This window comes from Podarcis filfolensis (assembly GCF_964270895.1).
Source record: "Podarcis filfolensis genome assembly, chromosome: 15".
NCBI classification, from domain to species: Eukaryota; Metazoa; Chordata; class Lepidosauria; order Squamata; family Lacertidae; genus Podarcis; species Podarcis filfolensis.
The window spans coordinates 24,750,117-24,892,324 of record NC_139618.1 but is presented as its reverse complement, the minus strand read 5'-3'; the positions used below and the strand labels follow the sequence as shown (position 1 = coordinate 24,892,324).

The following is a 142,208-nucleotide window of genomic DNA, read 5'->3' as shown; positions in this document are numbered from 1 at the left end:
CTTCTCCAGGACGGGCCCGGAAAGAAGAGTTCTTAATGTCTGGTCTGGTCCGAGCGAGATCTGTTTCTGACTGTTTTCTGATTACATTGTATATCTCCAAACTGGGGCTGTTCTGTCTCTTGGGGGACAGCCAGGTATCCTGTTCCTTTGCATTCATCTCCGTTTGCTCCCGTCTCCTTAGAAGGAAAATAAATAAAAAGGTATTAGCTTCCCTTTATCTTCCACTGGACCACAAAACACTTACTAAGAAACTAATCTAGTGGTGTTAGTGCAGAGAAAGTGTGTGTACACACACACACACACACACACACACACACACACACACACACACAGAGTCTGTGGCCAAATAAAGGAAGAGAATAATTCAGGTATGGTCAGCTTTGTTTTAGTATGTAGTGGCACAATCCAATCTGAACTTAGCAGTAGCAGGGAAAAGAAAGGTACTCATAACTGCAGGCAAGAAATTAACTTCTTTTATCCAAAAGTAGAATTTTACCCTGGAAGCGCATACAAGCTAGCAACAGGATGGACACCTAAAAGTGATAGCAGCAGATGTTTATGTATGCGCACATTTGTTAACTTAACATGCCCACTTCTCAAAATAATATTTATTCATTAATTAAATCTATATCCCACCCTTCCTCCCAGAGGAGCCCAGGGCAGCAAACATCAACACCTTAAAACAATACAATTTGAACCAGAATAAAAATGAACATATTTAAAGCATTTTAAAATAGCTTGAAAGCCACCAAAAACATTTCATTCCAGATGTGTGTAATAGTAATTTCATTGAGCTTCTTACAGTCTGTTCACATCCCTCCTCTTCCATTACAACCCCACTCCCAGTTTTGTTCTACATTCATTCACACTGCCCCTTGCTCCTGACCAGATGCTATCTATGACAGCGTATCATAAAGCCTCATGCTTTGCCCCATATTGTGACTTGCCTCTTTGCATAAAGCCAAAAGCTGAAAATGGCTGTGATGACCACGAGGAGAAGCAGAACAGGAATGCTGGGGATTAAGAAGTAGGCAAGGCTCCAAACAGGCTCTGTTGAGGGGGAAAAGATACTCTAACTGTCAGTGGAAAAATGAACAGCATTACTTTTTCATGCAGTTATTATGCTCCAGGTTCTCTGTGCATAATTTTCCCTTTTTCATTTTAACTTTAGCAATGGGGGCAGGAAGAGAGGATATAATTAGCACAAGTCTCAGGATGTTTTAACTACCTCTGCTGTTCTCCAGGAAATCAAATGCTGTATTACAGTCTGTGGTAATGAATGACAGTGCTTACCTTTAGCTTCTTTGAAAGTTCTATTGGTTGCAACTTCAGGAATGGGTTCTTCTGGGGATGTGGGTGTAAAGGTCTCTGTTGCAGCTCCTAGGAAAGGAATCTGGCTATTACAACTCTCATAGCTGTCAACTTTCAGATTTGAAAATAAGGGATCAGCAGCCTCAAAAATAAGAGATCAGCAGCTTCACCTGTCCCGGGGACAGTCTACGGGATATCTAACAATCCGGGATAGCAGCAGGAAGCAGGGGGAAACGGCGCTGGAATAAGGGAATTTCCCGCAAAAAAAGGAAGGTTGACAGCTATGCAACTTTACAGGAGAATGGCTTCATTGCACTGTACATTTTAAAGCAGTATCATGCCACTTTAAGCAGTCATAGCTTCTCCCAGAGAATCCTGGGAACTGTAGTTTGTTAAGGGAGTTGCAGACAGTTGTTAGGAGTTGACTGTTAAAACACTCTGGGAACTGTAGCTGTTATTTGGAACAGAATCTATACCATGCACTCAACTTTTACTGATGTGAAAATTTACCTGCTTGAGAGGTATTAATTTCAGAGGCAGCTGTTGGCTTTTCTGCAAGGGAAGAAACATACAGACATACATTTTCTTCTGCATTTGGTCACCAGGAGAAACGTAATCCCACTCCCCCAATGTTTTGGCTTATCCATGGAAGTTCTTGGCACATTTGATATTGTGTCCCAGCAGTTTGGTTAAGGAGACCATTTTTGGAAACGGCTTGCAACTTGTCACTGAAACCATTTTCCCGTTTCCCTTGTCATTTCATCGCCTTCAGATTTTTTTGGTGCCCAATGGTGATACTTAAAAGTCTTAACCTCCATCCTCTCTAAGGGTGGATCTCAAGAAGCTATGATTCCATATGATTCCCTTCTAGGTTTCTTGATGTTCATATGAGCAACATCTTTAAGTATGTTGCCAGTGAATGCTAGAGGCACATTATTGTACTGCACATTGCAAACTCCATCAAAGCTGTGAGAACTAAGCCTCACAATACAGTACAGTGGTACCTTGGGTTACATACGCTTCAGGTTGCAGACTCCGCTAACCCAGAAATAGTATCTCGGGTTAAGAACTTTGCTTCAGGATGAGAACAGAAATCATGTGGCGGTGGCGTAGTGGCAGTGGGAGGCCCCATAAGCTAAAGTGGTGCTTCAGGTTAAGAACAGTTTCAGGTTAAGAACGGACCTCTGGAATGAATTAAGTACTTAACCCGAGGTACCACTGTATCTTCTTCTGAGTTGGAAACTGTTAAAAAAAACCAACTGGAAGAGGAAGGGGGCACAGAGCATGAAGAAAGAGCTGTGAGTGGAGGGGGGCCTTTCCCCATCCTTTGGACCACCTGGGAAATGCATCAAACCTGCTGTACCTGGAACTGAGTGTGGAGAGTACAGCTGAATGGCACACAGCTGTGGGCAGCCTGAGGAAGTGCCATCCACTTTGGGCCTGCCCATAAAAAGCAAGTCTAGAATGAGAGCCCAGGGTGATGCCTTCTGTTTCCAGGAACTAGTTTTCTTGTGAGACTTTTGTGGGGAGCTGAGAGTTTGTTTGGACCCTGGGTGAGAACCCTGAGCCTGAGAGGGAGGGTGTATCAGAAGGGGGGGGGGACCTGATATTGATTTATATATATTAGTAACTCTGTATTAACGTAACATTTTTATATGTACAGTAACTCTGAATTTTAGTAATTTTAGTAATTTTTGTTTAACTTTTCTGTTGTTGCTTCTTTTTTGTATGCTGCCTAGAGATATTTTTTAATATATTAAGCAGTATAGAAATTGAATAACCATTCAAGCAATAACCAAATATACATTGAGTTCAGAGACTGCCCCAGTAGCATTTCCCTTTTAATGCCTATTGCAGTGCTGAGAAAACTGACTATATGGAAGGATGCTGGATTTCTTCAAAACTGGAAAGACATCACAATATACAGATATATCAGATATATGTTATTAATCATTCTTGGTTCCAGTTCTTTCAGTTAAGGCCAAATGACATAGGATGTTCATTCCACAACCGCAAAAGATAAAGTCCATAATAAGCAAGTTAACTCTTAAGACTCCATAACACAAGTAGACATTGCATTTAACGACACATTCCCAGGCATTCATGTATCCCTTTGTGGCGTTTGCCCTCCCATGTGTGTGACATCATATGGGTTCATAGGGAAAGGGTTAAGTAACTGTAAAATGACTAACTAATGGGAACCCAAGGGGCAAAGTTAACTGTGTATAAGGTTTAAGCACAGAGAGAATTTGTTAAGAGGAGTTAGAGTTAGAGTGGTTGAGAAGACAGTCTGGAGTTAGACAAGAGAGGGAAGATAAGTCTGTGGGTTGGGCTAGTCTGGTGTGAGAGAATGAGAGAATTTGTTAAGAGGAGTTAGTCAAACAGTTGAGATAATCCGTCAGAAGGTATTAGGAAGGTATAGCCCAGTAAAGAACTGGGCTATACCTTCTGACAGGATACTGACAGGAATATTATCTGATAAACCATAAACTTGTTACTGTTTGTAAAATAAACTTGTTTTTTTGGTTCACTTTTAACAACTGACTGGACCCAGTGTTTTACCAGAGAGTAACTGGTTGGTGGCAGTGGGGAAGCGATCACAGTGGTGGCACAGGGATCAATAGATTGTTAAATGTCCGGGGACCCTGTGTGATCACCACACCCTTCATTACTAGAAGTCTCCCACACCACAAATGACCAGCCCCTGGGCCGAATTGCACATCGCAGGATATGGACTCTGTTACCCTGGGGATATTTGCAGATGAAGTTGTTTTTCATGCTGCAGCTGTCATCATTCCACTGAAACATATATGGTCCCCCATCGCCTGCAGGTGCTGAGGGCTGGTGGTACATCACAACACAGACTTCACTTCCACAGGAGGGCTCGTCTGCGTACCAGTTTCTGTGGAATCAAAGCAAAACATCAGGTGAATTGTTTCTCCTTGCCAGGAGTTCTCCCCATGAAGGGCATTTCGCAGAGCAGAGAAATACACGGAAGGAAACAAATTCACTTACAGCACCTTTTAACTTTGTACCTGCTGCTCTAGCTATTCACGTGAATGTGGAGGGGGCAGATGTCAGGGACAGCAAGGCTAGAAGCAGGAATCCATAGCTCTGTGCACAGCTGCCCCCCCCCCCATGATGAGCCAGGGGAGCTAAACAACAACAACAACAAAAACAACAATAATAATTTATTTGTACCCCGCCCATCTGGCTAGGTTTCCCCAGCCACTCTGGGCGGCTTCCAACAAAGATTAAAAGTACATTAAAATGTCACACATTAAAAACTTCCCTGAACAGGGCTGCCTTCAGATGTCTTCTAAATGTCAGGTACAGTGGTACCTCGGGTTAAGTACTTAATTCGTTCCGGAGGTCTGTTCTTAACCTGAAGCACCACTTTAGCTAATGGGGCCTCCTGCTGCTGCCGGAGCACGATTTATGTTCTCATCCTGAAGCAAAGTTCTTAACCTGAAGCACTATTTCTGGGTTAGTGGAGTCTGTAACCTGAAGTGTATGTAACCTGAAGCATATGTAACCCGAGGTACCACTGTAGTTGTTTATCTCTTTGACGTCTGATGGGAGGGCATTCCACAGGGCGGGGGCTACTACCGAGAAGGCCCTCTGCCTTGTTCCCTGTAGCTTTGCTTCTTGCAATGAGGGAACCGCCAGAAGGCCCTCATCACTGGACCTCAGCGTCCGGGCAGAACGATGGGAGTGGAGATGCTCCTTCAGGTATACTGGGCCGAGGACGTTTACAGGTTGGAGCATCTCCCTAAACAGAAGAGAGATCCTAGGTGCTGGAGGAACTCCACTGACCCAGGCAAGCCACTGGCTGTCCTCAACAGGAAGTGCTATGGAGGTTTCCTGTTTAGGCTGGCAAAATAGGAAGCTGACTTTTGGTCAGGCTTTTAGTCTATCTTGCTCAGTATTGTCTACACTGACTGGCAGCAGCTTCCCAAGTTTGCAGGCAGGGGATGCTCTGAGCTCCACCTGGAGTTGCCAGGAATTGAATCTGGGACCTTCTGCAAGCAAAGCAGATGCTCTACTAGTGGGCTATGCCCTTCCCCAGACCAATGGTTCATCTAGCTCTGTGTTGTCTACACAGTGATTCGCAGTGGCTCTCCAAGGTTTTTCAAATGGGATGTTCCGAGTCCTACCTGGAAATGCTAGGGATAAAACCAGGGACCTTCTTCATGCAAACCAAATCATCTATCCCTCTACCTGATTGTCATTCAGGCAGACAGCTTTGCTGTATTATTTTTGGCATCCGTTTAGACAAACTTATCCAGTTATGTAGAATGTTTACAAGGTTTTAAGCTTACTACTGACGTTAATTATTATTTGTATGTTTTAAATAACTGTTTTTTTCACTGACAATGTTATTATTTTATTCTTTCTGTAAGCCACTTTGAGGTCTTTTATTATCAAATGGTATATACATTTTATGAAGCAATACATAAATAATACCCCTGAACTACAGCCCATGGGATCTGTCTCAGCCATAAGCCTTCCCTGGCTGAACCCAGATGCTGCATGGTGCTAACAGAGGATACACAAATGTGATATTTACCCCCTTTCACAGTCCAAAGAAAGAATATTTGTGCAATTTTTTCCTTGCCATAATTCTTGTTATTGGTTATATCAGCAGGATACAAATCTGGATGGGGCCCTGTTTGGTCACTGATGTTCTGGTACACAAATTTTATTGGTTGATGTTGGTCACATAGGATAAAGCCACAACTATGCCAGAAAGTAAAGGGTGTGGCAGCTGCTTGCACTCCTAGCATGGGCCTGATGTCCCAGTTTGGTACTGTGAGCTGTGGGAAGGTTCTCTGGAAGGGTTAGCACCATTCCTACCAGGAAACCTGTTATGCAATACTGTAATAGGTTGAGCTCTTGACATCCTTGACACACAGGTGTACCTAAGCCAGGAAAGCAAAACACAATTATGGGCTAAAGAAATTCTCTGGGGCTTTGGATTGAAACGCCAATGCTTTTTCAAAAGGTAGAACTTATTTATAAATGGGTAGGAATCTGATGAATTAATATGTTTAATTTCATAAAGTGAAGATTTAAGGATGTTAATGTTTAAGTTAAATTTTATAAGAATTGTGATTTGGGAAACCGTTAAAGGATATGCAATGAAATTCAACTAAGGGGAAGCGGGGAAGTCACTTAACAAAGTTAATAAGTGTAATTTTCAATAAGGCTATGATTTATGTTTGTTTGTCTTATGTGTTTGTTTATAATATTGTGAAAACCAATATTTTTTTTTTGAAAAAAATATATAAATGGGTAGGAATCTCTATTCAGAACACTTAATAATTTTGTTTGACTTGCTAACTTCATGAAGGAACTCCTGTTCTGAACATGTGGACTTACCGAAACGTGGACAAACTTCCATCTGACCAAGAGTACAAGTTTGGGCATTCAGTGCTGTTGTCAGGATCTGATTCTCTCCTAAGCCCTATCCAGAAGTCGCCATCTGATGCTGAAAAGCTCCCAATCATCTTCTCAATCAGTTTCTGTTCTGACTGTGTTTCTATACTGACTAGGTCTCCTCCATCTCTCCTACAGGCCTGAAGAGCTTCTTTAAAGCCAACCCTGCGTACAACATTATGTAAGTAAACGATCTTGTAGCATGGGCGTTGGGTTCCTCCACGGCAAATGGCATGTCCTGAGAAAGACCAAAAAGAAAAAGAAAAACCATTAGCAAACCAGCAGGAAAAGGTAGCCAAGAGTTCTCCCACGATGAGTTTTGTGCTGCATGAAATTTCTCTCCATTAACTCACATTAGCACTCATAAAACTAACATGAAGTGGAATTAAGAACACCTACTTGCATATTATGGCCAGTCTAGCCACATTTCCTTTGACTTAAGTTGAGGAAAGCATTGCTGTCACATTTTGGCCAGATACAAAAATGAGTGCCAGCCATAATTCTGTTGGTATGCGTGCTCAGAAAGAACCCAAATTTTGTATTAGGTGAAAGCTTCTTATCACAAAAAATATTAACTAAACTAGTTCATATTAAGGCTCATTCAATCTCAGAATTTGTGTTATGAACTTTTCATACAGGCTGTAGCTCAATAGTAGAATTGTCATGGTCTGGCAGGATGCTGAGGGGTGGGAGGCACCAGCTGGGGAACCCTCAAGTGAAGAAGGCTCAGAGCCTGGGGATTGGTGGTGAGACGATGCTGAGTGATCAGAGGGAGAAGAGGGAGCCGACTGGGAGGAGGAGGTTTAGTGAAGGGGCAACAGGGTTTAGTGAGCAGGAAGAGGCTGGGGCAGAGAGCAGTCCAGAATCAGAGGCAGAAGAGGAGGCTGAAGAGGAAGGGGACCAAGATGCAGAGATTAAGCTAGCTGCTGAAGAAGCCAGGGGGTCTCCTTCCTCCTGTGACCAGTTCCCCCCATCCCCGGTCTTCCAGAACCAGAAGAGGTATGAAGTGAGAGGAGCAAATACACACAAGGCATTGAAGTCTCAGATCATTTGGGGGATGACTCAGGGCAGGAGGAGACTTAGGGAGATGTTTGGAACTGCCTTACTTGGGCAAGATCTACTGGGGAGAGTTGCAATGCTCACTAGGCCTGGCCTCCTGAGCTGTTTTGTTTCTTTGAATAAAGAGAGTTGACTTCACTGACACCATGTGAGTTATTGCGGACCTGCTCCTGAAAACAGCCCTGACAAGAATTCATGCAGAAGGTTCAATTCCCAGCATCTCCAGGTAGGACTGCAAAAGACTCTTGATTGAAACCCTGAAGTGCCATCGGCAAAGTATGTAGACAATACTGAGCGAGATGAACCGATGGTCTGGCTCCTTATAAAGCTGCTTCCTTATAAACCTATATCATCAGCCAATCTCTGCCTCGTGAATTTCACAATGTGACTTTTATATAAAAAGATAGGGAACACAAGGACCACATCTGAGTAAATCATTTTAATTAGTATTTTTATGTCCACATTTATCCAGTGCAGAGTCAAGTGTTCTCTTTTACGAAGCCAACCATGGAACATGTATTTCAGGACAGGATGTTATAAACCCCTACGATGCAAAGTGGTGTTTCTAAAACACATTTTGAGAGAGATCCTTGTGTTTCTATTCGTCCTTAAATGTACAAAACAAAAGTCTACAGTACTCCATTCCAAGGATCTTAATACAGCACAGTAATTGGACTGCGTGGGATTCCAATGTCTTGACTGCAGATTGCATACAAGTTAAAATGCTGAGCGCAGCAACAACAGTCTAGTCACCATCGATAATCTGACCAACATGCATCTCTGATGAAACACAAAATACGTTACCTCTCTGAAGAATCAGATCCGCAGCTGGGAGGCAATGGGAAGAAGAGAAAAAGCACATCACTTATAAAATTGGCAATGACCAGGACTGCAGAATATCCAGCCCTTAAGAGTGGGCTGCTTTGAGGTAGCTAAAGTTTTTGCAACAACCTGGCAATTGCCTGCATTTTATCAGCAAAATTTGAAGTTATTTTTAGCCAAGGCAGAAATGCAATGCAGTTGATTGCAGGCCGGGCACTGCTACAAGTCAACTTGTCCAACCAGTGATCTCACTCTCCTGCATGCTAGAGATGACTCCATGAAACTAAAGGTGCTTAGTTCTTAAGTAAGGTGTTGATTTCAGTCTGATTAGCCCTTAATAAATATAGCTAAGATCCTAACCAATTTCTCTGCTGCATCAATATGTTAGGCATTTTTAGTGCAAAGAGGTAGATGCAGAAGCCAAAGTTCAAATTCCTCCTTAGAGCTGCTTCACTTCTTGCACAGCGACTAGATCACACTGGTGTTCAGTGCAACACAAACTACAAGTGTGAAGGGCAGATGGGTGCTCCAAAACAAGTAGTGGATATGCACCAGAGATCCATGGCGAATCATAGCTCTTTGAGCAAGTCCCTGAACATTTAGGAAAGCATGTCTGTCCGTCAGGTGTTTCATATCTGCTGCAAAACACACTAGCAAACACCTTATTAATGACTCAGACAAATAATATGAAATAGTTCTGCAAAACAGCAGCATAGTTTAATACAGTGATGGGAGGCCTGAGTTCGAATCCCATTGTAACCAAGGCCTTGCATAGCTCCCTCTCCCCCCCCCTTATCTTCTGTAAAATGGGAACAATAATGTTGTATCATCTACGTTTTTGATGAGGCTAAGGCCTGCAAGTTGTTTTGCATGTGAAAAGTAATTAGTGGTAGAATAGCAAACATGTGGTAACCATCAATCACATGGCAGTATATTAACGTATTAGTTTCACAGTGAAATCATAACATGTCAGTTGGGGTGGGGGACAACAGCATGCCATGCACAAAGTTGCACACCTTCAGTTACACACACAACACCCTGGCAGAAGTTGCTTTATGAGTTTTCCAAGACACATTAAATTGGAGCACATGTGGGGCTGATTCTACATGCCAAAACCATAAAGTGTGTCCCCAATGGTAATATGAACTGGCTATGTATCTGGCCCTCATTAATGCAAAAGAAAAGAATTGTTGGAAATGCCTGTAGCATTACAGGTACCTTTTAAAATACAAATACTTGTTCAGGTAATTGAGTAATTTTATTATGCTTTATTGTACGACTGAGATGTGTATTTTGTTTTTGTTTTACATTGCTTACATGATTCTGCAGCAGCCTAGAACAGATAGGAGCACTTATAGCTATGGGGGTGAAGGAACAAGCAAATCCAGACAAAGCAGGCCTGACTAGTACAGAACAAATGGAAATTCTTTGGCAGTATTTATTTTCGGACAGTCTCCACACTTAGAGTGCGGAAAGAGTTTATTTAAAGGGTCTTAAGAAGGAGGGGGAGGAGAAATACACATACACACAGTGTATATATGTGTATATATATTTCTAGCCCAGCTAGAAATATTGTGCAGTGGGCTGCCCACTTCACATCGCAACCGTATTTTAAGCATCCTCTTAATATATATATATATCTCACCGCACAATATTTCTAGCTGGCCTTGCCTGTGGAACCGCTATGGTTGTTGCCAAAAGATGTCTTGGTTTCTGAATGGCACTGGAGCTCTTAAACCTCCAGCTTAAAGCCCGGTATAGGCTGTAGCTTAGCGATAGCTCATTTGCTCTGCATGCAGGTCCCTAGTTCAAGCCCTGGCACCTCCCAGCAGGGCTTAGAGAGCCCTCTGTCTGAGACCCTGGAGAGCCACTGCCAGTCACTGTATAGAAATTACTGAACTGGATGGTCAGATTCAGTATAGGGCAGCTTCCTATGCCAGCTTTAGTAGTAAGGTTTTTTTTGGGGGGGGGGCTATAGTGACTCAGTAGCGATAGATAAGCATTCTAAGCGAGCTCAGAAGCATTTCTCCTCAACGGCACTTCAAGGGAACGGCCGGAGCTCAGTGGTACACTGCCTGGTTTGCAGGTCCCAGGTTCAGTCACCAGCATCTCCAGTTCACAGGGCCAGTTTTAAACAAGGACAACACCTTCCTGCAACTGTGGAAACCTGCTACCAGTCGGAGCAAACAATATAGGCTAGATGGACCGATAGCCTGACTCACTAGAAGGCAGCATCATATAAACAATATCCATTTTGCACAATGGCACCATCAGGGCAGGACGCTGGGGCAGATCAGCAGAATGATCAGGAAATGCCCCAGCTGAAGCCAGACTGGCTAACCACCTTTTGAAGTAAGCAAAGTAATGCCATCTAAAGAGGTGCCCCATAAGTCTATTCTGCCCAGAGTTTAAAATGACTGAACTTAACCACTGCTTTTGGACGGGAGCGCAGATGAAGAAGAGCGTACAACACCACCCCCTGCAGCTCACAAAGATTCTCAGGAGCAGACCACCAGCTAAAATAGACACCACGGGGCCAGCTTATTTCATAGAATTGTAGAGTTGGAAAGGACCCTGAGGATCATTGTAGTTCAACCCCCTGCAATGCAGGAATATGCAGCTGTCCCATACGGGGATCAAACCTGCAACCTTGGCATTATCACCATCGTAGTATAACCAGCTGAGCTACCCAGCTTGATACAGTGAAAGCAACTTCCAGCACTGATCCCCAGAACTGAAACCAGGGTCCTGGGCATCTGACGCATGTTAAGTCTCCCTAAGATTTAAGGGTGCCCGGTTGAGAGAGATCTGCAGAATGTGAAGTTGGCAGCCCATCTCTTCCCCCCTCCCACCATGCCAAGGCAGCAAAGCATCTGCCATAGTGCCTTCCCGGTTGGGGCAGCCCCATTCTGCACCCCCACTTCTGCTGTGTCCAGAGCTTTAGCAGCCCAGAGCAGAGCCTGGAAGGGATCCCAGCTTCTCCGCTGCAGAGACACACAGGGTCTCCGCTCCACTTGGGTGTTGAAACGCACACAACTTTTTGCAGAAAGCTCTACCATCGCCCCCCTCCCCTTCCGCGAAAGAAAACCCCTGTCTCGTTTAGTCCTGTAGTCCTTACTTTACAATCCGCTGTAGAGTAAGCAGTAAGCTGCTGAAGATGAGGCTGGGTCGTCTCCGGGGTGCCATCAACATTTTTCTGGGCGCAGTCCTGCACACAACTTTGGCAGCGCATAGCCCCTGGCTTTCGATGGGATGGAGACTGCCAAACCACACAGCCAGGACTGCATACTTTGGTTGCCTCCCTGCCTCTAGAAACAGATTCTAAAACTGGCCGGCCGCTGGTTCCGCTTTTCTCATGCAGAAGGACCCCCCACCACCACCCTCCATTTCTGGGAGGGGAAAGCTCTGCACCTTCACAACCGGCCTGCTTCTCGTTGTTGCAGCAGCAGTAGCATTTTTATGTGCGCATTAATAAAAGTGCCATGGGGGGGGTTAGCCCCCACCTTGGGCACCGCTGAAGCTGCTCTTTCACCCACAGTTCTCTCTCCAACACAGAATCTTGTCCCTACCCACCCCAGTTATAGCATCACTTTCCTCATCCATAGGCAGGTTTCTCAGTCGGGGCTCATTCCAATGATTTAATGCCCCCCCCAACCCAGGGATAAGTACCCAACCCCATGCCCAAAGCGCTCCCCATTCCAGAAAGCGGAGACGCAGCTCCAGATCGTCCCCCCTTAACTTTTGCACTTGCTTTCAGTTCCCGGGTGTGGGTGCTTCCCCCCACCCGCTGCAAAACAGGAGGGGACCAGCCCGAGACCCCCGCGATTGCCTCTCTCCCCAGCCAACTCGGGACCGGGACTGATGCATCCGCTTGCCCAGCCCAGCCCAGCCCTGGAGGCACTCACCGCTGAGCAGCCGCGTCCCCTGCCCGCCCGCCGCCCCGCAGAAGGCAGCCAGCAGCAACAGCAGCAGCAGCAAGTTGCTCCCCGCGGCGGCTCCTCCGCCGCGTCCCCGGAGCCGCATGTCGCGCGGCTGCACTGGCGGCAGCAGCAGCAGCAGCAACGCAAAGGCAGCAGCGCGAGCTCCGGGCGAGCTTCTGGCAGCAGTCAAGGCGGCGGCGGCGGCGGCGGCGGCGGCAGCAGAGCCAGCTCCGCCTCCGGGCCAGGGGCCAGCCGAGGGGAGGGACGCTGGAGAGCCCCGCGGGTGGGGTGGGGAGGCTGTGCGCGGACACTGGCATAACTCTCTGGACATGCCTGCCGAGAGGGGTCGAGAGATGCTTCGGTAGCCAAAGTGGAGCTGGGTGCCAAACTGATGCATGGGAAGAAGCTGCAGAAGTTGTGGGTTTTTGGGGAGGTGGGGGGAGCATCCATTAGACACACAGAATGCGAAGTTAGACCGCGTGGGTTTTGCATGAGGAATGTTCCCGTGCAGACAGCGATCCAAAAGTTGGCTTAGAAGTGAAACGCTGCAGGTCTGGCGTGCATAATGCTACCCGTCCCCCAGCAAGCAGTGGCAAGGATGCCCTGACAATAGAATCATAGAATTGTATACAGTGGTACCTCGGGTTACAGACGCTTCAGGTTACAGGTTCCACTAACCCAGAAATAATACCTCGGGTTAAGAACTTTGCTTCAGGATGAGAACAGAAATCGTGCAGCAGCGGTGCGGCAGCAGCAGGAGGCCCCATTAGCTAAAGTGGTACCTCAGGTTAAGAATGGACCTCCAGAACGAATTAAGTTCTTAACCCGAGGTACCACTTTGGTTGGAAGGGGTCCCAAGGGTTATCCCGTCCAACCCCCTGCAATGCAGGAATCTCAGCTAAAGCATCCATGACAGATGGCCACCCAACCTCTGTTTAAAAAACCTCCAAGGAAGGAGAGTCCACCACCTCCAGAGGGAGACCGTTCCACTGCTGAACAGCTCTTACCGTCAGAAAGTTCTTCTTGATGTTTAGTCAGAATCTCCTTTCTTGTAACTTGACGCCATTGGTTCGAGTCCTGCCCTCCAGAGCAGGAGAAAACAAGCTTGTTCCCTCTCCCATGTGACAGCCCTTGAAATATGCGAAGATCGCTATCATCATAGCTCATCTCAGTCTCCTCTTTTCCAGGCTAAACATACCTAGCTCCTTCAACCTTTCCTCATAAGGCCTCACCAAAAAATCACAACTACCCAAACAACCCCAGCTGTTCACCACGTACTCCACAGATACGTGGGCTCAGCCAATGTGCTTTAGGAATATAGAATGCTGCCTTGTGCCAAGTAATGACTCACTGGTCCATCTAGCATGGTATTCTCCACACTGACTGGCAGCAGCCAGTATCAGAAAGGGAGTCCCTCTCATTGCAACTTGGAGATACTGCAAAGGATTAAAACGTGGACTTTCTGAATGCATGCAAAGCAGCTGGTCCACAGCAGTTACATCTTTCCCAAAGTCTTGAGGTTTGTCTTCTGTAGCTGGATGGTCAAGGGGTCATGTGACAAGGAAACAGCTGGCTCAGACTGTGATTTGACACACCCCACAAAGCTTGGGGGATCACTCTGCTGGAGACCAGAGTGGCCCAAGGCACTGAAACACTATGGGTGCTGGTGAACTCCCTGCAGTACTTGGAGGAACCTCATTCACACAACCCACCTTCATTATTTGCCCAGGCTGCCAGGTTTCTCAGCTGTATGGTTTCTTATTTCATTTCTGGCAGCCAGTGGGCTGAATCCAGGTTAAATGGAGCCTGTCGCTCCAGAGCAAGAGATCTGGTATTGGCTTGTGCTTTGGAAGCAGAAGGGAAGAAAGCAAGACTGAGTGGAAAGTTTCCTTTGCACCACTTCCAGTGTCCAAATGCTGACCCTGCATTTCTCCCGCTTGTTTCCGGAGGGTTGGGGAGCTGGACTGCACCTGCTTCCTGGCTTCCCAGCCATGTTTCTGCTCATCCAGGCTTGGAAACAGTTTCTAGCTGCCAAAGCGAAGAGAAAGTAGACTCAAGATGCTACTTGCATCATGGCTTAAAATAAAGACGTACATTGTGGGACAGGGAACCTCTTTATAACAAAGTTTTGTCAGCATGCTTCTGAATAACAGTTGCTGGGGATTGCAAGTGAGGAGAGAGCTCTATTGCACACTCAGGCTGTTCTTGCAGGTTTCCCAAAGGCACCTAGTTGGCCACTGTGAAAACAGAAGGCTGCACTAGATGGACCATGGGCCTGATCCAGCAGGGCTCTTCCTGTTTGCAAAGGGAACCTTTTCTCAGGTTTAAACTGTTGGTCTAAACACCCAGCAAGTGCTGTTTGTGAGCACTTTATAATAATCACAACATCATAGAACTGTAGAGTTGGAAGGGAGTTTAAGGGTCACCTAGTCCAAGCTTCGGGACACGGGTGGCGCTGTGGGTTAAACCACAGAGTCTAGGACTTGCCGATCAGAAGGTTGGCGGTTCGAATCCCCGCGACGGGGTGAGCTCCTGTTGCTCGGTCCCTGCTCCTGCCAACCCAGCAGTTCGAAAGCACGTCAAAGTGCAAGTAGATAAATAGGTACCACTTCGGCGGGAAGGTAAATGGCGTTTCTGTGCGCTGCTCTGGTTCGCCAGAAGCGGCTTAGTCATGCTGGTCACATGACCCGGAAGCCGTACACCAGTTCCCTCGGCCAATAAAGCGAGATGAGCGCCGCAACCCCAGAGTCGGTCACGACTGGACCTAATGGTCAGGGGTCCCTTTACCTTTACCTTTAGTCCAAGCTCCAGCAATGAAGGAATCACAGCTAAAGAATCCCTGATCATCCACTCTGTTTAAAAATCTCCAATGTTGTTGACTCCAACACATTTCAAGGTAGTCCATTGCACTGTCAAACAACTCTTGCTGTCAGAAAGTTCTGTTGAATGTTTAGTCATAATCTCCTTTCTTGTAATTTGAACCCACTGCTTCAGAACCTTTGCTCTGGAGAAGCAGAAAGCAAGTAAGCTAATAGCAGTGGTAGCTCCAGTAGCAAACCCACGGTAGGATGCAGAAATCTAAATTGCTCCAATTTTGAGGTGTGTGTGGAACCTGATAAAACACCTTCTGCTATTTTTCCAAGTTTTTTACCCAATTATCATGAAAAACAAAAGTGTTTTCAGGGCCAATTCAAACATGTATACCACTTGATCACTTACGATTTGTAATCAATGCTAGAAGACTGTCAGCTGTATTTGTGAACTCAGGTGATCTAAAAGCTGTGTTTCTGGCAAATGATGCAGCTTTGCTCTTAGCAATTCCGTAGATGAATACTAGTCATTCTGATCATCTCCCTAATTGCATTCAAGGCATTTCTAGAAAGCTGCATTGCAATGGCTCAAAGAGCTAACATTAACACAGTGCTACGCATTCTCTGGAAGAAGTGTCAGCGATTTTCTAAGTAGGATCCTGAATTATTAGCAGGATATATATATATGCGTATGTATCTATGCCACTCACTCATCATGAGCCCCTGCTAAACCATGTGTGAACCTGACCTGAAATCTTGCTGCAGAAGAATGTTAATTAAATTTCTGCTGATTTTTACAAAGCAAAAAGAGTGTGTGTTGCAAGGCCATCAGGCTTATATATATATATATATAAATCAAGAATGACATAGAAAAATGTAAACTTATTACATTAACACAGACCTTGTAATAGATCTTAGCAGATCAGTGTAGGGAGGAAAAAGCATTCTGCATTATATCCTTTTAACGAATGTGGAGAATGTAATCTTCTAAGCATCCTCTCAGACTCAGTTGCCTATCTATGAACTGGAAAGAATAAAGGCAAGTCTCTGAGAGATCTGAAATACATACATTTATAAAAAATACATTTATATTTTTCAAAGCTCTATACGGATGGACAAAAAAAGTTTCTTCTTCAATATTGACACAGCTGTACCCATCCCAACTCTTTTCTTCGTGGTTTTAAGAGTGTAAAGTATTGTTAGTCATATAACAGAACAAAAATTCTTGTCCCCACAACTCAACAGTGTCAATTTGTGCACACTGAAAACAAGGTGGTAGATTTAGCTCTTGCTAATTTATCTCCATGCATTAATGCCATAGACCAGGGAAAAGACAGTACTGAAGTGGGGATTGTAGGCAAAATTCACTAGACAATTTTCTGCCAGAGAAAAGTAGTTACTATGCAGTGAAATCCTATGTAGGTTTACTCTGAAGTTAAGTCCCAATGGAGCTTATTCCTCAGGAAGTGTGCACAGAATTGCAGCCTTAGAGACATAATACAATAGGACATCAACGAAACCCTGAAAACTAGAGTATTTTATTTCAGTGGACATGTTTCTGTGGAGAGAAATTTTCTTAAAAATGTACATTACATGATCCTGATCACCATTTTTGTCACAGAGAAACATAATATCTGGGGGTGTGAATCTTGGGGGAATGGCCTCTACCAAACCAGAAAATGATAGGAATATCACTCCTAAGACCACTAAAAGATTAACTTTTCAACATGCATAATACAAGGTGGTGTTTCAAAGCCAGTTTATTGTATTCAGCATTTCTAACCATGCCTTGTTCCTTGGCATGACAAACTAATAAATTTACTAGCCCGATTGAAGAATCTATTAGCTTTTGACACAGGGCACTCTTCTCAAACTCTTCAGGAAGAAAGTTAGCCAGGGAATCCCACAATGGCTCAGCATCCGAACAGCCCAAGGCAGAATACGATGAAGAACAGGGCAGGATTTCTGAATGGACAAAGACATCACTCTCCAAGTTGTTCACGTTGACCAAAATGCTCAAGGTAAAGCACTTACACTTTCTTGATCCTCAAGGTCGGAATCTGGTACCTTTTTTTTAATTTCGCTGAAACCAATCAAGAAAATGCACTAAGAATACAAGTTAGTAGCTGCCACACTTTTTGAAACAATATATGAACTGAAACACAACTATTATTTGAAAATCTCACTCATACAAATTTTGCAATTCAGTTTTCCAGCCAAGTATTGCGTGGTACCTTGGTTCTCGAACTTAATCTGTTCTGAAGAGGAGGAGGAGGAGGAGGAGGAGGAGGAGGAGTTTGGATTTGATATCCCGCTTTATCACTACCCTAAGGAATCTCAAGGCGGCTAACAATCTCCTTTCCCTTCCTCCCCCACAACAAACACTCTGTGAGGTGAGTGAGGCTGAGAGACTTCAAAGAAGTGTGACTAGCCCAAGGTCACCCAGCAGCTGCATGTGGTGGAGCGGAGACGCGAACCCGGTTCACCAGATTACGAGTCTACCGCTCTTAACCACTACACCACACTGGCTCTCAGAGTCCGTTCGACACCCGAAACCGTTTGAAAACCAAGGTGTGGCTTCCGATTGGCTGCAGGAGTTTCCTGCACTCAAGTGAAAGCTGCAGCGGACGTTCGGCTTCCGAAAAACGTTTGCAAACTGGAACAGTTATTATGGGTTTCCGTCATTTGGGAGCCAAGCCATTCGAGTACCAAGGTACCACTGTATATCAAAGTGTGAAAATAACTGCATATATTAGTGAAAATAGCATACAAAATGCATTATATTAGACAAAATTGTATAGAAATGTGTATAGTAGCTGAATTCTGCACGCAAGTGCTGGTGAATTTCATGAGAACTTTTTATTCTTAAAAAAATTGCAAACTGGTGTGGAAATGTGAAGAACTGAACTTGACCAGAAAAACGAGAAACCGAGGGAAGCTGAAACTGACAGATTCTCCCATTCCTACCTCATGCAGCACACTTAAATTTTGCCTTGCTATGGAGTTGGAATGATAAAGAGAAGAAGTGGAAGCTGTTTCTGTGAGCGGTGAAAGGGAGGGAAAGGGCTTTACAGGAAGTGAATTTTTCAACCTCTCTGCTATATTTAGTTTGAGGACATGGCTAAATGAGTATGAAGACTAATCAGTGAGACAGAAAGAAGAAAGAGGGGAGTCATCAGTCTATGAATCGTTGAAAACTGCCAAGGTTTTTGAACAAGAACATCCATTCTCACTTTCTCCCAGTGAGATATATGAGAGTAGCCCCCAAATACTTTAGTAAGAGGATGGGCCCAAATAATGGTGTCTTTGTTCAGGGATTATGTGCCTTTAACCACTGTGCTGACCATGTGAGCGGACCTCCTATGGCATATTGATGGGCCTGGAACTCCTACCTGGGAATTCACTGATCCAGTGAGAGGCAGATCTCTCTCCACATAGTAAGGAAACCACACTGGATGAAAAACCGGATTGGGGGTGGGCAGAGAGGACCCGGGAGTAAGAACAGGCAAGTAGAAGGAATTGTTTCAGATCATTTCATGGGAGCAGCTTGGGATTCCCAGCAAAAGCACCACTGAAATGGATGCAGCATGTGCAGGCAGGGAGAGGAGGAGGAGAGTGATCTTAGAAGAATGTTTTGCAGAAAGACAGCACGGTAAAGCCTCAGTGAACTCCAAAAAAGTCAGCTGGAACAAATAAGGCACTCTCCACCATCCATCTTAGCTGTCATTTCTAGTAGGAACCGCTGTGGCCAGAACAACCAACTCTTAAAGGAAAAGAGGAGAAAGGGGAAAAAAGGTGGAGAATGAATGTTTTCCTATTAAAAAACCAAAAAGTAATACAAGGAGCCAGAAAGTTGATGAAGGAATATTTTGAAAACAATTGGAGGAAAGGGACAGATGTAAAAACAGTGTGGGATGCTGGGAAGGCAGTTGTTAGGGGATAGTTCATACAACAAAACTCAACAGCATATAAGAAAAAAAAGAAAAGGGAGCTTTTAGAAGAAACTAAAAGGAAGGAAAGATTGGCCTATGCAAGCAAAAATAAAGAGAGATTAAATCAAGAAATTAAATTACTGAGAGCAGAATACAATAAAATTATAGAACAGGAGGTAGAACAACAAATCAAATTTTGGAAATATAAAAATTTTGAATGGGCAAATAAACCATGCAAGATCCTTGCCTGGCAATCAAAGAAACAAAGAAATAAAAAATTAATAAATAAGATAAAAGTAGAAGAGAAGACAATAAGGGACATTGCAGAAATTAAAAAAGAATTTGAAAAATATTATAAAAAATTATATCAGAAAGTTGAAGTGTCAGTAGAAGAAGCACTTATCAAGAGGCTTTTCAGAAATTGAAGTTGCCATGGGATTTCTCGGGGAAAGGTACCAGGAAACCCAACAAAGCAGGAGGTGGACCTGCAGCCAATCTAATGAAATGCTCCCCCTACCCCCCCCCCCAAGAAAAATGTGTGCTGGAACACACCATGAAATTGTTACAGTAAGTCGCCGGGTAACTCAGGGCAGCCCTGAACTCGGGGCAGCCTGTTTGACAACAGCTGTGTTCACTGCCCGCGGAGGTGCTAAAAGCTATGGCAAGCTGCCCCTCTAGCTTGTTTGAGGGTCGCTCCTGGTTTTGGTGCAGGTCAAATAAATGTGCCCAAGCCTCCCTCATTCTCTTGGATTCAGGCGGATGGCCAGGGCAGCTTGGAAAGGCCCTCGTTCAAACGCATGAAAGACGATGCCTGGAATGCTTAAAGCCCTATGGGGCGGAGCCAATTTGTATTTCCCTTTCTTCAGTCTGTCTCCCATGTAGCGGCAGGAGGCTTTTAGCAGCCTCTTTTTTCTCTTTCTTTCTTTCTTTTCAGAATCCTAGAACTGGAGGGGACCCCGGAAACCCATTTAGTCTAACCCCCAAGCTCATTACAAAACTGTAACAAGCTGGGGGTTTGAATTCTACTTTCTTGTGGGTCATAAGCTGCCCTGGCTGAGAAAAATTCTATCAATTAACACATTAAAAGGGAAGAATTTGCTGAGTGAAGGAGTGTGTGAGATGCCAAATCAGCTCTTCCAGAGGGGTAGTTTTTTAAAAGATGTGGCTTTTAATTTCTTATGGCTTTATTCTCCACCCCCACATTGCTGAATCTAAACCCTGCCAATAATAATTAATAAGACCTGCTACTTTATGCTGCCAGGTTTTACATGTTTTAGTCAGTGTTGGAGAAAATAATTTTGTTTTACTATGAAGTGTGTGCCTCAATGATCTCCCCAGTCCTATTCAGTCTGCCCATTGGGCACATAAATAATCCTTCCCCCAACCTGTCATTTTAAGGCTAAAGGAAAAAAATAGTAAAGATCTTCATAGTAAAATGAAATTACTTTGCCAATGCAGGTCTACTCCATCTTTGTTTATACGCACATTGGCAGGGATGTGCCTGAGAAAGTGCGGATTAAGCCAGCCCTGCAAAGTAAGCCAGTGTTGTTTTATTCATTTTGCTGGAGGAAGCAGGGAATTAAAGTAGTATATGGCAACCCTGAAGTGTAGCCCATAGTTGTTTTTCTGGCATGTTTGGTTTCTTCCCAAGGAAATGAAGACTGTGTGGGGAATTGGCTGTAGAAGCAGTGCAATAACCTGAGGGTTGGAGGGCGTAAAGAGAGCCGGGGTGGGGTGGGGTGGGGTGGGGTGGGGTGGAGGATTTCAACTTTAAGTGGAGAGACTTGGAATACAAGTTTCTCAGAGGCCCGGTCTACCAAGAACTTGCCATCATTTAGTCGCCAGACCTACCAGAAATGAAAAGCCTGCTCTCTTGTGCTAATTATGCTTATTTCTTTTGAGTATTTACTTCCCACCCCTGGCCTAGAGAAATTCCTACTGACAATTATGAGTGCACACCACCCAAACTCTGGCTTTTTCATCGTTAGTATCCTTTAAAAATGTGTGATAAGTTGCAAGGGTGCAAAGAAAACTGGAGGTTTCACATTTCAAAAATTATAAAAGTGATTAGAGACAAACAAGAAATAAAGCAATATTACCTTTCACGAGGTCTGGTTTTCGGCTTATATGGATCAGATACCATTTCTTTCTGAGAAATAAATATAGTTTACTTTAAAAAGATTTATAGTCACACTGTAGGCACCAACAAAACTAAGTATCTTTATCTCTACTGGCACATCAAATATGTACCATTTCTTGTTACTATGGCATGCAAAACATAAATACAAAAATCCAACCTCCCAAAGTTTTGGCCCGCATTAAGAAAAGAATAATACTCCACTTTACCGCAATCCTCTCTTCCCTTTGTTTCTTCAGTAATGCTATTATTTCTTCTCTCTTCTTGCTCTGAAATAAAATATACTTTCAATAATTAAGTGCAGAGAAATGAACCTGGGACTCTTCACACAAATTTGTTCAACCTGGGTGAACAGCAAAGTGACCCTGTAGAGAAGAAATGTTTGTATAGCCAACCTTGCAATTCTACACGTCGTATGCTAACGGAGGAGCCAAATTAATTTTGGAGATCCACCTGACTCAAGCTCACCCAGCTGATAGAGAACTTCAACCATGTACTGGCTTACACAATCAGCTATAAATCACGACTACTTTGTTCAAGTCTCATCCTCTGCTACGAACTCACAAGTCACACACTCTCTCCACGTCAGCTTGTACACTTATAGAGTTGCTCTTAAGGATTATTTTTAAATTTTATTTATTAAATTTATATACTGCCCTCAATCTGGCAGTTCACAAGATAATGGATCAGTTTCAGGCTAACTTAGCTGAACTGAAGTCTCATTAAATTCAACAGGACAAGTCAGCCATGACTAGAGATATCAGAGAATTCCATCGGAAATGGAAAGAGGAGCAGCAATTAATCAGGAATGTAAGCAATTATGAGCGGTATTCACTTTCTTGTGTGTGTGTTTTAGTCTGCAAACATTACATAAATAATTATGTTATTTTCTGCATTACTTGAGGTTTCCCTTCCACTGAAATTAATCATGTACAGTAATTAATTATGTCAGTATTAGCCATAGCAGCTAGTGAGAATAACATAGCTTCCAGAAGAAGCTAAACTGTAGCAGAATGGAAACAGTGCTGATTGTGATGTACACGGGACATGATGGAAATCAATGCTTCTGTGCATCCCTAGGCATGACTTAAGTCCCACTGATTTAATTGGAAATGAAGGGCAACTAACTCACTCTGGATCCAACCCAATGGGTTGAAATGCTAAGCACATCAGAAGGAGAGGCTGACGCCAAACACTTGCTCTGTAAGCTACCACACCCTAAAGAGCAAACCTCAAGTTCAAGCAAAGGAAAACAGAATGTGATTTGCTACTCTGAAAAATCTCCATTCCTCCTGCAAGACAACAAATTAGTTTTGCTCTTGATGAGATGGAATTTAGATGTCTCCTGGAGCGCTATTCTGGCCTGATGATCTATATTTTGCAGGATGCACGTGGACTTAATAGTTCTCGCAGTTGTGTTTCAAAAGCAGAAAAGAGGGATATAGTGAGTCAGAATGTTGCATCTTTTGTTGTGGGAGTTGCTTGGATAAAACAAAATAGCCTGGAAAATTCTCAAGTGCAAGAAAAGGGGATGTGAATTCATTCTTGTTACGTTTTGTCAACAAATTTAGATTCTTAGGCTTTCAGTCAGTCACAGCTCTTGTGAAACTTCTGCTTTTGAAAAAGTCGCTTCCAAATGAGATGGTTACACATCGGAGTTAGTTTGGCCCTTTACTATATTTAATTTCTCTGGTTTAATCAAGACTTGTAAAAATTATTGATTTATTTAGAAAATGTATAAACTGCTTCATCAAAAAATTATCCTAGCAGTGCACAAACACAAATAAAACATGGGTAAAGTTCACAAACCATTTAAAAGCATATATGCATCAAACTATCAAAAGTTACATACTACATACATATTATATAAGAATTACAACCACCCTATCTGAGCTTCTGGGTAGCTTATGATGCATTTTCAGTGCAACAACCTTGAGAAGTTGATTGGTTAAGAAGATGTTGCTGGATTATACAGTTCTTGTAGCTGCTTTACTGAGTCTCTTTTATGGAATTTAGTATGGTTTTTAATTGTAACGTATTGTTTCCCCTACCTTCTGATTTGCATTATGTTCTTAAATTTTTAAAAGTAATTTAGAGACTTTCTGTAGCAAGTGACTAATAAACTGAAAAAATAAAACCATATGGCTCTACAGAATAATTTTCTAGCCAAAATCAACCAGACTTGCTGATGACTTATGATACGCAAAATTGAGCAATCTTGAGCTCACATCTTTCTGTGGCTAAAATATTTAACAAAATAACGGGGGACGGGGGAACGTTGAACAGGCTCGCTTCTCCTCTTAATCCAATTTCTACTAGGTAGGTTTAATGGATGTTGCTAGATGAAATCCATTATATGGTTATTAATTGCAATAAGTAGGAATGCAGGCTTGCAAGAAGCAGCTGCAGACCTCAGCACTTTTCAGCTCCTCCTAACGACTGCTTGAATCTGGCTTCCTTCCCAGCCCTGAGATATAAAGCTTTTCATTTAATATAAAAAGAGGGGGAGGGAAGCCCTCTAAAATTTGACTTAAATTAGGGAAATAGCCTCAAATTACAGGCTAGCACTAGCAGCCATAGCACAATACTGTAACATTAGATGGTTTACAGTAATGTTACTTACACTTTCAATTAGCTTAATGATAAATGTGCGCAGTGAGCCAGGAGACAAAAGATGCTTAGTTCCACAGTGTGCTTCAGGAGTTAATTAGTAAAGCGCCAGCATGGTGTTTCCCCATCAAGATATATAGAACAGTGGTCAATTTCCCGTTACATCTGCTGCAGCATCATAAATGATGTGGTCCCAACAAGTCTAGAACTGACATAACTGTTGCTCCTGGAGCCTGTGCTTCCTACATACTCTGACAGCAACTTACCTGGAATTTTCCTTGATTGATGGAGTCTAATGGACTGTACTGCCAGACTGGTTCCCCATATTCTACAATGCTGGCTATGAATGCCTCCCCTGACAGCCACAGAGTGGTCACTATTGTAACTAAGAACTTCTGGTTGCTTTTCTCTGTTCAGCCTGGCTTTGTTTCTATGTTTGAACTTGATTTCCAGAACCAAAACTTGAATTAGACCAACAGCATCCTTCTTCTTAGAGGACAGCCCACAGTCCACAATGGACACAGTGATCCTGACCTAAGGATTCATGGCTAAAGAAACAACTTTTTTGGGTTTGAAAGCAACGTTTGTTCACCAGAATGCTTCATATTTACTTAGATGTAAGTGGGACTTTCTAACAAATGTGCTTAGGGTTAAACCTTACTGTGTTTGAAAGCCTTATAATCCATTTTTTTTTATCTCTTCCAAAGCTCTGTGAGGAAAATCACCGTTATTCTCAAGTTAAGTCTACATAAATTTCAGTAATTGGGGGACGAAGATGGGTTTTGGAATGCAGGTATCCCACAAGGAATCTGCTTTAAACTGAATCAGTATAGCTGTAAGAAGGCATCCCTTTCCCATTCCATTCTGTATTTGCAGCATGCAGCCCTGTTTTCGTCCTGCTGTAATTAGTAACGTAATTTACGCTGTCTTAACATTATTTCACCCCACCCATTTCAGTGCAGAGGAAGTTGAATGCAAATAGGGAAGAAACTTAATGTATTGTGTATCATTGTGGACTGAAAGCAACAACAGCAGCAAACCCGGTTTTCTATTCCAGACATGAGATGAATAAGCGAACACCAGCAATTTCTGCTCCTGTCAGAATTCCCTGGCATCCCTACGAATTGGACCACAGGTTCATCTAGTTCAGTACTGTCTGCACTGACTGGCAGTAGCTCTCCAGGGTTTCAGGCAGGAATCCTTCTCAGCCCTACCTGGAGATTGAAACTGGGAGCTTCTGCACACAAAGTAGATGTCCCTCTGCCACTGAACCACTGCCCTTTCCTTACACCTAAATCCAAATCAATATCCACTGGCCCATACCAAGGTTGTGTTGCAGTCAGGATATACCCAGTGTGCAGCAGGAATGGCAAGCTTACAGCTGGTGGGCAGAATCTGTCTCACAAAGCAATTTTGTATGGCCCAAGGCAGGCCACCTAAACTTTAATCAAGGGTTGGAAATGGTTTGCCCTCCATTTCACTCACTAGGAATACAAAATGCTTTCAAGAATTGTGTGCAAAAAGGAAAAAAAAGAAGATTTCTATGCAATGCCCCTGTCATGTACCCATACCCAAACACACCTTTTCCATATACAGGGCCAGGAGCACACTAAATTGAACAGCCACAAAAACAAGGTGCTTTAGTGAGCAAAGAATCCAGCTGAGAATCTTAGCTTTCATTTCTTTTGAAATCAAGTTTGTATCCCTCACGACTGCAAAGATATGCTTGAACATGCACTGGCTATGGCTGCTAAAATCTCCAAAGCCAGAGGAGCAGCTGAGTAAGATCTGCACATAAATTATACAGGCTACCAAAGCCAGCTTTTCTTACTGAGTCTCTAGACGCGGATACAGAATTTATGATTATTTTAATACAGCCCTGTCCATAATTAAGTACCTGTTGCTAAGTGGCATTGGGTTTGTCTGGTAAAATGCATTTCTGGGCTCAAACTATTGACTGGAGAACAGGGGGTGCCCAAGAATACAGTTCTCTCTCTCTCTCTCTCTCTCTCTCTCTCTCTCTCTGATGCAGCAATAAAAGCTTGCTTATTTTTCTGCCCAATCACTGGTGCAGTGCAAATCTTGAAGAAAGGCCATTTCAATCTTTTCAAATTTATGTTTCTAATCCAATGTGCTTGCATGTCTTCCTCTCTCTCAGATTTACAATGCAATTTAATTATCTCAATTTCTTCAGTGAAAGAGATAATCAGATAGAAAGGCTTCTGGAGTGGGGGGGGGGCTAACCTGTACAAACAATATAGAAATATCTACATATATATAATTATCTACTTGAATTCTAATCATTTTTCAGGAAAGACACTGAAAAATAATATAAAACACAAACATGTTACTATTATTATTATTATTATTCTGAGAAGGAAGGAATCTTACCTTCTTAATACACTGTTCCTTCAAATCAATTTCCCCAGCAACACTATTTTCCGTGCTTTTGTCATCTTCTTTTTCTAAATAAAACAAACGAAAGTAAAACAGTGAGGTTGCAGTCCTAATTCCATTTATCTGGGAATAAGCCCCATTTACGGAATAATTCAAAACTGTATGGATCAATAGCCACTAATACCTAAGCAAACGATGGTAAGATAGAATGAAGGCATACAGCAAAATGAGAAGGGTGAATGGTTAAGGTAGACTCCCCCAAAAAGGAACAGCTGTCCATTTTTAGTCATAAGAGCCAATTTTCCCAAAGATCTCTCGTCTAGTCACCTGCAGACAATTCCTACCTGCTGCAGGCAAACCTACAAGGAGCTACTTCTAAATCTGCTGAAAAGTGATTTTCTTTTTTAAAGAAATGAAAATTTTGGGTACTCCTGTGGCCAAGAGGAGGCACATTAAATAGTGGGGTGATCTGGAGAAGAAATAGAAAATCATTTCCTAGGGCAAAGAGACTCATTTCAAATCAATCCTGCGAAGTGAACTGCGGGTTGACTGGAGAATATGTGGGCTGATGTCAGGATTTACAGGCAAAGAGGGCTATCCGCTGCCCTCAGGAAACTGGGGTGGCAACCCACAGGCAATTATCAGTAAGAGGAGAAAAACAGTGATTCCTTCCTGCACCCCCCCCCTCCCGGCACAGTGTCTCCTCCAGTTTAACAAAGGGATGCCTCTGGTATCCCGCCTGATTACTCTGCAGGCAGATGGGGGCTCCTAATGATAAAAAAGTAGATAAGCTTGAAGGGATAGTCTTAGATGTAACAGAGGATGCTCACCCAGACCCATAGCTGTCAACTTTCAGATTTGAAAATAAGGGATCAGCAGCCTCACCTGTCCTAGGGACAGTCTACGGGATATCTAACAATCCAGGATAGCAGCGGGAAACGGCACTGGAATAAGGGAATTTCCCGCAAAAAACGGGAAGGTTGACAGCTATACTCAGACCCCATGAATAGAACAGTAACACCCCAGAAGATGGGGAGATGGTGGTGCATGGTAGTAACTTTGACTAATAGAAGAGGAGACTGTTGAACAAGTGTGGTTAAAATGTTGGATGAGGACCTGCGAGGCCCACATAGCCACAAAGCTCCCTGGGTGACTTATGGGGATCTGTCCCTCTCTCATCCTATCCTACCCTGCAGGGTTGTTGTGAGAACCACTTAAATATACACTCCTAGTAGCAGTTTGCTGGACTTAGGACCCGCGAGGCCAGGGTTCGAATCCCCACTCAAGCCTCTCTCAGCCTAACCCTACCCCACAGGGCTGCTGAGAGGGTAAGATGGAGAGAACCGTGTAGGCCACATTGAGCTCCTTGGAGGGAAGTGCAATAAAACAATACAGTGGTACCTTGGTTCTCAAACGCCTTGGTATTCAAACAACTTGGAACCCAAACACTGCAAACCCGGAAGTAAGTGTTCCGGTTTGTGAACATTTTTCAGAAGCCAAATGTGCTCCGTTTTGAGCATTGTTTCTGATTTGAGTACTGCACTTCTGATTTGAGTGTTAGGCAGAGGTCTGTCCGTTTTTGCTATTTTGCGGCTTTTTGTTTCGTTTCTGTGACTGCGTGGAACCCAGTTCAGCTACTGATTGATTGACTGTGTGACTGCAATACATTGTTAATCTCTTTCATTTTATGGATCAAAATGGTTTCGTTAGATAGTAAAATTCATGTTAAATTGCTGTTTTAGGGGTTAGTTTTAAGAGTCTGGAATGGATTAATCTATTTTGCATTACTTTGTTCACTTGGTTTTGGAAGGGACTTCAGGAACGGATTAAGTTTGAGAACCAAGGTACCACTGTACAGTAAAAGGTAAAGGGACCCCTGACCATTAGGTCCAGTCGTGGCTGACTTTGGGGTTGTGGTGCTCATCTCGCTTTATTGGCTGAGGGAGCTGGCATACAGCTTCCAGGTCATGTGGCCAGCATGACTAAGTGAACCAGAGCAGCACACGGAAATGCCATTTACCTTCCCACCGGCGCGGTACCTATTTATCTACTTGCACTTTGACGTGCTTTCGAACTGCTAAGTTGGCAGGAGCTGGGACCGAGCAACGGGAGCTCACCCCGTCACTGGGATCTGAACCACCGACCCGCTCTGTGGTTTAACCCAGAGCGCCACCCACGTCCCTGTACAGTACAACACAACAAAACAGGCCCAGGGCGGAGGATGCGCACGCAGGCCACGCCCCTTTTCCCCAGGGGAAAAAGGACATGCACTCTGCACGTGCCCCGGGGCACCCTGACTTTCCCCTCGCTCGGAGCCAGCGGGGAGGAGGAAGCCCTGCCAGGGGAAAAGAAGGGGGGGCGAGGGGAGGGAGGAAAGGAAGCCCAAGGGGCGCTGCTTCTTCTCTCTCCTCACTGCTGTCGGGGGTGCGGGGGATTTGCAGGCTGGTGCCGCTCGGCGCCTCCGACCGGGAGCCCTTCCTGGAGCTGGAGCAGCTGGCCGAGTCCCTTCGCGGCCCCAGGCGGGACTCGAGCGGCGGCTGGAGGGTGACGGAGTTCCAGAAGGACTTGGCCAGCGTCACGTCCTGCTCGCAGGAGCCCGTGAAGGCCAGGAAGGCGGGAGAAGGCAGCGGCGTCGGAGAAGCCACGGCGGCCGCGGCTGCCGTCGTCGGAGGGGCCTCAGGCCTCGGCGTCTCCGGCCTCGGCGTCTCCATGGCACCCGGAGGAGGAGGAGGCCTCGCGCTCTCCTTCCCGCTCTTGCGCTCCGGAGGCTCACCTGCCTCCCGCTGGCAACCGTCGCTCTGGGCCTCCCTCTACCCCGGATGAAGGGGGATTCGGAGTAGAGGCAGAAAGCGGGGTGGCCGAGGAAAGGTGGCGTGGCCTGGGCCTCGGGATATTACTAGGTGTCTCCTATTCGTTTCATAACTTTCATTTCTTTTGTATATATCATAATTTGTATTAGTTTTCCATTGCAATCCAGTAATAACCTCATTATAACAACGCCAAATTGTAATACATTTACTAATACCAATCATTCATATTCTAAATTATATAAGTGCCCTCTCCCCGCATGCTAGAATTGATGATTTACTTTATTTCTGCGTTCCAAAATATTATTAATTTCAATTACACTCCAGTCAAAATAACAATCCCTTATACAACAACTGCAATATTAACAACTTCCATTCGTATTGACACATTAAATGATTGATAAAACTACAGGTGAGGCACTCATAATAATAATAATAATAATAATAATAATAATAATAATAATTTATTATTTATACCCCGTCCATCTGGCTGGGTTTCCCCAGCCACTCTGGGCGGCTTCCAACAAAACACTAAAATATAATAACCTATTAAACATTAAAAGCTTCCTAAACAGGGCTGCCTTCAGATGTCTTCTAAAAGTCTGGTAGTTGTTTGTCTCTTTGACATCTGATGGGAGGGCGTTCCACAGGGTGGGTGCCACTACCGAGAAGGCCCTCTGCCTGGTTTCCTGTAACTTGGCTTCTCAAACTATATACTGTATCTTTGCTCTTCCTGTGTGTGGCAATTCTGTCTGTGATGTTTCTTCCTGTCCTTGTAAAATATTTAGATAACAGCAGCAACAACCAGGAAAAGAGAGACATAATATTTCATAACATTCATTTCTGTACTGCCTCCACTGTAAGGAAAACCCCCCAGAGTCTGTAATTATTTCATTGTTTCCCATTTATTAAATTTGTATTAAATTCCATACCCTTCCAATGTTTCTCTGATGAAAATAGGGATGTCCCATTCCATAATAATAACTTTACCATTTGTACTCCTCCCATCGGACCATGTTGCCCCAGCCACTCTGGGTGGCTTCCAACACATATAAAAACATGATTTAAAATGTTTCCTATACAGGGCTGCCTTTCAGATGGCTCAGGGGTCAGATAACTCCACATCCTCCCAACATTTCTCTGATAAAAATAGGGGCGTCCTAAGGAAAAGCGGGACATTCTGGAATCAAATCAGAAACCGAGACTGCTTCTTGTAAAATCAGGGCTGTCCATGGAAAATAGGGACACTTGGAGGGACACTTCATCCACAGATCTCAGGGTGGTTCACAACAAAAAGATTGCAACCTCCCCCCCCCCAAAAAAGAGCCCACTTTTAATGGGCATCATCAGGTACACAGGGTACCTTTTTCTGGAAGAAAAGTACTGGTTAAAAATGTGGCACTTACTGTAACAACACCTTTTTTTTGTAGCAGAATAGCGCTGGGCATCATTGAGATGTTGTAGGAAAACAACTCCCATCAGTCCCAGCCAGCACAATATGCTACCTGGGACTGATGGGAGTTGTAGTCCAACAACATCTCAAGGGCACCAGGCTGGCAAAGGTTGCTCCAGAAAAAGTGGAACCAACATGATGCTCTCTAAACGTTGGATTCCAAGTACCGTAATCCCTCACCATTGACCATACTGGCAGGGGCTGGTGGGAATTGTAGTCCACAATGTGGCATCATCTTGCGCGTTGTCTGTGTTCAGGGGAACATAGGATGCTGACTGCTTTGTATCAAATTGGCTGTCTCTGTCTCAATCACAGTGTTGTTGACACTAACCTGGTGGCAGCTCTGCAGGGTTTCAAGCAGAGTTCTCACCCAGCCCTACCTGGAGAGGCTGGAGGTTGAGCCTTTTTGCATTTAGAGCAGATGATCTACCACTGAGCTAGGGCTCACTGATTCAGTGAGGCTGTATCACCATCACTGAACTCATTTCCTGCATTTGTAGGTGGGCAGCTCGTGAGGGCCACTGTTGACAGGATGCCCAATTGGTGGGTATTTGCAGAGTTTTCAGGAATGCTTTGGGGGGGGGGAGGTGTCTGTCATTTTCCTGCTGTTTTCTGGTGTAGTGTCTTTCCTCCCATGTGAGCTGAGTATGCATTGGATACAGCAGCCGTTCTGCAAGGATAGGGGCAGTGCATCTCTGGCCCGCGCATAATATGAGTATAGGCTGGGCAACACATAAATGGGGCCCTGTAAATTAACAATAGGCTAATAAATCATAACGGAGAGTCAGAATAACCATCTTGATAGTTTATCAGAATGGCAGGCAGGTTTAACTTTTTATTTAACAAAATGTATGCAACACGGATTCAAGCGATTTGCAAAAGACAATCTGAAATATTAATTAAAAATACCAATAAAAACATTTTAAAAGTGTTTACATATATATGCGTGTCTCTCTGTGTGTGATAAAACCAGTAATTTAAAAGCACTTATGCTTACTAAAATCACATTACACAGAAAATCATATGACAATTGTATGCTAAAATTACATGTCTCATTAGGTGTGCTGGAAGATAGACATTTTTAGCAGGCACTGATAACAATGCAGTGAAGTTAGTATCAGTGGGGCAGGGTGTTCCAAAGAGTAGGGGCTGCCACACTGAAGAATTGATTCCTTGCAAGTGTGGAACAAACTGTGGCGCTTACAAGTGTCAGTTCCCAGATCTATGTGGTCTTAGCAGGTACATATTAGGTACATAGGTGCCATCTTCTGGAGGGGACCTCTTCAGCTCTTTACCTTCTGTATTGATTTTTCTTTCAAAGAATGCTACTTCCAGGCCTCAGCTGCCAAAGCTTCCATGCAAACAGTCTTGTTTCCTAGCCAGAGGTGAGACAGGCCATTTTACCTGGCCGTGTTGTTAGTGACTGTTGCCTTTGTCAGTCAGCTAACTACACTGCCTGGTAACAAGGCTGGTGTTTAGACTCTTTCCAGCAGCCTAATTTCCTCCTTAACTCTGCGAGCCTCCCACATTATCTTAAGTGACAGCAATTGGATTGAAGCCTACATTTTGTAGTTAGATCTTAAAGAAAATACATCCAACTCAACGGTTAATTTTCAAAAAGAGGGCTCAGTCTGAACCCTGCGCTGAAGACAAAATGGTACGTTTGCACAGAATGGGGCAGGATGCTTCCTCTGCATTATGTATGTTACACCTGTGTTTTAACAGAATACACAATACCCTTTACATTAAATAGGGCACAATACCCTTTACATTAAAAAAGTGGAAAAAAAGTGATGGTGGTCTTGCAATTGCTATTATAGAATCACAGAGTTGGAAAGCACCCATATAAATCTAGTTAAGTGTTCTTCAACCTGTGGCCCTCCAGGCTTCATTGGACTACGGTTCCTATCATTCCTGACTATTGGCCATGCTGGCTGAGGCTGAAGGTAGTTCAACAACTTCTGGAGGATGGCAGGTTCCCTACCCCTCCTTTAGCTTCTGGATATGTTTGCACTTCCTTAGGGTGAAGAGTGCATAAAATAACAATACTTTTCCAGGCAGCCACCATTTACTCCCCCAAAAATTTCATCAGTATTTCACGTCTATCTACTGTTTGCACATAGTTCTTTCAGCAGGGATCAAACTGCTGGTGTTCCTTTTTGCTCTGCCCCCCAGGCATGTCGAAGAGAAGAAACGTCACCTTGTCTCCTATTCCCTTACATGGCGTAAGGAAGAAAACGAGCACTATTTTTGAAAAAGGCCACTCTGGCCTACTCTTTCTGCCCCCAAAGCATAGGAATTCACGCTCCATTTCAAAACCAATACATTGGTTTTGATGGTGGAAAAAAATCAGGGCTGGCTGAAAGGATGGAGGAGCCTTCAGTGTTCCCAAATGTGTGATCGATAATGACTTTGAGCATTGCATATGGACAAAAGCTAGAATCAGATAGATGCAACCACGTACAACTTGCTTCACTTCTGTCAACTCTTGATTGCAAAGAGAGCATCCCCTGCTAACCAGGTTCCTGTGATTACTGCTCTCTCCTCATGTGATAAAGGGGAAAGACACAAGAAGTGGGGAATATTAAAAGGAGTTGCGTATGCAGAGTGAGCTCCCCTATTCTGTGGTTTATGTAGCATAATAGGAAAACGAGCCCTTAAAAATACTACGTTTGGAGGATAGCTGTTCTCCAGCAGCAAATTCAGGCCAGGTGACCACTAACACTGGATTTGTAAGACAGTCTTTGCCAACTACCAAACTTTTAGAAGACATCTGAAGGCAGCCCTGTTTAGGGAAGCTTTTAATGTTTAATAGGTTATTGTATTTTAGTGTTTTGTTGGAAGCCGCCCAGAGTGGCTGGGGAAACCCAGTCAGATGGGCGGGGTATAAATTATAAATTATTATTATTATTATTATTATTATTATTATTATTATTAACCTGGTGCCAGTGTGCTGGCTGGGGCTTCCGGGGGTTGCAATCCAGGAGGGCACCAGGTTGGCAAAGGCTGTGAAAGGCTAGGCCCCTCAAACTAGGATGCCAGGCGCCAGGGCCTTGCTTCCTATTTAGGCAAAAGGAGCGTCTGTGTTATCCAGTGGTGACCCCTGAGCAGCCTTACGAAACTTCACCCACTGACTCCATCAGTACCCAGTCAGGTGACCCAGAGAACCAATGTAGCTCCACCATGCTCTATAAATGGCATGTCCCCTATGCTCTTCCTTCCTGTGGAGAATTATTTGGCAGGTTCCGCTTCCTCAAGCACACGGCTGCTTTGGGAACCTAGCCTTTTTTGCCTGCCTTAGACTGGCACTTGGCCTCTGTCTGCTTCTCTCTCCCACTTCACCTCTGGTGCTTTGCTTCTTCCTGATCCCAGGGCTCTGATCCTTCCGCCCCATCCCATTCAACCCTGGCCAAATTCTGCTGTGACAGGATCATGCCCAACCAGTGCTAAAATAGTAACAAGGCTGCCAGTGTGTTCCTAATGTTGCGGGTCACGGAGCAACACAGATTCTTGGCAACCATCCAGCGTACTTCCTTGAGTCAGCATCATCTCTTAAAAGCCCCTTTGTCTTGCTTGCTGGTGAGCTGGTGGCTTCTACGAAGAAACAGGATATTATGAACAGAGACAGATAGCAATTCTTTGGGTTCAAGCCGAGAACCAGCTTTCCGGATGTTTTCTGCAGCGCTGGTGAGGTCTGCCATTGGGGGAATTCTGCGCCTTGTTTTGATAACAGTGAAGCTAGTGATTGCTCGGGAAAACGGATACAATCAGCTAACTACACTGCCTACAAACCAAATGCTAGTTCTGCAGCATCCGAGCCTGAAAAAGACAAAACGTTTCCAGAAATTACACCTCCCGTTTGCTCGTTCCCTTGCTTTGAAATAATAAAGTGCACTGTATTTTGCATGCTGTGCCAGGGCTGTGTGTGTTCTCATTTTCCAGCTGCTGGCAAAAAGTTAGGTAATGAAAGCAGAATTCATTCTGCTGTGAATCCTCATTTTCCATATATATTTTTAAAAAAGCAAGTTTCTAGTCTAAGATGGCCACAAAGAGCCTTGGTAGTCTGAAAGCAATACCTGGTAAACTCTCAAAAGCTAGAGGTGACCGGATAGTGTGGTGGTCAGAGAGAACGCTGCAGTGCCCTTCACAATGGTTGTGACCGCTCACTGTAGCAGTCCCCAGAGTTCCCTCATGCTTTAGTGTGGCTGAGAAACAAACCTGAAGAATGTGGTGGGGGTCTATGGAGAGAAACAGGATTTTTCCTTGGCTCCCATTCACTCCTATGGGCCCACAATCTTGGAGATTTGCAGGGGGCAAATCTAGCCCCAGCCCAATGGTGCCCTTAAACTTCTCCTGATAGGGATGGGTAAAAGAGACCCATCATTTGTTGGCAGTGTTGTAATGGGTGGGGGAAAAGCCTAGCTTCTACTTTTTTCCACCCTCAGGAAACAAGCACCTCTCCCCTCCGAGCATGCAAGGTTATCAGGGGGCTCAGCAATGCTGAGTGTTGCTTGCCCAAACAAGGAACACGAGAACACAGAGAGCTGCCTTATACCAAATCAGACCATTGGTCCATGTAGCTCAATATTGTCTACTCTGACTGGCAGTGGCTCTCTGGGGTTTCAAGCAGGAATCTTCCCCAGCCCTACTTGGAGATGCCAGGAACTGAACCTGGAACCTCACTGCAGACAGGGCAGCTGCTGTACCACTGAGCTATGATCCTGCACCTGATCCTCTGTACCACCACATACTGGCCGTAGTCCAATCCCTTGTAGACCTCTACCAGAGACAAATTAGCAGCATCAGCATCAGGAATAAGGCCGGGTGGGTGGGAAATCAAACATTCCTCATACATCTCAAAAGTCTCATTTGCCTCTGAACATAGTATATCCAATACACCTCCTCTGGTACAAGTTACGTAAAAGAAACTGTAGCATTTGCCTGTAAGAAGCTTACCTTGCAGTAATCCCGCCAACTTTATAATTAATTACAACAGCCTGGAATCGGTTCAAAACTTGAGCTAGGAAGCGGGGGAAATCAACAACGCCTTTGAATTTCTTTTCCCTAATGGATAATCTCCTCCTTAACCTGCATTTTAGTTTCTTAAAGCTGCAAATCCTGTTGATGAAAGAGGGACTTCTTTTGGTGGAAAAAAAAAGAAAGGAAAGATCAGCCTGAAAAACTAACCTGCCCACCTCAATCTATCAATTTCTAAACCTGTATCACAGAATTGAAAAGTTGGAAGGGACCACAAGGACCATCTAGTCCAACCCCCTGCAATTCAGGAATCTTTTGCACAAGAAGGCAAAGTTTGATTGTGATCGAAATAAAATGCCCCATAAGAAATAGATCCCACCTGTTTCGTCCCTGCTCTCTCAACAGCCTTTGCACCAGACTGGCCTCAAACAAGAGATGGGGCAGTCCCAGCCCCAACGTTTGTGTATACTCTGTAGTCATGGATGCTCAGGTGTGGCGCAGGTGTGACTACAAATCAGCTCTCTGAAGGGGGTGGATTGACTTCGCTATTGTGGTGGTTGCATTGTGCAACGTTTCCATGGGTCATAGAATCATAAGAGTTGGAAGGAACCCAAGGGGCATCTAGTCCACCCCCTGCAACGAAGGAATCTCAGCTATAGCATCCCTGACAGATGGCCATCCAACCTCTGCTTAAAAACCTCCAAGGAAGGAGAGTCCCCCATCTCTCGTGGGAGTCTGTTCCACTGTCGAACAGCTCTTACTGTCAGAAAGTTTTTCTGTATGTTTAGTCAGAATCTCATTTCTTGTAACTTGAAGCCATTGGTTTGAGTTCTACTCTCCAGAACAGGAGAAAACAAGTTTGTTTCCTCTTCCATGTGACAGCTCTTAAGATATTTGAAGATGGCTATCCTATCTCCTCTCAATTTCCTCTTTTCCAGGCTAAACATACTCAGCTCCTTCAAGCACTCCTCGAAAGGCTTGGTTTCCAGACCCTTGATCATCTTGGTTGCCCTCCTCTGCACACATTCCAGCTTGTCAACATCCTTCTTAAATTGTGGCGCCCAGAAGTGGGCACAGTATTCCAGGTGTGCTCTGACCAAGGTAGAATAGAGTGGTACTATTCCTTCCCTTGATCTGGACACTATACTTCTGTTGATGCAGCCTAGAATGGCATTAGCTTTTTTCTGCTGCATCACACTGTTGACTCATGTTAAGCCCGTGGTCCACCAAGACCCCTAGATCCTTTTCACAAGTACTGCTAGTAAGCCAGGTGTCTCCCATCCTATATTTGTGCATCTGGTTCTTCCTGCCTAAGTGCAGAACCTTACATTTGTCCCTGTTGAAACTCATTTCATTAGCTTGGGCCCAGTTCTGTTAAGGTCATTTTGAATTTTGATTCTGTCTTCTGCAGGATTAGCTACCCCTCCCAGTTTGGTGTCATCTGCAAGTTTGATGAGCATCCCCTCAGTTCCTTCATTCAAGTCATTTACAAAGAACGTGGCCAGACCAGGAAGCAGCATCAGCACCTATGCCTTTAAAACAGAGCTGGCCCTATCATTAGGCAGAGACTTTGGTGGCAGGCACAGCGGGGTGGGCAGGGATCATCATTGAGGTGTATTGGAAGACAGCACTCTGTGTGCATCCTTTGCACTAGCCTGGTTCCCTCAGGTGCAGTGGGAGTCAGTGTTGAAGACAGAATCAACTGCAAGGCTGGTCAGTTTTTTATACATGGAATGGGGAGGTCCATTGCCATAGACAGGAAAATGCCTCAGGTTGTCTCTTCCATGAAGATCAAGATAATTTATTATGGTCAAAGACCAGCTCGCATAACACAATAAAAACAGCGTTCATAGAGATAAAATCTACAACCAGAGCAGATTGCAGCAATAGCTCATGAGTTAAAATTGAGATATATACATACACCCGTACAACTGAGATTTGGGCTACCATAAAAATTGACCCTGAGGCTCCCCAAAGGGCGACTTCAGCATTTCCCTAGTAAGTTATTTTATTCTAGAGGATGATCTATGCCTAAAAATCTGGGTGCAGAATCTGGCTACCAGCCAGGTCGTCTTGTGATCTTTGCCTAAGAGGAGAGAATTAAGTTTAGACTTGTCTGAAAGATCGGCGAGCCTCTTCAGCAAAGGACTCTTCTGTGAAAATATAGGCCTTGCTCTGCAGAGCTGAGTTCCAGACCCTTTCATGAAGGGTTGGGAGGGGGATGACAGGAATTGCCCCAAGCCCCACCCCCATATCAAATTTGTTAAACAGTACATTATTTGTACTGCAGGGGGGACTGGGACATTGGCACAGGTTGTGGCCCATGCTCAAAAGTGGGAGACATAGTCAGTCATGAGGTTCACTGGGCAACTTCGGCCCTCTCACTGTCTTTCAGCCTAACCTACCTCGCAGGATTGTTGTGAGGATAAAATGGGGAGGAGGAGAACCAAGCATGCCACCTCGGGCTCCTTGGAGAAAAGGTGCAATAAATTAAGAGTTGTTTATTCATTTGGATAGCCATGACTCCACAGAAGGCGGGTGCTACTTGGGCTCAGAATGAAAACTTAGTGCTTGTGGCACCTCACTCCCCTGAACGCAATTCTCTGAAAAGCCCTTCCTGTCCCGTACACCCCCAACTTACCTCCAGGAATGAATCAGTCTCTCACGCTCTGCCTCATCTTCATCTACACACACATGAGGATTTTTCTTCCATACAAAAGTGATGCACCTTTCAGGTTTCTGGAACATCTAAGGCCAGACAGAAATAAGATTTTGACAAGGGGTCTTTTCCATAGGGTGTGCAGGAGAGCTCCAGATGCTTTTACTCCAAGAAGTCCCTGCAGAATTTGCAACCACCATCTTCAGAATGCATTTAGGAGAGCAATGTTTGCTCCAGATTAGGCCTGCAGTTGCTAGAGAACTGATGGACGACTTTCCCCCCCCTTTCGGCATGCCTGGGCTTGCCCAGAGAGCAGGGAGACCCATTATTTAATTCAAGTAGGAATGCATGGGCTGAGGTTGGGACCCCATCCAAAACCTTTGGATAAGGATGGAGACCTTTACTCGGATTTTACATAAGGTTGGCTGATGTTTAGAAAGAGCACACATAGGAATGTCATGAGAATCCTGTATGGGAAACTGCAAAAAACCCACAAACTTCCAGAAGATCTGGAAGTGACTCCCTGGAGTTCTTCACTGAGTAACCTCCAAAGCCATGAGAAAAGGGATGCACAGTGTAAAAACATTAATGTCTGCAGCTTACCTCTACTCCACAGTTCAACTCAATACAGTCAAAACCTTGGTTTCTGAACGTTTTAGTTGCCAAACAAATCGGCTCCCAAACACTGCAAACCCGGAAGTAAGCATTCTGGTTTGTGAACATTTCTTAGAAGCCAAACGTCCAGTGTGGCTTCCGCTTGAGTGCAGGAAGCTCCTGCAGCCAATTGGAAGCCGCGCCTTGGTTTTCGAATGGTTTTGGGAGTCGAAAAGACTCCCGGAATGGATTATGTTTGAGAACCAAGGTACCACTGCACTGCAATGCAAGTTCTCTCACCCTGGAAGGCCTGTTTATTGATCAATCAGCCTGATTGGTTTTGGGGAGGTTAGACATTGATGCATCAAACCCTGAAATGTTTAACACATAAGGTCCAGTCTTCAAGGGAAGCAGGTTTGCATTTGCAAGAGCACCAAATTTAATCACACAGCCCAAATTTGCCAGGTTATGATTGAACACTACCCGAAAGCAGCACCAGTCTGGAAGTGCCTGACACCAGCTACTTCTTGAGCATTCTTTCTGATTTGTTTGTGGAAAGGTGAGAAACTGCTGCAGCAAAGCAAGTACTATCCCGCACTTCCCAGGGCATTTTCCGGTCATTTTCATTAGGAGCAAATGTCTGACCTTTTCTGGAAAGCAGGTTTGTTGTTGTGAAAGAACTCTCCATCAACTCTAATGTCACTTGAAAGCAAGTCCTTAGAGACTTAGCACATAGCCAACAACTATGCAAAGAGACCAGTGTCTAGATGAGAGAAATTGAAAGACGGGTGCAAAATAGGCTTAAGGGGTCAGTAGAGAGAGGAACCACCTGAACCACGTCATTGTACAAAAGTGCCCAAATAAATTGCAAATTAAACAAAAACAGCATTTGACATCCAGGGCAAGTAGTATGCCTTGTGGGCTACAAAGAACATGGTTAGCCTAAGGACACCAGAAGAGCCTGCTGGATCAGGCCAATGGCCCATCTAGTCCAGCATCCTGTTCTCACAGTGGTCAACCAAATGTCCATAGAAAACCCAAAAGCAGGACCTGGACACAAGTCCCCTCTCCCTTCCTGGGGCTTCCAGCACAGAAGCATTGCTGTCTGTGACTGTGGAAGCAAAGCATAGCTATTGACAGCCTTAACTCCCATGAATCGGTCTGATGCTCTTTTGGATTGGACAAAACGGAGCAGGGCTTGTTCTGCTAGAACCGCCCTGGTCTCAGAATGGGAAGCTGACAAAGAGGACCTGAGCACAATGACCCCTCCCACTTGTGGTCCCCACCAACGAGGGCATTCGGAAGCATGCCTCCTCCAATTCAGGAGGAAGCACGCAGCTATTGGGGGTAGCAGCCATTGAAAGCCTTATCCTCCACGCCTCTCTGGATTCAAGGAATGCCCCATGAGTCTCCAGCAGCACTGTGTGTCCTTCGTCACCAGGGAGACTCCGAACGGTTTATTTACGGCTTCGCTAGCCAGGAGCCCAGGGTAGTTCTCCAAAGTGTAGAGCAGGAAAAGGTGAACCTGTTTCAGCAAGCAGCTTGATGCCCCTTCTGTGGGATACAAAATACATTTGATTATAGCTTCTTGCAATGACAGTCAGGCTTGGGCAAAAGCTGCTGACAGCTGAAGAAACTATGCTGTCCTCAAACCTATGCTGTTCCCTCTCCTGTCTCCTCACCTGGAGATTGAAGAAGGAAATAAATACAGAGAAAATACCACCCTCAGGAGGTGGAGCTTTCTTAGTTCACTTTGCCCCTGACTTTTGTGTACTAAAATTTAGCTGTGTGGAAGAGACACCATTATACAGGATTTGCCAGCATTGGCAGGCAGACGTGCAACAGGTGAAGCGTCCCTCCTGTTGCCCCTCCATTAGATTTCTTCCTTTTAACTTCTGTCTCCCCCACCAATGTTAAAACCCCTTAGGATCACCACTAAGAAAAAAGTGACTCTCAGAAACAGCAGCAGAGTAGACTCATTGAAACTAACAGGCGTAATTAGCTCAGGGCCCTTTAATGGGGTTGTTTCCCTCGATCTAGACAGAGCTATTTGGAAAACAGATTCAAAAGAAGGGAAATTACCAATTTATTTTATTTTATTTTTTTGACATGGTGTCCAATTTTGATTTAATTGATTTATGGCGTGTTAAGCCTCCATTAGAATGCAAATCCACTTTTTTCTCAAACGCTAATAATTCTTCAAGTATAAAAGATCTTCTTTGGGCCTCAAAAGAACTAATAACTAGGGTAAAAAAAGGTTGAGATACAACCAAAGACATTATCCAATCACAATGCCATCTTGATGATAATAGCAGATAAATTCAACAGAGTAAACAATATTCGATTGATGTAAAAGTGGGAAATTGATTTGAATGGTTATAGCAAAATATGCAGGAAAGTATGGTAAGTAATATGAACCATGGAAGGAGAAGGGGGGAAGTCACTGGATATTTTAAAGTTTGTAAAATGTTTACAGTGGTACCTCGGGTTAAGTACTTAATTCATTCCGGAGGTCCGTTCTTAACCTGAAACTGTTCTTAACCTGAAGCACCACTTTAGCTAATGGGGCCTCCTGTTGCAGCTGCGCCACCGGAGCACGATTTCTGTTCTCATCCTGAAGCAAAGTTCTTCACCTGAGGTACTATTTCTGGGTTAGCGGAGTCTGTAACCTGAAACGTCTGTAACCTGAAGCGTATGTAAACCGAGGTACCACTGTATTTTGAAATGTAGAAAAATGAAAACTATATATATATGAATGACATTAATTTCAGTGGGTCTACTCATCACCAGCTTCCCAACACTGATGTTGCTGAAACTTACCAGAAACGGGCCAAGCAATGGTGAGACCAGGGTTGTGCTGACAGCAGTTGCTGCTGGTGCAGATGGGTCCTGGCAGGGCCAATGCCAGGGAAACCCACGCCAGGTGGTTCCAGAACCAATGACATGCAGAGTCAACTCAGCCTAGTGCTGGGGCCAACCTCTTCTCTGCTGGGCTCTACAAACAGCAACACAGAGACCATGGCGGGGGAAGCCAAGTGGCAGTGCACTTTTAAGTGCAGGCTGGCCAAGCTGATGGGGCAGTGTTCCATTTGCCTTAATAGACACATGGATCAGTGCCACCAATCCGGTCCTGGGAGGGCAGCTATATCGCACTGGCCACAACTCTTTGACTCCACCCAAAAGAAGACAAGGCCCTCCTGCCCCTTTAATAGGTGTGCAGGCAAGGAGATTTCAACAGGTGTGAATTGCACGACCAGAGCTACACCTGCTGAAATGGCCTATCCTGCACAAATATTAAAAGGACAGGAGCCCTGTCTCTTTCTCTCTTCTTGAGCACTGTAACACATGCAAATGTCCAACTCGGGGCATCTTTCTACAGAAACATTGCTGTAGAAGGATTTCCATGGCTTTTTTAAAATTGCCTCTGATCCTGTAAGCCTAATATGCATAATAGTAATAATAATAATAATAATAATAATAATAATACAGTGGTACCTCGGGTTACATACGCTTCAGGTTACAGACTCCACTGAAGCCATCTGAAGGCAGCCCTGTACAGTATAGGGAAGTTTTTTTAATGTTTAATGTTTTATTATACAGTGGTACCTCGGGTTACAGACGCTTCAGGTTACAGACACTTCAGGTTGCAGACTCTGCTAACCCAGAAATATTACCTTGGGTTAAGAACTTTGCTTCAGGATGAGAACAGAAATCATGCTCCAGCGGCATGGCAGCAGCGGGAGGCCCCATTAGCTAAAGTGGTGCTTCAGGTTAAGAACAGTTTCAGGTTAAGAACGGACCTCCGGAACAAATTAAGTACTCAGCCAGAGGTACCACGGTAATAATAATAATAAATTTATTATTTATACCTCGCCCATCTGGCTGGGTTTCCTCAGCCACTCTGGGCAGCTTCCAACTAAGATTAAAAATACAATAAAACATCAGTCATTAAAAACCTCCCTAAACAGGGCTGCCTTCAGATGTCATCTAAACGTTAGATTGTTGTTTATTTCTTTGACATCTGATGAGAGGGCGTTCCACAGGGCGGGCACCACTACCGAAAAGGCCCTCTGCCTGGTTCCCTGTAACTTGGCTTCTCACAGTGAGGGAACCGCCAGAAGGCCCTCGGAGCTGGATCTCAGTGTCCAGGCAGAGTGATGGGGTGGAGACGCTCCTTCAGGTATACTGAATGAAAGGAGCATCTGAAGAAGGCTGAGATCCTAGGGCTTAGGTTTTATTACAGTCAAGTGGTATGGTGTATATATCTCATGGGTTAAATAAAAAGAAGGAAAATAAAAAAGTTCCCTTGAACACGGTGGGGGTGACTTGTCAGAGGGACCCACCGGATAGGTGAGGTTCTTTGCAGGTATATTTCTGCAACATGCCATTGACACAGTTATAGAGCATGGCTGGTAGATTTATACTGGACCATCTGCACACATCACCCTGCTTTATTTTGTGTTCTGTGATGCTTCCCTGTTATTACTGCATTATTGCCATTCAGAGGGGCGCTCCTGAGCTGCAGCTCAACAAAAGCGGGAGTGGAAGGGGGACCTGGAACATTTGCCTCATGAGAAGGTACAGGATTTCAGCAGGAAGTTGCAGCACATGCACTAATAGCAAAAATTAAAAGGTAGTATGTCTTCCCTGAAACTCATCCAAGTGCAAACAGTGAGATCATGAGCAGGAAGCAGAATATAAAATCTCTGGAGAGGCCCTGAACACGCAGAAGCTGAGGCTGGAAGCTTTTCCCAATGCTGATATATCCATACCAGGAAGAGAATTGCCTCTTTAATTTCTGCATGTCAGGCTGCTGTTAAAGTCACAGGAACATGATCAGTGTGTGGGGTGTGTGTGTGGAGAATCCTAAAAACTGCAATCCAGTGTGCACTTACTTGGGAGCAAGTCCTCCTGGATTCAGATGGGCTTGCTTCTGAGTCAATGCACACAATATGATTGGGTTGCATGTGGGGAAATAATTCTGCTTCCTCACTGCCTTCAAGCCTCTCAAGAGAGAGGGTTTTGAGGTATCAGGACCTGAGATGGAGATTTCTTCAGAAACAGGCCCTATCCTTGCTTTATGCACACACACCTCCTTGGAAAGCCGACCTTAGCTACTCTAAGTCCTGCTTATATAAGCCAGAAGGAAGGTAGCAGTAGTTGTGTAGCTAGCAAAAGAGCTGCAGGTGGTTAAGAGGGGTAGCTGTAAGAGCAAAAAGGAAACGCACTACAGCTATTGAACTGGCCTCAAAGTTTAATAGCTTCTTCCCTTCTTTCTTACTGGAGTCTCTTTCCTTTGAGAGCGAAGTTGGTGAGTATTGAGGCTTGCATTAGAATTACATTTGGCTAGAGCAGGACAGTGCTTAAAGAAAACTGTGTGTTGTGACACATTAGTGTGTTGGCAGCAGGGGGTAGGTGTGTTGAGTGAATGCTCCCCATGCTCCTCCTGGGGCTGGAAAGGGGTTAGTTTAACCTCCAGTTTGCTAATAAATCTGAATTACCGTGTCACGAAATGATGCATGTTGAAAAAGTGTATCCCCAATACGAAAAGTTTGGCTTAAAGTGTCAGACTAGCACCTGTGAGAGCATGGTTCAAACCCCTGCTTACCTGTGAAGGTCCCTGGGGCAGGGACACCTATGCATGCCGTCTTGAGCTTCTTGGAGGGAAAAGGTGGGATAAAGGCTTAGGACCCTCATACCTACGGGACCGCCTCTCCCGGTATGCCCCACGGAGGACCTTAAGGTCCATACGTAGCAACACCCTAGTGGTCCCGGGCCCTAAGGAAGTTAGATTAGCTTCAACCAAAGCCAGGGCCTTTTCAACACTGGCTCCGGCTTGGTGGAACACTCTGTCTCATGAGACCAGGGCCCTGCAGCATCTGATTTCTTTCTGCAGGGCCTGTAAGACAGAGTTGTTCCGCCTGGCCTTTGGCTTGGAGCCAATTTGATTCCCTCCCTCCTCCTCTTTCTTTTTCCTTTCTCCTCCTGTGATGAGGCTGCATTTTAATGATGTTTTAATGTTTCAATATTTTAATGTTGTATCTTGTTTTTAAGTTGTATTCATTCAACTTGTTTTTATTATTGCTTGTTAGCTGCCCTGAGCCTGGCCTAGGCTGGGTAGGGCGGGGTATAAATAAAAATTATTATTATTATTATTATATAAAAAATGATGAATCAAAACCAAATATAGCTAGAGGTTTGGCTGTTCTCCTCTGACAACATCTGTTCCTGAAGGTTTTATTTTGTGTGTTACTCTTTCCCATGCACCCAGGTGTATCTGACGAAGTGTGCATGCACACGAAAGCTCATACCAAGAACTAACTTAGTTGGTCTTTAAGGTGCTACTGGAAAGAAAAAAAAATTTTTTTTTTTTGTTTTGACTATGGCAGACCAACACGGCTACCTATCTGTAACCATGCACCCAGGGTTGAAGTACTGTTACTCTGTATAATGATCACATTATAGTGGGGAGTAAACCGTTACCCACGTCTCCCAGGAAAGAGAATTGGCCCACTGTACAAAATGGCTGTGAAAGTGTCTAAATTTAATGGGGTGTGGCACTGCGGGGGAGAAAACGAAGAGATTGCAAGCAAAGTGGGAAACACTTGCATTGTATGAACACTTGCATTGTATATTGTATGAACTTGTAGCAGGGCCAGAGCACCCATTTTTCAGTGGAAGAAGCCACAACCTGGTTGATGAAAGGGCTTCTTCAAAAAGGTGGAAGCCTTGTATGATGGCAAGGAAATAATGACTGTTGACAAGGGGACCCTTAAATGTGTCATCAGAACTCACGTCTCCCCCATTTCCCTTTTCTCCAGCTGTACTTTCAATCCAGAGGCTTATCTAGACATGAAGGATGAAATAGCTGCCACGGTCTTCTTCATCACACGCTTAGTGAAGAAGCACAACGTGCTGACTAAGCAGCAAATGGAGAGGTTTGCGTCCAAGTTGATGGCAGCTATGTTTGAGATGTACAAGAGCCACTGGTACCCTGACAATCCTTCAAAAGGGCAAGCCTTTAGGTGAGTAGCCCCTGTGCGACCTCCAAGCATCCCTTGCCTAGCTCTTGTGCAAAATGAGGGGGCTTGCATGTCTCCAATGGTGGCTGGTGCTCATTGTGATTGGTAGGGCAGAAGGCAGGGAGCCCAACAGTAGGTGGCGCTAGAGCCCATGACAAGCAGAGCCCCTAATTTCAGGTTTTGTCCCCATCCTCCCTCTCTCTGCTAAGTCCTGCAAGGGCAATGCTGAAACTCAGGGAGGAGGAAGCTGACAGACAGTGCCATTCCCTGGATGAGCTGTAAGTGAGAAGGCAAGCATGTGGGGGCTGGCTGAGGGAAACTGAGATTGGTGGGGCAGTGTCCTGTCTGCCCTAATGGACCAGCCTACGCAATTTCTCTAGGGCTTAATAACTCCAGCAGTGTCTTCAATGGCTTTTGCACTCTGTGTGTGTTGCTTTGGGGGTCTCTCTGAGATGGTGTTCAAATGAGACACAATACCAGGGGTGCTTCCAGACAACCTGCTGAGCATTCATTCAATTTTGTGAACCGCCCTGAGATCTATGGATGTAGAGCAGTATACAAGTTTAATAAATAAGAATAGGAATAAATAATTTGTTTGAGGGGAAGTTAGATGACATCACACCAAGCAAATATTACCCCACACTTCTGACTGCATTTCCCCCATCAATTTCTTTATGGGGAATAAACCCCTTGATCTTTTAGGGGAGGTGGGTTTGTTGTGCAAGACCTCCAAATCAGCTATAACTGCACAACCTGAATTTGCCAGTATGTGATTGAATACTGCCTGAAAATTGTACGGTTAGGGTGTGTGTGTGTGTGTGTGTGTGTGTGTAGTCAGTGGCGTAGCGTGGGTTGTCAGCACCCGGGGCAAGGCAAGTAATTTGCACCCCCTAACCCGTGGATTTGCGCCCCCTAACCCTAACCCCCAGATGTTGTGCCCGGTGTGGCTGGCCCCCCTGCACCCCCCACGCTACGCCACTGTGTGTAGTCAAAACATCCTGAAATTTTCACACTTAGACATGCAACACCTCAAATATGAAATTCTGCCTCTAAACCTGTGTATTGGACTTTGATGATATTTGATGCCTGCCAGGTGTCAAGAGAGAGGAAGTCTTACAAGCTGTCAAATATGAAATGTTTGGCAGTCAAAAGCAGGTGCCAAATCACAAACCCAAGCACCTGGTGTCAAGTAACTGAATATTCAGGGATGTGTCAACTTGTTTGCATTGAAACTCTCAACAAAGAATGCCTAGGTGTATATTATTCTGGCTTTACAACGGCACTAGCATTATTGCTATTTTTAATTTATGTGCTGCTCAATGCTGAAATAGTCTTCCAAGCCGTTTACAGGTATAAAAACCAATCACACAAGCATTAAAATACAATGATCCATAAATGCACAGTAAAATAACCCAATGAAAACATCATATTAATTAAGACTTGGGTTCAGAGACTCAGGGGATGCGTGTGTAAACAGGTGTCTTTGAAAGCCCACGGCATGCCAATACAGATGAGGCACCTTGTATTTCAGCAGGGTGTGCATCCTGTAACACGGATGCCACCATGAAAGAGATCACCTCTATGCCATCACAAGCAGATAATCATTAGCATTTTATGTACTGAATTGGTGCCATCCTGCTTTTGTCTGGTGTATGAGCTGGGAGCATATAAGCCTTGGGTCATGGCTCTTTTGCACCAAAAAAGTTGTGTCATCTTCTCCCCCATGTAAAATATGCACAGCAGGTGCCAAGGGATGGATGTGCAGCCTGTTCCCGTTGCATAATGGGAATCATGAGCCACTGTGTCCTTCCCTAGTTCAGGTGGGGCTAATTTGGGCTGAGGGTGGATTGCACAGCACTTGTGTCCTCAGTGCTAAGTTGATATTATTGTAGTGTGTGGACTATAGAAGAGGAGGTACAATGGGCCACCCAGGGTACCTCTTCTATTCTCTTCTGCTTGTCCAGGTGTATAAGGATAAACCAGTTCAACCCAAGAGACCCTCTGCTAGAGCGGGCATGTTTGGAGAGCAACGTCGACTTCAGCAGCCTTGGATTACCAAAGGAGATGACCATTTGGGTCGATCCATTTGATGTATGCTGCAGGTGAGCTCTTGGTGTGTTTGAATCCAAACTTGGACTGGATGAATCCCATAAGGAAGATGTTTTGGCTTCTCTGCCTAGAACTGCCTGGTGAGCCTCGACCTTCTCTCTGTCCTTCTCTATGTCTAGATATGGGGAGAATAACCAGCCTTTTACAGTGGCTCACTTTGAAGAGGACAAAAAGGACCACGATGTCCCTCAGCTCATCAGGCAGGCTGTGGATAAGGCAGAGGCCCTGGACTGCCCCTCCAGCATCTGCTCTGATGAGGAGGGCGCCACTGTCGAGCCCCAAAACATCCCCACTGTGAGCAACCCAAACAGCGTCTACCAGGTGAGAGAGCAGCTCACCATGGATGAGTAGTGAGTAGCTTTCGTCTGCTTTCTCTCAATGCTTTTGCTGCTAGGACTGACTGGGGCACAGTGGATAATAATGATAATAATAATTTTATTATGTATACCTTACCCATCTGGCTGGGTTTCCTGGCGTGCCTGTCTAGGGGGAACCTCCATCCTGCAAGCTTAATTAGTCTCAGCGGAGGTCCTTGTTTATTTCTTTTTTAGAGCAGGATTTCCCAAGCTAGTTGTTTTTGGACTACGATTCCCATCATTCCTGACCACTGGTCCTGCTAGCTAGGGATGATGGGAGCTGTAGTCCAACAACAGCTGGAACACTGATTTAGAGTGTTTGTGCCCTGCTCTTCTGCCAAAAAGGCCTTCAGAGTGACAACGTACAATTGAAACAAGACAATCCCTGCCTGCAGGGTAACATTCTAAAATACTGTAAAATAAAACATGGCAAGCAAGGAGAGGGGGGAAATCAAACTCTGACACCAATTCTTAAGCAGTTGTTATCATAACGACCAGCTCGGGGTTTTTTTCCTGGTGAAGCTAGTCCTTCAGCAAAGCTGATGGAATGAGCTTCTCATCTCTCCCAGTATGGCGGTGTGATGGACTAGATGCCCCCAGGTGATGGAGGGGAGAGAGGAGGCCTGATGGACCTGTCACAGCAGAGCTGATGGAATATCCTCAGCTTCCCATCTCTTCCACTGAGGCAGCCTCATTTGGCCTGTGAGGCTGTTTCCCTGCCTGCAAGCCATATCCACTTACCACCACGTGCGACATCAGGGGTAGAGGGCGGGTAAAGATGCAACTGCAAAGGAACAGCTGGGAGCTGAAAGGGTGCTTATGGTGGTTCCTTGGCAAGGGGCTTCACTCGCGGCATGCGCCAGCGCTGAATGCCCTTTGAAATAATCCTGACCCGCAAGCGGGTGCTGTTTCTTGGCAGACACCTTTGTGGGACTGCAGAGGGGGACATGTGCCTTTTAAGGTGCTGTTTGGGTTCTTTCCAACCAAGTTCCGCTCAGAGTAGACCTGCTGGAAGTAATGCACCTAAATCAGCTGCACCCATTAATTTTGGTGAGCAGAGCTTGCAAGGATACACCCATTTGAATTCAAAGGGTACCTGCAGACAGAGAAGGCGGGGCTTGCTGTCAGCTGATTAGCATGCAGAGTGAGCCCCTTTCAAGACAAGCTGTTCTGCTCACCTGTAGGCCAGTTCTTGATCCAGACCTTAGGCTGAAAAAGGTTTCCCATCCCTGCCCTACAGTTTTAAAGAACATATACAGTGGTACCTCGGGTTACAGATGCTTCAGGTTACACACTCCGCTAACCCAGAAATAGTGCTTCAGGTTAAGAACTTTGCTTCAGGATGAGAACAGAAATTGTGCTCTGGCGGTGCGGCAGCAGCGGGAGGCCCCATTAGCTAAAGTGGTGCTTCACGTTAAGAAGAGTTTCAGGTTAAGAACGGACCCCCAGAACGAATTAAGTTCTTAACCCGAGGTACCACTGTATATGGAAGGGAACAAACCTGTTAAATGCATATTAAAGGGGGAATAGCAGGGAAGTGGCCAGACTGAGACCATTTTAAAATATAGATGTTCCTGGAACCAATGGGCTCTTAGAATGGTTTCCATACGAAACTGTCTTATACCGAATCAGGCCCTTGGCCCATCTAGCTCAGTAATGCCTACACTGACTGGTAGCTGCTCTCCAGGGTTTCAGGCAGGTGTGTCTCAGGGCTACCTAGAGATGGCAGGGATTAAACGTAGGACTTTTTGCATGCAAACCAAGTTAGCAAAGTAACTTAAACAACACAGGCGAAACCCAGAGATGAAAGAAATCCCGATAACAATTTACTGAGGAAAACTGCATTAAACATACGTTTTGTCTTTCTTAGTTCAGGTCTTGTACATAGCAGGAAGACACTAAACAAAACATGCAGAGGAAACTACCTTGGAACTACACAGCCAATCAGAGCATGGCCTATGCCACTAAATATCTTGCCATCCATTTTGGTTGCTAAGGAACACCCCCCCCCTTGGGTAGTTAACCTAACCCTAACAGAATTAACCCTCAAGGTTCAAATTGAATGATCCCAGCTGTTGTGTGCCATGGCCCACAAATGATGATGATGATTAAACAAGATGGTTCTTGCAGGGGACTAACATACAGTGATACCTCTGGTTACAAACCTAATTTGTTCCGGAGGTCTGTTCTTAACCTAAAACCACGATTTCTGTTCTCATCCTGAGGTAAAATTCTCAACCCGAGGTACTACGTCCGGGTTAGCAGAGTCTGTAACCAGAAGTATTTGTAACCCAAGGTGTTTGTAACCCAAGGTACCACTGTATGAGGGAAGGGGGATGGGAATGGAGGAAGAAAACAAACAAGTGTGGGCACCAGTTCTTACAGCTACAAAGTTCTTAGGATGACCAGCTTGAATGGAAAGTGTTTGGGAACAACTGGTCTCTGCAGAGCTGATGACCAGGTTCCCATCTAGCAGCCTGGGGAAGGAGGTTGTTGATGGAAAAGAAATTATGTCTGGCAAAAGAGCTTAAGACTGCTGCAGGAATGGGATAAAATGAGACAAGGATAGTCTTGTATTTAACAACTTGCCTAGTTGCCATGTCACTAGGTCTTCAGGATGCTGAAGGAATTGCACACATAGAGAGAAAGGGAATACTGTAGTACAGGCATCCCCAAACTCGGCCCTGCAAATGTTTTGGGACTACAATTCCCATCATCCCTGACCACTGGTCCTGTTAGCTAGGGATGATGGGAGTTGTAGTCCAAAAACATATGGAGGGCCGAGTTTGGGGATGCCTGCTGTAGTAGGATTGAATTTCTTGATTCAGTTGAACTTCACAGTAAGGCTGGATTGAGTTGTTGTGCTATTTCAGACTATATACAAGCACAAAATATACCTTCTCTCTCCAAAACCCCTCCCCACTCCTGGCCCTCCCTCTTGATTTAATCTCAGTGCCATGAGCCATTTCAGCTATGGTCCCAGTATCCTCGGCGAAAGCTTCATGTACCTGATGGATCCCACCAGCAACCCACCAGTACATGCTGCCTTCAGTGCAAGGGCTACAAAGTCTGTCGGCCGTCATCCACCTTCACTGGTCCACGAGTAGACAGATACCACTGGGTCAACTCCAATCGATAATGATGGACAGCACCTCCCCACTAAGACACTGGGGAAGAATAACTCTTTGGACAATATGTGGGAGGAAGCTGGAAGCTATATCAGGATGTTCAAATAAAGGTCTTCTTTTGAAGCATTTATTTCAACTCTTGCCTGTCACTGTCACCAGCTACTTCTTTTCTTATTTCGTTTGTGTTTGTAAAAACTTTTAAACTGATACACCTGAAGGCTAAAGATAACTTTTAATTGAATGCTTTTAATGTATTTTTATGGCAAGACTGAAAATGGAACTGCCTAATGACAACTTTGTGGAAATCTTAAAAAGGAAATTAATTACTAATAAAATGTGCTTGTTTTATTAAAAAAACCCCAAACACCTGCTTTTGTTTTTGTTTTGCTTAGGTTGGCTCAAGACTAAGAGTGGATGAATCTGTCAATTTTGGTTTCTCATTCCCCGCCCCCCACTCTTTTTAAGTTCCAGCTTTCCATGTTTCCAAGCTGGTTTGCAGTTATTATTACTTTTTAAAGGCCTTATGATAATTCATTAGCATTTTAAAGCAAATTTCCTTAATATGCATGTGTTTTTATGCAATGTTGATTATGATACATACTTCTGCAAGGCAATTTCCCCTAAAACAATGCATTTTATGTACAGTTTACAGTACAGTGGAACCTTGGTTTTTGAACGTCTCGGAAGTCGAACATTTCAACTTCCGAATGCCGAAAATCCGGAAGTAACTGCTTTGGTTTTCGAACCATTTTCGGAAGCCAAACATGCCATGTGGCTTCAGTTTTGAGTTTCCCTATTGTACTGAGGCTTCTGCTTTCAGTTTTTGGTTTTTGAAGTCGAACTGTCTTCCGGAACAGATTACGTTTGAAAACTGTATGTGCATTTTTGTGCACATAACTTGGCCAGAGAATGGCATTGCACTGCAGTCCTGCAGATAGCCTGGGCCTAAGCTGTATATGCTTTGTAAAGCTCAGATTATTTCTGTTGGCCCTTGATGTTTACACAGATCCCTTGTGAAACAGAAGTTTGTGTACTCATATATACTCAGTGCTTTTTTGTTTGCTTGTTAAAAAAAATGAGGTGCTAGTACTCATATCTTCATAAAAGTGCTGTGGAGGCTGGGACAAAATGGCTGCCATTGGCAGCAAAAAAAATTAGACGGGATGGTGTACCATACTGGTGATTACCACCACCAGAAAAACACTGCGTGGACCCCTGTCTCTAGCTGATGCAGGGGGGCACAGGGGGGAAATGACCAGAGGGGGTGGTTCCCACAGCACTCTCTCAAGAATCCAAATGTGCCCACAAATCTAAAAAGGTTGGTGACTCCTGCTGCGTGGGGCACATGTACAGAGTCTTGCTTCTTGACTCAGCAGCAAAATTTCTTGGCCTGGCACCACAGCTGCTCATAACTGTACTCTTGAGGCTATTAACATGAGAAATGCTTTCTTGGAAAGTGCCCATCCCTTGCCAAGTTAAAAGGCCGATGTAAATCGTTCCTCCCATGCAGGGAATATAAACACGGCTTACTCTCAGCGAGAAGGAAAGCTTTATCTGTTTGTTGGCTCGGTATGAATTCTGCTGTTGTGGCACAATGCGAGATATGTTTACTTGATTTGCAATAGATGTTTAAAGTGAGGGTTTGGGAGTGGGCCATTAGTGCCTAATGGACAACCCCCCCCCAAAAAAACCTGCTGATAAAGGAAAGTGTGGGGCAGGTGGGGAGCAAAATGCCTGCCACCGTTACTGTGGCAGGGACATGTCTGAACAAGTGGTGGCGAAGTAGTAACGGAACACAAAGTTTAGGAGAACAAAGTTTTTGCAGTGGGCTTTGAGGCCCTTTGCCCAAGGTAAGCCTTGTACTCATTTCATTTGCAACTCCCCAGTTTATCTCTACTTCTTAAGGAAATTAGCCCTGAGTGCTCACTGGAAGGACAGATCGTGAAGCTGAGGCTCCAGTACTTTGGCCACCTCATGAGAAGAGAAGACTCCCTGGAAAAGACCCTGATGTTGGGAAAGATTGAGGGCACAAGGAGAAGGGGACGACAGAGGACGAGATGGTTGGACAGTGTTGTCGAGGCTACCAGCATGAGTTTGACCAAACTGCGGGAGGCAGTGGAAGACAGGAGTGCCTGGCGTGCTCTGGCCCATGGGGTCACGAAGAGTCAGACACGACTAAACGACTAAACAACAACAACAACAACATGTACGCATTGCCTTGGGAATGGTCTTTACCAGCCTTGCTGTGTTCGTGTGGGCCTCACCATAACTAACCAATTGTACTGAGAACTGGAATCCTTTGCTAATCATGTCCTGGCGACGGACTCTTGCCATCCTTGGCTTAAGCTGCAAGCTGACATTACACGACTCGTTGCAGATGTACATTGGGGCAGAGGGAGAGAAAACAGGCAGCTATGTCAAGTCAAGCATTTTGGGGCGATTAGGCGTCTCCAATGCTATTTTTCTAGAAAAAAAGAGATGCCGGAACTCACCATGAACCTCTCTCTCTAAAAATGGCAATGGTGCCCACCTGAGAGGCACAATCCTAACTTGTTGCCTCTTTCACTCCTGCCCCCATTCATTCCGGCCTCCCCTTTTTGGCTTCTGCCACTTTCCTTTCCAGGGCTTTTATTTCCTTCAGCAGAGAGTCTTTCTCCAAGCCGATGGCCTTGAGCTCATCAAACAGTGAAGCTCCATCATCTCCGCTCCTGGAGATGCACTCTTCCTCCTCTTGTAGGAGTGTCACCAGCTTCTCGTTGAGCACATCCAGCTTGTCTGCTGCTGCTTCGGGGGTGGTGTGGGGGTAACTGCTGGCCAGTGAGCTAAGGAAAGGGAGGAAGGGTCAGGTCAGGCCTTATAATGATCTCTGGCCAAGCGAGCAGCCCGATAAAGCAGTGAAGACTCTCCATCAGTTTTATACAAGTTTATTTGAAAGAAAAACACATTCAGAGCATGGCAATCTGCCTGCTCTCATTAATCTAGTTGCTCAGTCTGACTCATCATTCTATCCCCAACAGGAAGAATGCCAAAATCCCGCCTTTCATCTCCTTCCCTTCCGTTGCTCTCACAGCCTCTCTAATCTCCTCATTTTAGGACCGCAGGGCGGAGCTACCTCTTCCTCAGAAGACTCAGTCTCTAACACCGTCTTATCTGCTGGTTGCCTGGCAATGCCTTGGCCGACGTCCAACTCCTCCTTCCCTTGGGAACTAACCACTTCTTCCCTGGAGAGGAGGGGCTCCAGGCTGTTCTCTCTAAAATCAGACAAACAACTCTCATCTACAGAGTCAGCCTCTTCCTCGCTCAGCTCAATTTCCGAGGCTGACTCTCCCGGTGTGCTGGGGGGGCCACGTTCCTGACACGCCTTGGTGCATGCTGTGTAGTAATTGAGCCCATATCCACACCCATACATTTAAAGCACATTTACAATAATTTTACAGTCATGGTTGTCCTCTAAAGGACCCTGGGAATTGTCCACATCTCGCAGAGCTACAGTTTCCAACATCATTCACAAACTACAGTTCCCAGGAGTCCTTATGGGAAGCCACAAGATATAAATGTATGTTGTGGGTGTGACTTCGGAAACTTAGCTTCCCGACTTCACACTTTCCATTAGCCTTCTGGTTGCCAATGCTAAACTGCTCTCTTCCAGCCCTCATTACCTGCAATATTGGCCTACTTTCGAAGGTTGTTGTACAGATGACTGAGACAATGAATGCACTGACACATAACACTAAGCCATGGTTTGCTTTAAGCATTTTGTTCAATGAACTATGGCTTGTCTCATAGACAAGCAACTTGGTGAGCATTGGAGATGGAGTGGACAAACGAACTATGGCTATGCAAGGAAGTCGTGGTAAGACATAATGCCAAACTATAGCTAAAATGGCAACAACAACCATTTCACAAGGGCTGGGTTTGGACAACTTCACAAAACCCAGTTTCGCTGAACAAACTAGACCTTAAGTGTATACACTGCACTGCACTGGCTTCCATCACCCATCAGCTTTAGCCAGCATGCCCAATGGTCCTGGATGATGGGGTTTGCAACCCAGCAATGTCTGGAGGGCCCCAGGCTGACTACCCACCTGTTTTCAGTACATTGTCATCAACCACCACTTGTGACTTGGACCACTCTCACCTTGTCGATGGGAGAATCTCCTGGCCGCTGGGCAAGATGTGGGAATAACATTCCTTCTTCTTTCCGGGCAGTTTGCTTCTGAGCGAGTCGTCAAAATCCACGTCGAGCAAGAGGCTCTCATGCTTGCAAAGAAAGGCAAGGTGACCATTAATGAATTTGCTTCTCTAGCGTTGCATCCAGGGGGTTAGGTGACCTTTGGTGGACCTTCCAACCCTAGAATTCGACAAAGCAGCAGGTCTATTGGGTACATCTGCAGGGGTTATGCAGGCAGGTGGGGACTTCTGTGCTGGTTGCATGTCAAGGACAGGAAGCCATGGCCAGGTATTGTTGGACCACAACTTCCATCATCCCTGACTGACCTGTTGGATACTGATGGGAGTTGGAGATCAACTACAGCAACTGCAGGGCAATAAGTCTACCACCTTCTGTTATGTAGCTTTGATAGATATTCGTGGCTTTGTATGTTGACTTTTGCTTTTTAATACTTTGTGATCATTTAAAAGTAGTATGCTGACCTGCTGCTTTGGGGATGGCACAGAAAACTGGGGCGGGGAAAAGGGGGAATGGAATATCCTGGAAAAGGACACAGCTAGCTGGAAGCTTGAACAGGAATTGCTCCATGCTGAAACATACCGTATTTTTTCCGTCTATAAGATGCCCCCCCCCCATGTATAAGACATCCCCTATTTTTGGGGACTCAGATTTAAGAAAATGGGGGGAGATGTATGCGTGTATAAAACGCCCCCTGATTTTTGACATTATTTTTTAGGGGGAAAAACCTAGTCTTATACATGGAAAAATATGGTATATATATTTTTTACAACCCCCCTTGCAAATTCATAAACATATAGTGAAGCTGTCTTGGGCGATCCCAGCCTTCTTCAGTCTTGACTGAGAAGCAACCAGTCTTTCTCTCTGGGGTGGCACAAGGGACCCTGGGAAGGGGTGGAGAGTGGACGTGTGTGTGTGTGTGTGTGTGTGTGTGTGTGTAGAATTACCTCCTCCTCTAAGTCTTCAGAAGGCTTCACTTTGGCATCCAAGAGCCCTGAGAGGAGATTGATTTTCTCATCCGCGAGCCCCTCTCCCTTCAGAAAAGCCTCGTTAATCATCATTGCAGCGGATTTACTGTCCTCCAGAACTGCTGACGTCTGAAGCCTGAGAGAGAACATTTCACCCAGGCAAGCCTTGAGTGCCTTAGATGCAATGATAAATAATATAGTTAATATATAAATATATATATATATATATTGCACCTTCTCCTTAAGTATGCTTAATGCACATTATTTCAAGGTAGCAAAAATTAAGAGAAATATGAAGGAAGGGAAGGAGAAAGAAAGAAAAATGATCAGAATAACTTTTCAGATGAGTTCATGGCAAGCTGAATCTGTTGGTCTCAAAGAATCCCTTGGAGCTATTTTCATGGTGCAGGCAAGTCACTCATCGGAGCATAGCAGAGCTGGAAGCAAATTCCTGGATGGACTCTGGTTGCCTGGAAAATTAACCCAGACACCTCATTGGGTCCAGGTTGATTAGGGCCCTTAAATTCTGGCGAATCAATGACACATCATCAACGTGACCAATCTCAGTAGTGGGCTTGTGGATTTCAAACATCTTGCTCCTTGGCTGAGCTGGGCTGGAACCTGGTCCAGGTCAGGGACCAGAGGACAGTGGCAGAGGAAGTGCAGATATTTTAAAGTGTTAAAGTGGTGCTGAAAGGCACTGTGAATTGTGGCGCAGGCTAAAGGGAATGTGCACAACAGAGTATGTAAAAGCAGCCCCTACAACTTCCACTGCTGGGCATAATAGGTGCATAAAGATCCAAGCAGCTTCTGCAGAACAGACACACACAATCCATTTTCACCCGTCGTGGCTGTTCTACTGTGTGCACAAAGCACACCATAACCCCTGGGTATGATGCTTATACCTCAGAGATATTGCGGGTTCGGTTCCGCCGTAATGAACTGAATATTGCAATAGAGTGAGTCTCACACACATTTTTGTGTTTCCCAGTGCATATAAAAGTTATGTTTACGCTATACTGTAGTCTATAGGGGTGGAAAGGAGGAAAACCTGGCTCCAGATCCACTGGAGAAGAGGAGTAGTGGAGGTGGGTGGACACACGACAGGGCAGGCAACCTGCAGCTGCACCCATGTTCTTGTAAGCTGCAAACTACAATCAAGCGAAACACAATAAAATGAGGTGTGCTTGTACAGGCCTGGCAGAGCCCAGATTAACAGCAACCCTGCTTGGTTTTCTAAATTCCTATCTCTGCTTGTTTAATGAAGCACAGAGAGGGGCTAGGAAGGAAGCAGCACACCGAAATCCTTGCTGATTTTCATACAGATGCACATAGAAATTGTTGGAACTTTGGGTGCAATTCAGCTTGCTGGGAGGGGTTTGCATGGGTGAAGACCCCAAACCATCCCTGTGACTATCCCCGCACTGACTTTTCTTTATCTCTCCGACGTTTAGACTGATATGTCTTAGGTTGCATCCTGTTTATAGCTTCCTGCTCCTCCTCCCATTCTTTCTCTGGACCTCAAGACAAGAGGTCATCTTGGATCTATCTTCTGAGAACAAAGGGGCAAGCATGGCTGCTTTGCTTCTCCAAACAGACAGCTAGCTAGGGCTATAGAATTCTTTCCTATCCAGAATGTACTTCCTTTAATAAACACAAACTTCCTTATTTTATACAAAGTGTCAGTCTGAATACCGTTCAAGTGAGGGTGTGCTCCAAGTAAAGGATTCATTTTAACTAATATCAACTGCTGCTGCATATAAACTCTATCTATTAACAGAAATGACACACTGACCCTGGGCACAGCAGCTCAGCAGTACAGTTATGTGAGGTTCTGGGCCCTGTTTTCTTTGCGTGGGTCCAGGGAACACCCTTACTAGCTTCTCGATGACAGGAATTCACAGATGGATACCACATTGCTCTTTCCCAGTCTGCTCACGCCTGGAGTCTCACCAGGAACACCACCAACCTTTAACTACCATGCCCTTTAAGTGTCCACAGATTTACAGCGAGGGATGACTGCTTTGTACCTGGTAAAAGAGCCTCCGAAAAGCTGGGCTGGAATCCTGGCTGAGGTCTTCGGCAGCGATGTGGGCCAGGCAGTGAACGAGAAGCAGGATAAAACTGCCCACGCAACTCAGGCACTCCCTTAGAACGAACAGTTTGTTGCCAGAGGTCTAAGGAAGGAGAAAAGGCAACATTTAAATAAATAGATAAATACTGAACACATGAGAGAGACTGAGGACTGATGCTTTTAGCTCCAGGTCCTTCGTCTTCAGGCTTTTGATACTTATAAAGCTCTTCAATCTTCTCTCTCTCTCTCTCTCTCTCTCTCTCTCTCTCTCTCTCTTTCCTTTCTCAGAATTCATAAGAAGAGCCTGACTCAAAGACCCATCTGCCTCAGTGCTCTGTCCTCCCAGTGGCCAACCAGATACCCATTATGGGAAGCCTGCAATCAGCAGGTGGCCACAATTGCACTGTCTCACCTGTGTGACTGGTTTTCAGAGGAACACTGTCTCCAATAGTGGAGGAGGTGTCAGGGACTGGACCGAGGAGGAATGGTGGGAGCCGCCCTCCCCCTTTTCTGAACCTTCCCAATGGCAGGAGGACGGTATTGATTTTGAACAGTGGTTTGTAGAGGGGCACAGTCCAGAGGGGAAAGCTGGGAAATACTGGGTGAAGAACAGCTAGAAGAGGAAACACCAGGAGAGAGACAGCTGGCAGATGCACTATCTTTAGAAAGCATTCCTGACCTCCCTTTGCCTAAAACTAGATGGGCTATGATAGTGATAGAGCAGAAAGCACAGTGCCAACAAGCTCAGATTACACAACATGGGAGTGACGTAGATTAATGGGGACGGAGAGGGTGAACCTTTACTGGGAGCAATGCGCTTTTTTAGAGAGAGATGCATCCCTTTGTCTCTCGCTGTGATTATTACAGAACTTACCTGGTAAGAACGCTCCGTTCGTTTGATCTGCTTATTTACTGCCACCAGGAGAAGGATCCGATTTCCCAAAGCCTGACAGGAGGACACTACCTGTCAGGGAACTGACATCGGAGCCCAGAGTGGAGGTAGGGCTCTCCGATGATGCAGGAGAAGGGACCAGCAGGGAGAGGGAGAATACTTCCATTGGGGAAGGAAATCGGCGTGACACCAGGAAAGAAGGGGAGGAGGAGGGAAGGTCTTCGGAGAGAGGGCTCCAAGACCCTTCCACAGGGTCCAGCGGGGAGAGCCCAGGACCTCCGCTGGCCACGCCCACTCTGCGCAGGAGACTTCCGCGCAGGGAGGCTAGGAGGAGACTTGGCGTCAAACAGCTTTTATGTTGGAAGAAGTTTAGGGAATGCCCACTGACGGATTCTGCCAGTGACTGAGACAGTCGCCTTGTAAGGGCTGTCAAATCAGGGAAAGGTTTAGCTACCCCAACAGCTGGGAGCAGTTTGGAATTTACGCACAAGCAACCCCAATTCCCATTACACTACCACTACAACTAGCAACCAGTGATATCACCCAGCAATTTTCTAATACCCTTTTAAAGCTTTCTAAGTTGCTGGCTAACATTACCTCTAGTGGGAGTGAATTTTTGCTGGGACCTGCACCCTGTATTTGGTCCCATCCTAAGGGCCACCTTTGACAGGTGGGCAGAACAACCGACATGTCAACTACAGTATATCAATAATGTGACACCATGTGACTGACAGGCCAGTCGTCCTTCCCACATGTCAAAATTCATTGTGGGATGCTTCCAAGTGCCTGGCAGCTAGAGTCCCATGGCCAGATAGAGAGTCTTGGACACTTATCCTTTGGGTCTGAGGTTCCTCACAGCTGCTCTAGATGGACCAGTGGCCTGACACGATGTAAGGAAGGTCCATACATTCATTTGTGTGGGACATTTGTTCTTCATTTTGTTTTGGGGAAGATTCCCTCTGTCACAAGGACGTACCTGATAATAGAAAGAGTTCCGGAAGGCGTTTCCTGGTGTGTTGCTGGAGGGAATGCTGGAAGCAACACACAGATCAATCTCTGGTGCCTAACATTGAAAGAAAACAATCTGTTATGGATATGTTTTGCCTCTTTGGTGCACTGTACATCCAAAGCACAAGCCATATCTGATCAGAATTTAGAATAAGACTGCCACTTTCTCAAATACAAAACATCCTTCACATTCAATCTGCCTGTTCTTTAATTACAGACATGAAATAAAACCACTTGTGCTCAATGTTTTGGAGGGCTAACTTGGCCATTTCTTTGTGGGAGGTTTTCCATGGTTGCAATACATCACAGAGGGGCTGAAGCTCAAAGAACTTGCAGACAAAAAGGGAGAGAGTGATGTGAACTGGGAGCCACATGGAGTGATGGACAGCTAAGACAGCCTTCGTCTTCCCAGTGCTACAGATGTTGTTGGACTCCAGTGCTCAGCAGAACCAGCAGCCAGCATGGCCAATGGTCAGGGGTGAAGGGCATTGTAGTCAAACAACACCTGGAGGGCACCATGTTTGTGAAGGCTGTGTTAAGAGAAGAAATACTGTCTCTCAGTGCTTTAAATGAATAGGACCATTGTTGCTCTTTTCTTGCTTTTGAAATTCTTGGGGTGGGGTGGCACAAAAGTAGCATGAGTAGAAGATGGCATTACAGTGGTACCTCAGGTTACAGACACTTCAGGTTACAGACGCTTCAGGTTACAGACTCTGCTAACCCAGAAATAGTACCTCAGGTTAAGAACTTTGTTTCAGGATGAGAATAGAAATTGCACGGCAGCAGCAGGAGGCCCCATTAGCTAAAGTGGTACCTCAGGTTAAGAACCGTTTCAGGTTAAGAACGGACCTCCAGAACGAATTAAGTTCTTAACCCGAGGTACCACTGTATTCCTCTGCATATGTTTCAGTCCTGAGCCATTAAAAGTCAATCTTTTTTTCAAGATTCTGCTCAGATTGCTGGGTTCCATGCAAAGTGTACCATTGTGCACTCCATGGGACTGTTGCCCTGAAAAACCTTGTGAACACTTACGCCAATATGAGGCCTGAGGAATTTCAGGATCACCATTCCGTATTGGTACACGACAAATTCCCTCGCAGAAAGGGTTGATGTGAGCAGAGGGACAAGATCTCTGGATTTAGGGACCATCTGAGTGTCCATTATATCCTGAAAAGAATTTACTCTATCTGCAAGCAAAAATAAACATGAACCAAAATACATTTGTTCTCTTGGGTATTTCATTTTAATTACTTTTGCTTGTTTGTACAATATAGGCTGATGCATTTCAAAGTCCCTCAATTAAAGCAACAGAGACAAAAATAAAATACTGCTTTTAAGGATAAAAGGATGCATATCAAGTGTTCATGAATTACTTGATTTGTACTGATGTGTCAATTCTTAAAAGAATTTGGGATGGTTTGAGAAGGAAGTGGGCAGCAGAGAGGAGAAGAAGAAGGTCATAGAGATAAGACACAAGAGTAAATGGGGTGTAGCTATATTGTGTGTGTGTGTGTGTGTGTGAGAGAGAGAGAGAGAGAGAGAGAGAGAGAGAGAGAGACAGACAGACAGACAGACAGACAGACAGACAGAGAGGGGTGGGGGGTGGGATAGAGAGCAAGGACAGCTGTTATATCTTCAAAGGCAATGAACCAAGGCCCCAATCAAGCTGTTGATCCAGTAGCCTCCCTCCAGAAAAGAACCTGTCCATGGTGCTGAAACCTTTGTCTACTGAAAGCAGAACAGAGAGTGCAATGCAAAGGAATTACCATATTCCGGACGATGGATGTCCAGCAGTCCAACTGCCGCTGCACACTTTTGGATTTGGCAATTCACATCCTTCAGAAGAGCAAGGAGCTTGGAAGATGTCACACCACCAGATCCATTGCTATCTACACAAACAGGAAGAGAATTCACATTGCTTGTTGGCAGGTGTTTTTTGGCCAAGTTTGGCTACTCACAGGGCGCATTTCATAACTAACATGCAATATAGCTCATTCCGGTGTGCACAGGAGCCTTCAATTCTTTGCAAAAGTAAGACGGAGCATCAGATGATGTGACAACAATCACTTTGGAAGCCTTACCAGACAGAAGAGCTGTGAACCGAGGATTCAGCAGGGTGGTTCGTAAACTCACTAGGAGTTCAGTTTGCTTCAAGACCTTGATATCTGCAAGGGAGGAGCATTGATTTTAGAATGCTGCATTATTTTCTGTTGTTAGCCACTCTGAGCCCGGCTTCTGCTGGGAAGGGTGAGATATAAATAAAATTTTATTATTATTATTTATTATTAATCTAGTTAGTGTGATCTAAGACAAAGAATGGTGTAGACACATTCACATCCCTGCCACTCCTCCTGCCTGTGGGGTGGGGGAGGAAATTGTTCATTTCTCTTCTTAATGCAACTATCCTTGAGATTCACACTCCTCCAAACTTGATGATGCCATTTCCCAATCAAAAACAGCATCAAAAAAGCGTGTGTAAGGCTGATATCACGGGAAAAGCATGTACACATATATTAGGAAAAAACTATCAGGGGAAGGGCTGTAGCTTAGTAGTAGAGCACTGGTTTTGCATACAGAAAATCCCAAATTCAATCCCAGCATCTCCATGTATTGCTGGAAATGCTTCTTGCCTGAAATCCTGGATGGCTGCTGCCTGTCAGTGTAAGTAATACTGAGCTAAACAACTTCTTATGTTGCTAAAAAATGTGGCCAAAAATGCACTTGTATTTTCGTACAGATTTTTTGCTGGATAATTTGCATACTGATGCATAAACGAGGTGAACTGAACTTAAGAAAGGAAAAACTGGGAGAAACCGAAATTGAGAAATTGAGAGTGAGAGAAAGTAGTTCTGGATACGGCTCAGCATGCTGCTCTGGAAATGGCTATGACCCCATGGGATTTGTTGACCAACGCCACATTTACACCATACATTCAAATAGACATGACTTCCCCAAAGAATTATGGGAGCCGTAGTTTGCTAAAGGTGCCGAGAGTTGCTAGGAGGTACCTAGGCTTTTGGTGCCTAGCGATGGTTTTCCCCGTAGTGATGTATGGAAGTGAGAGCTGGACCATAAAGAAGGCTGATCGCCGAAGAATTGATGCTTTTGAATTATGGTGCTGGAGGAGACTCTTGAGAGTCCCATGGACTGCAAGAAGATCAAACCTATCCATTCTTAAGGAAATCAGCCCTGAGTGCTCACTGGAAGGACAGATCCTGAAGCTGAGACTCCAATACTTTGGCCACCTCATGAGAAGAGAAGACTCCCTGGAAAAGACCCTGACGTTAGGAAAGATGGAGGGCACAAGGAGAAGGGGACGACAGAGGATGAGGTGGTTGGACAGTGTTCTTGAAGCTACCAGCATGAGTTTGACCAAACTGCGGGAGGCAGTGGAAGGTAGGAGTGCTTGGCGTGCTCTGGTCCATGGGGTCACGAAGAGTCGGACACGACTAAACAACTAAACAACAACAACAACCTAGTCCTTTCAGAGAGCTGCAATTTCCAGAGATCCCTGAGGGGTTCTTTTTAAACCTCTCTGGAAATTGTAGCTGGGACGGCGATGACGACTAGATACCTCTTAGCAACTCTCAGCACCCTTAGCAAACTACAGCTCCCATAATTCTCTTTAAACAGCCATGGCTGTTAAAGTGGTATAATAGTGTTTAAAATATATGGCATTAACACGGCCCAAGTAAACAAACCTCAGATGGGGCTATTGGTTTGAGACAGCAACTCCGAAACAATCAGCTTTGCTAGCAACCAATGAAGGTCTCTCCATTTATGTGATTGAAGCCTCAGCTTCCATCACTGAGTGTCACTCTCTTTATTTTGAAAGTGCTCACTGAGCCATGGATGAGTGACAAGGCTGGCTTAACTTTCTGTTAGCAGCCAAGGAGACTTACTTTCTGCCAAGAGGGAGAGAACTCTGTCTTCAGCCAGGCTGGGTTGGTTTTGTCCTGGCAAAGAGGCAGCTTCAGAAGTCAGAGAATTTCCGTCTTCTTGACCTGAGTATTTTCTCCTTTGATCTTTCTCCATCCTCCCTCTGAGCTTGTGCACATCTTGGCGAAACGCCTTGTCCAAGAAGGTCACCGTCTCATCATGTTCTCTGATCAGTTTCTAACAAGAATAAGGGTTAAGCACTGAGTTGCTGTCTGCATTCCCTATAAATATCTGTAAATCCTGACCCTCCACTTCCTGGAGTCCAGCTGGGGCAGGCGAGGGGCATTTCTGCATAATGCTCTGAGGCTCTTTAATAGACCTCACAATACTGGAAACTCCAGAAGCCAGGAACTACAGTTTCTCCTTCAGTGACAGAGCTACATTTTGTGTGTGTAGAAGTCATGCAGGGGTGCCAACTTGAAAAAATATATTGGGGTGCCCAGGTAAGCCCCGCCCCACATAATCGATCACATGACATGGTGCACGAACACCATTTGAATGACAATGTTCATTCACTTTGGAGAAGGGCCAGCCCTCCTGCTCCCACCTGCTTGGACCACTTCTTCATTTCCCCTCTTTCCAGCTGATCCTCCAGTTTGGCTTTCTCTTCCAATATTTGCTCCCGGTAAGATTCCTCCAGCTCCACCAACCGAGCTTCTTGGGAATCCACCCATTTCTCTTTTCCTTTTCCTCCTTTACCTTTTTTTTCTAGAGGAGGACTTTCACTCTGCAGGGCAGAAAGAAACCATGACTTTTAATTAATTTTTTTTAAGAAGCAAGGAGTGATTTACGTCTTCTCATTTGGCAACCTCATTTGAATCTTCCCTGCAGAAAACCTATGGCTTCCATTGGCAATCCTACCTGGGGCGGACTGGGATTGCTTGAGGTTCCCTCTTTTGCCTTCTGGCTGCCCAGCAGGTACGTTCTCAGCTGCTCTGCCAGCTCTCTGGTTTTCTGCTTCCTGAAGTCCTGCAGTCCACTGGCTATCTGGCGAGCATCCTCCAGGCGCTGCTGTTTGAAGGCCGCATTGAAACAGCGAGAGAGAAAGATAGGAAATACAGGCAGTGGTTAGGTTGCACAAGAGCAGAGGAGTCAGCAAAAATAGTCACTGTTAATGTAGGGCTTGTAAATCTTTGCAGGTCAGTGGGCACACTTGGAATTTTGAGGAAAGGCTGTGAGCAGCATTCAAAATGGCTGCCATGAGGCATAACACAAATTGGCTGCTATGGGAGGTAGCAGAGGACAAGCCAGTGCAAACAGGAACTGAGCTGCAACAGCAAACCTTCTATAGTGGTACCTCGGGTTACAGATGCTTCAGGTTACAGACTCCGCTAACCCAGAAATAGTACCTCGGGTTAAGAACTTTGCTTCAGGATGAGAACAGAAGTCGCGCAGCAGTGGGAGGCCCCATTAGCTAAAGTGGTACCTCAGGTTAAGAACAGTTTCAGGTAAAAAACAGACCTCCAGAACGAATTAAGTTCTTAACCCGAGATACCACTGTAATGGTTTTTAGATATATATATATTTTACTGTTTTTGCTTTCTTTTTTGTTTCTAAAGTGTCTGTTTGCTACCCTGGGCTGCTTGGGGAGGAAGAGCAGGATGTAATTTCAATGCATCATAATAATGTCAGTTCATTGTCACCTTGTCTGAGGAGTGAGCCTTCAGCATTTGGACCATCTCTTGAAATTGCCTCTCCCTCAACTGCAGCATCCGTGCCGTGTGTTGCAGCTCCAGCACGGAGTCCTCATACTCCTTTTTCCCCTTCAGCAGCTGAGCAACACCCTTCATCTCTTCATCCACAATCAGCTCCTGAAACACAGAAAGGCCCAGATTCAATACGATCAATACCACCCTCTTTTATTTTGTTTAAAGAGAGCAATAGAAGAGCTTTGCTGCGTGCATTCGATCTAGCATAGAATCTTGCCTTCAGCTATGCTCAACCTCTGGGAAGCTGACAAGCAAACAGACCTCCCCTGCTTTTTGCTGCCCTGCAACTAACATTCAAAGGTACCTGCTTGGTGCCAGGCTACCTGAAAGATCACCTTCTCCCATACGTACCTACCTGAACCTTAAGATCCCCTTTGGAGGCCCTGCTCTGGGTGCCCCCCGCTGAATCAAATGAGGGACAGGGCCTTCCCAGTGGCTGCCCCCTGGCTGAAATGTATGGGAGTTGCAGTCCAAAACAATTGGAGAGCAAAAGGCTGCTGAAGGCTGGCTGAGGCTAAATATAAGACAGCTTTACATCCTGTCAATCTTCCAGCACTCAGAGTCGCTGACCTGTAGTATCTGCACAATGCTGCAATTTTGACAGCCATTCTTCTCCACTATCAAAAATATCTTAGAGACGTCCATTGGCAGGAACACATGTTCCTACCTCCTGAGCAAGGTCTTCTGTGGAGCTCTGATCGCCTGGTGTTCTGGGGCCTGCTTTTTGAAGCCTCGAGATACCTTCTGATACTAGGACTGTTTGCCGTAGATGCCTCTGAGTCAGGAGAAAATACGCCAATTGTTCAGCAGCCGCGGGGCCTGGGGTCTGTTTGGCCACCTCTTGAATCACTTCCATTTCTTTGGCTTCCAGCTGGAGGAAACATTGAGAAACCCTTGTAGAACCATTTTTAAAAGGATGAAGGGAAGAGTGGATGAAAGGCAAGTGTGGATAATCGCAGAGTCAGACCATTGAATGCAGACCTTATGCATGCAGAGTCGGTGTTCTACCTCTAGCTGTTGCCTTTTCCTGATATGTTACAGATGAATCCTGAGTTTGGGGCACTGTCAGGGATGCTGAGGAGGGCTGCACAGATGAGGAATGGTGGGAGCCTTCCCCCTCCCCCCTGCTATGGATCAGGATCCTGAATCGTCTCAGGAGCAGTGGGACAGTATAGATTTGGAACAGTGGTTTGCAGAGGGACAGAGTTCAGAAGACAAAAGTTAGGAAGAACTGGGTAGTGAATAGCTGGGAGAAAAAGAACTGGGAGAGAGAGAGAGAGAGAGAGAGAACAGACTCCGGTTCACTGGAAAGTGTCCAGCCAATCAGTCCAAGGTCAAGGAGATTAGATAAGGTAGCTGCACAGAAGGCACAGTGGTTGCGAGATCAGATTGCAAGATGAGGAAGTGACTTGGGTGACTCGGGATGGAGTGGGTGGAAACCTTAATTGGGAGCACCTTCACTCCAAGAATGGACTTTGTTCTTTTGCTGTGAACATTAAAATCTCTTTAAACGGCAAGAGACTATTCTGCTTTGTTCTGCTTATCCACAGCCAAAGGGAGGGAGGAAGCTGCTTCCCCAAAGCCTGACAGGCACATCTGGATGCAGCCAGGCCAATGTAGCGCAGTTTCTGTACCTTTTCCTCTATCTGTGCTTGCAGTTCCGTTTGGATCAGTGCCTGTAGCTTCCTCAGCTCAGCTTCATCCATTTCTTTGAAAGAGACAAGTATTTCCCCTTCCTTAGAGGACTTTTGGAGAAAGGTCATCACTCTCTCCACCTGATGTTGCTCAGCTGACTGGGCCACCTCACGGGCCACCGTTTCCCCTGCAGCTGTGTAGCTTAAGTTGTCCAGAACCTGTAATACGTCTTCCGGACAGCTCCATCTCTTAGGGCAGAAGGTAAAGAAATTCACACCAATATTAGCAGTGGCGGCTCCATGGGAGGAGCTGAAACCAAGCAAAGTTAGAACAACTCATGAAGATAGTGCATGCAGGATATAAAGGTAAAGGTAAAGGGACCCCTGACCATTAGGTCCAGTTGTGACCGACTCTGGGGTTGCGCTGCTCATCTCACTTTACTGGCCGAGGGAGCCAGCGTACAGCTTCCAGGTCATGTGGCCAGCATGACTAAGCCGCTTCTGGCGAACCAGAGCAGCGCACGGAAACGCCGTTGACCTTCCCGCTGCAGCGGTACCTATTAATCTACTTGCACTTTGACATGCTTTTGAACTGCTAGGTTGGCAGGAGCAGGGACCGAGCAACGGGAGCTCACCCCGTCGCGGGGATTCAAACCACCGACCTTCTGATCGGCAAGCCCTAGGCTCTGTGGTTTAACCCACAGCACCACCCGTGTCCCTATGCAGGATATTGTTACCCATTAAAAGTAGGAGAACTGAGGTGGAGGAACATAGGAAGCTGTCTTGGCCTGAGTCAGACACTTGGTCCATCTAGCTCAGTATTCTCTACCCTGGCAGGCAGCCAGATTTTCAGAGAAGGTTCCCTCCCAGCCCTACTTGGAGCTGTCAACCATTGAACCTGGGACCTTCTGCATGCAAGGCAGGTGCTCTGTCACTGAGCTATGGCCCTTCCTCTGAAAGAAGAGGCTGAGCTGTACCTGGAGATGGTTGTAACAATCCAGGACTCTGTGTATCCACATTTGCTTCATAGCTTCTTGCTTCACTATCTTGCTTGCTGTGGCTCGCAGTTTCTGAGCCACTGAGTCTCTGCCCAGCTTGCTCTCCAATGTCTGAGTTTCCTGCAGAGCAAAAGATAATGTTGCTGTAAGGGCGTTGTTTTTTACCAGGGGGATAATAATAATAATAATAATAATAAAAATAATTTTTTACTTATACCCCACCCTCCGCAGCCAAGACCGGGCTCAGGGAGGCTAACAACCAATAATTAAAAAAAGTTGATTAAAATACAATTTTAAAAAAAGATTAAAATACAGCATTAAAACATTAGGATGCAGCCTCTTCACAGGAGGAGAAAGGAAAAAGAAAGAGGGGGAGGGAATCAAACTGATTCTAAGCCAAAGGCCAGGTGGAACAACTCTGTCTTACAGGCCCTGCGGAAAGAGATCAGATCCCGCAGGGCCCTGGTCTCATGAGACAGAGCGTTCCACCAGGCCAGAGTCAGTGCTGAGAAGGCCCTGGCTCTGGTTGAAGCTAATCTAACTCCCTTAGGGCCCGGGACCTCTAGGGTGTTGCTATTTATGGACCTTAAGGTCCTCCGTGGGGCATACCAGGAGAGGGGGTCCCGTAGGTACGAGGGTCCTAGGCCGTGAAGGGCTTTAAAGGTCAAAACCAGCACCTTAAATCTGACCCTGCACTCCAGCGGGAGCCAGTGCAGCTGGAAAAACACTGGGTGAATATGTTCCCATGGCAGAGACCCTGTGAGGAGCCTTGCTGCAGCATTCTGCACGTGCTAGAGTTTCTGGGAATAATAATAATAATATATACCCTGCCCATCTGGCTGGCCTTCGGCAGCCACTCTGGGTGGCTTCCAGTATATATAAAAATATATTTTTTAGTTTAGACATCATCCTTGGGGTCCCCACGACGCCTGTGCTTTTATCCCCCTGGAATGGGGTTTCTGCAAAGAATGAAGGACTGCTAAAGTGGTCAAACCAATCTCTTTGCTAAGTTGATGATTCCAGTCAAGTCTGTATGGGATCTGCCTTGGTTTGTGAAGTGTGGTCCAAATTGGACGTTTCTCCTACTGTTGGCTGGAGGTGGTGTTACTGAGCTCTGTGGGCCAGTGAAGGAGAACAAAGAACTAGCAGCCTAGAACGCTGAGTTGAGAAGAAGAGGCACTAAGGCTTGTCTTGCTGTCTGTGCTGGATCTAGAGCTACGACAATGGGACACCCAGTAGGGATGAGTATTTGTTTATATATGTGCTCTACAGCTAAGCCATGGCCCTTTCCTCAAAGTCTCTGTCCCTTTCCCTCTCCCCATAATATCCATGCACCAATCGAACCCTACCCACCTCTCTGCCAAATGCATCCACACCAGCCTGTCATTGAATAACACAGGTTACAGAGAGAGGGAATGAAGACAGGAGTCTGCAAAGCACAGGACTCTGGGAGTTGCAACTCACACTGTTTGCTTTTGCAAGGCCTAATCTAGAGGGGGCCCCTGCTTTTTGCAGGTCGGCACCCAGCGACGCAAGATTCTGCAGGATTTCTTCCAGAGAGAATAAAGCCCCGTCTTTGAGAGTTCTTTCCTCGGGGCTGAGCCCGGCACATTTAATTTCTTCCCAGTGCTGCTGTCTAAGCTCTTCTTCAGCATGCTGGTGATAGTCAGCCAGCTCCTTCAGGAGGCTGTCCCAGTCGTTGGCCACTCCCAAGTTATGCCTTCGTGTCGTTCCCTGGAAATACAGGGATATGGGAAGCGCAGGGCAATAAGGTCAATTTCTTGATGCAAAGGGATCAATGAACACAAAACAGATATTAAAAATGTCAACGTTCAGGTGGCAGTGGAAGAACCTTCTTCAGCCTTTGCTGCTAACCTGGAGAAGTCACTATCGCTCAACAAGATTCCAGTGTGAACGGGTAAATTAGACTTTATCAGGAAATTGGATTTCATGCTTTTAGGTTTCAGTAAAGACATCAGGGTGTAGGGAGCTGCCTTATTCAGGGTCAGGCTATTGGGGTGGGGGAACCATCAGGGGTGGGGAATAATGCTAATAATGATAATAATTTATTTATACCCCACCCATCTGGCTGGGTTTCCCCAGCCACTCTGAGCAGCTCCTAACAGAATATTAGAAATATAATAAAACATCAAACATTAAAAACTTCCCTAAATAGGGCTGCCTTCAGATGTCTTCTAAAAGTCAGATAGTTGTTTATTTCCTTGACATCTGATGGGAGGGTGCCACTATCGAGAAGGCCCTCTGCCTGGTTCCCTGTAACCTCACTTCTTGCGGGGAGGGAACTGCCAGAAGGCCCTCAGAGCTGGACCTCAGTGTCTGGACTGAACGATGAGGGTGGAGACGATCCTTCAGGTATACTGGGCTGAGGCCGTTTAGCACCAACACTTTGAATTGTGCTCAGAAACGAAGCTTTGTCTCTCCAGATCTTGTTGGACTCCAACTCCCATCAGCATGGCCCTTTGTCAAGGATAATAGAAGGTGGAGTCCTACAACATTTAGAGGGCCACAGACTCCCAATCCCTTTTCTAAACTTTACACTGATTGACAGTTGTTCTCCAGGGCTCTTTTCCAAATCTACCTGGAGATATCGGGGATGGAACCATAGCACCACTTTTTATTCATGCAACTGTTTCCGATAATTGGATGCTGAGCATCAAGACCAATCATCCACCTTTAAAGATCTCATTTACTGGAGGAAACTCCATAAAGCAAATTCTGTCTCTTGCCCATCGCCCCTCTCTGTGACAGACAGCTCTCTCACCAGGTCCTTTCTCAGCTTGGAGGATTCACAAAAGCAAGAGATCATGTTGATTTCCTCAGCCATCAAGGACAGCTCAAGGTGCACCATCTCGCTGGCGTGCTTCTCCAAGAAAATCCTGCCCAAACAACAGCACAGGTAATGTCAGGAGGTGCTGGCAGATTTATAAGCTGCCGTGTGAGAAAGAGATGAATTGATTCTCCAGTTGCTGAAAGAATGGCAGGAAGAGGCGGGAGCTGTCATGAGCCCCAAGGGCTGCTGGGAACAGATGTTGATTGAAAGGCACTGATGCAGGAGGAGGAAGGAGCAAAAGGAGGAGGCTGAATGGTGGGAATGTGGACTGGAGGAGGAATGGATCTTCCCTATCTTCCCTGACTTCAGCCACTTTGGAAGAGGGAGCATGGGTGCTGGTTCTCCCCCCAATTTTCTGCAGAGAAAAGAGCCTCAGTGGAGGCTGGGGAGGACTTGGAACTGCCAAGGGGGGGGGGAGCAGAACCTCCTCTGATCATAGAATCATAGAACTGCAGAGTTGGAAGAGACCACTAGGATCATCTACCCCCTGCAATGCAGGAATCTTTTGCCCAATGCAGGGCTTGAACCCACATCCCTGATATTAAGTCTCATGCTCTACCAATCGAGTAGTCCCAGAGCTTAAGAGCCCTATGATTCTAAACACTGTGAATGCCAAGAAGAAAAAGCATCATAACCACAATCCCGTGAAGAATTAAGACAGCACAGAGCTGTAATAACAGCCTTCTCATTGGCTCCTTCCCAGCCTTCTCATTGGCTTGAGAAGTGTGTTGACCCCTCCCTAAAAGAAACTGCCTATCCCATGGCCTTTAAGGAATAAGCTCTCCCTGTTTTGCACAGCTGTTCTGTATCATGCTTGTGCAGAAGAGGGAGAATCTTAGGGTTCTGCCAATGGCAAGAGTGTCATTAGAGGGTAGCCCAAGGCCCCCAGCGCCCGGGTGTTTTGTGCTGGGCCTTGGAGCTTGAGGAAAACCCATGCATCTCACCTGGTCTGGATTTCTTGCAACAACTGGGATCTGTTTGGTGTGGACCAAGAAGGTGGCGCAGGCGAGAGGGTTGCCGCAGCAAGAGCCATTTCCTGCCTCGTTTCGGTCCGGAACGCTTCGCCGGCAGCTTCAGACACCTTCAGAGTGCTTCTGGATGAGTAGCCTATAGGAGGAATGAGAGGTGTCAAAGGGATGCTTCTTTTGAAGGCTTATCAAATTCACCGTTTCTCTGGGAGGGGAAGCACTGCGTAGAGCAGGGTGTCTGCAAACAAACGTGGAGCAGCTTGGCAGTGGCATTAAGTGAGACAGCTGCCCTAAGCCAAAGAAGCGACGGCTTTCAGGTCCAAAAAGCTGATATTCTAAAGCACCAGTGAGGACCTTTTCCAACCTGAGGGCCACATTTCCTTCTGAGGGCCACTGGTGGTCGGGGCCAGAGGTAAATCGAGCAGACCAATAAGGGTGAATTTGACCTTGGAACAATAGGCTGGTTTCCACTTACACTCAAACATTCCTCTCTATCCTCTGTCAAGGCAAGCAAGAGTTCAAGCAAGACACATTCCATCTGGGCAAGGAGGAAGAAAAGCAGGGCCAGGAAGGAGTGTGGCCTGGGAAGGAAAGCCCCAAGGGCCACATAGAGAGGCCCAGAGGGCCACCTAGGGTCCCCGGGCCTGAGGACCTATATTTTATCCCTGGTCTAAAATTGGATAATGGGGATGGAAAAGGCAACCGATGAAGTAGTCCATGGCATGGGCTGAGGGTTAATTAGATCAGCTGGTGAATTCGCTGAGAGGGTGAGGGCCCAATCTGAGGTGGCATTTCTACCTTTGCATAGCTGCTATCTTGAAAAATAAGCCACTAGTACCAATGGTTGTTTCTGCAAATTGCAACCGTGGTGGGGACAAAGGGTTAAATAACCCTCCCTTCCAAACAGGGCTGGCCCTACTATTAGGTAGAGAGAGGGAGAGCTGCCTCAGATAGCCAATGCCACGGTGGTAGCTGCCCCTCAGTCCCTGGAACTAAACTGCTCTGGGGCCCCTAAGAAGAGATAGGGTATGTTTTTTCCATTGCCAGTGCAGATGCAAGATTCAACAGCCAGCTGTGTTGGGTTCTGTATGTGGAACCAGTGGAGGGGGCAAAAAGGAACAACATGCGAGAGGAAATGTGTGGTTTTTACCCTGCCTGCTATTAATTACGTTAATGCAGTTCTGGTAGTTTTTAAATAACCACCAACTATTTGCTGACAAATCTTAAAGGCTTTTGGGATTCTTCCCAGCTTGAACTGGATCCCCCCACCCCCTAGTCCAATGATATGGACAAGTGACAAGACTTTGTTCATTTAAAAGAAAGTTTGAGAAACTATGGGGGTTCTATTTTATTTATTTTTAATGGTAGGACATTTAAGGCTGAAGCCAGATCACTGCTGCTTAACAGAAGCCAGAAGGCGGAGCAGGCAGTCTGGACTGGGGAGAAGTCGTGTTTTGTTTGCACGTTAATGGGAAATGACCTAATATGCACATTTTGAACCAATCTGTGCACCGCAGGAGAATTCAAAATGCCCACTTCTTCAAATGTTGCAATGCAGTCCTAAAGAATAACCCTGACGCATATATAAGGGGGAAGAGTGCATAAAAACGCACCACAACAAAAACATTAAAATGCATTATACAAGGGGGAATTACTTGCAAAAATGTGTGTGTTACTTAAAATTATACATGAAAAAGTATTTTAAGAGAGGCTCATACTAAAATGCTGACAAATTTCCATGAGCTTTGAAAAAAACACACATAACCCACATATTGCTGTGGATATGTGGAGATCTGGATTTAGGAAAGTGAGAAATAAAGTAAAGGAACCCCTGACCATTAGGTCCAGTCGTGACCAACTCTGGGGTTGCAGCGCTCATCTCGCTTTATTGGCCGAGGGAGCCGGCGTACAGCTTCCGGGTCATGTGGCCAGCATGACTAAGCCGCTTCTGGCGAACCAGAGCAGCGCATGGAAACACCGTTTACCTTCCTGCCCGAGTGGTACCTATTTATCTACTTGCACTTTGACGTGTTTTTGAACTGCTAGGTGGGTAGGAGCAGGGACGGAGCAACGGGAGCTCACCCCGTCACGGGGATTCGAACCGCCAACCTTCTGATTGGCAAGCCCTAGGCTCTGTGGTTTAACCCACAGCGCCACCTGCGTCCCTAAGTGAGAAATAGAAGGAACTGAAATTGACGGATTTCTCTGTTCATACTAGGTAGTCACTTAGTGGGCAGAATTCAAGGCGCATCTGCAGTATCTGAACTAACGTGGACCTGCCATCACCCACGGGTGTGGCTGTCTTCCTGACCAAACTGATATTGCATCCCAGACACTTCAGGAGTTGCTTCTAGATGGGAGCTTGATATTGCAAATGGGATCTTAGCATCATAGCATCATAGAGTTATAGAGTTGGGAAGGACCACTAGGATAATCAAGTCCAACTTCCTGCAATGCAGGAATCTTTTGCCCAATGTGGGGCTCAAGCCTACGACCCTGAGATAAATAGTTTAATGCTCTGCTAACTGAGCTAATCAATGCGTTGGAAATGGATTTTTAACATATCACATTTTATGTAGGAAACACTTCAGCCTAGCATGGGCATTCGCAAACTTTACTTGGCTGGAGAACTGCCTTGCAAAATTTGGAGTTGTGTGAATTTCAAAGGATGGCTATGTGCTGGCTTCAAAAGTGCAAATCGGGTAGGTTCCCCCTTTAAGTAGCTTAAATAATAAACAAATGCATGTGAAGTGAATCTAATTCGTCTACATAAGATATGGTAAAAGGCCTGTGCACAATCAACAGTTGCTTGAGGAAGGACTGGATGAAAATAAAAATCTTTAGCATTTTCTGAGTGCAGCTCAGCTCCCGTTTTGGCCCTGTCAGCAGAACCCTAATGCTTGCCTGCCTGCACATCTTCCCCATCCTGTTCTCCATATTCCCAGCTGGAGCCTAGCACTGTCTGCCAACAACCCCCCCCCCATTTAGATCTATTGTGTAACTAAGAGTCTGGTTGCATCACAATTGATAGATCTGAATTCCCAGGAGAGTGGGGTGGGGGGTGGGGAGTAAAAGGGATGCCATCGATTTTCTGTACTTCATCCACTTGCTGCCAAGTTGAGGACAGAAGGAATCCTGTGCTAACAGACTTCGGGTATGCTGCTGAATTAATTGAGGGGGGAATTAAACTGCAGAGGGAAGCAGTTTAGACGCAGAGTGTTTATAATGCCTCCACATTAAAATCTTGTGGTTAGGGTTTGAATAATGCAAGGGCACATCCGCACAGATTCTGAGCCTGCCCAAAACTGGAAATTAAAAGGGAATAAAATCAGAAATGGCATCTTCAATGCAGAGTTTTTGCTCTTTTCCAAGCAATTGTCTCTTTTTTAATTATTGATGCTCATTGTTTTGATAATTTTATGGAAACCGCTTTGCGAGGTTCCCCCTGAAAAGTGGTGTGTAAAAATAGTTCTCCTAGATAAAATAAATAATTGGGAGTCTGCGCAGCACAGAGACATAAGCACATCAGAAGGAGACAGGCAAGTGGCCCATCTTGTCTAGCATCCTGTTGTAACAGCGGACTTGGGTGGCGCTGTGGTCTAAACCACTGAGCCTCTTGAGCTTGCCGATCAGAAGGTCGGCGGTTTGAATCCCCGCAACGGAGTGAGCTCCTGTTGCTCTGTCCCTGCTCCTGCCAACCTAGCAGTTCTAAAGCACGCCAGTGCAAGTAGATAAATAGGTACAGCTGTGGCAGGAAGGTAAACGGCGTTTCCGTGCACTCTGGCTTCCGTCACGGTGTTCTGTTGTGCCAGAAGCAGTTTAGTCCTGCTAGCCACATGACTCAGAAAGCTGTCTGCAAACAAACACTGGCTCCCTTGGCCTGAAAGTGAGATGAGCGCCACAACCCCTTAGTCGCCTTTGACCGGACTTAACAATCGAGGGGTCCTTTACCTTTACCTTGTCACAGTAGCCAACCAGATTCCCATTATGGGAAGCCCCAAAGCAGACCCTGTGTGCAACAGCATTCCTCCTCAGCCCAAACTTTGTAGGGTTGTTTTCTAGCAGGCCCCAAAGGCACAATGTTATGTGAAGCAACTGCAGAAACCCCTTTGATGACTCCAACATGCACTGCTCAGTCATTCCTTTAGCTGCCAGTGGGTGGTGCTGCCACTTCATTTCATTCTGCTCTGTAGGTCCAGCAGGTGGGGAACCTGCAGGCCTCCAAGCATTGTTGGTCAGACTTCAACTCCCGCTAATGTAGCTGATGGTCAGGGGGATGATGGGAGTTGTAGTCCAGCCACATCTGGAGGTACGCACAGGTTCCTCAAAGGAACAACAGCATCCTCACAGCATTAATGCCCACCCCCAACAGCAGGGTGTTTGGCGCATTCATCCTAATGTGTCTTGCAGCTGAATTACTGTGTTACAAGTGGTTTGAAAAGTTTAATTTTTCGGATAAGACTTTTATCTCCTTGCTGCTTAGATTTTTTAATTTAGTCTGCTTCTCTGTCGGCTAGTGCTTTTCTTTGAGCTCTTAGAGAGGCTCCTGATTCTCTCCTGTTTTGATGTTTCACCATCGGGTGGTTGTTTTTCATTGAGAATTGTCAGGTATTTTCATTTTGGAGGGGAAAATGAGGCTAGAAATGGGAACAGTAAACAAATAAAGAAACTAAATCTCCATGAAATGGGTTTATGATTGCACTGTTGAATGCTTAATAGGCAAAGACTTTATAATCAGGCATGAGCATGATATACAGTGGTACCTCGGGTTACATACGCTTCAGGTTACATACTCCGCTAACCCAGAAATAGTGCTTCAGGTTAAGAACTTTGCTTCAGGATAAGAACAGAAATCGGGCTCCGGCGGCGCGGCGGCAGCAGGAGGCCCCATTAGCTAAAGTGATGCTTCAAGTTAAGAACGGTTTCAGGTTAAGAACGGACCTCCGGAACGAATTAAGTACTTAACCCGAGGTACTACTGTAAAAGATAAGATGTGGGGAACGCTTGGCCCTTCCTTGGGCTTCTATAGGAGATTTAATATGCTTTTTCCATTCATCAGGGGCAACAAGACTGAATCTTACTGCAACACTGGCTATAGGGCTGTGCTGCCTAGGGATGGGAAAATATGTCCATTTCAGTTTCTCCTAGTTTGTCATTTCCCCATTCTTCAGTTCTCCACATTTCCTCATCAGTTTGTGATTTATATTTTAAATAAAAACAAAATCCTCACAGAAAAAAATCACCAGCATTTCAGTGTTGATTTCTTCTAATGTACTCTTTTCTTTTTTGCAAAGTCTTTTTCCAGAAAGCATTTTTGTACCAGTGTATGCATTTCAATGCACATTTTGCACTAGTATGCTCATTTTTTTACATGTTTCTTGGCTGGAGACCCACATTGCAAAAAATAATAATCTACAATGCAGTGGGTGGTTCCAACAACACATGCAGAATTAGTGGAGTAATGCATGCACAAGCAGAATGCCTGCTGAAATTCGTGACCTGAGCTTTCTTCAGCAGTCCCAGACCAGCAACAAACAGACATCCTCACTGGGGCACCATCTCAGAAGAATGAAAGTGGTCTTTTAAGTGATGGTGGGGAATGGCTCAAGAGCAAAAGTGTGATGGCCTGGAATTCGGACTCTGATGCTGAACCTGAGGGATCCCAGCCTGCACAGGATTCCCCACCTCCAGAACCAGCTGAGCTGGGGCTGGGGCTTGAGCCTGAAGGGTCCTCACCTGTGCAGGATCCTCAGGTGCAGGCATCAGCTGAGTCTGCTCTGGCTCCTAAGGTGATGGAGGACCCATTATCCACAGGTGCTCCACTCTCAGCCCCGTCAGAGGAAGCTGAGGTTGCCTCTGGGTCCGGTAACCCTCCAGCCTCTCCTGAGCGGCAGAGGCTCAGGGCAGAGAGGCTGAGGGAACTAAGTTCCTGCAGGAGGAGTGCTCGCCTCCAGGCCAGGAGAGGCGAATCACCAGAGGATCGGGGCCGCCCTATGCCTTGGGGCAGATAAAAGCCGGCCAGCCCCAGTCCCAAGTTGTGGGAGCAACATTGTTGGTTGCTAGTTCCTGCCTGAACCCTGTCCTGCTTTCCTGCCTGAGCTCCTGACCCGCCCAGGCTCCCTGCTTGCATGCCTGTTCCTGACTTCACCCGACTCCCTGCCCTGCACCCAGCTTCAGCTACTATGGACTGCCTCTGCGTTGCACCTCTGACCACGGACCGGACTTGGACCTCGCCTCTTGGGTAACCCACAGGACCAGCACAAAAAGCTTGGGTGGCTGCCACAAGTTCCTCCTAGTATCTGCCACCTGAGGCGTCTGCCTCATTATACCTAATGGTAGGGCTGGCCTTGCAACTCAACTGCACTTAATTCGCAGCCCAGAATACGGTTTCATCTGTTGCTCGGTTGAAAGAAAAGCATTGCAAAGACCATGGAAACAGCAGACCACACCTTCTCCTGATCCCAGACCCAGAAGCATCTCAGGAGACAAGGGACCCCTTTTGTTCTCCTCCAGAGTCTGAACCACAGACTTGAGGAGCGGGATCAGTTTCCGATTGATGACTTCCCAACTTCCATGGGCAGTGCCAGCCGCGCTGTAGAATTTTGCGCCCGGGTAGTTCAGAAAGCACTGGGATGAACCGGAGAGAAGGTCCTGAGACAGAGAAGAAGATTAACTCTCAGCAAACATTTGCCACTTGTATTTTTCACAGGGTTAAACCCCGCTATAGGAACCAGTAAAAGAAGCAACTCTTCGAGTGGTGAATAATATGAATAAACCCAATCAAGGGAAAACCTTTATTTTTGCAGCATGTGATCATCCTTGGGTTAAGCTTTTAGGAAGCTTCCAGATGACTGAGCATTCATCCTAATTTGTTTGCAGGAAGATCAGACAATATTAGCTGTTTAATGAGCATTCATTCTGATTTGTTTGCAAGGAGGCTAAGAACATATGAAGAAAGGTGCTGCCATGGCCATCAGGGCATCTTATCTAGCATCCAGTTCTCACTGCAGCCAATCAGATGCCTGTGAGAAACCCACAAGCTGGACCCAAATGTAGCAACTGGTATTCAGACACATATTGCCTCCAACAGTGAAGCAGAAAATAGCCACTGAGAGCCTTAGGCTCACATAATTTCACCTAATCCTCTTTTAAAGTCATCCAAGTTGGTGGCCATCACTTCTTCCTGTGGGAGCAGATTCCATCATTATCTACAGTATGCACTGTGTAAAGAAGTATGTCCTTTTCTCTGTACTGAATCTTCCAGCATTCAACTTCATCCACACCGTGCATAACTGCAGATCCTTCAAGTGTCCCTATTTTCCAGGGACAGTCCTGAATTTACAGAATCTGTCCCAGTTTGATCCCGGAATGTCCCACTTTTCCTTAGGATGTCCCTATTTTCATTAGAGAAATTTCTCATCAGAGAAATTTTGGAGAGTATGGAGTTATGTGACCCCCAAGCCATCTGAAGGCAGCCCTGTATAGGGAAGTTTTTTTAATGTTTAATGTTTTATTATACAGTGGTACCTCGGGTTACAGATGCTTCAGGTTACAGACACTTCAGGTTGCAGACTCTGCTAACCCAGAAATATTACCTCGGGTTAAGAACTTTGCTTCAGGATAAGAACAGAAATCGTGCTCTGGCGGCACGGCAGCAGCAGGAGGCCCGATTAGCTAAAGTGGTGCTTCAGGTTAAGAACAGTTTCAGGTTAAGAATGGACCTCCGGAACGAATTAAGTTCTTAACCTGAGGTGTCACTGTATATGTTGGAAGCTGCCCAGAGTGTGGCTGGGGCAACCCAGTCAGATAGATGGGGTATAACAACAACAATTTAAATAGGATGTCCCTATTTTCATCAGAGAAATGTTAGAGGGTATATAACTGTCTACATTTCTATCGTGTTGCCTCTTACTTGCCTTTTCTCTGAACTAAAAAGCCCCCAGTGCTGTAATCTTTCCTGATACAGGAGTTGTTCCATCTCTTGATCTTCTTGGTTGCCCCTCCCTGAAGCTTTTTTTTATTATTATTAAAAAAAAAGCTTTACAGTATCCTTTTTCAGGGTGAGGCAACCTGAACTTTGTGCAGTATTCAGGTGTGGTTGCACCACAGATTAGAAGACGTTTCATCAAGCAAAGTTTATCCCACACTTTCCAGTTTATTTCCCCATCACTTTTTTTATTGCAAAAAGTTTGATCTTTCGGGAAAGCAGGTTTGTTGTGCAAGAACTCCCGATGCACTATGTTGTTGCTGTTACTACTACTAATATATTTATTTATATCCCGCCTTTTCACTGGACAAAACTCAATGCATCTTACAAATAAAACTAAGTACTGCTTAAAACATAGAAAATCAACCATTAAAAATCGATTAAACATTGATAGAATTATATATATATACACACATGAAATATATTAAAACCATACCAATAATTACAATAAAAACAGCATGGCATCAGCCCTTTCATTAAAAGCAGTCAGTTCCCAAAAACCTACTGGAACAAAAAAGTCTTGACCTGCCAGTGGAACGACAACAAGGAGGCAGCCAGTCTAGCTTCTATAGGGAGGGATTCCAAAGTCAGAGCAGCCACTGAGAAGGCCAAGTGTGCCTGTGAGAGACTCAGGACCAAGAGAAGGGCTTCCCCTGAAGATCTCATAACCCTGGCAGGTGCATATGAGGGAATAAGGTCTTTCAGATAGCTTGGACCTAAGCTGTGCAACCTATGATTGAATCCCACCCCAAAATGGTGACAGTCCAGAAGAGCCCATAGACACACCTGGTAGTAAGTTGGTTTTCAATTTGCTACCTATGTTCACAAGAACGGCATACCTTTGTCTGTAGGGCCAACGTATCTGATAATATTCGGAAATATTCCAGCCTGCAGTGGGCACTCTCCACGCTGGTCTGCTGCTTTGCAATGTGTTCCTGGAATCCAGCCACAAGATGCAGAGTGATCTGGAAGAAGGCAGAGAAGCAGGGATGATCTCAACCCCTTCTTCCCATTCCCACCATCTTGCTTAAGAGCAGCATTAAGCATCAAGAAATGTGACTGCCAAGATTTTTGTGCTGCAAAATGTTAACATGAAGCATGCAGCAAAATGTTCCCAGGAAATTTGGGACCCATCTTTTGGTGGCCACAGATATGATGCACAACCATTTGTTTTTGTTTTATTGTTTTTGAGCTTGAACATGGCTAACTCCAGTCCATTGCTTTTGCTGTGTCTGCTCTGAGTACAACTTAGTTGGAGATAATCCCATGCTTGGTTGTTCATTACCTGCTTTCTTATCATGTGCTACTTTAGACATTATTGTTATGTGCCACCCCCAATCTCTGCTGAGTGTTAGCAAGATTCCAGGAGGTTCCAGGCACTTACCCAGAGTTGTGTTTCCTTCTTGAAAATTAGGCACAGTAGAGACTGCAGTGTCTTTGAGATGTATGGTTTTATTTACACGTATAGACACTGATGGAGGGAGGGCAGAATATCACACCTCAAGAGTGCCCCCTGTTTCTTCTCCTATAACTTCATCAAGCTTGGGTCCTGAGCCGAGGACAGCCATGCTCCCTGGTCTCTGGGGACAACCCGGTTCTCCCTACTTCCTGCTGCTTCTTCCCAAAAAAAACCTTGCCAAAACACAACTTCTCCTTCTGCCTCCATTGTCTCCCACTGTAACCCTGGCAACCTCCCTCTCTGTGCCCAGCAGAGTCTTCTGTTTTATCAGTGACTTGCATTGATGGGTTAATGACTGGTCAATCCAGCCTTTGTTTCTTAATGGCTTATCCCTAGCTAGTGCCCACATACTCTGGCACGCAAAACCTATAACACTATTATGATAATTCAGAGTTTCAAACAGAAATGCAAAGGACAGGCAAAAAAGTGTTACCCATATATGTCATACATTTAAAGCACATTCAAATAAATTGCTTCCCCCAGAGAATTCTGGGAACTGGAGTTTACTCACTACAGACCGGGTGTCAGGGAACTGCCATCAACTCAGAGGCAAGAGGTGGAAGGGCAGTTGTGTTATAGCGAGCCTCCGAAAATCTTGAGAAGCACATCCTCCTCTGGTGAGGAGGAAAGCCCCACCTCCAGTGGAGAAGAGGCACAGGGACCAGGGGATGCTAGGGAGAGCCTCAACACCAAGCCTGAGCAAACCGGAGAGGCGGGAAGTATGCCCCTGCCAGCGTCCATTCTGCGCAGTAGGCTTCGGTGCAGGGAGGGGCGGAAAAGGCTGGGGGTGACGCGACTTTTATGCTGGGGGAGGTACAAAGACCGACCACTCCCAGATTCCGCTAGTGATTGAGCCAGACATGAACTTACAACGCTCTTCACTGTAAGTAGTTTGCACCAAGAATAAAGCCTGGAAAAGACAGGTCGGAGTCTTGCCTGTTTACTTTCGAGCAACCACACCACCATCTGACACCTGCAATTCCAGCACCTTTAGCCAACCATAGTTCCCAGAAATCTTTGAGGGTATGTGAAGAAGGGACCCCATCAAAGAAAAGGAAAGAAGTACCCAGAGAAGTACTTGATGATTTGCTTCATTTTCTGACTTGCCTTATGCTAATCTCTCTTCACCGCAAGCCAACTTGAAGGCCACATTATCTGCTCATTCACTTGCTAGAGCAAGAAGACTTTGTAAATTGCCCTGGCACTCTAACAGATGCTGTGATCACCTCTTCTCTAAGAAAAGTACTGGAGTTGTACCCACCTGCATTCCTCCCCGCACTATACCACCAGAGACACATAAATCAGGGTTTTTAATGTACAGTACATCAAAGCCAGATCATGGCAGATCATGTTGGGGAACTGGTGGTGACCTCACCTTTCTGGATTTCTCTCTGATGGCATCTTCCATGCGCAAGCCTCTGCTCCACTGCCGTTCTGCCTCCTTCAACTGCATCTGGATCCGTCCTTCTTCTAGCTGCATCCTCCGGACGAACTGGACCAGTTTCTCCAGCATCTTCCTGAGCAAAAGCCGAACTCTGCCTTCCTGGTCTCTCTCGTCCTTGTCAACTGGAGTCACCAAAACACAATCGTCTCAATGAGTAACACCGTTAGAAGCTCAGCAAGGACATTTTACAGAAGAACTTGATGCAACAGCGCTGCTCTAGGGCACAGCTGGGGAAATTGAGTCCCAGAGGATTATGGGGTGGGGGGGGGGTTGAGTGGGGTGGGAGGGGGCCCATTGCAACCAACCAACCAACAACAGTGAGAAAATTCTGCAAATGTGTCTTTTTCTAAGGGGGCGAGGAAAGGAAACATCTCAGATATTTTCCAAGGAAACTGTCTTGTGAGAAACTTCAGCTCAGCTGTAGTTCAAGACAGCCACACAAACGCAACAGCCAGAAGCTGTGCCTCCATACCTCTCATCCTCAGAGACTGTTCTGTGTCCCACAGCATGTTCTGATCTCTGCTAGCTCTCCTTTGAGTTTCCTGGGCAGAGGATTCTTCCAGCAGTTGATAGATTTCATCAGCAGGTCTTAATTTGATCCTATACCTTAACTGCAAGGGGGAGGGGAGATAACGAGAATTAAGCTAAAATATGCTTTGCATGCAGAAAGTCTTCCCAATTCACTCCCCAGCATCTCCAGGTAGGGCTGGGAAAGACCGCCTCCTCCAGAGCCACTGCCAGTCAGTGCAGGAAATATTGGACTGGATGTAACCGTTATTGCACTCAGTATAAGGTGGTTTCCTATATTCAGGTTTCATCCAGCCCTTTATGCAGAACCATAAGGACTGGGATCTTATTTTATTTTTAGTTGAAGAGGTCCTCTTGGTTGTTCTAACACCCACAAACGCCTAAGTTCCCTCATGTCCTGGGTTTTCCCCAAGCTATCGGAGACTGTGACTGTGAGTCACTAATCTCTTCTGTGCCCTTTTCATGCCTCTTCTAGTTCTGGGAGACAAGGGAGGGAAGGGAGCTTGTCACAGCAGGAGGGGGAGATATCTGTGACTCTTCACCAGCCTGACTCATCTCTGCCCCTTGGCCTCTCTACTCTCCTGCTTCAGCTTCTGCCTCTGATTCTGGACTTCACTCTATCACTGACTCTCCCTGCTCACTAAACCCTGTTACCCCTTTAGTTTCTGATACTTGCTCTTCCCAGTCTTCTCCCTTTGACCACTCATTGTTGTCCCACCGCTACTCCCCGGGCTCTGAGCCTTCCTCCCTTGGGGATTTCCCAGCTCGTTTCTTCCTACATTCCTCTGTGCCCAAGCAGTCCATGACAATAATGCTGAGCTTGTTGGATTAGTGGCTTAAGTTGCTATAAGGCAGCTTCCTAGCTAAAGGTGGGGAGAATCTGTCTTTAACAAGGACATGATGGTCTGTTGAAGTGCTGCTACCCCAGCCCAGGGGAATAAGCCCAGCATGCATACAGGGTAGAGCGCCAGTGCACTCTTCTAATTTCGCAGCAGGTGTTGCAGGTAAAGCCAACGTGCACCTTTTTCATTTTCCCCTCCTTGGCTGCATCCAAGACATCCAGACATATAAAATCCAGCTCTTTAAAGAGCTCCTCTTCTTTTGCCCGCTGGCAGTGCCAGTATGCTTGCTTGGCATTTATTTCCTTCTCCAAAGCAGCCAGCTGTAAAAACAAAGATTCCCCATAACAGGCTGCAAGCATCAGAAAGGAGTTTGACAAATAACAAACCCCCCTCCCCCCTCCCCTTAAAAATAATAATAACTTGGAATGGGAGTTACCAGTTCCGGGTCTGGATTTCCTCTTGGTAAGTTTCCCAGGGACTGGACCACAGGAATGACAGCATTTGTCCAAGGGTTAATTTGAGCCCCAATGACTGGACCAGTCTCGCCTGTTATGGGATCCATGGTTCTGAAGCCAACAGCGAGTGGAACAAGACCTGCAAGGAGTCAGAGCCAAACCACCAAGCCTAAGTGGGTATTAATGTGAGTTTTTATGAGCATGAAGTCAGAAAACTCTGAAGCATGATTAAACCCATACCATTGTGAGAAGCATATTTTTGTGTTGTTGCTTTTTGCAGCGGGCTGCTACATTCTTAATGTTTCTGGATTCTATCTCATTCTTTCTAGGCTGTGATTTGAACCACAAAGGGCTTCACTATGGGACCACAGTCTCCACTCATTCCACCTTCCCCACTAGACAACTGCCTACTTAACAGAAGTGACCCATGGCCACCAAACTGGAAGGCTTTAAAAGAGGATTTGACAAATGCATGGCAGATATGGTTGTCAGTGGCTACTAGCCCCAATGGCTATGTTCAACCTCCACTGTTTGAGGCAGAAAGCTGGGAATCCCAAGTTTGGACACCGCTGTTGAATTTGGGTCCTATTTGCAGGCTTTCAAGAAGCTTCTTTGGGACGTGGGTGGCGCTGTGGGTTAAACCACAGAGCCTAGGACTTGCTGATCAGAAGGTCGGCGGTTCGAATCCCTGTGACGGGGTGAGCTCCTGTTGTTTGGTTCCTGCTCCTGCCAACCTAGCAGTTCGAAAGCATGTCAAAGTGCAAGTAGATAAATAGGTACCGCTCCGGCGGGAAGGTAAACGGCGTTTCTGTGTGCTGCTCTGGTTTGCCAGAAGCAGCTTAGTCATGCTGGCCACATGAACCGGAAGCTGTACGCCAGCTCCCTCGGCCAATAAAGCAAAATGAGTGCTGCAACCCCAGAGTCAGTCACGACTGGACCTAATGGTCAGGGGTCCCTTTACCTTTACCTATGCTAACAGTAACACCATGGCACCCATCCTCTGAAAAATCAAGCACTGCCCCCAACTTGCAGCCATCCAAGAACACAATAAAATAACACAACATTCGGAGCAACAAATCAGAGATCGTCGTCTTGTACCTCTGCTAAGCATGACACCACCGCCCTGTAGCTGACTGTGCGTCACCTGCTCACTTTCCTTCCTGCTGCGGGGAGCTTCCAGTCCAAAGTGTTAGCCCTCACCTTTCCCATCTGCATCTTCCATGGTCCCAGCTAAGGGCATTGGCTGCCCTGTCTTCCAGTCACATTCAACTCCAAGGATGGGCACCATCAAATCAGAACCTCCTGGATCCGGGATTTTCATCCCAAAGACGGCAGGGATCCAGAGTTCTGTGCTGGGATATTTGATCATCCCTAATTTGGTTGAAAAAGCGAAAGGATAGCCTAGTCAGTATGAATACTGTACTAGCAAACGCCCATCATCATGACAACAGGTGAATTTGGGTGTATGTATATGAAAAGAAGGATATCTTGTATGTTGCTTATTTCTCTGTTACCCGTTTATTTTACAACTCCTTAAAGGGGCAGTGTGCGTGTTTCTTTTCTTCCTCCTCCTGTGTGGTTGGCTAGGCTCAGAGAGAGTTATTAGTACATGGTGATCCAGTGAGGTTGTCAGTTGAGCAGGGATTGGAGCCTGGGGAGTGAAATTTCTTTCGGTACATATTTTATCGCAAACTTACCTTATCTACCCTTCCCAAAACAATGTGCAAATTGAAACTTTTCTTCCAAATTTGCCCACCTCCACATTTTGCAATGCAGTTCTCTGACCCAACAATGTGTTATTGTACTATGTATATTTGAAGAAAGAGCATCTAAAAAATGCATGTTCTTATGGAAAATTGCTTGCAAAAATGTGTATGTTAGGGGACACACACCCTAAAAATTATGATGAACTTTAATGAAATTGTTTAGGAAAAAAGTCACACAAATTGATGCAGATGTCTGGAGAACTGACTTTAAGATTGGAAAAATAAGAAACTCAAAATGGACAGATTTTTCCATCCTTAATCCAACACTCTAATCACTGCACCATGTTGCATTTGATTGTGTTCCATATATAGACACAGGCTTGTACTTATGTACAGTAGACCCAGTGGAAGTTAGCTATGTCTGCTAATTTCAGTGGGCCAACTATCAGCATGTTGTGCAGTGTGTAGATACAACTCACATTGCACCACATCCCCCACGGCAGAGGTTTTCAAACTTTTGGGGTCCACGGCTCCCTTGACCAACTACATTCTTTCTGTGGCACCCCTGTGGGGCTCAGGAGCCCAGTTATGTCACCCCTTGCCTGCAGAGCTGGCAGCCTCTCACCCTTTTTTGAACGCCCTCCCTTGTGGAGCGTTCCCTCAGTCTCCTATCCTCTCTCCTTGGGAGTCCTCCGGGCAGCCACTGCTACTGTCCCATTATCTGAGCTGCCCCCCACCAGACCCCAAAGAGAGGTGCCTCCCAGTGGCACCATCCATCTGGGGAGTTTGTAGCCAGGGCTACTGCAACAAACAACTGTGCAAGCTTTTGGAGGCAGAGACAAGAAAGGGCATCAGACAAGGGAGGGGAAGAAAGAAGGACAGAGGCCAGTGTTGCCCGCACCATCCCCTGACCACCATTCAAGGCACCCCAGGGTTGAAAACCACTGCCCCACAGGATTGCTTTGAGCAAAGGCTGCACCTGTGGAACTTCAAGAACAGACTGTGCTTAACTGATTTGCACGGAACAGTAACTGGCAGGGATTAATTTCTACAGAAGGATGTAGAACAACACAGTTGTAGTTCAGAGCACCTACCTAGCTTGCCGCCGGTGCTCTTGAGAACTGACGCATGGCCCCGTTGCTTCTCTAGGGTTCTTAGCTGGTACAACAAATAATCCAGCACCTCGGACAGTACTCTTTTCATGTCTTCTTCTGCAGCTTTGAGGGCTTTCTGCCTATCTCCAGCAGAGCACAGATCCTCACAAATGGCATCCTTATACTCTCTTAGAGATTGAGCCACGTGGATCTGAGCTACAAGGAGGTTGGCGTCCAATACCGCCTGATAGCCCCCTGCGTGAGCGGCCATCTTGTCTTGCTGAAGGCAAATGCCTTGGACACGGGCAACCTTCCCGCTCAGTGGCTCCTTAAAGGAATCCCCTATAAGGAGGAGGCTCTCTGAGGGCCCATGGAGGCCTCCCACTGGAATGAGGTCTCCTGCATTTAAGAGAAGAGCAAAGAAAGAAAAAAGAGTTAATCTGGATATTCATCTTCCCACATAAGGTTCATGTTCATGTTCCATTTCAATGCTTTATTTCAATAGGGCCTTTCACTCAGAGGCCTGATATTTACCACACAACTAGTTTTCAATTCAACTCCCTTACACAGTAAACAATAAGATTTGTCACAGGAAGTTACAGTTTTTATTTTAATTTTTTATTGGGTTTTATAAACAAGAATAATGTTATACAAACAAGTTATATCAAGTTTTCTCATGTCATTTGTATATCACAAAAATAGCATAGCAAATGTGGAAAAATATCTACAACCTAAGTTTCATTATTAGTGGTTAATGTATAGGTTCTTGGTTCATGAATTGGTTTAAACAGTTGGGAAGGAAGGAAGGAAGGAAGGAAGGAGGGAAGAAAGAAAGTGGGAAGAGGGGAACAGGAAGTTACAGTTAAATGTGATGTGGAAGTTCAACATTTCCACATCAATTTGTGATTTTTTTCTTTCCAGAAAATTCCTCATGAAAGATGCTCTGTCTTACAATCTTGATTCTAATATACACATTTTTGCAAAGCCATTTCCCCTAACCTTATGCATTTTTGTGTACTATTTTAACTTACAAATGTTCACTTTAGCCCATTTTTCTACAAATTACTTGGCTGAAGAATTGCAATAACAAATTATGAGAAGTGAGTATTTCAAAGGATGGCTGTGTTTTGAATCGCGTATTGTTTGAGAAAATACAGATTAGGCAGGTTCAGGTTCGTGAGGCTTCCCCTCAGTCACAGAAAAGAATATTTGGTTGCCCATGGAGCAGAACTGAGACAAATCAGGAAATGAGTAGGCCTTGGAGTGATGCTTCACTCTTGTTTCTGAGCCAGGATCAACCAACCACAGAACTGAGTTATTATCTCATGCACTCGATATCCCATTTGCTTTGTATGCGGTTTGTATATTTATAGTGCCCCAAGGAAGGATTTGTTTCAAACATGTCAGGCCTGGAATAAATCTCATTTCTAGCGCCCACAGTTTCTTTCTGCTTTTTTTGTCTGAACCAGAAAAAGTTACCCAAAGTTGAGGGAATGAAGAATCATGACCTAATTTTAACACTCCACATCGGTTGGTCAAAGAGAAAGACCAGCTCTATTTACTAACACAAGCGGGAGACACAAAGTGGATCATATACTAACCAGGAAGAAAAAGCTCTTTGAGCCTGGAGCCTAGTTTAGACAAAGAAGTTAGGATAAACTGATTTGGAGCTGGAGCTTAGGAGGCCCTCAGTCTGCCCTCTCCCCAATTTCTGGGTGTCTTCATCCTGTCATTACCATGGAGTTGACAGAGACCGGAGGAAAATGAGGAATCTGTTCATCTCATTTTCTAACATCACTGATACAAAACTGAACAGAGTGAAAAATGCTTACTAAGCTGAGCTGGAAGAATCTAACAGACCCATTTTAATGCGCTGTTTATTACATTAATCGATCAACTGAACTACTTCCAAGAAAGTCAAATTTGCCTCAGCTGTTCAATTAATGAAGGCAGCACCTCTTAAGAGTAATCAATCATAGCTTTAATTTCATCTCTCTCACTCTTTCTAGAATATCTTCACGAAAAGGCTGGGGTGGTTATTGATTTTATTTTTTAGCTTCTAAAATAATACTTCTAAATTAATGGTTTCTCTCAGAGACCTTTTGATTTGGAGAGTGTCACCTATTAAGTTTTCATGCCCATCACCTGTGGCTTATCATTCAACATCAAGATGGCAGTGGTAGAAACTAAGGCGTTTGAGAGAGTCATTAACATTCAGCACCTTGAAGGGCTAATGGCCCACCCACCATCGCCATCACACAGGCAGGGCTTGCCCTACCATGAAACAACCAGCTGCCTCAGGTGGCAGATGCTGGGGTGGCATCAAAGTGTAGGAGGGCAGAGTTATGTGTGTCTTATGGATTGCTAAGTGCCCACTAAGGTACCATGATGCTTTCAAGTGTTGTGGAGGATGCTGTCATGTGACCTTCAACCACTGCTGCCTGTCTACTTGGTTTCTCTACATGGCATTGGGGAAGGTGCTATCTTGACCTTTGCCTCAGGCAGCAAATTGTCTTGGCCTGACCACAGACAGAAGAGGAAGCAGAAGGGGAAATAATAATAATAATAATAATAATAATAATAATAATAATAATTCATTATTTATACCCCACGCATCTGGTGGGGTTTCCCCAACCACTCTGGGTGGCTCACAGCATATATCAGAACATACTAAAACATCAAACATTTAAAACTTCCCGATACAGGGCTGCCTTCAGATGTCTTCTAAAAGTCAGATAGTTGTTTATTTCCTTGACATCCGAAGGGAGGATGTTCCACAGGGAGGGCGCCACTATCGAGAAGGCCCTCTGCCTGGTTCCCTGTAACCTCACTTCTTGTGGTGAAGGAACCAGCAGAAGACCCTCAAAGGAGGACCTCAGTGTCCTGGCTGAATGATAGGGGAGGAGTCGCTCCTTCAGGTATACTGGGCTGAGGCCATTTAGGGCTTTAAAGCTCAGTACCAACACTTTGAGTTGTGCTCGGAAATGTAGTGGGAGCCAATGTAGGTTTTTCAGGACTGGTGTTTTATGGTGTTGTAGCTGCAGAAGATCCCGAGTTCAAGCCCAAATGACCTCTCTAGGTAGGGCTGAGAAGAACTCCCTACCTGAAACTCAGGAGAGCTACTGCCAGGCAGTGAAGACAGTAGGGCACTAGATGGACTTGACTTGGTATAAGATGGCTTCCTATGTTCTGGTGACCGTAACCTGCCAGTAGGATAAACCTAGTAGCAAAACTAGCTGGATGGGGATTAAGGGGAGCTGGGTCTTGCCTGCTGGTTGCCAGATGACCATCTATGGTTGAGACATAGCCCAGCATAGTGACCTTCTGCCTGCACTGCAGAGACATCCAAATCTTACAGATGAACCTGCCTTATACTGAGTCAGACTGTTTGTCCATCTAGCCTAATGCTGCCTATTCTGACTGGCAGTGGGTCTCCGAGTTTCCCGGCAGGACATTCCCACCCCTAGAAGGAAATGCTGGGGATCTGTGACCTTCCACATGGAAAGTAGATTCTCTCCCACTGACCTAAGATCCATCCTTTAAGGCATAGGATGTTTCCTCAAACTGCATCAAGACCATTGATCCATCTGACTCAGTATGGTCTACACTGCCTGGCAGCGGCTCCCCGGGGTTTCAGGCAGGCGTCTCTCCCAGGCCTACCTGGAGATGCTGGGAATGGAACCGGTGACCTTCTGCATGCCAAGCAGGTGTCCTGCCGTTGACCTATCCTCCCCGCTGTTTCTCTTTCTTCCAGATGCAAGCCAGGTAGATGAAACCAAGAGAACAGAACCCAAACACTTACCTGTGTTATTATCCAAACTGACTCCAAGGATTGGGACAATTCTCCCTCCTTCTGGGAACCTCATAGGCCCCCCCAATTCAAGAGGTGTCACTGTTCCTGTTAGAGGATTCAGGTATGTCCCACCCAAAGACAGCTTCTGGCCAGTTTGGGGGTGAATGGTAATGGCGAGTATTGGCACCTCGATCCCCGTCACTGGGTCTTGCATGAGGCCTCCCAATTTAAACACTTTCTCAGGCTGTAGGACTGGCAGACGAGTCTTCACTGGTAGGCCAGAGTGGAGACACACGGGATATGGGACATAGGGCAAGATGGGAACTTCCGAGTGACGAATCTCCCCTAAGCAGAGAAACCAAAGGTGGTTACAGTCTATGTGGGATATAATCCATTGATGCAGTCAAATGCAACATTCCTTATTTCCCTAGAGTGGGCACAGCCAGGGGACATCCAGTCAGTGTAGCTTTCTGTTCCACTGGTGCGGAGCATCCTCCCCCTGCATGTGACCTGGGAGATGGACGTGGCCCTGGCTGACTCCATAAAAGAGCCGAGTCATGCAGCCATTTACTCAGTCGCAGTCTAGTCTTGAAGTTGTCTTGTTCCAATGTTGTCTTGTTCTATCTTTTGCTGCCATGCTGCTCTCCTGCAGCCATTTTGTTGTCTTAGTGTAATTTTGCTGTCTGCTGGCTCTCAGCCAGCAGCACATGAGTTCAGTCTCCATATGAGATGAACTCACTGTCTCTTATGTAACTACTAAGAAAAGCCTGCCTTTCAGGGATCATAACGTGAACTGAAATGTGAGTAAACTTTTTGTTACTTTACTCAGAAAGACTTTCGTGTCTTTATTCTTTTAGGAGGGATAAAAGGGGACACCAGGAAATAATCTTAACTAAGAGATTGAAGAGGAACACCAGGACACCAGGAAATAATCTTAACTAAGAGCAATGACAAACCTAGACAGCATCTTAAAAAGCAGAGACATCACCTTGCCAACAAAGGTCCATATAGTTAAAGCTACGGTTTTCCCAGTAGTGATGTACAGACGTGAGTGCTGGACCATAAAGAAGGCTGATCGCCAAAGAATTGATGCTTTTGAATTCTGGTGCTGGAGGAGACTCTTGAGAGTCCCATGGACTGCAAGAAGATCAAACCTATCCTATCTTAAGGAAATCAGCCCTGAGTGCTCACTGGAAGGACAGATCCTGCAGCTGAGGCTCCAATACTTTGGCCACCTCATGAGAAGAGAAGACTCCCTGGAAAAGACCCTGATGTTGGGAAAGATTGAGGGCACAAGGAGAAGGGGACGACAGAGGACGAGATGGTTGGACAGTGTTCTCGAAGCTACCAGCATGAGTTTGACCAAACTGCGGGAGGCAGTGGAAGATAGGAGTGCCTGGCATGCTCTGGTCCATGGGGTCACGAAGAGTCGGACACAACTGAACGACTAAACAACAACAAGAGATTGAAACAAATCTGCAAATTAGCTTCCAGCTATATTAAGGGGAATTTGCTTTGCTACATCACTCACTAATGCGAGACAAGGAAGGATACTATTTATTCAATATATCCTTTCCTACAATCCTTAACATTCCCACAGCCTAGACTGGGGGATGGGGAGTAACAATTCTCATTTCCCTCTGGGCAACCTTTTAGGGGGCCACGTGCCACTGGTGGGTGGAGTCAGAGGCAAAAGTAGGCAGAACCTTTCCAATCTGCTTGATGTGGATGCTGACCTCTGCTTTGCCTGCCATTGCTGATCTGAACTTACTCTCTGCTTTGCCTGACCTGCCATTGCTGCAACATGCCCTTTGTTTGAGCTGACTTTGCTTCCCAGATCTCAGGCTGATGCTGGTAGGTATGTGGCTTGGTGTCCCTGGACTCTGTGCCCCCAGCTGGAGACAGGACAGGACCTTGAGTGGAAAGATCCCCATCTAAATCTTTGGGGAAATGGTGTCAGTCAGAGCAGATGGTCCAGTGGTCTTCCTCTACATAGGGCAGCTCTAGGCGCATGGGTTGAGCAACCACCAGTTCATGATTGGTTACAGGTTACAATGTGATGGTGGTTCAGCAACAGCACGCAAGCTAGCACCTCCATATAGGGCTGATTAATGGAGTTATAGAAGAACCATGGCTCTTACCAGGTACTAAATCAACCACAGGGATCAGCTTAGAGTTGACGGGGTCGAAGCCAACATTCCCAGCTATCGGGAGCAATCTTTCTGTGTCAGGATGCAGGAAGTGGTGGGCAGATACAGGCTCCATGGACTGATTGGCCAGCAGCATGACAGCACCATGGCTGGGCATTATCAGTCCAGTGGTAGCATCCTGGTACAGGACATCGTGTGCCTTCACAGAGCCATCTGATCCTGGGAAGAGCAATGGAAAGATACACAGAGACTCAATGGTGCAGCTGAGTAACTTTCTGCAAAGGATACTTGCTTAAGAGACGGGGCTGCCCCTCAGGCATTCCTGGGAACTGTTGTTCATCCAAGGCAGGCATCCCAAACTCAGCCCTCCAACTGTTTCCTGGACTACAATTCCCATCATCCCTGACCACTGGTCCTGTTAGCTAGGGATGATGGGAGTTGTAGTCCCAAAACAGCTGGAGGGCCGAGTTTGGGGGTGCCTGATCCAAGGGATGGGGAAGCCTCTGGATTTTGTTGGGCTCCATCTCCCACCATTCCTGACCATTGGCCATGCTGGCTCGGGCTGGTTGAGTTGGAGTCCACAGATAGATAGCCACAAGTTCCCCATCCTTGGGCTGGGATAGCTGACAACAAATTCTCTACCTGCACAGAACAACTCTTCCCATGAATCTTTTGTCTGTGCTTGTGGAGGGGAGGGAGCCATCACAATTAAACAAATTTCAATCATGCATACATATTGTGCAGAGGTGCACAATGAAGAAAATCCCCTCTGGGAAGCTAAGAGTTTACATTTACCTACAAGCTCTGCCTTGGTGAGCAGCTTGGTTCTCTCTCTGTTAACAAGGTGAGCTCCCGTTCCTTCTCCCAGGATGCCCCATGCCATGAGCCTACGAGTCTCCTGTATGACAGTGCTGGACACCTGGTTGCTTGCAGCATCGATGAGGCTTAATAACCTGAAGCCACCATGATAAGAAGCAAAAAGCAGAAATAAAATGATCTTAGGGTATCAACTATGGAAGTGAGAGCTGGACCATAAAGAAGGCTGATCGCCGAAGAATTGATGCTTTTGAATTATGGTGCTGGAGGAGACTCTTGAGAGTCCCATGGACTGCAAGAAGATCAAACGTATCCATTCTTAAGGAAATCAGCCCTGAGTGCTCACTGGAAGGACAGATCGTGAAGCTGAGGCTCCAATACTTTGGCTACCTCATGAGAAGGGAAGACCCTGATGTTGGGAAAGATGGAGGGCACAAGGAGAAGGGGACGACAGAGGACGAGATGGTTGGATAATGTTCTCGAAGCTACCAGCATGAGTTTGACCAAACTGCGGGAGGCAGTGGAAGACAGGAGTGCCTGGCATGCTCTGGTCCATGGGGTCATGAAGCGTCGGACACGACTAAACGATTAAACAACAACAAGGGTATCCACTCTGAGGTAGGAAAGTCAGGTCTGCATATAAACAGTTCCCCATAAGTAAGAAAAGCTGGCAAGAGGTATTATCAGGGTTCAAGGGTGCATCCCAGCCAGTCAAAAACACTCAAGGAGGGTGTGAAGCAGGGCCCATGAGATGTGAGGCCAGGAGTGTGTGGAGGGGGGGGGGTCCTGGGAGGGGCAGGCCTGAGGATTCAACATCCCTGCCTCAGATTGCATTAAGTACACAATGAAATGAAGTCTTAATGCACAGCCAGGTCATAATGTCACTGAAGCTTTTACATGTCACAAAGAATGGCCCTTACCTGTGATGGGCTGATTTAGAGTCTGAGACTTGACCTTCCTCAGAAGACAGAGCCTCCGCCAGGGCCTCTGTCAACCTTATGGCTTCCCGCAGAGCAGAATTAAATGCCACCCAGTGCTCCTCACGTCGTTTCATGTCCTGGCTCAGTAAGTGGAGCTGCCTACTCACGCTTTCTTCATATTCTGTGGCCAGGTGCTTTCGGAGCAGAATCTCCTCCTCCGCCTAATGAAACATTAAATCCACACATTCACAACTGGGATGGCCAAACCAGGCAAATTCAGTTTCTCCCAGTTTCTTCTTGTTTCTCCAGGCTTCAGTTTACCCCATTTTTTCTTCCCCTATTTTCGAAATTTATTTCCCAAAATATAAACATACAACAAAAACAATTCCCAATCTAATTACTGAGATTACTCTGAATCTCCTGACTTTCCCCCATCCCTTCCATGGGTCCTATTGATTCTATTTTCAACTGCATATCAGTACTTCTCCAGTTTTTCATCTTCCTAAATTATCTATATGTTCTGTTACATTACAAGTGTGTTTAAAATCCTGCTGGTGTTTTGACCTGTATACAATGATTTTTCATACACATTATAAACATTTCCAATTCTTTTTAAAATTTCTTGTATTCTTGATTCCTGAGCTTCCCAGTTAGTTTTGCCATTTCAGCATAGCCCATCAACTTGATTTGCCATTCTTCTCTGGTTGGGGTTATCTCTTCCTTCCATCTCATGTGTTTGTGTGTTTTTCTTTTTTCTTTAAAAAAAATTCAGATGAAAGCAGGGCTATATTTTGTATGCATTTCTCCTGGTTCATGCATTTCAGCAAGCAAATTTCCCTACTATAATGTATGTGCTTTTTAATAAACATTTTTTTTTTTTTGTGGGGGAACTGCATCACAAACTTTAGAGGACAGAATGTTTTGAAGTATACCTGCATTTCAGTTTGCAAGTAGGTTGGGAAGAACAAATTTCGTAGGTTCCCATTAAAATGAAACCAGATAATTTCTCCCTCATGGCATGGATTCCATCATCCACAAAATTGGTTCCTTTTGCTTCACACTGTCCTGGCATAGCATGATGGCAGAGGCTCTTACTTGTAAGACAGACAGCTTTATTCAGTATAGGTTCAGTAGCAAACATGGCTGTAGGAATCAAAACTTCAGGAGCTGGTCAAGAACTTCGGGACCAGATGGAGATGTCCCATCTCACCTCACCTGTCACCTTCCCTTCTGATTCAAGCTCAGCCTTTCCCAGTAGCTGCTGCCATCCTCCCTAGGTCCTGATGAGGTTCTTTGCTCCTATTATTGCTGTCCCACTTAAGCTGATGCAACTGTAGTGTATTACTGGTGGATTATTGCACAAGAACAGGCCTCCAGACAGCAATAATGTGGTAACACTGGGGAAGTATCACAAAGTAATGAATAAAGTGGAGTGATATATGGATGGTCCATTATAAGGAGGTGGCGCTGTGGTCTAAACCACTGAGCCTCTTGGGCTTGCCGATCAGAAGGTTGGCAGTTCAAATCCCCGTGACAGAGTGAGCTCCTGTTGCTCAGTCCCAGCTCCTGCCAACCTAGCAGTTCAAAAACACACCAGTGCAAGTACATAAATATGTACCGCTGTGGTGGGAATGTAAATGGCGTTTCTGTGCACTCTGGCTTCTGTCGCAGTCTTCCATTACACCAGAAGCGGTTTAGATCATGCTGGCCACATGACATGGAAAGCTGTCTGTGGACAAATGCCAGCTACCTTGGCCTGAAAGTGAGATGAGCGCCGCAACCCCATAGTTGCCTTTGACTGGGCTTAACCATCCAGGGGTCCTTTACCTTTATACCTACGATTATAAATCCACTAGTAATGCACTACAGTTGCATCAATGGCATGTTGAAAATCACCAGTCTGGAGGGGCCCAAAGAGCATGCTTTTAAAAAATAAATAAATTGCTAATAACTTCTGTGGGCAATGACAAAAAATTTTTTTTTGCAACCCCCCAGAAACCCCACAAAATGTTTCCTGACCACGAGTCAATGCAGCCATTGATCCAAGAAAGATTAGCCACCCCTGCATTAATCAGAAATAACTGATCATCTGGAGAGGTATTCGATTTATCCAGTCTTCTACCTGCTGTTTTGCTTTGACATAGTTCCCCATCAGTACATCATCACAGGGATCAGCTCTGTCAGGGATGCACAGCTTGGCTAGCCAAAGATCTCTGAGCATGGCTGCTTCATCCACAAGTTTATGGTACAAGATTTTCAGCTGCAAAGGGAAAGGAGGCATGCAAAATGAGCAGGTTGCAGTTGCGCTGGGCTTGGCTCCCATTTTATGCTCCCATATTCTCTGTGCATGCAACTATAAGACATATGCAATTGTTATAGCAATCTATTGGAATATAGTCTAAAGCAGGAAGAACTGAGGAAGAGAGAACAGCACTCTTAAAAATGGCTCAGGTGCTATGCTAAACCAGGGCCCCTCCAGATGTAGAGGGACTACAACACCCATAGAATATGCAGTGTGGGGCTAATGGGAGTTGGAGTCCATCAACATCTGGATATGTTGTTACCTTATTCCTGTGCTAAAATAAGGGAAGGACCCTTTGGCTCCTTAGATCCCAAAGAAGGGATATCTAAAGGGTGCTAGAACTTTAATACTCCTGGAACTCAGCTACATTAGTAAAAAAAAACCCAGTGTTTTGAATGCATTATAAACATGCGACACCAGATGTTGCTGGAGAGCAACAACAACAACAACAACAACAACAACAACAACATTCTATGGATTTTTTCCTTTTCTTATAACGATTTAATTTCTGACTTATTTATAGTGTTTTTTCCCATGTGTAGATGCAGCCCGGTCTAGCTTGCATAGGACTGTTTATACTGTCAGCAGCTCTACATGATTTCAGACAGGGATCTCTCAAACCTGGTGGTGCTGGGGATTAAACCTGGCACCAACTGCAAGCAAAACCGATGCTGAGGTATGGCCCTTTTCTGTGGCAGCTTGCAATTGGCAAATATCGCTGTCCTGATCGCAATTGTACTGTTTTTGTTGTTTTGGATTTTTAATTTTTTGCAAAGGAGAAAACAATGCAATGTTGTTGTGTGACTCATTTTTACTTACAAATCTCTTTCCTTGAAACTGCCTTAGTCACTTTAACCAGCACTTGGCCTCCCCCAGTTTTCCAAAAGTCCACTGGAATTCGGGCATAGGCCTGTCACTAACCTGGTGACCAACCTTGCTACAGAACAACGATGTCAGTGAGTAAAGGTCAGCCTTTTCTCTCTGAGTCTTAGGTAAAAAGGTAAAAGGTAAAGGACCCATGGACGGTTAAGTCCAGTCAAAGGCAACTATGGGGTTGTGGTGCTCATCTTGCTTTCAGGCTGAGGGCCATGTGGCCAGCATGACTAAACCACTTCTGGCGCAATGGAACACTGTGACAGAAGCCAGAGCGTACGGGAATGCCATTTACCTTCCCACTGCGGTACCTATTTATCTACTTGCACTGGTGTGCTTTCGAACTGCTAGGTTGGCAGGAGCTTGGGCAGAGCAATGGGAGCTCACCCCGTCACAGGGAATCGAACCGCTGACTTTCTGATCGGCAAGCCAAGAGGCTCAGTGGTTTAAACCACAGTGCCACCCGAGTACTATAGTGTACTGAAGACATCAAGATGCGACTCTCGTCTTGGTACAATCGTACTGTTGTTAGGAATGTAAGAATATCAGAAAAGACCTGCTGGATCAGGCCAAAGACCCTTCTAGTCCAACACCCTATTCTCACAGGGGCCAACCAGTGGTCCCAGCACCGCAGATGCCCAATGGTCTGCTGCCACAACTCCCTGCCCAGGTCAGGTGACTAAAGGAGCCTATCACATTCCACTTGGCTTTATAAAGCTGCTTGCTCTTCTCAGTCCCTCAGGTGAAGGCTGAGCTCTTCACACACTGCCTGTTCTTGCTTCCCTTGCAGAGCCACCCTCCTGCTTCCACAATGCCAACCCCCGACAATGACTTCTAAAACCAGCTCAGCTGGTGAAAAACCAAACAGAGGAAACAACCGCTAGGCACCTCTTCCTTAAACTGGCTCAGTTTGGCTGTAACTGCCAGAGACTGCGCGACCAGAATTTCAAAGAAGGCGTTGGTATTGAATGAGTCCAGATCTATTTCTTCTTCCGTGTCCCATATTTCACACTTGCCTAGGAAGAGAGGTAAAATGAGTGCTGCAATATTAGCACAAACAGCAATAGTAATAATAACGGCTACAGTAATAATAACAGATGAATGTGAAGGTGGGGTGTGTGTTAAGGAGGGTAGAGGAGCACAGCAACAATATCCTGCTCAATACATTCAATAATATATACATTTTTTTGCGAACATGTTTCCTTGGACAAGTTCCATCAGCTGGTAAGCATAGTTAGACTGGGCTGTAAGGTTGATTATTGCCGAATACCCATTCTACAGACAGAAAACTGAGGCCAAAGCATAGTGACTTGTGTTAAAAACAAAATACTGAAGCTATTCTTGACTGTAGTGGGATTTGAATGCAGGTATTCCTTGTTTCTTAACAGCAACAACAAACTAGTCATTTGATCACACTAGCTCTCTGATCTGAGCTCAGCAGATACCCTGAAACAGGGTTGATCCCATGGCCCTCCAGATGTTGGGTGACAACTCATCATTCAATTAGCCAGCATGATGGGGGTTTTAGTCCAGCAACATCTGGAAGGCACCAGGTTGAAGGCTGCCACAAGTTCATTCTGTATTATGTGAAGAAGAAAATCACAGGGATTCTGGTATAGCATTTGCAACTCCATGCCTTAACACAATATCCCTCCCCTCTGAGTGCAAACCAATATTTATCAAGGCAGGGTAAGTAACCTGTGACCCTCCAGTTGTTGTTGGAGAACTCCAACTCCCATCGGCTCCAACCACCATGGTCAATAGTAAGGGATGATGGGCTCTGTAGTGCATCTGGAGGGCCAGAGCCCCACAGACCCCAAATCTAAATTAATTCAAAGGTTAGTTGGCAGTAAGGAAAGGATTTTATGCTACCTCTCATGAAGAAGGAGTCCTCCATGGATGCACCCATCAAATGCGATTTGGTTCTTTATTTATGTGCCGTGTCTGTATCATATTCTGTAAAAGATAATTCATACCTTCCCTTTTCTCCATGTGGCTGAAGTTCTTTTCCAAACTGCCTGCTTGCTGCATTCCAGGATGATATTTTCTGAGGGTAAGGACCGTGGATTCTCTGGAGGAATATTTGTCTATATTATATTTCAGCTGTAACTTTCGGAACCGTGGGGAAGAGCTTCCTTTCCTGGACAAGCCAAAGGTTTGGCAAAAAGTCTGAAAAATTCATGAGAAAAGTATTTACAGGAGCAGGGACATTTCCACATTCCCAGGAAAACACACACACACACACACAGTGTTCATACATTACATTCAACAAGTGTACAATCTGTGTACCTGTGTATACAATAAATGTGCTGTACAAATCAGCAAGTGTTCACTCTTTCTCACAAAGACTTGTACATGTGTAGAGACAGCTTGCACCTGTGGTCAGTGTAATGTGTGAATAAGGCCTATAAATGCACAAAATTAGGGGTTAGTTGCCTCCCCTTGTCTTTCATTTACTCACAATCAGTAGCAGGCAAACAATGAGGAGAAAGACGACTCCGATTATGATCCCAATAATTGCTCGCCAGTCAGGTTTCAGAATGAGGTCTGGGATCCTGGCAACCCCCACTTGCACCATGTGTCTGGGAGTCGTTGGGAAGAAGGGACCCTCATCGTAACACTGCCCACCATATGGCATGATTCTGACATACTTCGGGAAAGGAACAGACAGACACAGGGAACCCAGGTCAGAGGCACAAAGGAGGAAGATTCACACATAGCCACAAACACAGAAAGGGGAGTCTGTAAGGACCAGATGAGATGTATACATCATGTAACTGTGTTTTGTAACATTTAGCTTCAAGACTGCTGATTTCATTGTGAATTTTTTTCAGCTAGTTTGCTTAAATATCTGATTTATCATGGGTAATTTTAATGTAAACCTCTTAGAGGTTTTGATTTTTAAACCCCTCCACATACTTGCATTTACCAGGCAGAGTTTTAGGGGGGGAAATATTATTAAATGGAAACTTAATAAACTAGGTCTTTGCGACAATTATTTCAGATCCCACCAAGTCTGGAGTAGAAACTTAACCTTTCCTCCCTGCTAGGATGCTGAGGAAAATACTTCCCCCCACCCAAGCTGGAATTTATTTTGTATGGAGGGGAAGGGCAGCACAAACTGGCAGATTTCTTCCCAATTCAGTTACTCGTTTTAAAGGAATTATTTTCTTCAGGACCTCAGCAGGGGAGAGAAGGGGTTAATTTCCCCCTTCCACACTTGCTGGGATTCCAGTAATTATTGGGCATGATATAATTTCCTCTTAAAATGAAACAAACAAACAAACAGCCAAGAACTCTGCACAACAAATGCAAAGATATATTTAACAGCACATCTTGTTTGGTCCTAAGATGAGATGACCAGTTCCATAGCTGGATCCCCACTTCAATGCACTTCTTACATAAAGGTAAAGGTAAAGGTAAAGGGACCCCTGACCATTAGGTCCAGTCGTGACCGACTCTGGGGTTGCGGCGCTCATCTTGCTTTATTGGCCGAGGGAGCCGGCGTACAGCTTCCGGGTCATGTGTCCAGCATGACTAAGCCACTTCTGGCAAACCAGAGCAGCGCACGGAAACGCCGATTACCTTCCCACTGGAGCAGTACCTATTTATCTACTTGCACTTTGTGCTTTCGAACTGCTAGGTTGGCAGGAGCAGGGACCGAGCAACGGGAGCTCACCCCGTAGCGGGAATTTGAACCGCCAACCTTCCGATCGGCAAGTCCTAGGCTTTGTGGTTTAACCCACAGTGCCACCTGCGTCCCTACTTTTTACATACATGTTCACAAATCCACACATTGTATATGCATGTGGCCCCTGGGAGGTTGCACAGAAGGGTAGATGAGCCTCAGTCTGAAAAAGGTTCCTCATGCCTGCCCTAGTGCCACTCATTCGGAGCCAGGCTGTACCCCTTTAAATGAATAGGCATCTCTCACCAAAGACAGACATAACAACTGACAAGAGCTACAGCTCCTACTTGTTTGGTAGGTTGGCTGGTGCTGAAGCAACATTTGAGCTCTGCTCTGTTGCAGTCTCCAGCCTGAGTCATTCACGGATCTGTCCATGGTACTACTGACCTCTCATCTACTGCTGAGGCCATTGATCAAAACACAGCACAAGGGTTGCTGGAATGTGGCCTGCTGTGCAAAAGCAAGAGTCGCAGGCCTTGCCCACATTTTGCTTCTAGCCACACCTATTTTGCCTCTAGCCCTTCCTACTACTGGCATGTTGCCCCACCTCTGGAATCTCGCCCTTGGCCTGAAAAATGATTTCCCCAGCTCCAGCGAAGGTGGAGAATGGAATCACTAAAATACAAACCTGGCTACTTGGAGGGTTGCCTCCTTCTTTGCAAAGCAGCCTGGATCCTCATATGAGGATAGTCTTCTGGGTCCCTCCCCTTCATCTGATGTAAATTATTATTATTATTATTATTATTATTATTATTATTATTATTAATATTATTATTTTATTTATACCCCACCTATCTGGCTGGGTTTCCCCAGCCACTCTGGGCGGCTTTCAGCAGAATATTAAAATACAATAGTCTGTTAAACATTAAAAGCTTCCCTAAACAGGGCTGCCTTCAGATGTTTTCTAAAAGTTTGGTAGTTATTTTTCTCTTTGACATCTGGTGGGAGGGCGTTCCACAGGGCGGGTGCCACTACCGAGAAGGCCCTCTGCCTGGTTCCCTGTAACTTGGCTTCTCGCAGTGAGGGAACCGCCAGAAGGCCCTCGGCGCTGAACCTCAGTGTCCGGGCTGAACGATGGGGGTGGAGACGCTCTTCCAGGTATACTGGACTGAGGCCGTTAGGAGGGTGATGATGGCAGAAAGGACCTTTTTGGTTGTAGCCCCTCAGGAAGTTTCCCTAGTGCTCATCCTATTGTTTTGGTGCCAAGCCGATCCTTTTAAAAATTTACCCGTGTGTTTCAGCCTGTTCTAGAGCTCCTTTTTAGTTTTATGGCGGAGTTTGGCTAGACTTTGTTAGTTTGATGGGCCGCTGTTTCTGTGCTCTGATATTTGCTTTTGTAGTTCTGCTGTTTTCTTTTATGATCTGTGCCACGAGTTTTATATTGAAAGGTGGCCCAAAAGTTATGTAAGCCAAGGATTAAGCTGCTGAACCAATGGCCCATCCCTCCCGCAGATGAGACACACCACCCATTGCAAATGTTTATCAGACTAATGAATGCACCTCACTGGAAATTCTCTTTTGTAAGCAAACATGCCAGGACCTGAAACAAACCATTCTTTTGTGCTGGTTGCTACTTAGCCTCAAGACATAAGTTCCGGGATCATGGAACTGGTAAAAGAAGAGCAGGAAGTTGTCGGAGCCTGAGGCCAACTTAGCTTCTTCTGCTAGGCTGCGGAAACCTCCCCAGTCAAACTCGTGGTTTGTATTGTACAGGCTGTTGCTAAGGAAAGACACAAGACAAACATGTTGGCTGCCCAAATTATCTCGATTCCAAAAATGGTACTTGCAGTTTTAACTCTGATTCCGTCCTCAGCGCAACAGACAGGACAGCGATGCAAGATGAAACAGAATTTACGTATTAGGGAAGCTGCTATCCATTTATATCAGTTTTACCGATCACAGGAAACAGAAGGACATTATGTGTTGACAATATTTGTGTTGATAATTACCTGCTCAGAAAATGGCAACCAAAATGATCAGGTGTGTGGAACAACTTCCATATGAATAATGGTTAAAATATCTGGGACTTTCTAGTTTAGAAAAAAGGAAGTCTGGGGATGGGGTGAGGGTGCAATTACAAATGGTGCACAGAGTTGAGAAAGTGGGTAGCCGTTTTTATTTGTCATGCATAATCGTGGAACTAGGGGTCATACGATGAAGCTGATTGGTGAGAGATTGTGAAACAGGATGCTGAGCTAGATAGGCCTTTGATGTAATCCAGCAGGGATCTTCTGATGGAAAATGTACATTTATCATCCAAGCGCCATCTCAGCAAAAATCTGGTTTAAATTCTCCCTGGGAGTATATTGAACTGTGCAAGTAAGTTTCCCCACGGCTAACTCTTAAGAATGTGGGAGCACCCATACTTAGGGAACTCCCTTATCGACATGAGGCAGGCATCCAATAAAAATATATTTGTTTAGTCAAGCCTGTTCAGACCTGTAGAATGATGATCATAGAATTGTAGAGGGATAGAATTAGAAGGGACCCTTAGGATCATCTAGTCCAACCCCCTGCAATACAGGAATATGCAGTTTTCTCACACGGGGATCGAACCTGCAACCTTGGCATTATCAGCATCACACACTGATCTGGTTTTTAGCTTATCATTTATTTTAATTGTTTTTCGAATGTTTTATATAGTTGTTTTTAACTGATAATTGCATTGTTTTGTTCTTCTGCTTTGAGTTTGTTGTTATTTTTTTACAACCCAGCTGTATATAAATTTTATGAAATAAATACATTTTGAGGCAATTTTTGTACGTTCCTTTCATTAGTAATATGTATTTGTATGCACCCTTTATGCTAGTAGACCCATTTTTGTACACATTATTTGACTGGAGAATTGCATTGCAAAATTCAGTGTGAATTTCAAAGAATGGCTGTGTTTCGGTTTGCGCATTGTTCAGAACGGACGGACAAGGTCAGCTTGGAATTCAGTGTGAACTGAATGTAACAACACCCCCCCCCCCGCAATGCTTACTTACACATCATAAACCGGATAATGATCCTTAGAAACAATGAACATGACAATGTCGTGAATCTTGAGGCATGCAGTAGGGTTGAGGATGCCACTGAATGTCATTTTCAGTGTAGAATCAGAAGGTTGCTGGGGCCAGGACTTGTAGAATGCAAAATCTTCTTCTCTAGATGGCCCTGTGTGAACATAAAAACCAAGTGAAGCAGGATCTGCATACAACTGAGGATTTGCACATGAAAAGAGTTGTGTTGGTGTTGGTGTTGACCTTTAAAGACCTAAACAGCCTCGGCCCAGTATACCTGAAGGAGCGTCTCCACTCCCATCGTTCTGCCCAGACACTGAGGTCCAGGGTCGAGGGCCTTCTGGTGGTTCCCTCACTGCGAGAAGCAAAGCTACAAAGAACCAGGCAGAGGGCCTTTTCGGTAGTGGCACCTGCCCTGTGGAATGCCCTCCCATCAGATGTCAAAGAGATAAACAACTACCTGACATTTAGAAGACACCTGTTCAGGGAAGTTTTTAATGTGTGACATTTTAATGTATTTTCAATCCTTGTTGGAAGCTGCCCAGAGTGGCTGGGGTACAAATAATAAATTATTATTATTATTTAGGAATCTGCTCAGCGCTTGTGTAGGCTCATGCTTGTGTCAACAGGCAATTCCAACTGGGTGGTGTACAAGCATACTGTTGAGTACTGCCAGAAAAAAAGCACAGTATATAATACCTGTAGATGTCATGGAGCGCAATCTATTCTGGGAGTCTAATAGAACCGCATTTGAAGTAAGGAAGTAGTGTAGGAGCTCTGGTTCAGGATCGTACACCCCCAGGAATCCTCTTCCTGTAATGACATTGAAAAAAACCAAATAAACCAAAGGTCATAAGCCTGCTCTCTCTGCCTAGACTTCTTCTAGGTGACCTGCATTCATCCAGGTTTGTTTGCAGGGAGGTCACATCAGCCAAGTGTTACCCACACTTTCCAATGCAGCAACAAACTGCTTTGCATATTTGCTTGCAGGACCAGGCATCGGACTTCCCATACCCCAACCCATATAAATAAGAGACCAATAAGACTGGGTTTTGGGTCAAAACAGGCCACAACTTCATTGAATACAGTGGTACCTTGGTTCTCAAATGCCTTGGTACTCAAACTCCTTGGTTCTCAAATGCTGAAAACCCAGAAGTAAGTGTTCCGGTTTTCGAACATTTTTTGGAAGCCAAACATCTGATGCGGCTGTCGGCTATTGTTTCCAGGGTGCCTGCAACAATCAGAAGCCGTGCCTTGGTTTTTCAACATTTCGGAAGTCAAACGGACTTCCGGAACGGATTAAGTTTGGTGCTTTTGTTTTTGCGGTTTATTTTGCATTTTTGTTTTTGCGGCTTTTGCAGTTAATTTGTTTTTGTGACTGTGTGGAACCCAGTTCAGCTACTGATTGATTGATTGATTGTGCTACTGTGGAAATGGATAAAAGCCAAACAATGACTATCATCAGTGCAGGTAATTAATTTTAATTTTTATCATCTACAATACTGTCTTATTTATTTTATAGTACAGTACATTGATTATTGCTTTCATTTTATGGACCAATGGTCTCATCAGATAGTAAAATCCATGTTAAATTGCTGTTTTAGGGGTTGTTTTTAAAAGTCTGGAATGGATTAATCCATTTTGCATTACTTTCATTTCGGCTTTAAATGAGAACTGAATCAAATTTCTCCCCTAAGTAATTGTGGTTCATCTTTTTCTTTTCTTTTTTGCTGTCTATGTTTGTTCTTACTACACTTTACTTCGAACCCACTCTCTAGATCTGCTTTGCAAGACGAGCAGTCTAAAAATGTTTTCAAATAAATAAAACACAATCACTTTATCTCTGGAGCTTCGAGGCCAACTGGCAAATGAATTGCTTTTGATTTACCACATTTGTCTGTAGAAATCAAACACCAAGCCAAATACGGTTATTTGTACAAGCCAAAAACAGCAGTGGAGTTTCTTTAGGTAATGACAGATATATCTAAATTGTGCACTTAAATCAGTCTTCTACTATGCTGTCAGGAAACAGAGGAAACAGGAAAATGCACAACACACACACAAAGAGTAATCATAGGGAAGGCAGAATTTTAAGCTAACAGGATTAGGAGTGGAAAACTGTAAGATAAAGAGAGATTGGGTGTGATGCTGTCATTCCAGCATCCAACTAGAATTTGGGAGACCTGAGTTCAAATTTCCCCTGTCATAAAGATTACTAGGTGACCTTGAGCTGGTCTCTCTCAGTACAGCCTAACTCACAGGGTTGTTCTGAAGATAAAATGGAGAGGGTGGATGGAGCCAGGTACAGTGGTACCTCAGGTTAAGTACTTAATTCTTTCCAGATGTCCGTACTTAACCTGAAACTGTTCTTAACCTGAAGCACCACTTTAGCTAATGGGGCCTCCTGCTGCCGTTGCACAGCTGGAGCACGATTTCTGTTCTCATCCTGAAGCAAAGTTCTTAACCCGAAGCACTATTTCTGGGTTAGCGGAGTGTGTAACCTGAAGCGTATGTAACCTGAAGTGTATGTAACCTGAGGTACCACTGTACTCTACCTTGAGCTATTTGGAGGGAAAAGGCATTATAAATGCGGTCCATAAATCAAAAGGACAGAACTTGTTCCTTACCACTTGTTTTTACCACATATACAGGACACGATTTCTTGTTCTCCTCTGAGGTGCACCCATTTAGTGTGTGGAAATCTAACAGCTGCAGCGACGCTCTTATCTCTTCCAATAAAACGTCAAGCTATAAAGAATTGAAAGGAGAAGTCTTGAGAGCCCAGGCTTCACATCCTGGCAGTATTTGCACTGATGGGCCATCAGTTTGGATGTACGCAACAGAACTGGCTAAAGCACCGCAGCTCTCAGTACATTTTGCAACGATATGCAGGGGTGCCAAAAGGAACCTCTACATTAGAGCTGCATAAGTTGTGGTCCTCTGCTTGCTATTGGACTTTGCTGGATGTGGGATGGGGTGCTATCTTGTTGTTGACAGTGGGAAGCCTTGATCTGGCCTTGGTGCGTTGACGCTTCACCCCAATGAAAAGCAGGGTTGCAACCAAGCAGCATCAGTGGCAGAGAGACAAAGGCTGTTTGCACATTACTGCCATAAAACCACAACTAGGTCACTCTTTTTCTCAGTTCACGTTGACGTTGGTTTGAGAGAAAGCGCATTAGGTGCAGTGCAAACAAGAGTCCGCACATAGCCTTAGCAACAAGACCATTGGGCAGGCAGGTATGGGGTGCTGGCCTACTAGCCCACCCCACACCTGCCTTGTCAATGCAGCTTGCCAACAAAACAAGTTGCATATGATCAGCAGTGTACTGACAAATTCAGAAGTGCAGGATCACTCCATAATAGTCATGGCTATACTTCCTGGCAGCCACACCCCCTTAGGTTATGCAATAACCTGATGCAATAATAATAATGAGGGATGCATTGCAACAATCAATACAGATCTTCACGTGTTGCCTTTCAGCTACTTCTATTATTTTCTGTGTGCATGCTTCAGAGTGCTCCAGTATCCTTTTTTTGGGAGTGACTTAAACTGTATTTTCCTCCAAGTTCCATTGTATGAAACAAAACTTGCACACCATTCTCTTGAAACTGTAGCATCTTGTGTTTTCCATGTTCCCAAATGCTGAGCTTTGGAGCATAAAGAGCAATTCCTCCTCGTTGTTCTTCCTGAGTGCCTTCTCCAGAGTGACCCTAGGAGCCAATCCTCAGTGGCTGACCCACTGCCTTTCGCTCTGATTGGCTCCAATAAGCACAAAGGGAGGGATGCCCTCTTCCCGGGCCCTAAGGAAGTCAGATTATCCTCCACCAGGGCCTTTTCAGTGATGGCTCCGACCTGGTGGAATGCTCTGTCCCATGGGACCAGGGCCCTGCAGGATTTAACTTCCTTCCACAGGGCCTGTAAGACAGAGCTATTCCGCCTGGTTTTCAATTTGAATTTAGCCTGATCTTTTATTCCCCTTCCTTCCCTCCCCCTCCCCTTTTTATGAAGATTACCCGCTCTGGATCCCACAGCTAATTCTCCCCTGGTCTCCTCGCTGGCCCAAATAGGACTAATTTAGCCAGCTAGCCCTGGTGATCATCAAATGTTTATTGGATGGATTTCCCCCCAAATTGATTTTTGAATTCTGAATTCATTGTTATTCACATTTTATACTGTATTTTATGCTGTTTTTTGTTGCAGCAATTAGGTGTTTTAAATTTGATGTTAGCCACCCTGAGCCCAGTTTTCTGAACCGGGAAGGGCAGGGTATAAATAAAAATGTATTATTATTATTATTATTATTATTATTATTATTATTATTCTCAGTGGCTAATAACTCTCCCCTTTCATGCTGACTGGGCAGCTCTATTTCACCAGAGACAGGGACCCTGCTGGCAACCTGTTAGCAGAAATAGCCAAGGGTCTTTAACCCCGCGTGAGCCCAGCCTGTTACACTTCTGCTGATGAGTTCTGGTTGTTTTTGTTTTTTTACCTGGCTCCCGTTTCTGAAGGCCAAAGAAAATCGGGCCGATTCTTTTTCACTGACAAATTGGAAAATTCTCCTTTGTCGTCTTCGGCACAGGCGGTTGCACAGACTGTCCAGGTTGTCCGCTTGGCAAAGGCAGAGGCCAAGAACTTTGTCATATCCCTTATAATCTTTGGGGAGAGCACAAACCTAGCAGAGAAAGTGAGATGAACGTAAGGGCTGGCACTCAGTGGGGCTGATCCAATGAAGCTGAATGCTGGAAGATTCGGGGGAGACAAAAGAAAGGGCATCTTTACACTGTGCAAAATTAAATGACAGAATTCACTTCCACAGGAGGCAGTCATGGTGACCATCAACTTGGATGACTTTGGAAGGCTACATTCTACCTTCACTGAGAAGAATACAGTGGTACCTCGGGTTACATACGCTGCAGGTTACAGACTCCGCTAACCCAGAAACAATACCTCAGGTTAAGAACTTTGCTTCAGGATGAGAACAGAAATAGCGCGGCAGCAGCAGGAGGCCCCATTAGCTAAAGTGGTGCTTCAGGTTAAGAACAGTTTCAGGTTAAGAACGGACCTCCGGAACGAATTAAGTACGTAACCAGAGGTACCACTGTACCTGCTGCTCAGAATCACAAGCTGGGAGAGGGCTGTTGTGCTGAAGCCCTGCTTGTGGAGTTTCAGTAATGGGCACCTGGTTGTCAGGACTCTGGAAACTGGCCAAAAAGGTGACCCATGACTCCAAAAAAAGGACTGGAAATGTGATCTGTGGGTCAGGAAACCTAAAAAGGACTGAAAACATGACCCACGGGTTAGGACTTGGAACGCTGATCTGCCGGTCAGTCCTCTGAAAAATGACTGTAAACATCACTGCAAACATGAGCGAAAATGTCACCCACAAATCAAGATTCTGAAAAATGAGCTGCTGCTTGACAGATGTGCTCAGAGCAGAGGACAGTGAGTGTGGGAGTAGCTGCTTCGGCTTTGAATTCATCTTTAGGTGGGAAGTTGAAACACTCTCCTCTTTTGTACATTCCGGTCCAGCTCCGCTTGCTGTCAAAGGTGCTAATTAGGAGCTAAGGAAATCCTGAAAAACCTGAGCAGCGACCTAGCTGAAATCTAAAGCCTTGCTAGACCTTAGAGCCAAGCTGTTTGGCACTTCAGGTTTTGTAATATTGTTGTGACTGAGAAGCTGCAGCACCAGCAGAATTTACCATGAGCAATGGGCTGTGTCCTTTGGCAGCTGGCAAGCTTGGCGCTTGGGAAATCTACCGAAACTGAGCTCACGGTTGCTTAAGAAACTTCAGATGAAGGGAAACTGACTGGAAATGGGCAAAGCTGGAAAGATCAGTTACCCAAAATGAAGCAAGAGAATTTAGACTTAAAAAAAAAACAACCCCAAGCATTACTCACAGCCATTCAGTGGGAACTGGCTGACTTGTGTTAAGACATAACTTGCAGTACCTTGTCTGAGCAGTAGTGGCGCCATCCTTCCTGAGTTAAGCATTGCCCCTCTTCGTTCCGGACAGCACCATCTTTACAGATGTCATACATCTGCTTGACACAGTCCCATCTCTGGTCTTCTATAGGGCTTTTATACCCAGGGGCACACGGGCATTGGGCATCACTAGGCTGCAACGAGAATACGATGCCTGTGTTTTGCATTTATTTATTTTTGTTAGCTCAGTGATTCACACCACTTTTCTTGAGTTATTCTTAGAAAGAAAGAAAGAAAGAAAGAAAGAAAGAAAGAAAGAGGAAGGAAGGAAGGAAGGAAGGAAGGAAGGAAGGAAGGAAGGAAGGAAGGAGTGTTCCTCTAGAATTAAAAAAAGGTAACCAAAATGACCCAAACCACAGGGCATCTTTCCCTTTGGGGAAACGCTACAAGGTTTGCGGCATTTTATTTTAGAGGAAAGTGCAATCTATGGCATCTCCAGGAAGTGCTGGGAATTGCCTGCTAGTCAGCACCATCAATATTGAGCTGGATGGACCAATGGTCTGAGTTGGTATAAAGAAGCTTACTATGTTCCTATAGCTTAAGGGAAGGACTATAGCTCAGTGGAAGGGCATCTGTTTTGCATGTAGAAGGTGTCCCAGGTTCAATCCCCAGCACCTCCAGGGAGGGCTAGGAATATCCTCTGCCTGAAACCCCATAGAGCTGCTGTCAGTGTAGACAATAGTGAGTTAGATGGAGCACAGTTGGTAGAGCATGAGACTTTTAGGACTCAGCTACATAGGCAGAGAAGCAACGATTTGAATGCACTATAAACATGCAACACCAGATGGCATCAAAGAGCAAGAAATTTTGATACATGATTTTCCATAGATTTCCCCCCTTTTGTTATAACAATCTAATTTCTGATTTATTTATAGCATCGCCCCCCCCCCCGTGTGTAGATCCACCCCCTATCTCAGGGCCGTGGGTTCAAGCCTCACATTGGGTGAAAGATTCCTGCATTGCAGGGGGTTGGACTAGATGATCCTTGTGTTCTGTTCCAGCTCTATGGTTCTATGATCTATGGAGCAGTATTCTGGCTTGAAAAGGAACTTTTTCCACCAGGAAGCATTTGGTGGGAGGTTCAAGGATGGGCAAAAGGCAGGACATCCTTTTAAATGGTTTATGAAATTTAATTCCACTAGATGCAGTCATATAGGGGACGCGGGTGGCGCTGTGGGTTAAACCACAGAGCCTAGGACTTGCTGATCAGAAGGTCGGCGGTTCAAATCCCCGCAACGGGGTGAGCTCCCATTGCTCAGTCCCTGCTCCTGCCAACCTAGCAGTTCGAAAGCACGTCAAAGTGCAAGTAGATAAATAGGTACCACTCCGGCGGGAAGGTAAACTGCGTTTCCGTGTGCTGCTCTGGTTCGCCAGAAGTGGCCTAGTCATGCTGGCCACATGACCTGTATGCCAGCTCCCTCAGCCAATAAAGCGAGATGAGTGCTGCAACCCCAGAGTCGGTCACGACTGGGCCTAATGGTCAGGGGTCCCTTTAGATGCAGTCATGGCTACTCTTTTACTTGACTTTGGAAGGTGCTTGGACAAATACATAGAGGATGGGGGTGCTTCCAGCTGACCCACCTATTCAGCCTGCAGTTACCTGGAACACTCGGCCTTCCCGAAGGCAGACACATGTTCTTTGACCTTCCTTGGGCTGCACAGCCTCTGAGCCACATGGGAAGCAAGCTGCTTGGCCCAGCTTAGCATTGAAGAAGTTCACAGGGCAGGCCACACACGAATGGGAGGGAGACCTTCCTGTTGAGCGAAAGGTGCCTTCTGGGCATGGGAGAGGGGATGAATCGCTACCCAGGCAGAAAAAACCTGAAAGCAAAATGCATGACATGAAATTGGGATGAATACAGGGATGTTGACAGGTAATGCTGTGGACCACTTACCTTCAAAGGATGGACTCTGGATGAAGATTGCAGTTGGAAACTTTCAGTTGCCTGTGATGCATTGGATATCACCCTTGCTTTATAAGGTTAACAGCACATCAATCACTCAGCAGCAAAACAAAGACCCTTCAACTCCTCAAGGCCATAAATGCAATATGTAATTTATCTGAAATTTTCTGTTTGGCTCTTAACCTACATGGGTAATGAGAAATCTGTGTTGTTACTAGGATGTTAAAGGCATGGTGAGGTTTTTTGTTTTATTGGTTTTTAAATTATGCAGTTCAGTCAAGCAAGTATTTCACAGAGTTATAGAATCTTAGAGCTGCAAGTCCAACCCCCTGCACTGCAGGAATCTCAGCTGCAGCATCTTTGACAGATGGCCACCCAACCTCTATTTAAAAACCTCCAAGGAAGGAAAGTCCCCCACCTCTCGTGAGAGACTGTTGCACCGCTGAACAGTTCTTACTGTCAGAAGGTTTTTCCAAATGTTTAGTTGGAATCTCCTTTCTTGCAACTTGAAGCCATTGGTTCGAGTCTTACCCTCCAGAGCAGGAGAAAACAAGCATGCTCCCTCCTCCATGTGACAGCTCTTAAGATATTTGAAGATGACTATCCTATCTCCATGGGATGTGGGTGGCGCTGTGGGTTAAACCACAGAGCCTAGGACTTGCCGATCAGAAGGTTGGCGGTTCAAATCCCCGTGACGGGGTGAGCTCCCGTTGCTCGGTCCCTGCTCCTGCCAACCTAGCAGTTCGAAAGCATGTCAAAGTGCAAGTAGATAAATAGGTACCGCTCTGGCGGAAAGGTAAACGGCGTTTCCGTGCGCTGCTCTGGTTCGCCAGAAGCGGCTTAGTCATGCTGGCCACATGACCCGGAAGCTGTACGCCGGCTCCCTCGGCCAGTAAAACAAGATGAGCGCCGCAACCCCAGTGTCGGTCACGACTGGACCTAATGGTCAGGGGTCCCTTTACCTATCCTATCTCCTCTCAATCTCCTCTTTTCCAGGCTAAACATACCCAGGTCCTTCAAGCGCTCCTCATAAGGCTTAGTTTCCACACCTTTGACCATCTTGGTTGCCCTCCTCCTCAGCACACGTTCCAGCTTGTCAGCATCCATCTTAAATTGTGGCACCCAGAACTGGACACAGTATTCCAGGTGTGCTCTGACCAAGGCAGAATAGAGTGGTACTATTACTTCCCTTGATCTGGACACTATGCTTCTGTTGATGCGGCCTAGAATAGCATTAGCCTTTTGTTGCTGCTGCATCACACTGTTGATTCATGTTAAGCTTGTGGTCCACCAAGACCCCTAGATCCTTTTCACATGTACTGCTAGTAAGCCAGGTGTCCCCCATCTTATATTTGTTCATCTGGTTCTTCCTGCCTAAGTGCAGAATCTTTCGTTTGTCCCTACTGAAATTCATTTTGTTAGCTTGCCCCCAGTTCTCCAATCTGTTAAGGTCATTTTGAATTCTGATTCTGTCTTCTGTGGTATTAGCTACCCCTCCCAGTTTGGTGTTATCTGCAAATTTGATGAGCACTCCCTCAGTTCCTTCATCCAAGTCATTTATAAAGATGTTGAACAACAACTGGCCCAGGACAGAACCCTGCGGCACCCCACTTGTCACTTTTTCCCAGCATGAAGAAGAACCATTAATGAGTACTTTTTAGGTTCGGTCAGTCAACCAGCTACAAATCCACCTAACAGTTACCTCGTTCAACCCACATTTTACCAGCTTCCTTTCAAGAATATAGTGGGGGACTTTGTCAAAAGCCTTACTGAAATCAAGATGCAGTAATTTTATCAAGAAGAGGAATCAGATTGGTCTGGCATGACTTATTTTTGAGAATCCCATGTTGGGTCTTAGTAATCACAGCATTCTTTTCTAAATGCTCACAGATCGATTGTTGCATTATCTGTTCTAGGACCTTCCCTAGTATCGATAAGCTCACTGGTTGGTAGTTACCTGGCTCTTTCTTTCTCTCCTTTTTGAAGATGGGGACAACATTTGCCTGCCTCCAGTCTGTAGGGACCTCACCTGTTCTCCAATAATTCTTAAAGATATTAGACAAAGGCTCTGAATTACACCTGCAAGTTCCTTTATTACCCTTGGATGCAGCTCATCAGGCCCTGGAGATTTGAATTCATTTAAAGGAGCTAGGTGTTCCCTTACTACCTCTTTTCCTATCTTGGGCTGCAGCCCCCTACTTACATCATTCATTCTGTTATCACCATGTTGGGCATCGCTGAAGAAAAATCTAGCAAACACAACAAACAAGTGCAGCTTAAAAAGCAAACCGACAAATCATTATTAGGCTACTTTATACCTGCTGGGCATGTCGAAGGGTTTCTTTGTCTTCTTGTGCAATTAAACTCATTCTCACAATCTTCTCCTTGTAGTTGCAAATTTCCAGTGTGGCAAGAAATGAAAGCAAACAAAATAAAGATAAGGTCAAGCATATTTCGTGGATTCAAAACCTTCAGTTGTTTCAGCATTGATGGGCTTCCACTTTTAAATATTTCAGTATAGTAAGAGTGTGTAAATTAAACAAGGTGGAAATGGATCCCTCAGGATCAGATGACACAGCTGAGATGCACTAGAACAGCTTTCACAAACCTGGTGCCATTAGCTCCAGGCAGCTATGTTTCAAAACCCAATTGAAGTCCAAAATTTCTGGAGAGTGTCAGATTGGGAAAGGACAGGTGTAGCGATCTCACTAATTGACTTCCAATCAGTTTGTGAAATTCACATATGCAGGTTTCCAGTGCAGAGTAACTTAGGCTTCAACGGGTCTACTCTGAGTAGGATGAGAACTGTCTATAACATTGTGTCTTAAGCTCCCATGCTTTCTTGTTCTGATTCCTGGGTGGAATCTAGACATATATTAAAAAACGCTGTGAAAACACTTTTTTAAAAAACGTTTTGAAAAATATATTGAATTTGCCATAAGCTCACCATTGCCATCTAGTGCCACATTTGTATAAGGCACTTAAAACATTGTATTTGCTGCTGAAGAGCTGCTGAGTCACTGGACCTATGCTATGCTAGGAGAAGTGCTGCAAACTGGAATTCTCCCTTATGTGCAGCTACAACTGAACATTGCCTGGCTGGGAAACTGATTCATTAGCCCACTGCAAAAGCAGGAAAGCTCATCTCTGTGGTGGTAAGGGAATTCACCCTTGCTGCGTTGTCAATTCAGTTTGGAAAGTGCACTCTACTCCCAATAGGTGGCAGCAATGCTTCTCGTGCCATGCAAAAAGGTCACAGTTTCTGAGCCGGGGCTACAGTTTAAGGCTGAGTCTTCCTAATTAAATTCCTACATGTGTTTGAATATACATAAGCATAGCATCCTGGGATCACATGCTTGCCTTTTGTTTTTAATGCTTTCTATTCCAACTGTCACGGGTGGCGCTGTAGTCTAAACCAGAGAGCCTAGGGCTTGCTGATCGCAAGGTCGGTGGTTCGAATCCCTGCAAAGGGGTGAGCTCCCGTTGCTCAGTCTCTGCTCCTGCCAACCTAGCAGTTCGAAAGCATGTCAAAGTGCAAGTAGATAAATAGGTACCGCTCCGGCGGGAAGGTAAACGGCATTTCTGTGTGCTGCTCTGGTTTGCCAGAAGCGGCTTAGTCATGCTAGCCACATGACCCAGAAGCTGTACGCCAGCTCCCTCAGCCAATAAAGCGAACTGAGCGCCGCAACCCCAGAGTTGTCCGTGACTGGACCTAATGGTCAGGGGTCCCTTTACCTTTACCTATTCCAACTGTGTAGCTAAGATGTGCATGGGAAGAGATGTAGCTCAGTGATGGAGCCTCTATTTCGCACGCAGGTTGGCATCTCTGGGTAGAGTTGGGGACGTCCCCTGTCCTAAATCATGAAAAGCTGCTGCCAGGAAGCATGGAAAATACTCAGCTACATTCAGCCACGGTCTGACTTGGTATAAGGCAATTTCTCATAGCTGCATTAAAAAGGTAAAGGGACCCTTGACCATTAGGTCCAGGTGTGGCCGATTCTGGGGTTGCGGCACTCATCTCACTTTATTGGCCGAGGGAGCTGGCGTACAGCTTCTGGGTCATGTGGCCAGCATGACTAAGCCGCTTCTGGCAAACCAGAGCAGCGCACGGAAACGCCGTTTACCTTCCTGCCGGAGCGGTACCTATTTATCTACTTGCACTTTGATGTGCTTTCGAACTGCTAGGTTGGCAGGAGCAGGGACCGAGCAACAAGAGCTCACCCCGTCACGGGGATTCGAACCGCCGACCTTCTGATCGGCAAGTCCTAGGCTCTGTGGTTTAACCCACAGCGCCACCCACGTCCCTACATCAGCCTTTAATTGAGAAGCATGAGGACTAGAATTGTGTTTCATTTTTAGGGGAAGAATTGTAGAGTACAGTGGCCGAGCACAGCCCTTGCATGCAGAAAGTCCCAGTTTTAAACCTTGGCATTTCCCAGTAGGGCTGGGAGACACCCCTGACTGAAATCCTGCAGATTCGCTACCAGTCAGAGCAGACAGTACTGAGCTGGATGGACCGTTGTACTGACTCGGTATAACAGCGCAGTCTACCACGATAAGCTTTGATTTGATGGTGTTTGGGATCCATGTAAAATCATGCAAATTCAAGAGAATCTGTTTTCATTCCACTGGATCTAACTTTTATCTACACCCCGAAATGGCAAAGAGTGCGTATGTGAGCGTGTTTTCACTTTCTCGCTTTTTGCCTGTCTCAGGGTCGTGGTGGAGGTGCTCCAGGAGAGGCTGGCGAGAAGCAGCCAGAAAGGGTGAGAAGGAGCCAGTGTGGTGTAGTGGTTAAGAGCGGTGGACTCTTAATCTGTGGAACCGGGTTCGCGTCTCCGCTCCTCCACATGCAGCTGCTGGGTGACCTTGGGCCAGTCACACTTCTCTGAAGTCTCTCAGCCTCACTCACCTCACAGAGTGTTTGTTGTGAGGGAGGAAGGGAAAGGAGAATGTTAGCCGTTTTGAGACTCCTTAGGGTAGTGATAAAGCGGGATATCAAATCCAAACTCTTCTTTTCTTCTTCCTCTCAAAATTCCAAATATGGTCATGGGCCCCCTAAAGCTTGGCAACTCCCAGCATTCCTGCTTCCCAGTTAGACCACAAACAGAGTATGAAGATAACTAGGGTTGCCATATTTCAAAAAGTGAAAATCCAGACAGAAAAGTTGTTGAACTTTTACTTTTGGCCAAATTTGTTGAGCTGTCGTCGCCAAAAACAACACTGCTGACATGTGTTGCCATATGTCTGGATTTTCCAAGACTTTTTTTTGTGATTTCTGCCCAGACACTCCTTTCGACTGTGGGGTATTCCAGTTGCATGGCAACCCTAAAGCTAAGAGCCCTATGCTACCACTGCCCCCCCAACACTGCCTCTGAACATGGAATGCCAGTTATGTGCTGTTGTTAATACCCAGTGATGGAGCTTTAATCCCTGTGCATTTATCAATTCCCCTTTCAAAGCCATCTGAACTACTGGTCACCACCAGCAAGAGAGGGCATGGTGGGGCTGTGTGCTGCTTACTTGCCCTCCTGCGGGCTGAGTCGCTGCTGCATGCTGGCATGGAGAAGAGAAGCAGAGAGATTGGCATGGTGGAAGCATGCTGGCAAAAGCACTGGATTGGCTCCAGTGGAACATTTTCACCCTGACTCCTGTCCATACGCCACCCCTGAATGCAGCAGCAACTCAGCTGGAGGGAGGTCAGGTCAGAGGTGCAGACTTGTGGTGCCATCCGGCACTCATCATTACTGTGTCTTGTGACAGCCGATTCCCTCATGCACTGCCTAGAGATCTATTTTTGCCTGCTGTGGTCTGCGGTGCGCTCCCTATCTAATTAAACTCCTTGGCAATTATATTCCCTGCAGGTGTTTGTTTTGCATACTGTGATCTGTTGACAAATGACATTTGGCCATAAAGATAAGATATAATGGTTATAAAATGGATTTGACTGTTAGTAGCAGACAGTGGTAACTAACCTAATATACCAAGGCCCTTTTCTTCAGAACTACCACACCCGCTGTAGATCAATGATTCATTCAACAGACTGAGGGACGAGCATTACAGTGGTACCTCAGGTTACATACGCTTCAGGTTACAGACTCCACTAACCCAGAAATAGTACCTTGGGTTAAGAACTTTGCTTCAGGATGAGAACAGAAATTGTGCAGTGGCGGCGTGGCGGCAGCGGGAGGCCCCATTAGCTAAAGTGGTGCTTCAGGTTAAGAACAGTTTCAGGTTAAGAACGGACCTCCGGAATGAATTAAGTTCTTAACCCGAGGTACCACTGTACTGTGAAGCCCCCCCCCCAAAAAACCCGGGTGTTTTGAGAAGCTTTTCCTCCTCCACCTCCTCCTTTTTTTTTAAATCAAATTTCTAGTCCTTTGGTTACAAAGAGAAGCTTGGGACACTGGGCAATTTCTTTGAATGGCTCAATGCACATTCATAGCGCAGAGGTTCATGCTGTGAATTAGGTGTTGCAGCAATGAACCAAAGGCAGTGCAAGGGTTTGAAATGGTGGGGAGAAAAAACCTCCTTCTCAGATGTTCCCACAGTCAGGGACAAGTTGCTCATGTTTTCCGCTGACAGAGACACTGAGCTTTCAACAGAGGCAGGAATGAGGAGGAAGAAAATCAGCTGGTGAACCTTTGCCCCTTGCTACTAAACAATGCCAGAATTTTCGTTACTTGCTGTATTTTGTATTGGGTCCTTATTCTATAAAGTTAGGAGGAAGGCTTGCTTGCTGACTTTATCTGTTGCACAGCTGCTAAAGGTCCAGCAATGGGAGTGGGGCAAAACAAAGAGCCCATAGACGTAGGGGTGGGACTAATTCAGCACATGCTCACACCTGCCTTTGACCTGCTTTCTTCGTAATTGCTTTTCCAAAGAAATGTTGCCGTTATCCAGGCAATCTATATACAGGAGTGGCTCATAAAGAAGTTTATTGTCCCTAGAATCCCACTGTGTTGTTGAAGGTTCCTCCCACCTGCTTCTTCCAGAGAAATGGCTCTTGGCTATTTTTAGACATTGTGGCTTTAAGGTGTTGGCAAGGACTTTGCTTTTCAGGGCTGAGGCCGAGGTGAAGCAAAACTGTCCTGGCAACCATAGAAGTAAACAGCATGATAAAAAGGTGCACTTCTCTACCTCTGATTTCTGTGATGTTTCATAGAGTGAGTAATCTGTAGCCTCCCTCTCTCTTTCTATGCACACTGAATGCAATCCAAAAAGTGATATTTAGGCACACCTAAACTGGAAGTTTAAGGGACGCGGGTTTAAGTTTAAGGGACACGAGTGGCGCTGTGGGTTAAACCACATAGCCTAGGACTTGCCGATCAGAAGGTCAGCGGTTCGAATCCCCGCGACGGGGTGAGCTCTCGTTGCTCGGTCCCTGCTCCTGCCAATCTAGCAGTTTGAAAGCACGTCAAAGTGTAAGTAGATAAATAGGTATTGCTCTGGCGGGAAGGTAAACGTCATTTCCGTGCGCTGCTCTGGTTCGCCAGAAGTGGCTTAGGCATGCTGGCCACATGACCCGGAAGCTGTACGCCGGCTCCCTTGGCCAATAAAGCGAGATGAGCGCCAGAGTTGGCCACAGCTGGACCTAATGGTCAGGGGTCCCTTTACCTTTTTCAATTTCCAGTAGGTTTTGGACTCCCTGCCTTGCATGCCATAGTGCAAAATTGCTTTAAATCCAGCTCCCTTTTAAAAACGTTGGCAGTGGGAGATGAGCTGTGGATTCTGCAGGCTGAGAAACAGGTATCCAAACCTACCCTCTCCCCACTCAGTTTGGTGTGCAGTGGTGATGTCAATTTCTATTTTTCTATTTTTCCTCTTTTCCCCAATCTTAAGTTCAGTTCTTCATATTTCCACATCAGTTTGCAGTTGTTGTTGTTGCTGTTGTTTTTAAAAAAGAAAATCTCACCAGCATTTTAGTGCATTTTTTCCCCAATATACACATTTTTGTATGCAATTTTTGTGTGTGTGATTTGAGCCCCAAAGCAGCTGTTGACCAACTTGGACTGAGAATTTTGTGAAACAAAGAGTAATGCAGGAAATCACCCTCAAGGTGTGAGGTAGAGATTTGTGCTTTTGGGGACTGTTTACTGATTTACTGTACAGATTCTTCTTGAAAGTTTCATCATTGCTTTTTGGAATGCTTTTGATTTGTGTATTTTGCATGCTTGTGGTGATGGGAACTGTTTAAAGATTTTTAGGAATTGTTTTGATAACTGTGCGTGCTTGAGCCAACAGAAGAAGAACGGCAGATGAAACTGATGGAGTATGCAGAGATGGCGAAACTGACAGGAAAGATCTGAAAACAGGAAGATCAAGTATTTTTAAAAGACTGGAATAAATTTCTAATTTATTTAAAAGACCACTGTAAAAGGTTAAAATTGTTGGCAGGGATGTAGTGACACTTGTAATGTGAGATTAACTATGGTAACTATGGACATACAACAGGTGGACAATGATAAAAGATGCAGAAAACTTTATCTTAATTATGGAACCCATGGAAGGAGGGACGGAGGTCCGAAGGTACAAAAGAACCTTTTATTTTAATGTTTGAAATGGTTAAAGTTAAAATGTATAAAATTGTGAAAAACCAATAATACTTTTTTTAAGATAACTGTGTGTGTGCTTGAAAGCTGTTTTGTGCTGAGTGACACACACACACACACACAAAGAATGAGCAAAGACTTTGGGTAATGCAGCTCTGGTACTGAGGCTTGCATCCTGGCTTAAACATGTCAGAAACCCATCATCTTGGGCATATTGCCAAATTCCAGAAGGGGTTGTAAATGATGATTCAGGTGTGTGTAACACCTATTCACACTGCGTGTTGCCTAGAGGTGTTGTTACAATGCAAAGTGTCTGCTGCATCACTGACTCTGCAGGCTTTCCCCAACAAGAAGTACTTTTTTTTTTTTTTTTTGCAAAAATATGCCTGCCAAAGAAGAGACTAGGAATTCTTCTCCTTCTCTTTCAGGTCAGTAAACATTGCATGCTCATGAAAAGGGGGGGGAAAGAAGCATGCCATTAAACAGCGGGCACTGCCTATGCCTCACGAACTTTCTACCTGCGTGGGTGTTGTCCAAGAGCTCAGGATGCAACATGCCTTAAGCCACATTACTAGGAATTGCTGGGTTCCAGAGAAATCCCTTTATCTGAACTTACATCAGAGTCATGACTGCCTTTACAGGTGAGTCATCCTAATGCAAAGGTTAGTCTATCACCTGGTGCCTTACCTGGCACACAAACACTTGGTCCACCTTAGCAGGAGGCTGGAAAATGTAATCTGACTGCTCATGTACCAGTTGGCATGGGGATGTTTGGCACTTAGATCTTATGGAAATCAAAGGACAGAGGTGTGAAGAAGTTCAGCTCTGCAACAGTTATCTAGTATGTTATAAGCCAGTAGTCAAGAACCTGATGTTGGATTACAGCTCCTATAGTTCCTGACCACTGACCACCCCAGCTGTAAGTTGGAGCCCAATATATAGCGGGCCCAGGTTTCTCTCAATTGTCACAGGCAGCAATTGTAACAGAGAAGTTGTGGCTAAATACACAGTAGGGCAAATATTTTTGTGTGCAAAACGCAGGATGAATCTTACATATAAATTCAAAGCACCCTGTCTCTAGCAGTTTTGTTTTTAGTGAAGTCAAAGAGCCTCTCTCTGCTTGGTTTCCCTCACCATTTTGCACCTGAGTTTTACAACTTGAGCACCACCCAGAAAATTCCACTATAATCCTGTGTTCAGAAATGAATGGACCTCATAGGCAACAACGTGGCGAAGAAAGAGTATATTAAAAAAGAAAAGAAATTCAATTCATATGTCAATCCTACCATCACTGTCCATTTTTGTCTAGGAGAAATGAAGATGTAGAGCCAGTCCTATCATATAAAAGAAGTGCTCAGGAATCTCTGTAGATGAAGCATCACACATAAAACCAAGCCTACCATACTGAGCAGGAACAGAGAAAGGAAATGTGCTAAACCTGTATGGGCAGCAGTGTCTTTAAAAATACAGTGGTACCTCAGGTTACATATGCTTCAGGTTACATACACTTCAGGTTATAGACTCCGCTAACCCAGAAATAGTGCTTCAGGTTAAGAACTTTGCTTCAGGATGAGAACAGAAATCGTGTTCCAGCGGCGCGGCGGCAGCGGGAGGCCCCATTAGTTAAAGTGGTGCTTCAGGTTAAGAACAGTTTCAGGTTAAGAACAGACCTCCGGAACCAAGTACTTAACCAGAGGTACCACTGTACAAAAATTGGGCACTCTATTGCAAAAGAAGCTTACCAAGCATGGAAACTAATGAATGTGGTATTCAGTCATTGGAGGTTATCAAGGTAATCCGAGCTACTACTGTTTGCACTTTGTATTGCTGGGACACGTTTTGTGTATGTGTGTGATATACTCACAGAATTGTAATCCTTTTTTCATGCCTCTTCCTATCCTCTTAAAATTTCAAAAGGGTTTTAAAAAGGAATGTACATAAAATAAAGCACAATTTAGATATTGGTGTGGGGGGGCAGAATCTTATGGAAAGGTTAACTCATGATCTACGCAGGGCTAAGGGTCAAGTCAAATCTGATGTATCTGAAACAGCACATCCCCAATTTAATACTTCAGTTATGCCACTGTCTAGTACTCAACTGGGACGCGGGTGGCGCTGTGGGTTAAACCACAGAGCCTAAGGACTTGCCGATCAGAAGGTTGGCGGTTCGAATCCCCGCAACGGGGTGAGCGCCCGTTGCTCGGTCCCTGCTCCTGCCAACCTAGCAGTTCGAAAGCATGTCCAAGTGCAAGTAGATAAATAGGTACCGCTCTGGCGGGAAGGTAAACGGTGTTTCTGTGCACTACTCTGGTTCGCCAGAAGCCGCTTAGTCATGCTGGCCACATGACCCTGAAGCTGTACGCCGGCTCCCTCAGCCAATAAAGCGAGATGAGCGCCGCAACCCCAGAGTCGTCCGCGACTGGACCTAATGGTCAGGGGTCCCTTTACCTTTACCTTAGTACTCAACTTGGGTTTTGGAGAGGAAACGTAAGAGGATGATCTTTTTGCAGATTTTGCTCTCCCAATCACTTGTACTTCTTCCTAAAAATGTATCGACATACATATAGGGTTGTTCTTGTTCTGTCTTGGTGTGTTTCTTAATGTTCCCGTGATTACCCGGTTTTGCAAAATATCAATAAAAAGTTTTTAAAAGTACACACAAATCTATTGCTGGAAGGCCACAAACCAGCAGGTTTCTCTTTTTCAGTATTCAAAAAAAAAAAAAAGTGTCCCCTGATTCTTTGAAAAATATCTGGTAACCTTAGCCTATGGTCCTTGTGGCTTTCTTGTGAACTTGCCCTCTCATTATTTTCAGTGAAACTGCTCCCAGTATAAAGGTGAGTCTGTACTCCTGAGATTACTTCCCACATATGCCAGTCTCCCCCAGTCCCATGACATCTTCTTTTGTTCTTGGGAGAAGCAATGCTAATCCCAGCAAGGTGTTTGAGCCACAGCCTTTCAAGTGTAATTTGAAACCACCTCTCCCATCAATCCTGGCTGATGTTTTTGTGCCCAGATTCTAATCAACAGGAAGATAGGCCTTTCTTTGTGTTGTGTTCTGTTTCTTGTATTCAATAAGAAGAGGAGCCTGGCTGCTAGATCAGCCCAGTGGCCCATCTAGTCCAACATCCTGTTCACACAAAACCAGCCTGATCCCTCCTCTGGGAAAACACATAACAGAGGCAAGCCTCAAAATGGTACTAAAAATATGTGAATTGCCCCTGAATTGCTCCTTATTTATTGAGCTTTTGTCTCTTGCAAGTGAGTTGTCAAATTGCTTGTTTTACAAAATATCCCTCCTAATTCAGCACTTGCTTTATTATCACAAGATTTGGCCCCAAACTCCATCCTTCCTGTTCACAGCAGCTAGACTAGTTATTGCCCAACGATGGAAGGAAACATCTAATATACCAATAGAGGTTTGGGTTAACAATATCTGGAGTATTACTCTATCAGAACGTCTCACATACCATCGGTGACTAATCAAGGGCATCTCAAAAAAAGATACCTTTGATACAATCTGGTATCCCCTTTTCTCTTTCATTGAAGAACAAGATATTTTAATGCCATCATCATCACAGAGGTGTCTGTGGGGGGGGGGGGATATATTCATTGAAAATGTTAGCTTTTCTTTTCTTTTTAAAAAGGAACCTATCTGTTTGTTAACCCTAGCACTAGAGGTACCGGTAATTCTCTAAATATCCCTGCCACTCTGTAGACTTTCTTAATTATTATTATTATTATTATTATTATTTATATGCCACCACCTGATTGGGCTGCCCGGAGACCCACAAATTTAGACATTTTCGGGGGGGGGGATTGCCCAGGATTTTAACTAATTTTATATCTACCGCTTTTTGTATTTTTACTGTTGCTACAATAACTGCTTTTGTTTCTGATAAAAAAAAAATCCCTTCCAGTAGCACCTTAGAGACCAACTAAGTTTGTTATTGGTATGAGCTTTCGTGTGCATGCACACTTCTTTCTGATGTTTCTGATCTGTTTTTATATTTGTTTTATGGTTGTCTTTTGTAGGCTATCTTGGATGTCTAGATTAATAAAATTATGGGTTGGTTTTTTTTAATGCTTGTTTCATTCTGTTATCCCTTTTCATGATAGCAAAATTACACTATACTATTTACCTCCAATGGAAAGGAAAGGAGAGAGAGAGAGAGAGAGAGAGAGAGAGAGAGAGAGAGAGAGAGAGAGATGAAAAAAAAATTAGTAAAGCAAAATTAAATAAGTAGCAATTAATGGGGAATTCAGTATTGATCTCTTAGCTGTACAGACTCAGGAAGATAAAAAGCAAACAAACCACAACAGCACAACTTGCAAACAGGTGGCTTTCGAGTAGCATTATAAGGCACCGTTATTGAAAGGAACTTACTTTTGACTAGGTATTATAATAAGAACTTGTCTGTGAGGAACAGTATTCTTAGTTAAGATTATTGTTGCGTTTATATCCCGCCTTGCCTTCAAGCAGCTCCAAGTGGCATGGAAACACAAGTCTTCTCCCCATGTTATCCTCACGACAACACCGTGACGTAGCTTAGGCTAAGAGGCAATGATTGATCCAAATTTGAACCCGGGACTGCCCAGTTCCTAGTCCAACACTCTAACCACTTCACCACACTTCTTCTTCTAGTTAATTCCACATCTAGCAGGAAAGGAAATGCTGTGCTAAAGAGGTCCAGTGCAGAACCAACCTAACAGCACCCATAACAGCTGATTTTTCATCTAGGCTGTAAACCTGACTTTACAGAAGTGATGTTACAGACACACACACACATACAGTGAGTTGTGAGAAGAGCCATTTGGCAATGCCTAACAGCCATCTTTCACATTCCTTGCAGTTAAACAACAGGCCTGCCAAGTGCTGAAAATTATAAATATTTATTGAAGGTGAGGGATGGAGGAAATGGATTAAGCTCCCAGATATTATCAGAAGAAAGTCTGTTTGTTATGGATTTCACAATGATTAAATAATGCACACAAACACACACACACACACACACACTGATTCAAAGTCTAACTTTCATAATCCACTAGAGCAAAAAAATGTTTCTCACTGTGTATCACTAGGCCTATTTTGTACAAGTTATTTTGTGAATTCATTGCCAAGATGATTTTTGACTTTTATACATATCATCCACAGCCAGCCTACAAATTCAAAATCACTAATACAACCTCACTGTGCACACACAGAATCATAAAATTGAAGAGTTGGAAGGGATCCCAAGGGTCATCTAGTCCAACCCCCTGCAATGCAGGAATCTCAACATGTGGTCCCCCATCCAATGCTTAGCTTTGCAAATGTACTAGCAGTTTTATGTACAGTTTTATGTACAAGTGCACCCTAGGACTGCAGTCTTTATTTGCTGATTCTGGAGGAACTACACAGCCATATGCGCAAGATGATTATTTCACTGCATTTGGAAGAATGTGACCTTTTAAAAATAGATATATTCTTTATTAGATCATTAAAGCATTGACAACCAAAATTCCAACTACTGACATAAAAAGTAACTATTAACATTACAGCAAATTAAAGATAGCACAGGGTAGTACATTAAGCTTATTATTCCAGAACATTACCAAAAAATGCCCATCTTTCCATAAACTTATTGGATTGATTTGCATGTTTTCTCTTATAGTAGGTTGTACATTTTATGGTAGAGCGTGTACTTTTAAGTCAAAAATCATCTGGAGTCATTAAAACAGCAGCAATCTTTCAGTCAACAAAACAGTTCAAAGAAAAATAAACTACATGGAAAAAACCCCAAACTTTCTCAGCACTATAATTGAAGTGCATTTACAAATATTTACCATTTATGAGGTTCATCTTATTATACACAATCTTTTGTTTGAAAAAATACATTTCCCATTGAAATCAGTGGGAATACTCCATGTTTACCAATTGCTGGATATATTCAATTTGCTTTTTTTTTTAATTACAAAAACATTATTAGTATCGTATTGCTCCATGTGTAGCAACTAATGAAGTTTCACAGAAACCACTAACTTAAGAACCAAAGCTTACCAAAAGAAAGGGCAACATTTGGAACCGGACGTAGAGCTATGAGCAAGTTGTTGAACAAAGAGGTACAGTGCAGGTCTTGGTGTGCAGAGAGGGAGAGAAGGGGAAATCTCAAAGTGGAATCACTGTACACAGTATCTTCCAGCTAACTTTTGTCTATCATTAAACAGATCTGGCAGGTGTTTGTATTCCCTCGCCCCCCAAAAAACCTGTTTGACTTGCAGAAAACAAAAGAAAGCTGTTTCCACTACATGGGAAATGAGCTCTCTTAAAAAATTATTGCCCAACAGGAGTCTTCTTGAAATTTCTTCCTCCCTCCCTCTCTCCCTCTCTCTCACACACAGCAGGAAAAAGTGATACCAGCTAATTGACAGGCAGACCAAGATTGGCCCATAGGCTGGAGGTTTCCCATCCCTGTGCTGGGTCCAATCAAAAAGATCCATAAATATAGGATGTCAGAACAATGGCTGCAATTCATCTTCAACCTCAAAGGATTTCAGCACAATGAACTTTGGACTGGATTGTGGCAGATGCTAGGTAGATTTTAGATTTCACTGATTAAAGAGGAAGGAAGGAAGGAAGGAAGGAAAGATTCATGGTGCAAAGGAAATTGCACCTGTTGAATTGAACTGCAGTCTACAAAAGCTTGTGCCGTATTAAATGTCTTCATCTTGGAGATGGTACAAGAGGTTTGTATGCGTGTTTGTTTGTTTACATAATACTGTACTGAGAGCTTTCACCTAAAATTCAGTGTACAGAATTATGGGGGAGCAGTTTTCACTCAGCCCTGGTGAAATGCCGAGCTCCATTTGTCCGGTTCCAGATTCGTCTGTGCATTTCTTATACATGCTCAAAACAACCTCCATAAACTTTGATTGCATCGATAAACAAAGCATTGTGGCTTTGCTGAAAACACATCCTCAGATCAAGGGTGGCTTTGTTTTCCCCAGGTTCACGCCAGCGATAAAACGCAGGTGCTCTGCCGATGAGATACAGAAGCCCTCCCTCTGTAGGGGATCAGTTTGAATTTTTGCATGGCAATAATCTGTGCCTGCTCCATGGACCACCTGCTCCATGGACCACCATCCATTAAGGAGCATCTTCTCTTGCACTTGATATTTTGAGAGCAAGGTCATTTAAGGCAGGGGAGAAGACCTCAGAGCTTCTCTATCTTGACACATACGGCTTGAGGAAATAGAGCCAGCCTTTGCCATCTATAATCTTCAGTGCTCCTCCACTACAATTTTTCTGAGGACATGAATCCAGCAAAGCCCAAGCCTTCACAGGTTCAAAGACTTTTACTGTCTATTCTCAAGCTGTTCTTCCACCAACAGCCTGGCAGAAATGGCACTCCAGGTTTCTTGAAGTCCATTGAGGCATTCCGCGGGCTTCAGATCATCAAGTATACAAAGCCTGAAACACATCTGATGTATCAGCAACCAGTGTTCTAGGAAGTCCATTGCTTCCTGGTGTGCTTAGGTGTCCTGTTTACATTGCACCTTCATGGGAATGGTCGAGGAAACTTGGAAAAGAAACCATTGGTGGCTCCACATCTTCTCCTTGCAAATACAGAAGGGCGATTTCATCTAGTCCAGAGAGCAAGCTGTAATCCTGGACAAAGTGAAAGTATTCAATCAGTTTCATTTCCTAACACGGACAAGAGCTATGCATAAGCCAGGCTTCCACAGAATCTCAGCAAAGCTGTATTGACGGAAGAATCTGCATTTCCTAAGGATCTCAGCTTTAATTTAAAAACAAAACAAAAAGGAAGGGCATTTCTACTTTTGAAGGTTGCAATGATATACGAGGCAGGGGGCGGGTACTGACTAATGAAAACCCCAAAGCCCCAGGGGCTGCTGAAGAAGACTCTCAAGGGCCAAAGGTGGGACTTCAGTGTCCCCTACAGCCTACTGCCAAGGCTGGGTTCTGCAAGTTTCAACAGTAGCTGGCTGTGCCAAGTACAGATTGCCTGGTGCTTTGTGACGCCATGTATTCACCTTCTCTCCTGCCCTCAATCCCTAGAGTTATTTTGCAACTTCATTAGTGTGATCTGGGCTTAGAAAAAAATAACAGTGAGGCAATGTGTGTATGTTTCATTTAATTAAAGGATACAAATTTTTGCATTTTTTTTGTAACTGTAAGTTTTTAAGCTCTGTCTAAAGTTGTTTTTTAAACTGTTGCAACCAAGCATGGGAATTTAGATACAGTGGTACCTTGGGTTAAGAACTCAATGCGTTCCGGAGGTCTGTTCTTAACCTGAAACTGTTCTTAACCTGAGGTACCACTTTAGCTAATGGGGCCTCCCGCTGCTGCCGCCGTGCTGCCAGAGCACGATTTCTGTTCTCACCCTGAAGCAAAGTTCTTAACCCGAGGTACTATTTCTGGGTTAGTGGAGTCTGTAACCTGAAGCATATGTAACCTGAAGCGTCTGTAACCCGAGGTACCATTGTAGTAGTAGTAGTAGTAGTAGTAATAATAATAATAGTAATAATACAGTCATACCTTGGGTTACAGACGCTTCAGGTTGTGTTTTTTTGGGTTACGGATGCGCCAAAACCCGGAAGTACCGGAACGGGTTTCTTCCGGGTTTCAGTGGTTGCGCATGCGCAGAAGCACTAAATCACACTTTGCACATGCACAGAAGCGCCGAAGCGCAACCCGCACATGCACAGACGTGGTGCTGCGGGTTGCAAACGTGCCTCCCGCACAGATCACGTTCGCAACCCGAGCATCCACTGTAATAAAGAATTACGTTCTCCTTTAAATGATGCAAACTGGAACTGAGTTTCTCCCACATTCCTACTCCCAAGTAACAACAACAACAACTGATTATTTATGCCCCACCCATCTGGCTGGTTTTATGACTGAAAGCTTCATTCTCTTTCCTTTCTGTCTGTCATCCATAATACTTAAGGACCACACACACAAAAACTGGCAAAGCAACCAATCCTCTTGCAGTCTACCTGCCACCCTTTTCACCAACCCAATAGAATTACCTGCTGCCTTTGGGGCCTGTGAGTTTGGAAAAAACGCATCAGTTCACTATTTTGCTGGACTTTTGCAAAATAATTTGAAACTCGACTTGATGAGTTTGTTCCCTAGGAAAAGAATAAGAGGATAGTCATAGTCCCCTGGTTTGGATACAGCTTTTGCGTAGACATTATGCTTAGAAGAGATCCCAGCAAAACATGTCAACGAAATAACATACGTGTATCAAGAAGACTATCTCCGGAACTAAGAGCAATTTAATACATGGGTTCCTAGCAGAGTCGCAGTGTGTCCTATTTTAGGAGAATAGCTGGTTTAAATGCGCATTTTACACCTGACTTCCTCTAGTAATGCTTTCTTTTGAAAGGTTTAATATAATTTGCTTTGTCAACTTTGCTGTGTTAAATGTTCGTTCTGTACTTGATTTACTTTGCAATGTTTTATTTTGAAATCTTTAAGCTACTATTTTAAGTTTCCTGTTAATTATGCTGCTTTGAATGTATATTTTATGTTTGACTTCCTTCAGCAGTGTTTTATTCCAGAGGGTTTCATTTGATGCTTTAATGTGTTGTAAACTGCTTTCAGATTTCTTAAAAATATAAAGCAATATAGAAATGAAAGGAATAATAATAAAAACAACTTAGGTCCACTAATTTTAATGGGTTTGATCTGAGTAGAAGTTACCGTATTTTTCGCCCTATAGGACGCACTATTTCCCCTCCAAAAATGAAGGGGAAATGTGTGTGCATCCTATGGGGCGAATGCAGGCTTTCGCTGAAGCCTGGAGAGCGAGAGGCATCAGTGCGCACCGACCCCTCTCGCTCTCCAGGCTTCAGAAAGCTATCCACAAGCCTTGGGAGCCCGCGGGAGTGCCTGCTGGGCTCGCAAGGCTTGCGGGCAGCAGCCTGCAGCCTGAAGGTCAGGGCGCCCTCCGGAGGGCGCCCCGTGCTTTGCACAGATGTCCGCAAGCCTTGCGAGCCCGGCAGGAGTTGCTGCCGGGCTCGCAAGGCTTGCGGGCGGCAGCCTGCAGCCTGAAGCACGAGGCACGCTCCGGAGCGCACCCCGGGCTTCGGGCAGATATCGGGCAGCCCCACAAGCTCGGGGGACAGCAGGGAGGCGCTCCGCCATCCCGCTATTCCCCGACCTGGTTTGGAGGCTGGCGGTGGGGAGAAGCAAGCTTCTCCCCACCGCCAGCCCCAAAAGCTCGGGGGACAGCGGGGCAATCCGCTGCCCCATGGAGGCTAGGGAGGCTGTCCCTGAAGGCAGAAGAGGGAGACGGAGCGCTCCGTCTCCCTCTTCTAGCTTGGGGATGGCTGTGCAAAGCCTCTGCAGGGCAGCGGAGTGCGCTGCCCCACGGAGGCTAGAGAAGCTGTCCCTGAAGGTCCCCTTTTGCTGATCCCGAAGCCCACGGCTGGGGGGGGGGAGAACAAAATTTTTCTTTGATTTCCCCCCCAAAAAACTAGGTGCGTCCTATGGGCCGGTGCGCCCTATGGGGCGAAAAATACGGTCGTTAGCTACCATCCACTATTTCCAAATTTGTATCTATGCACATGATTTACCGACACCAATTTTATGCCAGTTGGCACTCTCTTTTGTAGTACAATCATACCTTGGAAGTCGAACGGAATCCATTCCAGAAGTCCGTTCGACTTCCAAAATGTTTGGAAACCAAAGTGCAGCTTCCGATTGGCTGCAGGAAGCTCCTGCAGTCAATCAGAAGCTGTGGAAGTCCTGCCGGACGTTCAGCTTCCAAAAATAGTTCGCAAACCGGAACAGTCACTTCTGGGTTTGCGGCGTTCGGGAGCAGAAAGTTTCGAGAACTAAGCTGTTCGAAAACCAAGGTACGACTGTACCACAAATCCTTTTTTTTAAAAAAAAGTGTGGAAAGCCTCTGACAGTTGGCAAAACTCTCTTTTCTGATAGGAGAAAGGATACGAGTGAGCAGAAGGGGAAAGACCTGGAAAGAAAAAGACCCTACACCCACTCCAAAACCCTTCATAAAATCAAGCTACATTTCCGTTTGAGACCAAAGCACTTACTTGCTCCCATGGGTTGGCTCCCATTTGTATCAAGCACTTGATACCACTCAGTATCTGATCCTTACGGAGGTTCAGAAGCTTCCATGTCTCAGCCGAGAGATGGCGGCTGTCCGAGTCTATCGCGAGAGTGCAGTGAGCCAAACTAGCGTACTGTATTGGCGTTAAGCCTGTTTAGAGAGGAGCAGAAGGAGCATTAGACACTGCAGGCCAAACCAGACGTGTGCTTAGCATGTAGCATGCATTTTGCTCTTTATTCAGTAATTATAGGCATGTGCAAACCCAATTCACAGTGCGGAAAACAACAGAGTGGAGGCTCGTATCGTCACTTTCTCACTGTGGTTGGAACAGAGATCCCATCTCTTTCCCTGTGTGCTACTAGGAGACTGAGGGAGGGAATATCATTGGGGGGGGGAGGGAATAGATATGCCCCCCATCACACACACTGCCTTCCCAGTAAACATTGAGCTCCCCCATGTCTGCAGTTAATTAAGGAAAAGCAAGATATGTGGTTGATTTCTATGTATTAGGTCAGCCTTTCTCAACCTGTGGGTCCCCAGATGTTGTTGAACTACAACTCCAATCACCCCCAGCTAGCAAGGCCAGAGCTCAGGGATTATGGGAGTTGTGGTCCAACAACATCTGGGGACCCACAGGTTGAGAACCGCTGTATTAGGTGCATGCCTTGATTGACAGATTGTATCCTAAGAGGCAGGAAGAGAGTTCCCTATCCTCTCCAAACTTCTCCACATACCCTGATTGTCGGTTGCGTCTACTTCAACGTGGATGCCAACTTCCTGACAGCTTCTCAAGACCTGCCATGGAAAAAGAGACGAGGCTACCTTAAATATCCTGACTTCAGGCCGCAGTAAGAGTGGACCAAACAGCTGCAAAAGGATAGGCATGGACACATCTCTCAAGTGTTGGTTTTTCTCCATTTCTCATTTTTCTAATCTTAAATTTAGGTCGCATTTCTGCAGAAAGTCGCGATTTTTTATAATAATAAAAAAATGTACAAATTCACCAGTATTTAGTGCAAAGCTCTTATAATAAACACATATTTGTATGCAGTTTTGACATATATACATGTATATTTCTGCAAGCAGTTTCCACAGATACCATACATTTCCAACAATATTTTTATTAATATATGCATTTATGCACACTTTACTTTCACACACACACAAACACACACACACAATTTTGTACACAGTCCTTGGCTGGAGAACTTCATTGCAAAATTCAGAGTGGTGGTAATTTTGAAGCATGGCTATGCTTTAGTCTGCATATTGTTTCAGGAAGTACAGTTTAGGTAGGTTTGGGTTTAAAGGTGACCTGGATTAAATTTCTCCCCCATCCCTACCTCAAATTAATAGACATATAACCCAGCCAGGGGGATGCGGGTGGTGCTGCGGGTTAAACCACAGAGCCTTGCTGATCAGAAGGTCGGCGGTTCGAATCCCCGTGACGGGGTGAGCTCCCATTGCTCAGTCCCTGCTCCTGCCAACCTAGAAGTTCGAAAGCACATCAAAGTGCAAGCAAATAAATAGGAACCACTCCGGCAGAAAGGTAAACGGCGTTTCCGTGCGCTGCTCTGGTTCGCCAGAAGCGGCTTAATCATGTTGGCCACATGACCCAGAAGCTGTACGCCGGCTCCCTCGGCCAATAAAGCGAGATGAGCGCCGCAACCCCAGAGTCGGCCGTGACTGGACCTAATGGTCAGGGGTCCCTTTACCCTTTAACCCAGCCAGGCCCCACTTTCAAACTCTACTTACTTCCAAGACTCTCAGATAACCCTTCTCAGCACAGAGGTGCAAGGGAGTCTTCTCTGAGCTGTCCCTCGCGTTTACATCAGCCCCCAGAGACAGCAGGTCACTGGCAATAAGATGGTGGTTCTTTTGAGCTGCTATGTGCAACGCAGTCTTTGAAGGATTAAAAAAAAAGATGGGGAAGGAGAGATAGAAATTTTGAGCTATTCACAAATGAGAGTGGCACCTTGTCACTGTGTTGTTAATATCGCAACTGCTGCAATTTAGCAAGCAATAATCTTTACATCCGTTCAAAGGGAAGAGAACATGTGCCCCCCTGCTCTTCTAGGATGCTGCTTGTTATGTACTGAGTTGAATAGGATCCAAAATGCAGCAGTCTGATTGGTCCTAGAACAATGCAGCAGTATGATTGGTCTGCAGGAGCCACCCAATCCAGCTCCAGATGGAAGTGAATCCACAACCTGATTGGCTTACAGGAGAATTCCGGAATTAGCCAATCACCTGCAGCCCATTGTGTAAATAATGTATATAAAGCAGATACTTTGGGGGAGCTTTCATTCCTCCTCCCACTATGAGCTGAATAAAGAACATGAAATCCACTCTCGACTGAGTATATTTCACTGCTAGACTACAATTCCCATCCCATCTCCTGATCACTGGCCACGCTGACTGGGGCTGACTGGAGTTGAAGTCCTAGCATATTTTGACAGCCACAGATTCCTCCTCTCTGCTCGAGGCTGTATGAGTTTCTACCACTGGTAGAGGAACAAGTGCAAGAGCAGTATCAAAAGCTGGCTTTCAGTTAACGTGAATTAGCGTTAGGGAGCATGACCTAGAATAAAGTAAGATACGCCATTCCATTTCCCCTTATAGGCTCCCTCCCCTTGCATCTTAAGATACTTATCATTCACAGACCAGTGAAAACACTCTTTTTCTGTTGACCTTTTGGGGATTAGTGGACAAATGGTTTCTGCATTTTTAAAAAATGCAGCTTGCAACTTTTCACTAAACCCCCCCTTTTTTGCTCTATTTCATGTGGTCCATTTCTATAAAATTACCAACAGCTGCCCTGCAAACAGCCTTCTGCTAAAAAACAGCTCATACCTGTTTCGCTGCGTTCTTCCCATCAAGTCTGTTGAGATGTGCAAACCTCCTTGCCAGTGCATATGCCAGCGCCCTTCTCCCCTGAGAAACAGCATTGTGAAGAAGCCTGGGCAGAAGGGGAGAGAAAAAGAGAGGAGTTTTGGTTTGGTTTCAGAAATGCCACAGGTGGTTTCAGGCCCTCCAAGTGTCCCTATTTTCCAAGGACAGTTCTGTATATCCAGAAGCTGTCCCAGTTTCTGATTTGATCCTGGAATGTCCCTCTTTTCCTTAGGAAGTCCCTATTTTCATCGAAGAAATGTTGGAGGATATGGAGATATGCAACCCCAGAGCCAAGGAGACAAGTAACTATGCAACCTTTGGAAGACATCCGAAGGAAGCTGTATAGGATTTTTTTTTAATGTTTAATGTTTTATTATGTTTTTATATACAGTGGTACCTCAAGTTACATACGCTTCAGGTTACATACGCTTCAGGTTACAAACTCCGCTAACCCAGAAATAGTACCTTGGGTTAAGAACTTTGCTTCAGGATGAGAACAGAAATCGTGCTCCGGCAGTGCGGCAGCAGCAGGAGGCCCCATTAGCTAAAGTGGTGCTTCAGGTTAAGAACAGTTTCAGGTTAAGAACGGACCTCCGGAACGAATTAAGTACTTAACCTGACGTACCACTGTATGTTGGAAGCTGCCAAAAGTGGCTGAGGCAACGCTGTCATATAAGTGGGGCATAAATAATAAAGTTGTTGTTGTTGAATAAGATGCCCTATTTTCATCAGAGAAATGTTGGGGAGTATGTGGTTTTGCAAAACAGAGAGAAACAGCAAGGGAGGAGAGGCAGCTTGAAATCAAATGAGAGCTTCTGCTGCTGGGCAAATGTCAAAAGGATATTTTCACAGGCTCATAGGAAGTTGCCTCCCACTGAGATGCCGGGGATTGAACCTAGAACCTTCTGCATGCAAAGCAGATGCTCTTCCACTGAACTATGGCCCTTCCTCAGATACGATCCCCACCCCTACTATTTGCGAATTTAACAAAAGGTAACATAGGAAGTGGCTTTATGCTGAGTCAGGCCATTGGTCAATCTAGTTCAATACTGTCTACACTGACTGGCAACATATCTCAAGGATTACAGATGAGAAAACTCCTTCCTCCACATGGAGATTAATCTTGTGGGGAACTGGATTTAAGACTAGCAAAACATGAAACCAAAATGGGGGGGGGGACCCCACTCCATCCCCAGATATCTATCCAAGCCCCAATACTTTCTTCCTTGGGGGTTTTTAAGGCAGAGGTTGGTTTGGTCATTTGTCATGGCTGCTTTAGTTGAGATTCCTGCATTGTAGGGGGTTGGACTAGATTACCCTCAGGGTCGCTTCCAACTCTACAATTCTATGATCCTATGATACATAGAATCATAGTTTCTATACATCGCAGCGGTATGCTGGTTCAAAGTTATTCAGTTTCAAAATAAAGGGCACGGCCTCGCTTTGACTCAGCTCTGAAAGGGGAAAGGGATTTCCCTTTATTTTAGATCTAAGATTTAGAAGCAAATATTTGAAATAGAAACATACACAGTTCTACTGAAATGGCTCATAAAACGTTGCTTTGTTTTGTTCCGGTTCCCAGTGAATAGGCCCTCTGAGTTCTCTGGAAGTCTCCTCCCTGGTCCCTTATCAGTGACCTGACGCTGCTGGATAACCTTCCCATTCAGATTTATGGCCATCATGTTTGAAAATAAGGAAGGAAAGAAAATTGATGACAGAGAAGCACCATCGGCTTCTGCCACTCTAAGAACAATGATAATGACATATTGGTAAGTTGGCAATAAGAGGAATAGTAAAGCTAGTGGCTGTGAGGATAAGCGGAAGGCTTAATCCCCGACACATCTATAATATGGGGATAATAATAGAGAGTCACTGCCAGTCAGTGTAGACAACGCTGAGCTAGATGGACCTATGGACTTAGAAGTTTCCTATGATATACCTGGGACACGGGTGGCACTGTGGGTTAAACCACAGAGCCTAGGACTTGCCGGTCAGAAGGTCGGCGGTTCGAATCCCTGCAACGGGGTGAGCTCCCGTTGCTCGGTCCCAGCTCCTGCCAACCTAGCAGTTCAAAAGCATGTCAAAGTGCAAATAGATAAATAGGTACCGCTCCGGCGGGAAGGTAAACGGCATTTCCGTGCACTGCTCTGGTTCACCAGAAGCGGCTTAGTCATGCTGGCCACATGACCCAGAAGCTGTACGCTGGCTCCCTCAGCCAATAAAGCGAGATGAGCGCCGCAACCCCAGAGTCGGCCACGACTGGACTTAATGGTCAGGGGTCCCTTTACCTTTACCTTTACTATGATATATACATAAGAAAGCCATTGTCCTCCAGATCCAGGATCCCTTCCTTGGATGGTTTAAAACTTGAGTTTTTAAGCCACAGCATTTACTAAAATTCATTACCAAATTCTTCCCTTCCCTTTCTCCCTAGTTATTGGTATTTGGCTTCAAGTTTGTTGGGGCAGGGAACTGCCCCCTCCTCACTTTTGTTTTGCATATGTTACTCTGAACATTGCAATGGACACTGGTCAGAAAGTAAACATAGACTCACAGCAGCTCTCAGGATACATCTGTGAACCACAATGAAATGAAACAAAGGCCACGGGGGAAAGGTAGCAAGAATCATGGGGCGTATAATCATTCCATCACCCAAGTTACAAAGGGTTTTGTTAAAAGATGTTTTAACTTTTTAAAGTATTGTCACCAGAAGGAGGAGGAGTATCAGGAAGAGTGGATTAAATTTAATGATTATTTAGTTAAATATGTTAAGTTAAATTAACGGAAAATAGCTTGCAGATACTTAATTGGTTTAGGATATTATTTATGTTAAGTGATGAATTAATATGTTTAATTTCATAAAGTTAAGATTTAAGGATGTTAATGTTTAAGTTAAATTTTATAAGAATTATGATTTGGGAAACCATTAAAAGGATATGCAATGAAATTCAACCAAGGGGGAGCGGGGAAGTCACTTAACAAAGTTAATAAGTGTAATTTTCAATAAGACTATGATTTATGTTTGTCGTATGTGTTTGTTTGTTTATAATACTGTGAAAACCAATAATTTTTTTTGAAAAAAAAAATAAAGTATTGTCAGGTACAAAACCAAACCACTGACCAACCTGTTCCCATTTCTATCCGGCATGAGCAACTTGTCCACCGAGATGCCCCTGAGCCGACTCTCCTCGCGGCAGAGCTGGAATTGGAAGAAAGAAATGGCAGGAGCCTCCTGCCCCATGGAAGACCACAGACTTGCCTTCAGACATCCCCTGCCATGCAAGGCAGCAGTGTCCTCTTCCCAAGTCTCTGGCAAAGCCTGCCCCAGTGGGTCGTGGCAGTGAGGCCTAATCTCCTTGGCAAAGCCTTGGGAACTCTCCCCAGGATGTTCAACAGACCCATTCCCCAGCCAGCATCTTTCTTCCACGCAGGTATTCTGGAACGTGTCGATAAGATCCAGACGTTGTTGCGTCTTTCTGCAATCAAATCCATAGGAAATCTCAGCACGTGGGTGAGGCAACGTGCCTGAAGCAGACAACGGCTGAAATCCAACAGGCTCCCAGCTGCTTGTCAGCCAGTTGCCATCTGGTTGCGAGTTGCCGTTGGTTTCCCACCAGGGAGACTGAAATCCTTGGGTCGTGCCATGTGGGAACTGCATAGGCAACTGAGGCTCTAGTTTGGAGTGGCTCTTGTTCAGGTCTTCCTGAAGTACTTCGACTAGGATGTCCAAGTCCTCCGTGCTTTTTAAGGCTGTCTGAGCCTGACAGCAGTTCTTTAAAAAGAAGAGAAAGAAATGAATGTGTGAGGTCTGCGGTCTGATTTGTTTGGGAAATGCTGGCTACGGAAGAGAGAAAGTGTCCCACATACTTGCTTGTCATGCCTTTCTGAGCGAGCTCTTTTTTTCCCTGTACAGGAAGAAAGAAATATATAAATATCTATAGGTATTCACTTACCAAAACAATTAAAGCAAGGGTTTTTGCATGTTTTTGCATGTAGGGTTGCCCCATACCTACGCACACAAGTTTATTTTCCTTTTTTTACCTGCTCTTCCTGAAGATCTTTTGGTATTTGCTTTTGCAGGTGTTTCCTATGGAAAGAAAAAAAATGTATTTGGGAAATTATCAACCTTGATTAGATAGATTAGCCTCAACCTAGTGCCCTCCAGAGGTTTTGGACTATAACTCCCATCAGTCCCAGCCAGCAGAGTTGTAGACAGACTGCCTGGGATGTCTCATTGACTGGGGCAAAAGCTGGAAAAAATGGCAGTGACACAAGCAGGGGAACCCCTGTGATCTCAAAGTGATCCCTTCTACAAATCAAGCTTCAGTTGTAGCCAACTTTTCTCTTCCAGAGAAGTAGCCCAGAAACTCACACTTTTAGTGTGTGACTCTTAGTGGAAGGATAGATGTCAATACCAAACACAAAGTTTGATTCCCTGACCACCATCCCACCAGTACTAAAAAAGTGAACTAGGGTGCTTTCAGACGGGGTCATAATTGGTAAACGAGTTTTGACATTAAGTGGTGTATAAATTAACTGAAAGCTAATACTACAAAAAACAGCAACAAGAAATAATTTAGCAAAATGAGCAAGAGCATAAAGGAAATATTACTGGCATGGAATCCTATCAGAGGTGATACCACCAGGAAGAAATAGGAATAAAAGGGTAGGAATTAGTCACTTTTTAGGAAAAATTATTACTGTATAGCATTTGGAGCACTCTTAGTGGAGAATGTGGTTGATTATTTGCAAGTATGGAAGAGTGGGAGACAGACAGGAATGACCTAGAGATGCAACAGAACCCAAGGGGAAATTCTCTTGTGCAGACACCACTGAGATGAGCAGGCACTGTAGGCCTTTCCTCCAATGATGCTTGTGCAGGAGATCTTCCCTTTGCGCTGTGTCTGCAGCTACTAATGCTCTTTATTAAGCACTCTTGACAATGTAGTGCTTGACAAAGGGCTTATATGAAACGTGACAGCAGATGAAGCCATATAAAGGAAAAGCTGCCTTCACAATTGTACCCCTGGAAGATTGCTGTAGCCTGTGGGAGAACATCTCCTGCAAGTTGCAAAGATCTGCTCCTGCCAGCCTAGCAGTTCAAAAGTACGTCAAAGTGCAAAGGAGATAAATGCCATTTACCTTCCCACTCCAGCGGGAAGGTAAATGGCATTTCCATGCGCTGCTCTGGTTCACCAGAAGCGGCTTAGTCATGCTGGCCACATGACCCAGAAGCTGTACGCCGGCTCCCTCGGCCAATAAAACGAGATGAGCGCCGCAACCCCAGAGTCGTTCGCAACTGAACCTAATGGTCAGGGGTCCCTTTACCTTTACCTCTGTTCTATGGAATGGCAAGAGGGACCCCACTATCTGCACTTTCCTGAAGAAACTGAAAATGTTTTCTTTGTTCCAACAGGCTGAATAAATGAGTCTTTGCCACAAGTGTCTATTTTGTACAGGCAGCATCCATTTGCATGGGGGGGGGTTCCATTCATGGCCCCCACGTGCGTTGGCAGAGCACACATAAGCCCATTCAGCTCCTACCCCTGCCTCTTCCAGGGCCAAAAGGATCCACACGTCATGCATCAACTGCACATGCCTAAAATGGTCTCCACCTGCACAGGATTGTTTTATTTTTATTTTAAAGGTATCCGCTGTTTTTAATAAATGAAAGACAATGGTGAAAGGAAATGGGGCAGGAAGAACATGGAGTTAATTAATGGAAGGAAGTGTGCATCTCCATCTTGGGAATCATAATAATTTGGGTTGGCCCCATAGCCTAGCAAAACCAGGGAAGGTGCAAGGGGCGTCTCACATTGGGAACAGCCCGATCTTCATTATCCTCACGCTCAGGAAATGGGGTGGGTATCTTACCCTGACGTCACTGGACTCTGTCCCTTTGGAGAGACGGATTTTTCTCAGCAGTTCACACACCGGCATTTTTACCCTCACGCCCACATA

The 142,208-nt window shown here is 45.2% G+C and overlaps 6 protein-coding genes and 1 long non-coding RNA gene across 11 annotated transcripts in view; 2 read left to right on the top strand and 5 right to left on the bottom strand.

Annotated features, from left to right (window-relative positions):
- Positions 1-12,788, bottom strand: part of LAYN (layilin) — a 15,634-nt gene extending 2,846 nt beyond the window's left edge. The window contains exons 1-8 of one of the 3 annotated variants that reach the window (XR_014542116.1): positions 12,537-12,727; positions 8,614-8,637; positions 6,694-6,988; positions 4,056-4,213; positions 1,822-1,863; positions 1,294-1,380; positions 948-1,050; positions 1-176 (exon numbers count right to left, since the gene is read on the bottom strand). The exon at positions 1-176 is cut by the window's left edge and continues 1,216 nt beyond it. Coding sequence is in view for 1 of the 3 variants with exons in the window: in XM_083588918.1 (XP_083445044.1) it covers positions 1-176; positions 948-1,050; positions 1,294-1,380; positions 1,822-1,863; positions 4,056-4,213; positions 6,694-6,988; positions 8,614-8,637; positions 12,537-12,654 (1,003 nt within the window). In the remaining 2 variants the exon portion in view is untranslated. Of the gene's footprint in view, positions 177-947; positions 1,051-1,293; positions 1,381-1,821; positions 1,864-4,055; positions 4,214-6,693; positions 6,989-8,613; positions 8,638-12,536 lie in introns of all 3 variants that reach the window. The other 2 variants (XM_083588918.1, XR_014542115.1) reach the window with 2 other exon arrangements.
- On the top strand, positions 4,160-9,842 carry LOC310750760. The gene is made up of 3 exons (XR_014542239.1): positions 4,160-4,238; positions 6,889-7,041; positions 8,282-9,842. It is a non-coding gene; the product is annotated as an uncharacterized lncRNA (long non-coding RNA).
- A 4,095-nt stretch (positions 12,789-16,883) lies between the features above and the next one.
- On the bottom strand, positions 16,884-29,224 carry HOATZ (HOATZ cilia and flagella associated protein). Its single transcript, XM_083589157.1, has 5 exons — positions 28,851-29,224; positions 26,432-26,505; positions 21,640-21,699; positions 21,393-21,442; positions 16,884-17,444 (listed from the first exon to the last, which is right to left on the bottom strand). Exons 1-5 carry the CDS (start codon positions 29,146-29,148, stop codon positions 17,378-17,380), a joined length of 549 nt encoding a protein of 182 aa, XP_083445283.1. The 5' UTR covers positions 29,149-29,224; the 3' UTR covers positions 16,884-17,377.
- A 9,124-nt stretch (positions 29,225-38,348) lies between these two features.
- BTG4 (BTG anti-proliferation factor 4) lies at positions 38,349-52,189 on the top strand. Its single transcript, XM_083589113.1, has 5 exons — positions 38,349-38,393; positions 45,749-45,952; positions 47,914-48,051; positions 48,178-48,379; positions 51,368-52,189. Exons 2-5 carry the CDS (start codon positions 45,780-45,782, stop codon positions 51,551-51,553), a joined length of 699 nt encoding a protein of 232 aa, XP_083445239.1. The 5' UTR covers positions 38,349-38,393; positions 45,749-45,779; the 3' UTR covers positions 51,554-52,189.
- Positions 52,190-54,120: 1,931 nt separating this feature from the next.
- LOC310750880 (uncharacterized protein) lies at positions 54,121-102,042 on the bottom strand (the record flags this gene model as incomplete). The annotated part of the gene is made up of 34 exons (XM_083589290.1): positions 101,603-102,042; positions 101,118-101,310; positions 100,030-100,157; positions 98,089-98,226; positions 95,967-96,187; positions 95,026-95,183; positions 94,222-94,449; positions 92,090-92,425; positions 88,288-88,686; positions 86,688-86,858; positions 85,469-85,626; positions 85,212-85,352; positions 84,135-84,273; positions 83,594-83,784; positions 81,599-81,724; positions 79,222-79,423; positions 72,749-72,911; positions 71,736-71,850; positions 70,418-70,687; positions 68,933-69,073; positions 67,956-68,204; positions 66,989-67,192; positions 66,256-66,423; positions 65,474-65,623; positions 65,160-65,339; positions 64,576-64,789; positions 62,755-62,838; positions 62,440-62,562; positions 61,706-61,860; positions 60,642-60,728; positions 58,730-58,876; positions 56,679-56,873; positions 55,681-55,802; positions 54,121-54,364 (listed from the first exon to the last, which is right to left on the bottom strand). The coding sequence occupies exons 1-34, from the start codon at positions 101,777-101,779 to the stop codon at positions 54,121-54,123; spliced, it is 6,117 nt and encodes a 2,038-aa protein (XP_083445416.1). The 5' UTR covers positions 101,780-102,042.
- A 2,367-nt stretch (positions 102,043-104,409) lies between these two features.
- On the bottom strand, positions 104,410-116,272 carry LOC310750868 (uncharacterized protein; the record flags this gene model as incomplete). Its single annotated transcript, XM_083589278.1, has 8 exons — positions 116,041-116,272; positions 113,419-113,639; positions 111,785-111,952; positions 110,325-110,507; positions 108,459-108,579; positions 106,531-106,644; positions 105,817-105,985; positions 104,410-104,437 (listed from the first exon to the last, which is right to left on the bottom strand). The coding sequence occupies exons 1-8, from the start codon at positions 116,207-116,209 to the stop codon at positions 104,410-104,412; spliced, it is 1,173 nt and encodes a 390-aa protein (XP_083445404.1). The 5' UTR covers positions 116,210-116,272.
- An 11,450-nt stretch (positions 116,273-127,722) lies between these two features.
- Positions 127,723-142,208, bottom strand: part of LOC310750456 (uncharacterized protein) — a 19,310-nt gene continuing 4,824 nt past the window's right edge. For 2 of the 3 annotated variants that reach the window (XM_083588641.1, XM_083588640.1), the window contains 10 exons: positions 142,122-142,208; positions 140,289-140,334; positions 140,115-140,152; positions 139,373-140,019; positions 136,209-136,314; positions 135,111-135,257; positions 134,090-134,150; positions 133,339-133,505; positions 131,308-131,409; positions 127,723-129,922 (listed from right to left, as the gene is read on the bottom strand). The exon at positions 142,122-142,208 is cut by the window's right edge and continues 35 nt beyond it. In XM_083588641.1, coding sequence (XP_083444767.1) covers positions 129,800-129,922; positions 131,308-131,409; positions 133,339-133,505; positions 134,090-134,150; positions 135,111-135,257; positions 136,209-136,314; positions 139,373-140,019; positions 140,115-140,152; positions 140,289-140,334; positions 142,122-142,208 — 1,524 coding nt within the window. In that variant the 3' untranslated portion in view covers positions 127,723-129,799. The remainder of the gene's footprint in view (positions 129,923-131,307; positions 131,410-133,338; positions 133,506-134,089; positions 134,151-135,110; positions 135,258-136,208; positions 136,315-139,372; positions 140,020-140,114; positions 140,153-140,288; positions 140,335-142,121) is intronic. The other variant, XM_083588639.1, reaches the window with a different exon arrangement.

Excerpts from the sequence above, each read along its gene's own strand:
- HOATZ (XM_083589157.1), bottom strand. The coding sequence starts at position 29,148 with ATGGAGACGCCGAGGCCGGAGACGCCGAGGCCTGAGGCCCCTCCGACG. Across the intron at positions 26,506-28,850 it reads CCCCCGCACCCCCGACAGCA|AAAAAGAAGATGACAAAAGC; the intron begins GTGAGGAGAGAG and ends TGTTTTATTTAG. Across the intron at positions 17,445-21,392 it reads AAAACCAGACCTCGTGAAAG|CGAAATTAAAAAAAAGGTAC; the intron begins GTAATATTGCTT and ends GATTGGTTTCAG.
- BTG4 (XM_083589113.1), top strand. The coding sequence starts at position 45,780 with ATGAAGGATGAAATAGCTGCCACGGTCTTCTTCATCACACGCTTAGTG. Across the intron at positions 48,052-48,177 it reads CCATTTGATGTATGCTGCAG|ATATGGGGAGAATAACCAGC; the intron begins GTGAGCTCTTGG and ends CTCTATGTCTAG. Across the intron at positions 48,380-51,367 it reads ACCCAAACAGCGTCTACCAG|TGCCATGAGCCATTTCAGCT; the intron begins GTGAGAGAGCAG and ends ATTTAATCTCAG.